This window comes from Alligator mississippiensis, chromosome 12 (assembly GCF_030867095.1).
Source record: "Alligator mississippiensis isolate rAllMis1 chromosome 12, rAllMis1, whole genome shotgun sequence".
Classification (NCBI taxonomy): Eukaryota; Metazoa; Chordata; order Crocodylia; family Alligatoridae; genus Alligator; species Alligator mississippiensis.
The window spans coordinates 27375075-27506685 of NC_081835.1; the positions used below are offsets into that span (position 1 = coordinate 27375075).

Genomic DNA, 131611 nt, shown 5'->3' on the forward strand with positions numbered 1-131611 from the left:
GGCGCCGCGCCCTTGGCGTCCGCGTGGTCCGTCAGGATCTCCTCGATCATGAAGCTCCTGTAGCGGTGCGAGCGGTGGTCGGGGAAGGCGTCGGCGGGGAAGTAGTGCGCGGCGCCCAGGTCCAGGGGATGCTGCATCCTTGCCCCGCGCCCAGGCCGGGCCGCCCGCGGCAGCGCCCCGCTCCCTCCTCCGCCTCCTGCGGCCGCGAGCCGAGCTCCGCCTCTGCCTCGCGGCTCCCGCCGGCGGCCCCTAGAGCAGCGCCCCGCCCGGGAGGGCGCCCAGAGACAGCGGGGGGGCCGCGTCCATGCTCCCGCCTCGGCCCGGGCTGCCCGCGCCCGCACGGCCCCGCGGCCCGGCCGCCCTGCCCGCACGCTGGCCGGTGGCGGGTCCTGGCTGCCCGCGCCCCCGCGGCGCCCCCACCCCGCCTCCTCCCTCGGAAGAGCGAGCGCCTGGAGATCTCCCGCAGGAGTGAGCCGGGGCTGGAGGAGCTACAACCTCATGCTGCACAAGGCGCGTCATAGGAGAGTTTTCTCCGCCCCAGGACTGAAGACAGCAGCCTATTATATTCCCGACCTGCGTCTGGGACTCTCCGAGCTGCCGGGGGGCGGGGGAGGCCGAGCGGGGGGAGGGGGCTGGTGACTACCTGCGAGTGCGAGGCCGGGCCGAGGCGTTTGATCCCCGCCGCGCTCTGGGCACCGGCCTCGGCCCGCTCGTCCCTGCCAGCAGCGGCCGCGAGGCCCCGCACGGCTCCAGGGCTGCGCTCGGCCCGCGCGGGACAGCCCCACCGGGCCCTGCCCGCCCTCGTGGGTCCCAGTGCGACAGCCGTGGAGCCCAGCACGGCCCGCCCAGCCTCCACGGCTGCCCTCGGGCCGGGCCGGGCCGGGCCGGGCTTGGCCCACGCGAGCCCGTCCAGCCGCGCACGGGCCCGCTGAGCCGGGGTCACGGTCGCGGCCCTGCCGCTGCGCTGTGCTCACGGAGGACGGCCGCGGTGCTGCAAGCCGCTGGGGTCAGGCTGCCGCTCGGGCCCTGTCCCAAGCTTGGCGCTGCCGGGGGGGAGGCAGCCGGGCTCCGAGCTCCGAGCTGGGGCAGGACTTCCCGCCAGGGCGACACTTGCAGCGCCGCCGCCCTGCCCCGCCGCAGCCCGGCACCAAGCGCGGGGAGGCGAGCCGGGCCCTGCCCCGTGTCCCCACGGCCCCGTCGCGGCCCCCGCTGGGGCGGCCGGGCCTGACCCGCGCCTCGGAGCCGCCCCGAGTCAAGCCCGGCTTCCCCCCCGCCCCGCCGCCGCCGCCGCGCACATCCCCAGCTGTGGCAGGGCAGCCCCGGAGCCCCGGCTCAGTCCTGCGCCCGCCGAGGGCAGCGCCGGGGGCAGAGCCGCAGCCGCGCGGCAGGTGTCCGGGGCTGCTCCCGCTTTCGGCGGCGGAGCCCTGGCCGGTGTCCCCGCGCTTGCTGCCGGCCCCGAGGCGCGGCCCGTGCGCCGGGCTCCGCGGACGCCTCTTCCCGCCCCGCGCCGCGCGCTGTCCCCCCCAGTTAGTAGCGGCACTGCGCGCTATTTTCAGCCCGGCTCCGGAGCCGTCGGGGTCACTCCGTACAGCAGCCCGCCGGCTGCCGGCGCCCGCGTCTCACAGCCCGGCCTGCTCGGAGCCAGAGGCCCGGACTCCCAGGCTCTCGCCAGACCCGGGGAAGGCAGCGGGCCCCCGCTCTGCACAGGGAGCCTCGCAGCGGCCTCCGCTGCCCACCCGCCTCGCTCCTCCGGGCCCCGGCTCCCGCGGCCGATTGGCGTGGGCAGGGCTGCCGGGGCCTTTCACCTCTTGACCCCGGCTCGTCCCTGCCCCCCTCCCCGAGGCACCATCGCCCGGTCCCTAGAGGAGCGGCGGCCAGACCCCGGCCGTGGCGCTGGGTGTTCAGTCCCGTCTCCCCGGGCTGTATTTTCCCGTTTAAATGTTGCCTCTTGTCACTGGGAGGTTGATTTAACTGCCCTCGGGGTACCGGAGCGGCCGCGAGGCCAGCAGTGTTTCAGAATAAAATGATTTCACCATTCAAGACCTTTCTTTCTGTATAACGCAAGCGACCCTCCGACCCCCCGGGGGAAGGAAACAGCCGTGACAGCAATAAAGACCATGTGCAAGGCGACTGCCTCGGCTGCTGGGCGCTGGGTGCGAGCCGCGAGTGTGCGAGCTGCAGGCTGCGACCCGCTGCGCTGGAGATTTACGACCAGGAGAGCAGGAAAAGAAACCGGGAGCTTTGGGCAAGAGCTGCCCAATAAACCGCGTGGCTGACGCGGCGGAGCGCCAGGGCTCGCGCTTTCCCGGCTCGGCTGAGCTCCCCCAGCCAGGTCCTACCGGGGCCGCTGTGCCCTGCGCAGGGGCAGCGCTGAGCTGGGGGAATCGGCCCGAGGGACCCGAGAGGGACGGAGCCCGGCTCCTTAACGATGCTGAGAACGGCGAGCGGGTGCTGCAGGAGCCTGGCCACTTCCTAGCGCGCTTGGTGCCCACACACAACCGGAGGAGGGTAAATCTGGGTAACAGCTTGGTGGGGGCCCTGCTAGGAGTTGGCCAGGGACTTCCCTATCTTCAAGACCGGACAGCTTGACTGTGGTTAGTTCTACAGAGGCTGGGAGGTGCACATCTGCATAGTGCGGCTGCCTGAACTGTGAAGACACAGAAACGTGTACAAACACTGCAAATATAGAACTGGGTTTCAGAAACCAGAAAGGGCGCAGAAGCTGACCAACCTGCTCTCTGAAAAGTTATTTTCACCCTGTCCTCTTTCTCTGTTCACTGGGTCCTCATTCTACAGCAACTAGGTGTCTCTGCTGCCACAGACTTCCCATATAACCTGTTCCATATGTTTATTACCATTTGTTAAGGTTCTGCTTGGATTCTCAACTTTCTCCTACTTCCCTAATTTTAAAATTACGTCCCCTGATCTTTGAAACCCTAACTAGCCTGAAGTATGCCTCTCTCCACTCTACTGGGTGATTTCCTAATTTTGGTAACTTCTATTAGGTTACCTTAATTTCCGCAAATGTTGTTACGTTAGCAACACACTTCCAGTGAAAGGCAATGGAGCACTACTAATTATGGACCAAATCCTACTCATGTTACTTGTGCCAACCAACCAGCCCACCGAGGTCCCTATGGCTACATACATGAATATGGTCTAGATTCTAGAAGGACCCATTGGCCTTTTTTCCTCCCTCATGGCCTGACACTGTCCCCTTTCCCAGGAGTTAAAGAGTGAGAAAAAGTACATAATTTGTCATGATGGGTGAATTAGCTTCTTTGTTTTCCCTTTTTAAAATAAAATGTAATGGCTGAATTCAGTACAGATTTATGGTCACTCTTCTGGCCTCTAAACAGGGAAGGTCCAGTGTCATAGAAAGTAGTGCTGAGTGCTTTTCACCTCATGGATCAGCATAAAATGTAACCCACTAAACAGGTTTTCAGAGTTTGTTCAGAGTTTTCTTACATGAGGAAAGGTTGCAAGATTTGGTCCTAAGGCTGGATCCTGGCCCAAGAACTTGCAAACAGGGCCCTGAAGACAACAGAGCTCTGAGTGGGTACAAGAATCAGCCCACACATCTACATTTCCTACACTGGGGTCTATGTCTCTTAATTTTAATTCCAAAAAATGAAACCTTAACACTCATGCCAGATGTTGCCATACTCAGAATCCATCAGAAATCTTTGGAAATCAGCTTCAAATTTGTTGCAACTTGCAAGGCGATATCTATCATTCAAAAGTGTGAAATCAATTAACTTTGAATCAAAAATAGTTTTGAAATCGTGAGTCTTGAAGTTGCAGTAAAGTAGGTTTAGACTGGATATCTGGAAAATCATCTTCCCTGTTAGAAGAGTGAGGCAGTGGAGCAGATTGCCTAGGGAAACTGTGGGACCTCCATCATTAGAAGTGTTCAAGAAGAGGTTGGATAAACACTGGTCAGGGATGGTTTAGAAGTAGCTATGCCCATGCTATATTATGGATATTTTCCATACTTCCAGGCTTCACCAGTTGACTTGTGGGGCAGGAAAGGAATTTTTTTTCTCTTCCTGCTGCTACATGTGTTGGGGAGGGAGGAGGGCAAGCGGGGAGGCTACCTTCCTGGGAAGCATTGGGTGCAGCATTGAGTGTTAGCCCCAGACTTTGACTGGGGTGTGCCAATGCTCCCCCTGGGATTTAAACCTGGATGTTCCTTGATAGAGGGCCTTGACTTTCTGCTTAGGGTTAGATTGACTGCCATATTTGGGGTCAGGAAGGAATTTTATCCTGTGGTCACATTGGTACAGACTATGGGATTTTTGCCTTCTTTTGCAGGTGGAAATTTCATAGATTTCATAGATTTCATAGACATTAGGGCTGGAAGGGACCTCGGAAGATCATCGAGTCCAGCCCCCCGCCCAAAGGGCAGGACGTCAGCTGGGGTCATAGGATCCCAGCAAGATAAGCATCCAGTTTCATCTTGAAGGTGTTCAATGAAGGCGCTTGAACAACCTCCGGCGGCAGGCTGTTCCAGACCTTGGGGGCTCGGACAGTAAAGAAATTCTTCCTTATGTCCAGCCTGAAACGATCTTGTAGTAGTTTGTGACCATTCATCCTCGTCATCCCTTGGGGCGCTCTGGTGAACAAACGTTCCCCCAGATACTGGTGATCACCCCTGATAAACTTGTAGGTGGCCATCAGATCACCCCTGAGCCTGCGCTTTTCCAGGCTATAGAGCCCCAGGGCTCTCAGCCTGTCATCGTAGGGTCTGCTTCCCTGACCCCTGATCATGCGCGTGGCTCTTCTCTGGACTCTCTCAAGCTTCTCCACATCCTTTTTGAATTGTGGAGCCCAAAACTGGACGCAGTACTCCAGCTGCGGCCTCACTAAGGCCGAGTACAGGGGGAGAATGACGTCCCGGGATTTGCTTGAGAAGCATCTATGGATGCAAGCCAGCGTTTTGGTCGCTTTACTAGCCGCAGCATCGCATTGCAGGCTCATGTTCAATGTGGTTCTCTTCCTTGCATCTCTCAAGCGTAGTTTAACAATCCATGTAGCAGTAGGACATTGGCCACTGTTGTCCTCCCACTTTACCTGTGGCAGGTTATGCCTAATGGTTGTGTCAGGACTAACTGCATAGTTTTACTAATAGGTTAGACAATTGATTTATGTAGGATGTTTTGGATAGGGCTGATCCTGCCTCAGACACGGGGTTGGACTAGATGACCTCTGAAGATCCTTTTCAACCCTTTTCAACCCTACTTTTCTATGATTCTATGAGTCTTACCTTTTAAATTCTTTGATCTTCTCTGAATCCCAGTTCTCTCAAATATGACCTGAATCTGCAGTCTTGTTTTGCATAACCTACCTGGGTGATACAACGCTGTGTCAATAAAGCGGGGGCTTACTATAGGAGGAAATTGTAGGAGGAAACAGGAGGAAGAAGAGACAGGAAGAGTGTGTGTGTGTGTGTGTGTGTGTGTGTGTGTGTGTGGCAGGCAAAGTTCTTTGGGTACATTCACACACATAAGCATGGAAGGGAAGTGTATATTTTGCTCTGGATCAGGCAAGAGGTGGCTAATTACCCCCTGTAAACATCAATGAAATATGCAAGTCCCTTACCCCCTTCACCAGATCATGAGACTACATAGTTGGAGGGCTTTTACAAGAAACTTGCAAAGATAAATAAGGATAGATTTGTACCCCTTTTGCCAGCCTTATGATATAAAAAAGGCAGTACAAAGGTATTTTTTAAGACTGCTTACTTTTGCATTTGAAGTGCAGGCTAAAAGACCCCGATGGCTGGAGTATTAATGAAAAGGTGATAGCTAAACCTGTGACAGTTTTGAGGGAAAGGTATTTTTAGGCATGTGGTTTCAACACTCCTTGTTTTGGTAAAAGCTCTTCAGCTTCAATGAGTAATTAACATTTTGAATAGAGGAGGCTTTTGTTGAACATTCAACATCCTTGCCCCTTAAAGTTAGGTGTTAAGTGCTCACAGTAAACTCCTTTACACCTCTAATGAAAAATCAAAACAAAGAAACCACACAGGAAAGACTTTTCTGATATTTCTGAGATTAAAAATCCAGCCAAACACTTTGAAGTGCCCAAACATTTCATGCCTTATTTATACATTAAAACACCACCTATTTTTGCTAAGTCCATTTTTAAATGGTGTTTGCAGGTCAACTTTTAAGACTCGAAAGCCCTGGCAGCTGCAAAGTGTGCAGGTGCATGGTATAGTTCTAACTGAACACTGCTATTTGGTTTAAAACTCCTAAATTTTATTTATGCTATATAAAGCATCCTTTAGGAGAAACTCTTCCTCCATTTGTAAGACCTAAGGCTTTGTCTGTCAGGGAGGGTGTTTTGTACTGGAGTTCACAGCAGTGGCCCTGCACCAGCAAACTCCTTTTCTGTAAATGTCCTATGCTGCTGTGGAAGAGGACATGAATGGTGCGTGCCCCTGGCAGCTGGGGTGCATGCTGGTGGTGGAAGCCCAGTGGTGGTAAGCTGGGGAGCTCCTGCAGCCACCGCACCTTTTTGTAGGGGATGCACCGCCATGTGCAGGAGGTGCACCCCCTACATGTCGCCCCTGGAAGAGGACTTGTCCCAGTACAGCTCACTGAAGTTGGAGGGCACAGTAAAGTTAATTGGGGAGGGTCAGTGCATCACCTCTACAGCAAAGGAAAAATCCTACTGCCATTGAAGTTGGTGGGAGTATTTGCATGGACTTCAATGGGCTGGAATAACAGCTTTATTCCCACCAGAATAGACAAAACCCTAAAAAAATGAATCTGTGACATGAAGTTAATTGCTAAGGAAGAGTATGCTCTTAGTAGTGTCAGCCCAGCAGGCATCATGGGTGGCAATCCAGCATGTCCAGCTGCCCTCTAACTGATATCCAGCAATTTGTATTTGGGAGGGAGGGGGACATTATGCTATTCAAGAAACATCACTCCCACAATTGTTGTCCCTTGGACTGCTGCAGGGTGTCTGAACAGGGAAATTAGTCACAATAATCTCCATCTCACTCACCTCTCATGGCACTTGATATTCAGGAAACCACAAAGTGGTATGAATAGAGTGGAAAACGTGACATCACACACTAATTGCAAAAGAGCATTAGGGCTGAGGGAATAGCTGAAGCCTGAGTAATACATTATGTTTAACGGTTGAGTAAAATTTCATCAGTATTTAAACACGTATCCCTCCAAAAATGATTTTCTGCAAACACCTGGTGGTACCAGACAGTTTGAGTATTTAGCTGTCTTTGAAAGTCGTGCCTATAAGACATAATTAGGTTTCCATGCAAACTATATGCAATTGCACTCTGATCTCTTTACTTCCTCACCAATTCAAATGCATCACCAATCTGGCATTGCCCTCTTTGCTAGATAGTCTGGTGATACACACAACCTCAGTGTCTTAGTTGCTTCCAGAGTTTTTCAGAGTACACCTAAATGGTCAGAGTACACCTAAATTCACAAGTGTTTAATCAAATGCATCTTCCACTGAAAGTGTTTAACAATCTGAATAGCATGTACATAATTGGCATGTCAACTACTGGCTATAATGGCCCTGTAATTAACGTTGGTAAATCTATTTATATATAATCTATCTAGCCTTCACAATATAACGTGAGCATTTTCTGACTGAGATCCCATAATGATTTTCCTCTGCCACCCCCTTCATTTTGTACAAACACATTAATAAAAGAGCTTTAATCAACCCTGCATGTACAGTGACTAAAGTTCGAACTGCCAGAGGGGAGCATAGTGATTTTTTTCCTTATTCTGACTATGCGCACATCACCAATCCCTGTATGGACATACAAGTCAAGTCAGGTAAAAGTTTCAAGCTGGTCAGTATCTAATATGGTAATACATCTCTATGGATCACGTCCTGGACCTTGGTGCAATGTCCATGGAAACTTATAAGGGAATACCTGGGAGGAAGGATTCAGAAACTTCCTCAGCCAGCAAAACTATCTCTTGAAAAGGTCTTTCAGTCAGAGATCAAATGCAGTCACGTGTCCTCTGTTATGTTTCTTCTAGGTATGGAACCACCACAGGGAAAGCAGCTGTAGAAATCTCTGCTGTGGCATGAGGTCCCTTAAGGCCTCTACACAGCTTACATTTCCTCTGCAATCCAATTATAGCAACTTGATGTCGTCTAGGGCCTCACACCCTGACAGAGATGAGGGCTGGGTTTGGCCTTCTCAGAGGTCAAGTCAAGCCTTACAAACAAGAAAGAACACATCTTTTAAATTGCTAGGTAAGAAGTACAATATCAATGTAGGTTTATAGCCTCTGGGATCAAGTCCTTCTCAGGCAAAACTCTCAGTGAAATTCCCTGAGTAACAAATGACTGCAGGAATAGGTCGTATATATGCCACTACAACATACATAAAATCCTAGTTCTGGATCATGAGAACTGTGTACAAACTTTTGCATGTATAACCTTAGCATTAGTAACATCTCTTATGGGACTGCAAAATGGGAGTGAGGAACAGGCAGGTGTGCCTGCTGGCAAGCCTTCAAGTTATATGTGAGCTCTTGCACCCCCAGCTGGGGGGCCTACACTTTTCAAAAGGTGGGTTGTCTTATTTAATTAGTAATTACGTCACATCTCAACCGTACTGCTCTGTCTGCAATTCCTTTGACAGCTGCAAACCAATGACTCAGCACTTCTGCCTCCTGAATTCTCTTAAATTCTCTTAAATTCTAGCAACCAATTAAAACAAATGTGAAATTAAAGATACCCTTCACTATAGAAATAATAAGCACATTGCAGAAACATGGCAAACACATGGCCTGTGCTTAGCATTGCCATCCAAGAGTAGTCTTATTAACTGCCCTGGGACTGCTCACAAATACATAAAGTTAAATTCATATCTACATCTTTGGCAAACTGTATCCCTGTTATTAAACCTGAAAAATGTAGTCCCCTTAACTTTTGACCTCTTACACTGTGGATTTTGGGCACATGAATGTCTATATATTTGGCTTTGGTAGTTTTAGTATATAAAGTCTCGATTCTGCAGCCAACAAAAGCAAAGGTAGTTGTACCATTGGCTTTAGTGGGAATAGGATCAAGCCTTAGATGAAAGGCTGACCTACCAATTTTTTGAGAGACACTCAGGCGTAAGCAGAAGTATATTAGACACAGGAACAGATTTTGTGTGGGTTTGGACTAAGTGAGTTTCTTTTCTATTTTTATATTACAGGGGCTACTCTTCAAGGAAGTACACATGAGCCTATACAACCCACTGGAGACCAAAGCTATCTCTGTGGTGGTCCTGTGCATCTTCTGTACAACTCTAGTCCTACACAGCAATCTCTGCTTCCATGAAAGAAAGTGTCCAATGAAAGGACTGTGAGGAACTACAGAAGAATCTGGCATGATTGTGCCAGAGGAACTACAGAAGAATCTGGCATCATAGTGTTCCCAGGTTCCCACTTCATAGTATGTTAGATTGATACATGACTGGCGGGGTCCCTAGTGGTGTAAGATGAGGAGGTCTACCACTAGCAAAAGAAAACCCATGATACATATTCTTGCAGATGTAAACTGCCACAGATCCCTTGCCATGTTTCCTTTTACTTCAGTTTGAGCCAGGTGAGGATCTACCACTATTGGTGAAAATCAATCACAAGATTGGTAACTTGAGGTGGACAGAGCTGATATATGGCATTAAGTTCATGAAAATTTTTCATTTAGGTTAATAATGAGAGAACTGATTTTAATTTTAGGTTCACAACACACATGCATAGACACACACACACACTGTATAAATTCGTTCTGAGACTAACTCACAGAGCACAAAGTCCTAAGAACATGATATAAGAAAATAAGAACTGCCATTGGGCAACTAAATGGCAGAAGAAATTCCATATAGATAAGTAGTAAGTTATGTACTTGGGCAAAAATAACCCAAAATTATTATTGCCAAAAATAACACAAGCCTACACTTACATTAGCCGTTGTCACAGAAAAGAGATCTGGGAGTCATTGTTTACACTTCGCTAAAAACATCAGTTCAATTCTCAGCAGCTGTCAAAACAGCAAACAAAATGTTAGGTTTATTAAGAAGGGAATTATAAATAAAACAGAAAGTATCATTAGTTCTCTTTGTAAGTCCATGGTGCTTCCACACTGTGAATACCGTGCCCATTTTTGATCCCCAGACTCATACTGTATACATGAACAACCCAAGCACCCACTCGGCCACTGTGTGACACAGGAAACTGAGCAAGATGGACCTATGGTCTGACCCGGTAAATAGCAGTTCTTATTTTCTTATACCATGTTTTTAGGACTTTGTGCTCTGTGAGTTAGTCTCAGGACGAATTTATACAGTGTGTGTGTGTCTATGCATGTGTGTTGTGAACTTAAAATTAAAATCAGTTCTCTCATTATTAACCCAAGTGAAAAATCTTCCTGAACTTGATGCCATATATCAGCTCTGCCCACCTCAAGTTATCAATCTTGTGATTGATTTTCACCAATAGTGGTAGATCCTCACCTGGCTCAAATTGAAGTAAAAGGAAACATGGCAAGGGATCTATGGCAGTTTACATCTGCAAGAATATGTATCATGGGTTTTCTTTTGCTAGTGGTAGACCTCCTCCTCTTACATCTCACTACTAGGGATCCTGCCAGTCATGTATCAGTCTAACATAATATGAAGTGGGAACCTGGGAACACTATGATTTAATTCAAGAAATTAAAAGGATGAACATCCATGGAAGTCCGACCATACACACACACACACTTCCCCTCTGAAAGTCCTCTAGGGCAGGAAATGGACTGGTCTGTGAATTATTCAAAAAAGAGCCATCCACACCAGAAATAAAACTATAAATCTTATTATAAGTCCTGGCTTCACATATAGATTTTATTTATAATTTGAAAATTAAGATAGTTTCTGCATAAAGGAATCTATAGACAAAGCTGTCTCTTCCCCCCTCCCTCCCACCCCCCGGCAATATTAAATGTTTGTATGCATGTTTTTGTTTTGTTTTAGTTATTACTTTACATCCAGTACAATCTATACACTACTGGAGAAAATTTAAACCACCATGCTTTTTAATTTTCAGTTGGATCCTGTTGGCTTTTTTCAGGCAAAACTCTCACAGAACATCAGATCTTTTTATTAATTGCACACAAAGGATGAGATTTTGCAAAAGCACTTACATGAGTTAAGCACTGGTTATATAATTGTTTAGCAAGTCTCAGCAGTGAGAAAAATCTCACACTGAATGAAGACAAGTTTTGCCTTTAGCTTCAATAGGATCAAAGTCAGAGCTCCAAGCATTTTTAACATTCGCTCACGTTAGATTTGTATGTTAGGTAAAACTATTTCTACTTGCTATTTTCAAGAGAAATTTTTCAGCCTACACCTGAAATTCACAATGCTTAAAGAATTAAAGTTTTTTATGTTTTGTTTTGTTTTTCTTCACTTTAATGTTTCTGTGTTATAACTAGATTTTGGACTTTATTATGGAATGTCTAATTCCAAAAGACCTAATTATTAAATCATATCAGTCATAACTACAGATGGATTTATTTAGTATTATTCTTTGGGATTTCTTCACTACCATTTCCTTTAATATCATGCATTTAAATTAATTAACATGAACACATAGATATGGCCTAGTGCCATGTTGTTCAAAATCTTCTGAAATGCCATGGCACATGACAAATTGCAGGCTAAAACACGCCCCCTGATTTTAACCCTAAAAGGACTGGAAGCTATAATGCAAATGCTTGAGGGAGGGGATGGGGGATACAAACAAAAATAAACTTTGTGATAATAGCACAAAGACTGACATAATACTAGTGTCTAAGAGGGGACAAAGTATATTGAAAATGCTTTCTGTTTTACAAAATCCTAGCTTCAACAACCACATTCACTCAAATGTTCATCTAATTACAGGACAGAGAAATTTACCTTTCACTACTCAGCTGCAAGGCCTCTGGCGCCCTCTGCTGGGCACCAACTATTCTGAGACAGCGCTATTGTAAGCTCTGTAGCTATTCTGATCTCAAATATCAACTAACTAAGCAGGTAAGAGATGCAAGTCAGATCACACGCTTGCATGTTATTACACTCTACTGTTTTTACTTTCCTCCTAGTAACAATCTCTTAGGGACATACTCGTACCTCCAAATATTGTTATGGCCTGAAAAGGCTCTAGCTAAGATTGGGAAGCTGTTGTGCTAAATCCTGAAACACTATACTGTATAGTAAAATAGAGTACCTACCTAAAGGCAGGAAAAAGGTGTTGAAGCAGAAACAGAAGCACAGAGAGAAGGAGAAAGACAAAACCAAGGTTACAGGGCAGATCAGTGGCAGACATAAGAAAAGACTCCCATCTCACTCACATTCTAGTCATCCTTATTCCTAGGGCATTCAGTCCCCTTCCACTGAAGCATTGAACAGACTATTTTGAGAGTCTAGAGGCTTTTAACTTCATAGTAAGCAAAAGTGAGATCTCAGGAGCTTTCAAAAGAAACTCCATTTGTTTTTAGTTAAAGTACTGCCAAAGGTCCAGAGCTTGATCACACTGCTCATGTGAGCTGTCCACAAGACCCCAAAAAGAAGCAGAACTTCCCTCCCTCCCCAGCCTCATTTAGAATATGATTAGAAGCAAATGACTCATTTCAGATAAAATAGGAACCTTGGCCCCAGGTTCTTTCTTATTTATTTTTCAACTGACTTCAGTGGGATCATGATCAGGGCCCCAAAAGCCATCTGTCTTATTACCAGAGACATTTCATCAGCAGAAGAAACCTATGCTTGGTGCTCATTACTCCTGCTTTAATACAATCATTCTTTTTTCTGCAGATCCTAACCCTTTTCACAATTTCACTCCTTTTGTCTGGTTGGGATTTTTATTAATGTTTCATTTAGACACAACAAGCTTGCTTGTCACTAAAATTTGAATTAAGTGGCTCATGATACATCAAGCAAAGTCACTTCCAGAGGTGTATGATGATGAGCAGTTCCAGGAAGCAGCATAAAAAACAAAGCTAAATGACAGTCATTTAGCACAGTGGGAGCTAACCTTTTTGGGAGGCATGCCACAGATCAGCCCCTCCCCTTCCCTGAGTGCCACTCTAGTCCCCTTCCCCTGCCCAATCTGCTGTTCTGCTTTCTACTTTCAGCCCTGTGCTCCTTGTCTGACTTGCTACCCTGCTTTCTACTTCTAGCCTTGTGATCCTACCTGATATACTGCTCTGCTTTCCTCTTCCTCCCCCCTCCCTGATCTGCTATCTGCCATATACAGAAGCTGTCTGTGCCACTTGTGGATGCATGTCACAGGTTGGCTATCCCTGGTTTAGCACATCAGCCTTCCATTTTCAGAGAACTGAGCCTCAAGGGAATTTAATGGAATCACGGCACCTGAAGGGTACCAGAACTGACAGCTGGTATTGCAGGTGCCCTGGCTATGCAGGGCATTCCTACACTACTTCCTGCACACTAGGGAGCATAAGAATAAGGCACCATACCTGTTTTACACGTTATCCCCAAAACAGAAGTGAAGGAGCTGCTTTAGTGTAGTACAGGATGTATACCAATGATCCTCTCTCAGGAGTCTTTCAAAGTGGCACATTGAAAAAGGCAAAGGGCTCATGCTAGAACTTTGCTAGGGCCCATGGAACAAACTTGGAGGCCTAGATAAGAAGAGCAGGGATGCCATGTGGTTTCAGGACATCGAACCCTGCAGTGAAATGAAGCAAACACATTTGCTACCTTTACAATCTGCCTACTCTGTCCCATGCTAATTGCACAGCAAACCACATTGTTTAGCACCTGTCATAACCCAATGATTTTAGTGCCTCGGCACACGAATTTTCCTGCCACATGGAGCTTTCTTTGCACGGTGGTTTTCTCAGCTGCAGAGAGAAAACTCCAGTGCAAAAGAGTTCCCGCCACACATACGCAAATTTGTGTCCCACTATTGGTCAGTTCTAAATTATTCCTACATGGCGGCTGGCGATTGGTTTGCTAGCCATATAAAAGGTCAGAGCAGTTTCTGCCCAAGTTGGAGGATTCCACTACCATCTTGTGGGGAACTCTAAGTGTGCTGTAGAGCCTAGCAAACTGCTTGTGCCTTGGAGGAAAACTTAGGGGCCTGATCAGCCTACTCCCCGTCATTGGTTTGATATATATATCTCAAATAATCAAATATATACTAATATTAGTGATGTACCCCCGTGTTAAGCGCTCGTGGAGTTGTACATCAACAACTCATCTCAGTTTGGTTCAGTGCGAAGAGAGATCTCACCCCTCTGTGTTTGTTTTGCAACTGTAATTCAAGCAAGTTTTCTTCCTGCGCTGCGACCATCGGCAGTGTAAGTAAAGCTTTCATTATAAAACCAATACGCTTCCGTGCCTAACTCTATTCCATCGTGGGACATTCCCACCTGGCAGTTTGGGCTACTGGCCATAGCCTTAGACCGCTCTCGGCCGCCACAGCACCAAATAAAAGGAGAATGAGAGAAAGTCTGTAGCCACAACCTAAAGACATTTCTGCTGAAACCTTGCTTACTTAAATCATTCCAGTGGAGCCTATTGGACAACTTGCCTGGGTAAGATGAGTAGGATTTGGCCTTTAACTTAAATACCATATATAAGGTATTTAAATTATGTAAAATACCATATGGTATATATAATTATTATACACACATGTATGTATGTATGTATATTTTATTTATATATAAAATCTGCTGCAAGTAGCAAAAAGCTTGTTTTTGTCACAGCCTGCATACAGCACTGCCCTGGCACTTTTTGGCTCAACAGTGGGAAATCCCATTCCACTGATTTCAGTAAACACCATTTTAAAACAGCCCATAGGGTTAGTGGTCTTGGGCAGCAGTAAGGCTCAGTAACATTTTGCTTCATAGAAAAATTTTAACATAGAAATGATAATGGAAATAAATCTGCACACCTGCACAAATTAAGACATTAACACTTTGAAAAACCATAGAGATCCCTTTTTATCCTACACATCTGGTTTTCCTTAAGAGGAGCTCTTGTGCCCATTTAACTTAATTGACTTCAATGTAGCTATTGCCGATTTACCCTGGCAGAAGAGGAGAATCAGGCCATGCCTGTACATAGTCCTTCCCTCAGTCTCAGAGTTGGGAAAGAGGAACAAGGACTCTTATAACAGGGTTTCCCTAAACCTACCATCAGATACTATCTCCTTTTCCCCATTCTCACCCAAAGTACTTTAGCTTTCAGCAAACAGTTTTGGTTTTTTTCCTGAATGAATAAAAACCTGGCTTGAAGCAGAAATAGACAACCTATTTGTCTGTTTCAGTGACTCTTGACTAGGGTGCCATGGCACCCAGACATGCCTTGAGATTCTTTTAAGTGGCCCAGAGCATTATACAAAGTTAACACTGTTTGGTGTGCAAACACCTTTCACAAGATAAACCCAGAAATTTCAAATGGGAATCCATAGTGTTAAAAACATTCTGACCTGCTGTGGTCTTTCTGAGTTCTTTACAACAGAAGAACTGCTCTAGCATTTTTCCACAGCCTAAAACTGAGTGCTAATTTTTAAAAGGAAAAGCTAAACTCTTTCTGAAAAATCAAGTCCATTCAAGTTGGGCATTCAAGAATTGGGGGAGCCTCTACCAACATTCAGGTGTACAGAATTCCCCACAGACCCAGAAGAGTCAGTCTTTCCTTCTGGTTGCAACAGGACCGGGGAGTCAATGCAGTTGTGCTGTTCAGGAGAGGCAAGAGCTAGAGCTGGAGTTCCTGACACCTGTGTAGCAGGCCAGTGCAAAGCGTCCAGTATTCGCTTCGGATTCAGCCAATTCGGGGATCAGTGATTTGATTCAGTGATTTTGAATCACTGTCCCGAATTGATTCAGCTGAATCAGTCAGGCCCATCCCCCGCCTGCCCTCCCAGCCCAGCAATGGCTGCCCTACCTGCCCTGGCTCCCGGCACTTGTTAAAAAAAGAAAAACCTTGACTCAGCAGGTGCTGCCAGGCAGGGAGCAATCCCTACTGCCCCACACTGCATGGGGGGCTCTGCACGAGCCTCCCAATGCCCATCTTGCTCCCCCAGCCCTGCCACAGGTGCCCTGCCCAGGCCAGCTCTGGCCCTATAAGGAAAAAAAAAGGAAAAAACCTCAGAACTCGCCACTCCTGCTGGTGGGGGGGGTGATCCCTGCTGCCTCCACACTGTCCCAAGTCATGTGGGGGGCTCTGCATGAGCCCCCTAACCCCCGAGGCCACTGCAGGAGTGGAGAGTCCCAGGGTTTTTCCTGGGTTTTTTTTCTTAAAGGGCCAGAGCTGATCCAGGTGGGGCACCCATGGGTGGGCTGGGGAAGTCAGGGAGGGTGAGGGGGGCTTGTGCAGAGCCCCCCATTCAGCATGGGGCAATGGGGGGCAGCAGAGATTGCCCACCACCCAGCAGCATCCGGTGAGCACCGTGGCTTTTTTTTAAAGTACCGAGCTGGGCTGGGCGAGGCAGCCATGGGGGTGCTGGGGGGGCGTGTTCGAGGGACCTGGCAGAGGCCCCTCCGTGGTCCCCTCCTCCAGCCCCACTCCCCTGCCCCTAGTTCTTACCAGCTCAGAGTCAGCTGCAGCTCCCTGCTGCAGCTACCGGGGACTGCCTGAATCATTAAAGCTCTCCAAATCTTTTCTGAAGATTCAGAGAGCTTTGAATCAATTCAGACCTTTAAACTGGTCCCCTGATTCGATTTAGATTTGGAGATTTGGCCACCGAATCAGGCTGAATCTCCTTAAGATCGAACCACCACCTCAAGCTTCGCACAGCCCTACTGAGCAGTGCAGAGTTGAGCTGTGAAGTAGCCCTATGCCCTAACATGCCAGTGGGATTGGGAGCAGCTGTTCAATTGGCCTAGGAACCTCTCTGCTCTTTGTTCCTGCTTCCACCCCCAGATGATATAAGCTAGTGAACAACCAGGTTTGGGGGGGACAACTGTTAAGGGGGAGAAACTTACTGTACACGGGGAGAGTTAAACAAATCCAACCTAACTGCCACAAAAATACATTTTAACAGTCACATTAGTCAGCCCTTCAAGAAAGTCTTCCCCAGGGGCTTAGTAATTAGTGCTGCATCAACGTTGCAAAGACCCCTCTGCACAGAAGTGACTTAATCCATTAATGGTTACTAACTCTTAACATCCCTGAGAGGCCCAGATATCTTAAGTGACAGAGGGAAGCAAGTTAACCAAATATTTTAAAGGGATTTTCCTCTCTTAAATAATTCCAAGGGTCCAGGGTCAGGAACATGCACCTCTCCAGCAAGATATGATGCTAAATAAAACCAAACCAATAAGAAAGGCTCCTTGCCTTATACTGTCCATTTATGATGCTATTAGTACTATTAGACTGCTGTAAGAGAAATTCTGAACCCTGAAAGTAAAAAGCATTTCTGTTTACCTTGGTTTAAATTTTGAAGCTACACATGCCTTATGAAAGCAATTTGATACACTGTTGACTGGGACTTAGCTGTGCAAGGCTTTGTACAAATGCATGTGATTCTTGGAATTATTTTGTGAAGAAAGCATTATAGAGCATATTGCAGCAATGTCCAGAAAGCCACTAGTCACTGAATCACGCCAATGACTTCAGGAAGCCAGTACCTCCAATAAAGCCTGTCAAAGGAGAAAACGTTCTTGCTTACCTGTGAGATGAAAAAGAAGTTAATTACAACTGAAACTTCAAGAAGGTGGATTGGTATCTTTGATACCTTCTCCATAAAGGCTTCTGCTTGGCTGGCAGGGAGTGTACCACATCTGAAAGAGGAAGATTGAGTATGTAAAGAAGGCACGTGTGAGCCATCAGACTGATTTTATTACAGCATATTTATTTTTTTTATCCTCTGCTTTGATAAAAGTCTCTTAAATTGTTATGTTCCTTCTCTAGGATCAAAGTCTCACAACCTTCAGTGATGTTAGGGCAGAAGAACATAATTTTAGAAGGCATGTTTATTTCTGTAAACATTTTGCTTTCTAAGCCAAGCAAGCAGGTTTTCTGCATGGACTTAGATAATATCTTTACTGGCTCATTTTCCTGTGTATGTCTCTCCTGCCAACTGTTTTTGATCTCAGTCTGGCAAATAAAATAATATTGATACATGTTGGAACTGAACAAATAATCTGCAGCAAATCCTTTCTAACTTTTTCAGTATTTTTTACTGACTGTAACAACTGTGAACAGGTTTGGACTTCCATGCATTTGTTTATTTTTAAACTCTATGGCTTGATTACAAAATCTGTCTGCAAATGTCATTTACTTGTGATGAGTCAAGTCCATCCCATAGACTTGATTCTGCCCTCAAATGCCAACCCCTTCTAGTATGAACACACTCAGTTGTAGAATTAAAACCAACTTTGTGCACATACTGCTTCCAAACCTGTTTTTTACTGGCACAGAGGCTCATGGAAAGGAGATGTATAAATGTAGCCAAGCAAAAGTCATTTTCTAATCTTCATAAATGACTATTCCAGTTTCACAATATTTGCCAAGATCCAACAAATGCAATGAAGTTCTGTTGGGTTTATTTCTAATGACACAAATCTATGTGGGACACACCTTTCTGAATCAGCTGCAGCCTTTCCAATTCTATTGCACTGCTGCTTTACACATCCTGCTTCATACCTGGTTTTCTACCATGGCATGAAAGAGGCTGTGAGCCTGGAGGAAGAGACCCTAGGAACATCCTGAATGAAAAGGTTTTATTCCTGAATGGAATTCCTGCCCCCCAATAGGGTCATGCTACAGGACGAGAGTGATGTATTGTGCTACATCTACTCTCTACTCCAGAATGGCCCTCAGGCAGCTGTTACAGCTGAACATTAGGGCTGTGTGAGGCTTCAGTCCCCGATTCGATTCGGCGGAGATTCAGCCTGATTTCGTGGCTGAATCTCCGAATCCGAATTGAATCAGAGGACCCTTTAATCTCCCTGAATTGAATCAGAACCCTCCAAATTGATTCAGAGAGACTCAGAAAGATTTGGTTCTTTCGACATTGACACAGCTTTAAATGAAAGAAACATTTAATTGTTGCTTCAGGAGATGGATTTGTTCAGGAGGTTCATATCAGTATTGGGCCGGTGAGAGACTAAGCTCAACTTCCCTTTTGGCATACTCATAAGGTCAGCTGGGGCTGGACAGGCTGCAGTCAAACTTCCTGGACATAGACTGTCCTGTGCTACTCCTAGGGGATTAGAGTCGGTGGCTCATCTACTCTGACCTCACAAACCCAATGCTGACCTCCCCTTCTGCCCCGCCCCCCAACGAGACACCCCAACAAGACACCCCACTCTCCCAGAGGGTGACCCTATTGGTACTCTGCTCTATCATTTAACCCTTCAGGTACACATGACAATTAAAACAAGACACACATTTTACAGAGTAATTTCTGAACCATTCACTTCCCAATAATTAACACTTCCCCTCCAAAAAAGCACTTATGTGAAATTCCCTCCCACATGGCCCTGCTGCTCCTGAGAGCTCTTGGGTTTTTGGCTAGTGCTTTCTTAGGACCCAAGAGTCTTCTCTTAGCTCCAGTGGTACAGTCCTTTTTTCCTTGCCATGGAGGCTCCTCTTACTCTCTTTCATTTGCTGAGGTCTGACAGTCAAATGTTTCCCCTGCACAGAGAACATGTTCCTCTGCATTTTGTATATCTTCCCTGGGTTTAAAAGCAAATTCTAACACTTTGTTTCCTTTTTTTCCTTTTTGAAATTTCTGACTGATCTAACATGATCTCTTCCAGTTGACATGGCAATTGGTTGTCCCTTAGGGTGCTGACAGATGTGCAGGCCCCCGCTCTAACTCATGGTGCTTTATATAAAGTGCTGTGAGTTAGGAGTGACCACCCCCTGACCCAACAGAAGTTTGCCAGTTGGGTTGGGAGATGGGGGGAGTGGGAGAGGGATGAGAATCAAGCTTGGCTGTAGGAGCCTGAGGAGCCTGCTTGCAGCCAAGGAGCTATGTTGAGGCACCTGATGAGAGGGCTCCAATTCACGCCCCACCTCTAGCACAGGCTGGGCAAACCCCAGGAAGCAGCTCATTTTCTCTCCTCCTTCCCTTCCTACAGAGAGCCCCAGAGGCAGGGTTGGGCTGTATCAGCCCATCCACAATTGTGCCACAAATAAATCCTAGAGAACACAAGTTTCCTAAGGTGCTCCAAAGTGGAGCACTTTTATCTGATGCCTCATTTGATGAAGGTTAACTTGTTGTGCAATCAGCCACTTTAAAAGTGCTTTGCAGCGGTGTACATGTGTCACAGCATGGTTGTAGAGTGCTTTTAGGACACTGATCACATGACAAATGCAACTTCTGCCTGTGCCCAATGGTTGCAGTTCCATTTGATTAGCAAACTACCATACATCAGGTTAACAATATTCTATTATCCCAGTCCAGGAAATGTGTGCCACCAGGCCTCCCTGCCATCTGGGGTGACAAGAAAATCAGTATTTGCTAGCAGAATTGGTGGTACGTAACTCTGTGATATCAGTCAGGACTCGGAAGTATCAAAAAGGCAATTTTTGCAGCTCTTACCAAGATAGTCTCTTTTAGCTCTAAGTCAGAAGTAAAAATCCAACCCAGCTCTGCAATGACTGAAAACCACCATCATTAGGAGGCATAGCTACATAAAAGAGTTGTTACCATCTCAGGGAACCTGACTGACAAGTTTTCCACAAAAATTATCACAAATTACATACTCATTAGCAAATCTCAACTAAAGCAAATGGGCTGGGGGAAATGAACAACAGTATTTTCTCATTCATATGTGTTTCTTTCTGGCTAGGCAGATGGTGGCAAGGAGTAGTTTAAATTAACCCCTTTGGAGCTTGCATCTGAAATGTTATCCTACCAGAACTCTTTCCCTCCAATGTGATTCATGCTGGTTTTTTTCTGTTGGGCTGTTCTTAAATAGCTGGGCCACAGGCTTGCCTTTTGCATTAAACAGCAACAAAAAGTTGTTTTAAAAAGTTTACTTTTTTTCTTACAGTTTGGGTTTTGCAAACAGATGATTGTGATGAGTAATGTTTTGGCGCACAGACTTTGGCAGTGTGTTCTTATGGGTAATTAAAATACTCTTTCCAAGAAAGTCTTGCAAGTAGGGTAGAGGACAAAGTCTCAAGACACATACATTCTGCATCTTGTCCTACCACTGACTTGCTGGAGACTTGAAGCAGAGCACTTCAGTTGTCCAGCCATCACTTTAAGATATGACCACTCAAAAACACTAAAAAGCAGAAGCCTGGATGCTTCATTTTCTCCATCTGTAATATTGGGGCTATACTTACCTCCCTGACAGGGTGTTGAAACATATTTAATTATTTAGAAAGAGTTTTGATCCTCTCATGAAAGATACTATCAAAGAGTAGCAGTAAGTTAAAGCACAAGAAACATCTACATTTCTGTGCTGACAGTCTTACTTTGAAGAACTCATCGCTTGATAAAGCGCAAACATTGTTTCATGCCTATTAGATTTTACTCACAGCAAAGGCCAAACCACAATTTGGGGGACCTGGAATGACAAGAAGTCGACATTTCTAAAATATACAAACAATAAAAGGTGTGACTAGAAGGGAAAATCAATACAAAAAATATCACCCTTTCCCATCCACAAACAAAATAGTAAGTTTGACTGAAACCCCCTCCACCCACAACTCCCTAAGAGTGGGAAGATTAAAGTATGATAGAAAAAAACCTCAGGCTTTTAATATGATATGGTACAGGCTACTTGTCTCTTTCAGGTGGACATGGACACCTGGGCAGAAAGGAGTTCCAACACCAGATATTTAGCTGATGCAAGTCACAGTAACTCTGTTAACATCAATGGAGCTGTACACAAACTATAATGTAGATCTGGCATCTATACTCCACTAATTGCATAAACCATTCCACTAAGTATATGCAGAATTTTGAGAGCAGACTCTGGAAATTTTTCTTGCTGTTGGTACTGCTTCTCTCTGTCTCTGCTCCTCTTTTGTCCCTTCCCTTCTTTTGTTTTTTCCTCTAAGACTGACTTTTATTACAAACAAGACCAATATTGTTTAATGTGTGCCATGCCTGTGTAAATATTGTAAATGAAAAGATTCTAACGAAAAATAAGAGTATCCCTGAAAGGACTGAATATATGCAGGGAGAACAGACACAACTAACCTCAGAGAAAGGAAACAAAAGTAAAAAGACATGAAAGTAATATAAAGAACAGAATATAAAATTGTAAATCCACTCCTCACTCCTTGGGGGTGGAGTTAAGGGGATGGAAAACAGGAAAGTGAACAATAATGGCTGTGCAGATGAATAATTTATTTACTTTTTGTTTAAAATGGTGCATGTTTCATATTCATAACATTTTACTTCTGAGACTAAGGTACTATTAATGACTGTGTGTGTGTGTGTGTGTGTGTGTGTGTGTGTGTGTGTGTGTGTGTTCACACTGTTCCTGCCAGTACTATAAAGAACAAGTCAGTGCAAAAATATTGTCCACTGGGTACTAGGCAATAGACTTAAGCTACACGTTTTGAAATTTGTAGGCCTGTGTGAAGCGACTAGTATTTGCTTTGGATTTGGATTTGGGCGATTCGGCAGACAGTGATTTGAATCACTGGCCTGATGCAATTTGGCCAAATCTGATTCAGAGATTCAGCTGCTGCCGAATCTCTGAATTTCTGAATCAGCCAGGCCCATTCCCCCCAGCCCGGCAATGGCTGCCTTGCCTGCCCCAGCTCCCGGCACTTGTTAAAAAAAAAAGCCTCGACTCAGCGGGTGCTGCCAGGTAGGGGGCAATCCCTGCTGCCCCTCACTACCTTATGCTGCATGTGGGGCTATGTCATGAGCCTCCCCCACCCCCTCACTCCCCCATCGGTGCCCCACCTGGGCCAGCTCTGGCCCTTGAAGAAAAAACAAAAAACCCCAAGACTCACTGCTTCTGCTGGCAGGGGGTGATCCCCACTGTCCCTCATTGCCCCATGCCATGTGGGGGGACTCTGCAAGAAGCTCCCTGAGGCTCCGAGGCCACTGCAGGAGTGGTGAGTCCTGGAGCTTGTCTCTGTTTTTTTTTTTTTCTTAAAGGGCCATAGTTGGCCCAGGTGGGGCACCCATGGGGGGGCTAGGGGAGTGAGGGGGGGGTCAGGGGACTTGTGCAGAGCCCCCCACACAGTGTGGGGCAGTGGGGATTGCCCCCTGCCTGGCAGCACCTGGTGAGCACTGGGACTTTTTTTTAAAGTACTGAGCTGGGGCAGACAGAGCAGCCATGGGGGGGGGTGCTGGGGGAGCAGGCAGGGGTCAGGGGGGGAGCAGGGGTGGATGGGGGGGCTGGCAGGGGTCCCTCCATGGTCCTCTCCACCCTCCCCCAGCCCCACTCCCCTGCCCCTAGTACTTACCAGCTCGGAGTTAACTGCAGCTCCCTGCTGCAGCCACTGGGGACTGTCTGAATCATCAAAGCTCTCCAAATCTTTTCCAAAGATTCGGAAAGCTTTGATTTGATTCAGACCTTTACATTGGTCCCCTGATTCGATTCAGATTTGGAGACCGAATTGGGCTGAATTTCCTTTGAATCGAATCACCACCCAAAGCTTTGCACAGCCCTAGTAATTTGCTCCTATCTTTCTTCTAGAATTACAGAGAATGTCAGATACAGAAACAGTCAGTAACATACCCATGTTTACACAGCAAGTCCATTGCAAAGTTGGAATCAGAACCTAGACCAGTGGTTCTCAACCTTTTAGACTCAAGGTGTGCCTTGGAAAATACCAGCTCTGAACTTTCACATGTTTCTTGACTCTGGAAAAGTAACAAAGCAAGTCTTCTGTTGCAAAGAACTCAGAAAGACAACAGGTCAGAATGGTTTTGACACTGTGGTGTGACTTCCTATTTGAAATCTCTGAGCACTTTTACACATGCTCTGGGGGTAGAGAGGGACACTTTAAGTAGAGAGGCTCCGAGAGCTGGTCTAATTAAAGCGCTGAAGCACCTTGTAACCCAGGCAGTACTCCAAGAGGTACCCCCTTCTCCAATTGAAGGGATCAAAGCAGGTGCACAAGTGCTGTTGGAGATGTAGGCACTCTCCTCCCTGCATAGAGCAGAGCCAGACCACCAATGGGGCCTTAACCATATACCCTTGAATGAAAGAACAGTATTGGGAACATAACAGGCATAAACCAGGGGGTATCGGGGATACTACAATGCCCTGAGGGGGCAGGATTCAACATAGGTTAGACACTTACAATCATTGACAAAAGACAGGGTTAACAAAATATAAAACACAAACAGCATGACAAACAATACTGGTTGGTGAAATATAAAAGGCACAAAATACAAAATGTCAAATAACAAGGAATATAGGGCCTAGGTACCTGGAGGGGGGGGGAGGGGAAGAGAGAAAACACAATGACCCTTTTCCACTGCAACAAGGATATCTCCCTGTTACTTCACTCACCTAAACTGGGACTTAAACTCAGCTCTCCCATGTGGTAGGCAGAAACTCTACCACACAACCATCAGTACTAGTACTACTCCAAGCTGCTAGGGGTCTTGACTTTTCAGGAGCCCCAGCCTCACGTTGAGCTGCCTGGCCTCTTATTGGAGGAGCTGGAAGCCAAGCTGGGAACCTCTCAGGTCACTGCTTAGATCCTTGCTGGAGTGGGGGAGCCTCTCCTGCTGGCCACAGCCTCTCATAGGGGATCCTAGAGCCCAGCGGGGAGCCTCTCCTGCTGGCCGCATGCTGTGCTGCTGAGAGTCCCACTGCTGCCTGCAGGTCCTGCTCCTTCAGGTGCTTCTGGGGCAACTGCTTCCACCTCGCTGGCCCAGCTCTTTGAAGCTCCTTCCTTGTGGTCCCTCGCTGGTCTCTCCCCTGAGTCAGCCGTGCTGCCCCTTTTATCCCCCTCCAGGTGACCTAAGGGGCCAATCAGGGGACATGGAGTGTGAGTCTCTGGGGCCTGATTGGTGAGTAAACGGAATCCCAAGTCCTCCAATCATCTTTTACCCTTTCAAAACCCCTGGGCTAAGTCACTGCCAGCTAGCCCACCACCATCTCATGCATCAGTGTCCCCATGCTTCTAAATGGCAGTGGGGGTACTTGAACTAAAGCTTGTTCAACAAGCTTTAGCTCAGGTACCCCTGCTGCCATTTTAAAGCTTGGGGATGATGATACATGAGACATGGAGGCTGGCTGGAGCATGGTAATTACCACGCTCTGGCAGATTTGATTAACTGAATCTGCTCCGATGTGCTGTAATTACAGCTTGTTGGAGCAGCCTCACAGCACATGTCCAGGCACCCTCTGAGTTTCTCTTGTGAATTGTGTAGATGTTTGCACACCTAATAATGCTAATATTACATAGTACCCTGTGTCACCCTTAAAAGAATCTAATGGCACCTCAGAGTGCCAGAGTTCATTTGAGAATCATTGACCTAGGACTGCAGTTAACGTGCGTGATTAATGCAAGAACCAATGAACGTGTTCATTTTTTAAAAGTGTTAACAGAGCACATGGTCTGAAGCCAGTGCCTAGGCTCATCTCCACTGCCATCACCACCGCCACCTGGCCACCCAGTGGTGCAGCAATGGCAGTGCAGAGGAGCCTCAGGGCAGTGCAGGCTCTAGGCTGTTGAAGCCGAAAGGCGCCGGGGGGGCGCAACGCGCATACACACACACACACACACACACACACACACACACACACACACACACACACTCTAGAGGTGCACAGATATATTGGTGCCATATAGAGACTCTGCATGCAGGTGCGCAGCCGCAGTATGCATGGGGCCAGGAATGCACCCCAGTGGCATGTACAGCAGTGCCCAGCAGAAAAGTCTATGGAGGGGAAGGGGAAGGAGCAGGTGGGGAAGGAAAGGGCGGGGGCAGATCACGGCCCCCATGGTGAGGGAGGGAGTGGGGCAGGGGCCGGGGCTGAGGTGGGTCATGTGAGGTTTGTCCAGGGGGTGCAGGGAAGTGACTACCTGCTACTGCGTGCACCCCCACAGGCATAGGGGTCATGTGCCCCCCCGATTTGAGCATGGGGCAGAAGTGGGATGCCTGCTGTGGGCTGAGGCTCTGCACCCTGCTGTCTTTGCCCCAGGACCCAAACACTGGCTCTGCACCCTGTGCCTGTTTGATGGCGGGAGGCACAACATGGCATTGCACGGCTCCTGGGGAAACAGCAACAGGGTGCAGAGCCCCAGACTGCTGCAGGCAGCCTGCTTCTGCCCTGTACACAAATCTGTGGGGTACATGCCCCCCATCCCTCCCCAGGGGTGTGGTGGGATGAGGGAGCCACACCCCTTCATGCCTCTGGACGAGGCTCCCATGGCTTCATCCCATGACCCGCCCTGGCCCTGGCCCCAGGGTCCAATTCACCCCAGCTGCTGGCCCTGCTTCTGTCCTATTCCCTCCCTCACTGTGGGGCCTCAATCTGTGCCCCCACCCCTTCCCTCTCCCCCCGCCCCTTCCCTTTCCCCTCCATAGACTTATCCACTGGGTGCTGCTCTACATGCCGCCGGGCTGCATTCCTGTAGGGTTACCATATTTCCAATTTCAAAAAAGAGGACACCTGTGAGGGGTGTAATATGATTTTGGGGAGGGCACTGATATGCCCATCCTGTACCTGCCCTTTACTCCCAAGCCACAGCCCCCCCAGCCCTGCTGCTGCCCCTCACTCCTGACCCACAGTACCCCCATCCTGCCAAGGCATGTGGGGGCCCCCCACCTCAGGTTCCAGACCCTCCCTGTGGGGACTCCCCCCTTGCCAGGCTCCAAACCCCACACACACCCACAGCCCCCCACACTTTCACTATTTCTCCCACACACACACACCCTACACCCACCTTTCAACCATACAGAGTACCTGCATAATTTTGAGTTTTTAGCTATGCAATTAAAATCATGATTCATTATGACTAATTTTTTTAATCACACAACTAATCACAATCACACTTTTTAATCATTTGACAGCCCTAATTACAATACACATTTTTCTCCAGTTAAAGAGAAACTAGATGCTTTACTAGAATGTTAGGAAACTAGCACGACTTCATTCAGTTTAAGACCAAAGCAAAAACAAATATAGTTATTGGAATGTGCACTGATTTGCCAGATTACATATATAAGTTTTAAAATACCACAACAAACTAGGTAAAAATATTGTGTCATTAATCCTGTATTCATTACAGTTAAATATATGTCTGTTACTCAGATTCATAAAACAAAATCTAGTCTTCTTGAACATCTTGATGGTGCCTTGAATAGTTTACTATCAGTCATTTCTACACTTGAGTTAATATTACCACACCTGACCTAAGGTTTTTAGTTAGAACTAAAAACAGTCTGCAGGGCTGTGAAATAGAAGTGAGACATTACCAGGAATGGCCAACAGACAGCAAAATTGCAGAAGGATAGTTTGAACAGTGGAACATCAAGAGCTTTACAAAGGAGAGAGGGTCATTAACACCTGTGGGGTGGAGAGAAGTTAGCAGGAATTAGGGAGATGACAATGAACCATGAAGTCAATTGAATCTCCCAGCACTGGCTGAATAGAAATGTGGCAGAACCTCCCCGGCAGTTGGTTTTAAAGCTTGGGTGAAACAGGAATCAAAATGTGAAACTGCACCCCCCTGGATCCACAATGACTTTGCCTGATGAAGAAGGGCTGCCTGCTTTGCTGTGTATGACTCCAGCTGCACTCCAGCCCTGTAAAGAGGTAAAGACCCTCTCCAGGAGCTGAGCTCATGGGGAGAAGGGAGAAAAGGGCCTGGATAGTCAAGGGGTGCAGGGTCTGGAAGACCTTGCCTAAGAATCTGAAGAAGCTAGGAACTCATGCACTCTAGCAACTATATCTGGACAGGCACCAAGAAATATACCCCTTAAAGCTGGTCCCAGCAAATGCCTCTCTGAAAAGTCTGTTATACTCCCAGTGACTCCCAACATCATTATGATCCTGGGCAGGGGGTCCTGCATTGTCACCTACAGGTGACAATTCTGCACACAACCCCCTGATTAGACCTTGTTTTTAGGAAGTGCAAAGCTGGGTGGAAATGTGTTTGCTTTGAATCACTTCAGGGTAGGGTTCCATGGTGGTGGCAGGTGCAGCTGGCTGCTTTGGGGAACTTGCAGAGCCACAGAACATAAATCAGGGAGATCTTGGTGGGGTGATGACCAGGGTCCTCTGGAAGCTTGCAGTTGTGATGGGAGGGAGACTTTACACCTGCAAGCCCTGCACGGTGCTTGCAGTCTTCGTATGGGTTTCACTGCACTCCCTGGGCCAGGAAGGAATGGATGCCTTTTTTTTTGATTGATTCCCCAAACCTGAAACCCATTTTGTGACAGTACTACAATTTCCTTGGCAGCTGTTCTGTTATTTAAAGGAAGTCTTTGTCCTTTCTGTAGAACCACCAGAGCAAACTTGCTCTCCCCAGGAGGTTAGATCCTCAGCAGTATCATCTCCTACAACAGGACCATCTCCTCCAGCAACAGAAGAGCATATGTGGAGCTGTTTCCCTCAGCTGGCCCAAATAGTGGGACACAGTCATGTGGATTAGAATACATCCTTGTAGAAGAAAACATCCTGAAAAATGAGGAGAGGAGGAAGGTCAAATTACCAGTGTGGCAGCAGGCATGCTAAAGCAGATCAGAGACACGCATGGAGACCCTCTGGGTGGAGAGACACCCAACAGACTCTTGTTGTCATCCTCAGTAGACAGACTGAGAGCACCCAGATAGCTCTCTGTGTTGCTCCACTCCCCACTTTTGCCCACCCAAGTTCTCTCTCCACAGCTTCTATGTATGTCCCACTCCACTCCCAGGCCAGCAGTATCCTCAGCAGGGTCAGGGTATAGCAGCAGCCTTAAACAGCAGGACACTGCAGCCTAGATCATCTACTTACCAGGGTCAGGATTATCCTGTCCAGCCACCCTCCTTTGTGCTGCACCCTGGGGAGAGCTATACCTCAGTGATGCCATCTCTGGGCCATGGCTCTCTGTAGCTCCCTCCATTAGGCCCTCACCAGGGCCAGTTAGCTGCATAGCCTCGTATAAGATGACCCTCAACAGCACTATGGAACTCTGCCTCCATCTCTAACCTTGCCTTGAGAACCCCACTGCACCATCCCAAGGTTGCGTCCAGCAGTACTAACAAAACTTAATCAGGGACACAACTTGCTCCCCAAAGTTCAGCTCATCCCCTGCCCTTCCCCAGTCATGCTTTCCAAGTGCTAAGTCTGGAACTTTGCAACCCTACCAACAGTCCTGAGACCAGGGCCCCAGTCCCATACAAGCCCTGAACTTGCCTTTCCACTGCTGTTCCATAGCCCCACTCCCTCAAAAGTCCTAGACTTTTGGCAGGCGGACTTTAGTAAACTCAAGAGTCTAGTTGAAAAGGCCCTTTGCAACCAGCATCTGGACAACTTAGGAGCTCAAGAAAGATGGTGCTTCCTCAAGGAGGGCATTCTTATCGCTCAAAAAGAGGCCATCCCCAGGCAATCAAAAAGAGGGAGAGGGGCCAAGAGACCTGCCTGTCTCAACAGAGACATCAAGGAACTTCTCAAAAAGAAAAAAAGAAGCATACACCCAATGGAAAAGTGGTTCAGGATCCAGAGAAGAGTATGCTCATGTGACCAGGATCTGCAGACATGAGACAAGAAAAGCCAAGGCATCCATGGAAGTTAAGTTGGTGACCAAAATTAAAAATAACAAAAAATCCTTCTATAGGTACATAGGGAGCAAGAAAAAATCAAGCTTTACTGTGGCACCCCTACAGAACATAGAGGGGAAGCCCAAAATTGACCCCTGTGAAAAGGAAGAGCTCCTCAACAATTGCTTTGCACCAGTATTCTTGAAATACTGGTCACCAGACCAGGGGCACAGAGAATATGGCAATGACAGTGGTCCTTATAAAATCAGTGCAGAAGAGGTGCAGATACTGTTAGATCACTGGACACTTTTAAGTTGGCTGGTCCAGACAATCTTCAGCCAGTGCTGAAAGAGCTGTCCAAGCTCATAGCGATGTCTCTGGCTAGGCTGTTCGAAGAATCGTGGAACTCAGGAGTTGTAACTAACAACTGGAAGAAGGCAAACATGGTATCCATCTTTAAGAAGGGAAAGAGGGATGACCCTGTGTAGTGGAAACTTACCAGAGTCCAGGAAGAGGCAGCAGGACGCTGCGCCAGCAGCCGATTGCGGCAAAAGTGAAACCATGGCGGCTGGAGCCGCCGTGGATGAAGATCAAAGGAAAAACCAGTGGCAGAGCCAGAAGGAGCCGAGAATGGCTCCTGTGTCCACCTGGGCGTGCTTTATGAAAGCGTGCCGAGGGTGATTGGCTGGGCAGGCGCCTGGCACCAAGAGAAAAGGTCCAGCCGGAAGGAAGCTGGGGGGACCGGAAACAGTGTCCCTGGCCAGCCCGGAGGGGCCAGAGCACCCAGATGACCCTGGGAAGGAGACTTGGTGGCTCCCTCAGGAGGGGAGCATTAAGAGAATGCTGGGCCAGTGAGGGCCCAAGGAGTCGCTTACGGAGCCAGTGTGGGCTAAGGGTGACAGCTGCAGTGACTGGGACACTGGCAAATACTGTGAGGACAGGACCCTGACCCAGACGACAGGTGGCAGGTACTGAACTCAGGGAGCAGACAACGCATCAAGGGGCAGCTGGAGCCCGGAGAGAGTCCGGCTCCGCATAAACCAAAAGCAGAGAGGGGCCGCGGGGAGCACTCGGGACCGAGTATCATCAATAGCTAACGACCGCAGCCTCTAAGAAACCGAACGTTAGGGGGGGCCCGAGAATCGGCCCTGACAGACAACATCGTGGTTGGCGTTAGGTGGTGTGTAGGGGGGTGGAGCTCTGAGAAGAAACGACCACGAGGACAGCCAAGGGGAAGTACCAGGGGAAGCAGGGCCAGACATCGTCCTCCTGATAGGAACCTATTTATCATCAAAGACGTGACAGGCGAGGCCCATGGGGAGCTGACTCAAGGCTGCTACCCATAGCCTGGCCATGCTGCCCAAGAAGCCATGGCAAGGTTCGTGAAGAACCCAGACTCAAGATGCTCAGGGGAGAGGCACGGGAGGCTACAAATTGGTGCATTGGCCAGGAATGCTGACACAAGGGTTACCCTGGAGGCTAATACAACAATGGAGATTAATCTAAATCTCCAGATGGATTTGGTAGGCCAGACGTTGCATGTGGTAGCTCAGCTGCTGGAGGTCCAACAGCAACAAGCCATACAACAACAGGAGTGGATGCATTGAAACTAGACCGCCTTTCGAATGCATAGTATGACTCTTGAAGACAACATAGAAGCCTACATCGAATCGTTTGAGAGGGTGGTGATCCAGGCAGGGCTGGACAAGCTACAATGGGCCAGTTAGCTCGGGTCACTAGTAGTGTGCAAGGCGCAAGTCGCTTATCGGGCCTTGCCTCGGGAGGAAGCCTATGACTGTGAAAAGGCTAAGGTGGCCATACTGCAGCAGTTATAGCTCACCACAGACCACTATCGTAAGTTGTTCCATGCCCAAAAGAGGAAGGAGGACCATAGACCCAGAAATTGAATGCAGTTGCTAAAAGGTCTTTTGGATAAATGGGTGCCTCCAGGGAAGGTAGATTGAGCAGCCCTGGTGGATCAGATCCTGCTTGAACAGTTCATAAAAGATCTAGATGAGGACACTCAGCTATGGGTGCACTGGCACCTTCCCAGGACAGCTGCTGAAGCCTTAAGAATAGCGGAGGCCTTCACCGCCTCAGAAGGGGAGTCACTCAGAGAAAGGAACTATAAAAGTGCGGGGAATACCCCTAAGAAGGAGGACGAGCCCCGGCAGGCACCCATGCACCAGGTGAGGCGAGGAATCATCTGCTATCGGTGTGGCAAGACTGGACATGTTTCCCGAGAATGCACCCTGGGGGCCACAGAAAGATGGAAACCCACTGGGGAGGCTACAGGGGTTAAGAAGCGACATGACACCCGCAAACCAATTGATGAAATGGACTGCAGTTTTGGACTCAGCAAAGAAGTAGAACAGTGGGACTGTGCCATGGTGACAATGTGGGTAGAGGTTAGGCTGCTTCAGGCCACCCTGGACACCAGTTGCTCTCAGATGCTAATATGGGTCGGGACAATCCCTGAAAGAGTTATTGAATGGTGCCCTCCAGTCAGGATGCCTTGTATACATGGCGAGATGGAGCAATATGAAAGGGACTTCGTGGACATGAGGATCGCTGGTTGCAAGGGCAAATTACACATCGGGCTTGCTCCTCAGTTAGATGGCCAGATGATTGTGGTGGGGGATTGCCCACCTCTCTATGAGGTGTTAGAGGAAGTATGTGCGGAGGACATGAAACATAGAAGATGGCCCTGTGGGGAAGGTTGGATAGCAGAAGGGGATTCAGCTGCATCCAACGAGGAAGAGTGGGTTAGCCTCAGGACAGGAACCAAGTGCATGCACTTTTGGATGGCCCAAGAACAGGATGACGAGCTATGGAGGATCCGGCAGATGGAGGCTGCTTGGGTAAAGGAAGAGACCGTATGATCTGAATGGACATAAGTGACGTATATTTTTTGGTACATAGGGGTCTGGTATACCAAGTAAAGAAGTGTACAAGGGGAATGGGCCTGGCAGCTAGTAGTCCTTAGAACGCTTCATAAGAGGGTATGGAGGTTGGCACATGCTAGCTCAATGGGCGGCCACCTCGGGGCGGACAAAATGGTGACCCAGATAGGGCAGTGGTTTTTTTGGCCAGGGATGAGGGATGACATTACATGGCATTGCAAGGCCTGTCCAGAATGTCAGAGGGTCCAAGAGAGACGGCCCCCATGGGCGCCACTGCAACCGATGCCACTCATCGAAGTACCCTTTGACCAAATCGCATTAGATGTAGTGGGACCCTTAACAAAGGGTAGCACCAGACACCAATATATATATTAGTCATCATTGACTACACTACACACTACCCAGATGCAATACCCCTGAGATCAGCAACGGCCCCACAAATTGCCGAGGAGTTACTAAAATGCGTGTCCCAGGTGGGAGTGCCAAGAGAAATAATTACACATCTGGGGATGAATTTTATGTCCGGAGTTATCCAGGCTAAGTGTCAGTTGCTGTAGATACAGCAACTCCGCACCTCAGTGTATCATCTGCAAACTAACAGGCTGGTGGAATGCCTGAATGGTACAATTAAATGGCTATTGCGGTGATTCACCCAGGATGAACCAAGGAGGTGGGACTTGATCCTAATACCTCTCCTCTTTGCGCTGAGAGACACCCCGCAGGTGTCCATGAGGCTGCCCCCATTTGAATTAATATATGGCCATAAACAGCGAGGACAGTTACAAGGGATGAGAGGAATGGGAAAATGTGAGATGACCGGGAGTTGGGGTACAACGCTACCAACAGGAAATGATAGAGCAACTGGCGAAAGCCAGGCAGCGCATTCAGGAGCACTTCACTGAGGCTCAGCAGAGACAACAGTGGGAGTATGATAAAGGGGCTCATGCTAGAGATTTTCACATCGGAGATAAGGTCCTCGTACTACTCCCCATGACGGCTGACAAGTTGTTGACACAATGGCAAGGCCCGTTCGAGATTGTTGCGGCAAGCTGGGCTTATCAACTACAAAGTACATCGCCCCGGGCATAGAAAGGAGTGACAAATTTATCATGTCAACTTGCTGAAAGCGTGGCGAGAGCTGGAGGGTTGGCTGTTGAGCCCAGAAGACCCATGCGAAGAATTAGTACCTGAGGCAGGGGAGTCACTGGAAGGGCAAGAACCAGGCGGCCAACCAGAGTACGGGCCTGAACTCGACGCCCGGCAGTGCGACCAGTTGAGGAGGCTGGTGGCAAAGTTTGGTGAAGTAGTCAATGAAAAATCTGGCCAGGCCCAAGGAATACAGCATGAGATCTACACACTGAAAGAGACTGTCGTGCGAGAAAGGTGGAGGCCTATCCCCCATCACTGGTGTGAGAAGGTCTGAGACGAACTACGGAAGATGTTAGCTCAAGGGATCATTGTGCCTTCACGCAGTCCTTGGCGGAGCCCGATGGTAATAGTGACAAAAAACGACAGTACACTTAGAATATGCATCAATTTTCAGAAGGTTAATGAAGTCACCAGATTCGATGCCTTCCCCGTGCCTCATGTAGAGGAATTACTAGAACAGATAGGGCAGGCTTGGTATATTTCCACTACTGACATGGCCAAGGGGTACTGGCAGATCCCCGGAGCAGAAAAGGATTGGCTGAAAACGGCCTTCGGCACCCCCTGAGGACTGTTTGAGTTTACGAGAATGCTTTTTGGCCTACACGGGGCTGCAGCAACCTTTTAACGACTGATGAACCACATTTTAGCCCCACACACGAGGTACGTGGCCGCATATATTGATAATGTAGTAATTTACTTGCAGACATGGGAGCAGCACTTACGCCACGTAGGGGTAGTGCTACAAGAAATATGCCGGATGGGCATGACGGTGAACCCCCAAAAATGTACCTTCGGGGTACAAGAGATGAATTCTTTGGGCTTTAGAGTAGGGCAAGATAGAGTACACCCTCTAGCTAGTAAAATAGACATAATAAGAAGATATCCGCCTCCACAGATGAAGTGACAAATGCCGGCTTTTTTAGGACTGGCAAACTATTATAGCAGGTTAATCCCCCGCTTTGTGGAAAAAACCGTGGCCCTAACAGATGTCATCAGAGGGAAGGTACAGGGCCCTATCGGCTGGACTCCAGAGATGGAAAGGGGTTTCCGCATTGCCGACTTCCTGTCAAGGTTTATTGAGAATGAAAGGATGGAGGATGAGATGCCCCAAGGCAACTTAAATGTCAGGGTATGTGGTGGAAACTTACCAGAGTCCGGGAAGAGGTGGCGGGATGCTGCGTCAGCAGCCGATCGCGACAAAAGTGAAACCGCGGCAGCTGCAGCCACTGCAGATGAAGATCAAAGGTAAAACCCATGGTGGAGCCAGGAGGAGCCGCGTCCACGTAGGTCCACCTGAGTGCACTTTATGAAAGCGTGCCGAGGGCGATTGGCTGGGCGGGCGCCTGGCGCCAGGAGAAAAGGTCCAGCCAGGGAGACCAGAAACAGTGTCCCCAGCCAGCCCAGAGGGGCCAGAGCACCCAGACAACCCTGGGAAGGAGACTTGGTGGCTCCCTCAGGAGGAAAGCATTAAGAGAATGCTGGGCCAGCGAGGGCCCAAGGAGTCGCTTACGGAGCCAGCGTGGGCTAAGGGCGACAGCTGCAGCGACTGGGACACCGGCAAATACAGCGAGGACAGGACCCTGACCCAGACAACAGGCGGCAGGTACCAAACTTGGGGAGCAGATGACATGTCAAGTGGGGCTGAAGCCCAGGGAGAGTCCTGCTCCGCATAAGCCGAGAGCAGAGAAGGGCCGCAGGGAGCACTTGGGACGAGTATCATCAATAGCTAATGACTGCAGGCCCTAAGAAACCAAGCATTAGGGAGGGCCTGAGCATCAGCCCTGATGGGCAACATCACGGTTGGTGTTAGGCGGGGTGTAGGGGAGGTGGAGCCCTGAGAAGAAATGACCATGAGGACGGCCAAGGGGAAGTACCAGGGGAAGCAGGATCAGACATCATCCTCCTGATAGGATTTATCATCAAAGATGGGGCAGGAAAGACCCCTGGGGAGCTGACTCAAGGCTGCTACCCATAGCTTGGCCATGCCGCCCAAGAAGCCATGGCGAAGTTTGTGAAGAACCCAGACGTGCAACGCTTGGGGGAGAAGCACAGGAGGCTACACCCTGCCAACTATAGACCGGTCAGTGTGTCAACTATAGATAGGTCTGACCTGCCAACTATAGACTGGTCCTGGGGAAGATCATTGAAAAAATTTTCAAGGAGGATATCACCCACAAGCTTGCATCAGTACCATGGTTGGGTACTGAGAAGCATCCAGCATGGTTTTGTAGAGGGGAGGTCATGCGTAACATATCTGGTGTCCTTTTATGACCACCTGGACATGAGACACGAGGTGGACGTCATCTACCTAGATTTCAGCAGGGCCTTTGATACTGTTTCCTATGAAATTCTCTCAGTTAAGTTGAAGAGTTCTGGCTTAGATCAGGCTACACTGAGGTGGGTTGGGAACTGGCTCAGCGGCCAATCCCAACAAGTCTTGATTGACAGGGTGGCCTCATCCTGGAAGATCGTCTTCAGGATGTGGACACACTTGAAAGCCCATGCTTTTTAATATCTTTATTAATGACTTGGACAAGGGAGTGAAAAGTGCAATGATCAAGTTGGCAGATGATACCAAACTGTAGGGATAAGCAGGCATATCAGGACAGGTCAAGGATTCAGGACAACCGTGACAGGTTGGTCCTACGGGCTGAACAAAACCAGATGAGGTTCAATAGGGACAAATGCTGGGTCCTTCATCTGGGTAGGAAGAACCCTCAGCATATCTATACAATGGGTCGTGGATCACTGGCTGGCTCTGCATCCAAAAGGGACCTAGGGGTGACAATCAACCAGAAGATGAATATGAGCCACCAGTGCGACAAAGTCCTCAACAGAGCAAATAGAACCCTGGTGTACATCAGCAGATGTGTCACCAGCAGATCCATAGAGATGCTCCTCCCCCTCTATTTGGCATTGGTGAGGCCACAGCTGGAGTACTGTGTCCAGTTTTGGGCACCACACTTCAAGCAGGATGTGGACACACTTGAAAGGGTGCAGAGAAGGGCCACCCACATGATCAAGGGCCTGGGGGACAGGCCCTGTGAGGAGAGACTTTGGGATCTGGGACTGTTCAGCCTGAGCAAAAGAAGGCTGACAGGCAACTTGATAGCCGCCTACAAATATGTCAAGGGAGAATACCAGGACCTAGGTGAACTTTTCAGAAAAGCCTCCCCCACCCTGGGAAGACGTGGACCAATGGACACAAGCTGGCCAAGGAAAAGTTTCAGCTGGACATAAGGAAAAACTTCTTTTCCGCATGGGTAACTAGAATCTGGAACACACTTCCAGCAGAGGTGGTGCAGTTGCCATCTCTGGCAGTCTTTAAGAGGAGGCTGGACAAATACGACATTGAGCTTGTTTGAGCCCAATTACCTCTTGCCCATGTCAGGGGACTGGACTTGATGATCTTATAGGTTCCTTCCGGTCCTTCTATGATTTTCTCCTTTCTCTAGTTCTTATTCCTGCTCAGGCTTAAGTTCAAGGGCACCAGCTTTCACTGAGGAGTCAGGGAATTGGGGTCTGAAGCCACTACTCTCTTCCAGACAAATGCTGGGACAGTTCTTGTTTAGGAGGAGGGCAACAGAGCAACCTAGGACTCAAGCCCCATCCAGTCCATGTGGTGGTATACTGCTATTCTACTGTGACAGCCTCCATCCCACCCTTCCTTGGGCACCCATTGAGCAAGCCTTGGTATTGATGGGACAGAGTTTCATCCTCCTCTCCCCAACCTCCAGTTGACAAAGCACCCACAATTCTCCCCAGTTCCAGTTCATAAAGCATTTTCTTGTGGTTCACTTAAACACAGAAGTTTTTAGCTGGTTAATAAAAAGTTCTGGTTCATGAAACAATAACTGTGTGCGCCCTATGCCTTGTTGAGTCTTTAGTTATTTGTACTCTCCTCTCACTGTGCACCACTGAGGTTTTATCTTTTGATTTACCCTGATAGCGGCTTCAGATTTGAGAACAGAATCCTCAAAAATGATATATAACATCATTTTAACCTTGTGTTTGGTTTCAAGATGAATGATGAGTTTTGTGCTGTTCTTGGCTAAAACTCTAACAAAGCATGTTATTAAATTGCTGGGGCACGTAGATCTCAAAACAAAAACAAATCTGTTTTGCAGAAACATTTGGCTTCTAGAATTTCCTAGAATATTCATTCCAAATTCAGCCCTTGAATATGTGGGCACATGTCCTATTAAACTAAAATCTATAGCATTGTTCCATTACCTTCTCTTGGAAGAGCTGAAACTGAGGTTTTATCCACTTGTAATCTTTTAAGACCCACCCCCATCCCCAAGGTACCTTTTGCAAGACTAGTGTTGTTAACCCTAGGGATTTGGCTGAAATACAGCTTAATAACATTCTACCTATCTGCAGTAAATTCATCCAAGACTTTCAAAGTAGGAAGCAGTTAAAAAAAATATTCCATCCTATCTGGTAGTGAAACCAGCGCACATGGACTACTCATGTTCTACAGCCTGGAGGCATAGTGATGTCACTGGATGAGAAGAACATGCTGGATCTGCCAATCTTGTGCACATCTGTGAGAGATGCTGCCTTCAGCAAGGAAAAGAAATAGCAAAAAATGAAATGGTTATCAGTGATGGAATTAATCTAATTGTTCTGGTTTCCTTCCTTCCTTTTTTCTCCTTATCTATTTAGGCTGAATATAATGTATGCTTGTTGTACCACAAAACAGTATAATCTTGTCTATCTCAAGACATGGAATAATAGATAAGCAACAGTGCAATAACCCACTGTTTTGGGTACAGTTTTGTCTTAGTTTTGCCTCACTTCCAAACTAGCACTGCAGCAGAGCACTGCCCTCTGCATACTCTCCCACAGTACCTGTTACAGCTCTCTGAAGCATCAATACTCTGTATGAGAAAGAGCGTTAGCCCTGTCATTCTGAAGACAGGCAGAAGACAGGGTAGTGCTGCACTTTACAGGCTGTCAGAATCAGGGGTACATTTTTTTTCTGAGCAATAGCTCCTTTTTTCGGATGCTATGAAAAGACCTGAAAACAGCTGACTATCAAACAGAAGTAGTGATTTAAATACAAGACCACTCTCTGAGTGTCCTTTCATAGCATCCGTAAGGTGCATCTCTACACTGCCTCCTAGGAGAAAAAGTAAAACTCCCCACAATGCCCTGGTGAAATCTTCCATTTCTTCAGAGGGACACCAATAAGTGACAGAAGTGAATCCATTTCCTATTTCCCCACCCTTTTTTATATGTGGAGGCCAACACGAATGCTCATCTCTCACTCTTTACTTATCAGGAAAGATGTATTAACACTTATAAAAAGCAGTGCTAAGTACAGCTGGGTGAAATCTTTATTGGTGAAAAAACATACGTATTAACATTTTCTTTAATTTCACCAAATTGTCCATTTCTGGGAAAAATAAACCCTAAACACATAGCAAATAAAATTCACCAACTGAAACGGTTCCTTTTGAAATAAGGTAAAACAAACCCCCGCTTTTGTTTTAAAGCAAAAAGTTTGACATTTTTCCCCTTGTTGCAAACTGCTGAAAACAGAAACAAAAAAAAGTTAATTTTGAATAAAGTGTTTCTTTCCTGAAACAGTTTTCCAACAACTATTGATTTGTCATGTTTTTGGCTTGTTTTAATCTGTACTGAAGGTTGGATTTTTGTTTTCTGAGTTTCTTTAAAATCTGAATAGCGAAAAATCTATTATTTATCCAGTTCTTGTTGTGAGGCAGGTGTGCTGAGAAAAGTAAGTCTTCAGTTCTCTGCCTGACAAATTTAGTGGCAAATTTCATGGAACCTAGCAACTCTGGATAGTTACTGATGATCAGTCAGGGTTAGGAAGTTCTACAGGGGTTGCTGTTATACTGCATGTTTGTAGGTGTTACATTATGTGCTGCAAGAGTCTGTAATCAGAGATTAATAAATCTGAAAAGTATGACTCTGGAACTACATAGAAATTATTGATATTGATGAAGAAGTCTGCATTCCTCCCCTGCAGCCCAGCTCAGGAAGGTAAGATGCAGCACCTGGAATTAAACAAAAAAGTTCAAACCAATTTGAAAGACCATATGTATTGTGTTTACAGGCCACAAGGTGGCATATGATGATCGATGATTAAACATACCTAAGCTATTATTTAACACATGGGTTCTCCAACTTTGACATAGTGAGCCTCATTAAGCTATGAAGAAAAAAAAAAAGACTGGGCCTCCCTATAGCATCATTGTGTTTTCATCCTTCATGTTTTGCTGCAACCTCTGCTGCTGTGCTCTTTGGTTTGGGTTGTTTATTTTTCTCACTGTCATGAAATGATCCATTCTTCATTTAAGCTGTTTCTAACTAAGGGCACTGCTTATTTTTTTCATATTTTAAATTTAATTAAAAAAGATTTTGTCCTAACGTATGTGTGCTTGCATAGAATATATAGAGGCAATTGCAGAATAGTTCAAAATAAAGTCTTATTTTTGTATACTGTTTGCGGGAGTGTGTGAGGTTTAGCTGGGGTGTAGAGGTGTGTGGGACAGGTTGTGAGTGTTGGGTGTATGTGTACCCTTCCCCCCCACACACACTGTTATGCAAATGACATAAATACCAGCTTCATATTAGGTAAATAACATGGAGATAGATTTTTGCCTATTGCCTTACTCTTGTGAATTACCTTGATGGTTTTTTTGTGCATTTTCTTGAGTTTTGCATTGTCTTAAGAAACTCTATTTTGTACTGCTCTGTAGCTCGACATAAGTGCTCAACCTTTGTATGCTGTATGTGTGAGAGAATGGGTGAGTGTGTGTCAGTGGAAAAGGAAAATATCAGCTGGTGACTGGCTGAAGAATGCAGACAGAAAAATGACCAAAACAAGAAGAATCTGCCACAGAACAGTGAGAGAACAACATCAATCGACCTTCAAGGAATAACACAGTGAACAAATACAGTGATAATGCAGCAAAAGCCCAGAGGACTGGATAAATTGATAAGACTATAAAAGATGGGGCAAGACATACCAATTTTGGGTTTTGTTCTGCATGTTATCCTGGAGCATTGGTTTGCCTGAAGAGATGGACCAGCAGGAGCCCAGTATACCAGTGCAGAACAGAAACTGGGGTATGAATATGGGGAGGGGGTGTGTATGTGTGTGTATCAAGTGCTTAATTGATAAATGCAGCACTTTGCTTCATCCCCCTCATAAGGTCTCACTCGTGATTTAAGTAATTGGCAATTTGTGTAACACCACCCATGGCGCACAGCTGCTGCTGCAGCAGCCCCAGGGGGCTGGCCTCCTGGTGTTCATGGCCTGCACAGGTGGAACCCCCAGATGGCATGTGGCTCCAGCCAGTTCCAGGAGATACATGTGGTGGCAGGGAGCAGGGCCAGGCTGGCCCAGTTCCATTGAGCAGAGCTCCTAGTGGCTCATGTGGAGCTCTCAGGACCTGCTGGGGCAGAAACTGTGCGAAACAGGGCCAGTGGCCTGGCCCCACTCCCTGCCAGCAACTGCAGTTGCCGGGCCACACTGAGAAGCAGGGTCGAGCCGGCCTGGCTCCACTGTATGGGGCTCCTTGCCCCTTCCGGCAGAGTCCCAATTTGGATTCGCACTCCTGCACAGTGTTACCAAGTCTCGCAAGAAAAAAAGTGGCACTGCTTATATGAAAAAGCCCAACCCATTTCAAAAAAAGAGGAGACTGGAGCTGCTTATCAACTTACGACTCTCAAACAGTTAAAGCGACTTTAAAAAAAAAAAAGCCCAATTCCTCTTCTTATAGGTGGATTTGGCAACACTGCTCCTGCCACCCTGCTGGATGTGAGCCCTGTGCTTCGACCTCTGCCCTGCTCCACACTCCTGTCCAGCTGCAGTTTCCTCTTGCCACCCTCTGCCCCTTTCCCTACCTCCTGCCCAGGGTGCTGCCCTCTCCTCAAAACAATAAAAACTCACAGCTCGCGCCTCCCTTGACATGAAACCATGCTCCTGCACAGAGGCCCGCCTCAGTTTGAGAACTACTGTTTTAACACCATCAAAGTTACCCGTGGCAAAAATTTAGACCTGATTTAGGCAGGCACAAGTTCAGTGGTACTACACCCATCTATAATCAGGCTTGAATTTGACCCCGCAACATTAAAGGGCGTGTCATTGTGAATCTCAGTTCACCTTATTAGATTCATCCTCTCCCCTCCATTGAAACTGCTCTCACCCAAATATCAGATGGCCTATTCCCATCAACATATGAAGACCTACAGTCCATTCTTGCATTCCTAGTGTTCTGTCTTTATATACCCCAGAACATTCTCTCCTTGATAACCTTTCTTCCTGGCACCATCAACATCTCTTCCGGTAGCTATTCCTTTGTGGCACTTCTCCATTCTGTTTACCCCAAAGTGCTCTCTTCTCTGTCCAGCTCTCAAAAAGCATCTCTCCATCATATTTTTTGGGGGGGTTTTTTGGTTTGTTTGTTTTTTTAAGTAGACAGTTGAGTTGTGCACAAAACTTCTAGCCAAGCCACATCTATTTGAAAGTCTTTGGCAAACAGATGCAACATTTCAGTGCAAAGCTAAGGAAGGGTGGTTCAAGCTGATCCCAGGATCCTGTGAAAGTAACAACAGCTTTTTGTTCCAGAGACAGAATGTTTAATGTTATGGTAGCGCAAGAGTGACACTGTAGCCACGATGGTCCAGAAATTCTGCAAGAAGCAAGGATTTCTTAAGGTGACTTTTTTTTTTTTTTTTTTAATTGAACCAACTATATAGTTGGGATAAACTTGGACAAGTTCTTGAATGCAAGACATTTTTCCCAGGTCTCTGGTGAAGAACATCTTGTATTCAAGTGTTTGTCTAACATTTTTATTGGACTGATTATGTAGTTAGGATAAATATCATCTTAAGGTGCCCACTATATATGTTACATATATTACACAATTAAGTGGTCAATCACGCACTACATTATTTACACCAACCACCAGTGCAAAGTAATTACAATAGAATTAACGGGTCAATTGCAAAATAAGTGTAGACAGACCACAGGCAAAATAAGGCTGGCCACAAGTGCAAAATAGCTATTATCACGCAATTAACTGGTTCATCCCACAGCCAAGTCCGACTTGGCTCTGGACAGTCTGAGAGAGGCTGGGGCCACGTGTGCCAGCTACCAAGCGACTGTCCGCTTTTAAGTGACTGGAGCTGGTTTCTATCCAGCTTTAAGTGGAAGGCAGGGCCGGGCCGGGCGCTCGGGGAGGCCGAGCAGACAGACGTGCCCTAGGACCAAGACGGCAGCAGAGGAAAGAAGCGACACGGAAGAGGCGAGACAGGCTGCAGCCGCGTTGGTCGAAGGCCGCCCAGGCACAACCCTTCGGGTAAGCCCGGCATCTCGTATCAGACAACGCGTACACGGCGGTCTAGTAAAAGATCCCGGATTTACCCAAGGAGCCGGGTCTGCGTGGAAGAAGCGAGGCCCCGCGACAAGCGACCCCAGGAGGCGCGAGCGGCTTCTGCAGGGCAGCGTCGGGCCCAACGGAGGAGACCGCGGGCAGGGCGCGGTACCGGATTCACCCAAGCAGAGCGCAGCACAGGACGGCAGCCTCGTGTCCCCCACCCACAAGCGCTCCCACTTTCCTGTTGCCTCCGCGCTCCCTTTTCATGCAATGCGGCAGGCGAACACACAGCCCCGCCCGCTCGCACATGCGCAGTGGCCGGAACGAGGCACGCTCGGCTCCCCCTGCCCTTTCCCGACGTAGGGTGGGGCTCCCCCCCATCTCAGATGCCGGCTGAGGCTGCGGCTCCGCGCGCGGTAACGGACACGGCTCCGGCCCGGCCTCGTTCCTCGGGGCGGCTATGAGCCCGCCGCGCCCCGAGGGAAGCCGCCGGGCTCCGCTCTGCCTCGCTGAGGTAAGGGCCGGACCGGGGCCGCCCCTGCGCGGGGCCCGAGCCTCGCCCGGAGCGGGGAGCCGCGAGGGGAGTCCGCGCTGGGGGCGGGGCCGCCGTTGCCCCGAGCTCGGGCCCCTGCTGGGCGGGGAGCGCAGCCGCCTTAGCCCGGGCACAGGGCTGCGCTCGCCGGGTGCCTCGTGGGTCGGTGGGCAGTGTGCCAGCACGTGCGCGTACACTCGTGTTAATGAAATATTAGTGTATAATAAATTAATGCGAAGCTATGTGTATTACACCCGCGGGGCAGAGCCAGGGCCAGTGCGGTGGTGCAGTCTCACCCCCTCCTTTGATTTCTGCTCCCCCTCCAAACTGTAAAACCAACTGCCTGCCGCAGTCTCTTTGGACTATTCTTTGCTTAGTTTTTTTGTGCTTGTTTGTTTTTTACACTTGTATATAAAAATCTAACTGACTCCAATAGTTACATTTGTTTTTTGCTTTGATCTTAAATTGGATCTATACCCCCCCCCAGCATATTAGTAAAACTTATAGTTCACGTGGAGAAACGTGTGTTGTGTTGTATGTGATGATGCACCACTCTATTTGCACTGGCCTTTTCAAAATCCTAGATCCTCCCATGTGTGTTCCTCCCCTCCCCCCGAACTTGCCTGTTGATGATTCGGAGTTAACTGTTTTGCTTTAGAGCTGGTCCCTCGCTGCCTTGTTCTTAGAAAGAATCCCGTGTGCCTACGGGCATCACCTGAGCTTGTAAAACTAGGGATCAAGTTGGCAGAGTAATTAATCCTGAAGTGCTACATGCACCATAAACCAAGTGTTTGCAATTACATGCAGGTTTGAATGGAGGCCCCATGTATAAGGCAGCCCAAGAAAAGTAAGCTAGGGACACAGAAATAGAGTCTTTAGGGTCAAGTATTATCAATTTATCATCTCCATGGCATAACTAACTGTCTAGTCCAGTTCCATTGTTAGGGGTTCTTAGCTGGCAGCCTTAAACCATTTGAATAATATTTTTCATTGGGAAACTCCAAACATTTCGAAGCAGCGTCATCCATATATCATATGGAAATAAAATAGAAGGTCATACATGGAAACTCTGCATTGTCAAACTGAATATACTTTGTAGTTGTGGGGGCGGGGAGGGGAGAAAATCGGTGCAGGGGAATTGGGTGGTTTGGATGTGTGAAGAATCACTTCAGGAAGAGCGAGGTTTTATTCCATAGTTTTACAGATGGGAAACATCCTCTGTCAAATAAAGTTGGAGAATTGTTTTTAATAGGAGTAAAATTCTATTAACCGGAATATTTTGCAACACTTTCAAATCAAATATCATTTATTTGTAAGTGACAAATTTTCAATTGGTTTATTGCCAAAAATATTACTGCAGCTGACTGATTAGGATTGCTTTATTTACTTTTTCCCTGGTTTTAGTTATTTTTCATAAAGATAGAAGCAAGAGACATGTAAAGGCATGCTAGGGGCAAGGGTAGTACCAGACATTGCAACTCTTTTGACAGTGACCATATTTTGTATTCAGAGATTGAAGTCAGTAGCTGAAAAGCAATTCAGATTTAAAGAGAGATTACTTATTTCTGTTATAGATAATATACTGGGGCTAGACAAGGTAGTCATCGTGTTTACTTTAATAAGTCATTTAAAAATAGATGTTAATCCATGCAATTACTGAGTTCAGTGCTTACTTGCTCTTTAAGCCGCTCATACCAACTGTTAGCAGTTTAGCATCCAACCAACAGATCCGAAAAGTGGGATGTGAAGTGAAGACTGCTCAGACAGTTTAAGTCTACAGGAGCAGAGTTGCATCTTGAAATCTTCACACACAAGCCACTGCCCTCCAGCCCACCTCTTCCTTCAGATTCTTTTTTCTTGTGTACAGTTAGAGACAAACTTTGGAATTTTAAGCAATTTACTAAGCTTGGTTTTTGCCATTACAGGTTTCCCTCACCAACCACGGTTTTGAGTATCCACATTTCGGAGAAGAGGGGGGGGTACAGTCAGAAAATACCCCCATGGCCCTCCATGGCACCCCTGGCCCTGCTTGTGCCTCTCATGCCCCCCCTCCCACCTCTCCCCCCGGGCTCTCACAGCCTTGCTGGTGCCCCTCACCCCCTGCCCACAGCCTCTGCTCCCCCAGCCCTGCCAGTTTTGCCAACCACAGGAGCTTTCAGAAACCTAACCCCCATGGTTGGTGAGGGAAACCTGTATCTCTAATAAATTACTGCTTGTCATAATGTACTAGTTGAACTCTGCTTTTTGGTAGGTCATTGGCTGCTGTGTTTATATCTCACATGCCGTGCCTGTATGCTTTTCAGTTTTCCTTGTGTTAAATTTGCTGTTGTGACATCTCTTTCCCTCATTTCTTTGGCACAGGCTCTTATTCACCTTTTTGTGAAAAAGGAATCCAAAAGCCCTAAGCCTCCTGAACCTGTACAGCCACCCCACTTATATACCTGCTTACCCAGACTTCCTTCTTTACATCTACAGTTACTTCTTCAGGGACTTTCAAAAGGAAAAGTGAACAGACATAGGCTTTGCAAAGCTTTCTAAACAATCTTTCTTTGCTTTAGATAATATTAAATTATACAGATTAAAAAAAGAAATAAATACTTACATTTCATTGATCAGTGTTCTGATGTAACTCCCAACTTCTCTTCCTACTCATAATGTAACTCCATGTTTCTCTGTGTTTCAGGTCAGCTTCCTTTGATCTTAGCTGGTCATTCAATCAGAAACAATTCTCTCAGCAACAGGAGCAAACTCCTTTTATTCATCTCTTTCTTGTCCTCAGCTTTCTCATCCTGCCTCCAACTCCTAGGGTTTTATCTCCTACCACTAAGACCTAGTTCCTTGATTGCTCCAGATTCTCCAAATCAGTTTTCCCTGAACTTCAGCTATCTTTGTTCTGCCAGAACTAGGTCTATTCGTTAGCTGGTAGTCCTTAATAATTCTCTCTTTCAAAGACAGACTTCCAGGTGCCAGTCCTGTGTAGTGCACAGTGCATGGGGCAATAAAAGATGATCATAGGATATAACAGACATCTAACAGAATAAAACAGTTATTAATAAGTTGTCCATATAGACTATAGAGAGATTCTCTGTATTGTCAGATGCCAAAAAACAGAACAGTAAAACTGGCACTTATAGAACAAATCAATAAAAAAGAACTGTCACAGAAATGAAAATGGGATAATAAAACTGAGCTTCCTAAACTCCCAGTCACAATATAAATGGTGTGATAGTATATCTTCTCAAGCTCTATTGAGATCAAATGCTGCTTGGAGGCAATGTCTGATAATACGCTTGAGTTTCAAAAAAATGTTGGGGAAAGGGGGTCGGGGAGGGAATGGATTTTAGGAAACATTTACTATCCAAGATCACTAGAAATTTAGTGGTACAACAAAACTGCAAATGCAAACTTCTAAAGAGGACTCTAGAGATGTACTTTACACATCTTGTGCCATAGCCGGCCCATGAAACTTGAAATTGCCAACTGAAATAATATAACTTGAAACATATACTTTGGAACATTCTTGATTTATAGCATATATTAATATATTAGAGCTCTTCACTAAAAATTATGATGTTTCCTTCTGGCCACAGAATTACAGATAAATAACTAAAATGCTTCTGTTCAACTTTTTGGTAAGTAAAATTTAGGGCAATTTTGGAGTTTGCTTTGTTTGAGATGTAATTACTATGGGCAACAATTATGATCTTGAATCCAAATTGTAGATTGCTATTTTATATTTATTTCCCCTAGGATATATATAGTAGAAATCTGCAATGAAGTTCCCAAATGAGATTGTGTCCTACTGCAAAAATACATTTGTAGAGTATTGTAATTATTTGATTATGGCGACAATCTTCATGTATGAGGTAGTTATTTCTCATAGGAAGACGGTCCTTTCACTGAAGTTAGACTGTTTTGGTTTTAATTATTGTATGTAGCATTGCTTTTACAGTAGGTGTCACTATAGGCTGTGAGAGCTCCTACAAAAAAAATTGATTGCAGGCAGTATTTACTCTAAGAAAAAAAAATGTTTTTTTTTTTTCCAAGGCAGAAACATGGAAACTAAGCATTTAGAGTATTTTATATTTTAAATTGTTTGATTTATCAATTATGACTGATTTTTAGAGAGTTTATTTTCTGTTCTATATACTTTCTTCATGGTATTTTATCCTGCATTCTCTTCAGTGTAGAGCTTTCCCTTAATATTTCTTCTGTGACGTTTTAGTAATTGTGAATGTTGAGCAGATCATGTTGTCCTCTTAATGTCTTGCAGGCATCATTCTCAATGTTAAGAACCTTGTCCTTATTCTGTTCCCTTTGTGCTGGGTTAAAGGGTCAGAGGCCCTAAACAGGCCCTAAAATGGCCCAAATCAGGCTGAGATGAGAATTTCCCTGGAAGATGTGCTATGGGAGACAGCTATAAGGTTTCTTTGTGAGGACCCAAAGAAAATACTCCTGTGGGCGTGTGGGTTGATTCGGAAGAGGGGCAGGTTCACAAATTGACTGCAACCTATCAGAGAGCATCAAATCACTGCTGTAACTTAGATAGGACCCCACTTCCTCCAGGACAGATCCAAAATGGTTTAGCAGATACAATCTTAAACAAACTCTAGTTACAGAATAACGAGATTCTTTCAATTTGTCATTACTAACAGATTTTGAGTCCTTAGAAGCAGTTCCTGATTAGCAGAACTCCAAACCACCCTTTGCTAGGGTATTTTCATGTCACTTTATGCTCTCTAGTGAGGTTCCTAATCTCCTTATTGTGATTTACTTTTTGGCTGTCTCCAAATGTGATAATTTTAAAATTTAAAAATTAACTTGGAGCTAATTACAGGCCATGCTGCTAAAATAAGAAGTATACGCTAGGGCTTAGCCTTTCATACATTAGTTCTAATGCAGCAAACTACACTACGCATGCTACGACCCAGAACACTCTTTAATGAAATGGGTTTTTCATGCTGACCAGTTTCTCTGCTTAATAAGTTATGGTGCAGCTTGCCTGAGAATTGTAACACCCATAATAGGATTGTAAATTGTTACAGAAGAATAGAACCCACAATTTTTTAATAGTGCAATGATAAAAATACAGTAAACACTCTGTTAACCGGATAACAAAATATTCCGGTTAATTGAGCAGCCCAGGCCACCGCTTCTCCCGCCACATCTGGGGAATCCCTCTGTCCCTCCTGGCGCATGACTGCCCCTCCCACAGGCCCCGCAGGACAGAGGGGCGGGCCCCGCACAACCTGTTGTGTCACTGGGCCATGGGGACTCAGCAGTGCAGGCTACTTTGCCCCATGGGGGCTCGGAGAAACCGGAAGTGCCACAGTGGGCATGTCTGGTTTCACTTTATCTTACAAACTGGCGTGCTGCTTAATTGAGCATGCCGGCTTGTAAGATGCCGGATAACAGAACATTTACTGTAATAAAAACCATCCAGAATAAAAAGAGGTATGTTTCACAGTTAAAATATTTGAGCTCATCTTCTTCATACAATCTCTAAGTTTCTATAAGAACATCTGTATTGAAATATCAAGTGAAATGCCTTGTGTTTAAGTTTTGTATTGGAAAATCTCAGACTTATTTCAGGAATACATGACAATGGTAGCATCACAATGAATGCCTGTTGTTGATGTTGAGACAGTAGCTATTGTACTTTTACGTGTTGTCCAAGTTGATTACATAAGTATCAGAAGGAAGAATCATGACCGAAACAAGGGACACATAACGTTAAATGTTTTAGAAAGTTTAAGTTCTAAATCAAGATGTGCTCCTCAGTACTCCTGTCAGTTAGGTGATGTTACCTAATGTTATATATGGCAGAAACTGATGGGAAAACACTGTATTTCTATGGCAGGAGACTATACCTTTATAGTTTTACTACTGATGCACACGTTTTTTAAAATGAATGCTGTGTTTTAGAGGGTATAACTGGTCTAGGCTTTATTCTTGGGCCTCAGGAGGCTTGTAAGATGCGTGTTTACTTTATCATTGTTGTGTGATCTCTCTTTGTTACAGCATGGGACTGGGATTCAAAGGTGGGTTCTGTTCCAGACTTCTTCTCTTTTGCTATGTGACCTTATATGATACTTAAAGGGACACTCATGACAAAAAATGCACCCAAAAACAAAGCTTTTGAAAGCAAGTTTTTTTTATAAAATTAAGACAATTTTTGAAATGGCAATAAAATTAATGATTTATAAATCAAACTACCTTTCTACAGTTTTTGAGGGGAAAAAACTGAACACTAGGAACCTTGTAATAAAGTTGGCTACATTGCTTTTGATTGCCCCAACTAAAAGAAAAGCAAAAGTAAAAAGCATAGATTGAAATGTCCAGAACAGATTAGGAGATTTAATTGTGCAATTTATATAAATACTAATGATAATCCTAAAGTGATAAATAGATTAGGTCTTTAGATCATTTTATTGTAACTATTTGAAATTTCAGTATAATATGAATTTATCTTGTTTATTTGGTTTTGAAGATAGTGCAAAATTAGTGGGAATCAGAATTTTTAGCCATATCTAGTAGGTTATTAGAAATAGTTTTCTACCAGTCCAGTTTGATAAATTAGTGTCTGGGTTCATGGATAGGTGAAGTTTAAGTCCTTTGTAAAGCAGCTATAACATGGTGCAGACAGTTTTAGAGGCATAAGCTGTCAGACAGTGACCAGAGCCTGCTCTACTAACCTAAAAAAGCCTAGTGTTGTGTTTGCATTATGGTAGTTCTGGTCTGTGCAGTTAAAAGAAGAGGTGTTACCATTACTCTAGAAAATGTAACTTGTGTCAGGATCTAAGTAGTGAGTTCCAGTAGTAACAGAGAATCCCATCAAACACCTTTAATTCCTAAGGAAGGTAAGGGGAATGGAAAATGCTCAGCAGCTTGCATAATATTGGCTCATGAAATAGTGAGATTCCTGTTAGTTACATATGGAGGTCCAATCTTGCAAGTGTGTAGAAATGTACTGAAAGGAGGGTGTTTGTTTCCAAAATCTTGCAAAGAACAATTTTCCAACTATTTAGTTGGTCTAATAAAAGAGATCACATCTACCCAAAGAACCATGTCTGCCTGTGACCTTAGACTAACATGGCTACAACCAACAACCCTAGAAATGTGAACTATTTTCTTCAATTAAGTAGCCCCATTGACTCCTAGAAAACAGCTTGAGAAAGTGAAATTACTCATGTGAATGTAGGGGTTTAGGTTGTAGCCGTGTTGGTCTGAGGACATAGGCAGACAAGGTTCCTTGGGTGAATTTGATATCTTTTATTAGACCAACCCAAATGGTTGGAGAATAGTTATTAACCAAGCTTTCGGGTTCAAAAACCCTTCGTCAGGCGAAGTATGTGAATGTAGTATGTTATGCTAATATGAATATCTAATCTAGTCAGGTTTCAAAATAGCTACTTTGAATTTTTAGAAATTAAATTATTTCAGAACTAGGAGTTACACTTATATCTGATATATCAAAAATAATGTTGACATTCAAACAGATAATATGATTATAGTTCATGTATATTGCATTTTAGTTACTAGCTTTCTAAGTCAAAGACTTTAAAATTCTATATAATGAGATCAAGTAATGTTTTTAAATAAATTGTGCACTCTTCTATAACACCATTGTAGAACATGGAAAGCATGAAGCAATGAGCACCAAATCCTTTTCTTAAAACCTTATGGGCACATCCAGCCAAGCCCGTATGTGCTTCTTGCAGGGTCTCAAACCCCTTTGAGATGCTGCAAGAGATATGTGCGGGATGGAAAAAGGTTCCCCCCACTGCAAGTTTGCAGCGCGGGGATAAAATTAGAACCCTGGATGTCCAGGGATCAAAAAAAATGCAGCAAAAATTCCCCACCTGGCCCCATCCCCTACCCACTCCTCCAGTCCCCCGATTCCTTCCCCACCCGGCCCCCTCCCCCGCCTGCCCCCCTCCCCTCCACCCATGCAGGGCAGGCAGTGTGCCAGCAGCAGGGCTCCAGTGCTGGTAAGTAAGGGGTTGGGGGGCTGGAGGAGGGGACCATGGGGGGGAACCCCACTGGCCCTACTTGCTGCCCTAGCCCTTCCCTGCCTGTGCCCCGAGCCCCCCCCGATCCCTTCCCCACCTGGCCCCATCCCCCACCCACTCCTCCAGTCCCCCTGATTCCTTCCCTGCTGGCCCCATCCCCTGCCCGCTCCTCCAGTCCCCCTGATCCCTTCCCCACCCGGCCCCATGCCCCACCTGCCCCCTAAGCCCCCTGATCCCTGCCGGGCCCCAGTCCTCCTGAGGCCCCTGATCCGTACTCTCCACCCGAGCATCCCCACAGATAACCTCCTCCTCCCCCACCCCCCCCAGCACTTACCAGAAGTTCTAGCTGCCCATTTGGGTTACTGGGGCCCTTCCTGCACAGCGGGGCCAGGTGATAGCCCCAGCAGCTCCAGCCCAGGCCCTTCTGCCCCCCGATGCCCTGTGCTGCCTGGGGGGGCTCTGCCAGGAGGCCCTGGAGCCCCCACCTGCCTTTGCTTCTTTGGTGAGTAGAGGCTTTTTTTCTTTTTCTTTTTTCTTATTTTTTTTTAAGTGCCGGAGCCTGGGGTGGGGAGACAGCCATCAGGGGGGTGGAGGTGCAAGTGGGGACTGAGGCCAGGTGTGGCAGCCATTGGCAGGTCTGGGGGAGTGGGAGGGCAGCCATTTGGGGGGGGGGGGGGGAGGTTCAGGAGCCAGCAGGGGATGGGGCCAGGTGGGGCAGCAATCGGGGGGGCTGGGGGGGGAGGGCATTTGACCCCTGTTGGGGGGCAGCAAACCTATAGGTATTTAGAATTAATTTTATTATGATGATAGAGATACTGGTAGGCTTCCAAATTGCTTTAACATTGTAGATATCAATAAAACATGCCCAACTGATTGCTGTTTCTCTGTGTCTCACTCTTTCTCTCTTTCTCTCTATATATAGTGGTCTTTTGTTTTAATCATGGAGGGTATTTTACAGAGTGACTTTGGGATTTTTTTTATCAGGGATTTTTCAGTTTTCCAATAGGGAACACCAGAATTCCTGCTAGGGAGGCCAGTGGCAGAACCCTGCCTGCTCAGAGCTGGCATCTTGGACCTAGTTGGAGGTGGCTGATGTCCAGGCTAATTGGGGCCAGGAGGACATGCATTGACAGTTCAAAGCAGGCCACCACACTGGGAACATCTTCTGGGAGATAGCTGCCCAGATGGCCGGGCAGGGGCACACTTGGCAGTAGTGCTGCACAAAAGCCAACCCTGCAGCCACAGCCCACTGGCAGCTGGCCCAGAGGGGCAGATGCTTCTACTGGCTGTGCAGTCCCCATCTGGGTCTGGCAGGTGTGCAGCAGGTCACAGCCAGGCAGCAGCTCCCACTGCCAGACCGCTGCAGTAGGTAGAGGGTACAGGGAACTCTCAGGGCTGCTTCAGCAGTCCAGCTGGCACAAGGGGTAGTGTCCCCAGGTACCAATTGGCTGGAGCCCAGAAGCTCCTGAGAGCAACTACCACTGAGCTACTTGCCAAGGCAGCTTTTTGTACTGATGGGTCCAGGACAGGGTACAGGTGCTGGCCCTGGGCTCTAGCTTCCCCTGGCTGCAGATCCAGGAGGAGCCAGGCAGGGTTATTTTGCCCCAAGTGGCACAATTTACTCCACAACAAAGTGCACATCCAAGCAAGTGCGCTGAGACAAAAAGCCCCGGCTCAATTTTGCACTGCTTCTATTTGAGCTGCTGCAAGCGCACATGCTTGCATGTGTCAACACATCCTATGTTTGTATCCATCTTTCATTTGTCTTGTCATTACTTAGCATCTTCATTCCTAAAAGTGTGTTTTGCTTGTTTGTATGGAATATCACAATGCAGCAGAATAAAATAATGTGTCCCAAACCTGTCTGTTGCAAATAATAAGGTCATAGGTATGATAACAGCCAAAAAAGGAATTTTAAAGACAACTCTCAAAGTCTTTTAGTTTACTGAACTCTAATGTACTCAAGTGTAGCTGGAAAGTTTTACTGTTCAAAAGAATAGCTACTATTTGCCACATGATTAAAGACTTTAGGGGTACACCAATAAAGATGTTCTTGGCTGATACTAAGAGCCAATTATTAACCAGCCATATCAGCTGATGCTGGTCTGATAACCGATTTACAGGAATTCAACTGGGCAGCGTGGAGAGCAGCTCCCTGCAGTTAAGTCTGTGAAGGGGCGGGGGCCTGGTGGGAGGCATAGAGGCCTCCACAGTGAGGGAGGGAGTGGGGCAAGTATGGACAAATATAGGGGATGCACATGCCCCTCCATGCCTCATATGGGGAATGCATGCAGTGGTGGGGAGCTTCTCCACCTCATGCCCCCTGGATGAGCCACCTGTGGCTGTCTTGCTCCCCACCCTGGCCTTGGGTCCCATTCACCACCCTGGCTGGGCAGCACCTACCAGCCCCTGCCCCACTCCCTCATCTTGGCCTTGATCTGCCCCCTCCATGCCCCTTCTCTCCCCTACATCCCTTCTCCTCCACAGACATAGCTGCAGGGATCTGCTCTGCAAGCTGTCCAGCTGCATTGCTGGCCGTGTGCTTGTGTGTGGCCATACACACGCACACGGCATCTGTGGGCCTTGGCTAGAAGGCATAATTAATTATATATTCATAGATTGTAAGGAGCTGGAAGGGACCTCGCAAGATCATCAGGTCCAGCCCCCCAGCACTAGGCAGGAAAGACAACTGGGTTTAGGTGACCCCAGCAAGGTGACTGTCCAGTTTCCTCTTGAAGATTTTCAGGGTAGGCGATTGCACCACCTCTGGAGGGAGTTTATTCCATGGTCTGGACACCTTAACTGTGAAGAAGTTTTTCCTGGTGTTAAGCCTGAAATGGTCTTCCAGGAGTTTGTGGCCATTACTGCTGGTTTTCCCCAAGGGTGCTTGGTGAACAGTTGTTTGCCGAGCCCTTGATGTATTCCCCTGATGTAGTGATATGCTGCTACCAAGTCCCCTCTCAGCCTTCTCTTTTTTAGGCTGAAGAGGCCCAGGTCCCTCAGCCTTTCCTCGTATGCCTTGCCTTGCAAGTCTCTGATCATACAGGGGGATATTCTCTGGACTCTCAAGCTTTTCTGCATCCTTGTTGAAGTGTAGCGCCCATTGGATGCAGTACTCCAGCTGCAGCCTCACCAATGCTGATTAAACTGAAAGAATCATTTCCTTAGTTTTGCTTGAGATGCGTCAGTTGATGTATGCCAGAGTATTGTTTGCCCTGCTGGCAACAGCATTGAACTGATGGTTCATGTTCATACTATGGTTTATTATAGCCCCTAGGTCCCTTTCAGTCATAGTGCTAGTCAGTTTGGTGTCATCAAGCCTGTAAGTATGTTGGGAATTGTTCATCCCCAGATGGAGCACATTACACTTGTCAATGGTGAACTTCATCTGGTTCCGATCCGCCCAACTTGCCAGCTTGTCTAGGTCTGCCTGTATCTGCAGCCTATCTTCAAGCATGACCATGCTCCCTCATAACTTTGTGTCATCCGTGAACTTGGCTAGTGAGCTCTTCGCCCCCACATCCAAATCATTGATAAAGATGTTGAAAAGCACTGGACCAAGTATGGACCCCTGAGGGACACCACTGGCCACTTTGCCAGGATAACACATATCTATTCATTAGAACTCTTTGGGTCCTACTCTGCAGCCAGTTCCCTACCCACATAACTGTCCAGCAGTTAAGCCTGCAATCCTCCAATTTTCCCATAAGAACATCATGGGATACCAGATCAAAGGCTTTTGGAAGTCCAGGTTTGCAGTGTCGACCTCCTCACTCTTATCCAGGTGGTGAGTTACGTGGTCATAGAAGGAGATGAGATTGGCAGATCTTGTCTTACCAGTGATGAAGCCATGCTGACTGTCATTTAGAATCCTACTTTCTGCAAGTGTGTTGCACATAGACTCTTTGAATTTTTCCAGGATTTTCCCTGGGATAGAAGTTAAGCTAATTGGCCTATAGTTGCCTAAGTCCTCACTCCTCCCCTTCTTGAAGATGGGCACAGCATTGGTGCTCTTCCCGTCTTCAGGGACCTCCTCTGAGTGCCACAAGTTTTGTAAGATTTTTGCCAGAAGTCCTACAATGATTTTGGCCAGGTCCTTCAGCAACCAATATATCCGTGCACCTATAAAAGACTTTAATGGATACTTCCATTCATATTATTTTTCAGGTATGAAAAAGAAAGGAATTACAATAATTTCCCCTAAAGGTTGAAAAATATTAATTAAAATTGCTTTTTCCTCACTGTGGTAAAGACCTGTTATTAGTTTGAATATAGATTATTTCTTACTAGTATTTCTGAAGTTAAAACCGAGTGGATATATATGTTTCTAACTTCTTCATGATACACAAAAATGCCTTAGGTGTAGAAAAAATGAATTTCTTTTCTCTTTCTGTAATTAACAAATGCAACATTTATGAGTAAATTTTATAACTGGCATAACAATATAATGGAGTGTGCCAGAACCAGTGTAATCTTGTAATCATTTCATCACATCAACTTCTCCTAGGACATCAAACAAATCACTAGTTTTAAAAATAGCTTTTAGCCATGTTATTTGTTAAGAAAAAGAATATTAGAAAGTCTAATTAAAGACGATAGGATGTGAATGCACATGTTTATCCTGCCACAGTTTGTCTTCAATCTTATTCTGAAGTAAAATTACACTGATGCTAGCTGTGTCTACGTGAGACACTACTTCATAGTTGTTACTGTACATTTATTAGTACTTGTATAAACAAATACTAATATATGCACCATAACATGAGTTAGCGTGCAGTAGCACTGGCGAATGCCTTTTTTTTGTGACAGTACTGTGCAGTAGCCTAATCCTACTGCGCAGTAACACCATATCATGGTTTTTGCCATGTGATGTTATTGTGCAGCAGTATCAGGTTGTTGAGCAGTCAGTGTCTCGTGTAGATGCACCTGCTCAGGAGCAGACACACACAGCCAACTCTCGAGGTAGATTATATATGAAATGGTATGCAGTGTATGCTGTTACAGGTCCTCACCACTAGGTAGAAATAAGTCAGCAGTAGTCCGTCGCTACCCTGGGGTGAAACTGATTACATCTGTGGACACTCAGGCCAGGTACAGACATTACACTTTTTCTGACTTAGGTGATCAAAAAAATCAGTCTATACCTGTAACAGGACAGAAGTTTGGAGCACATAGACCACTTTAAAATTGGCAGATCCTGGTTTAAGATAGACCTGGATAGATGTAGTATCAGACTTACTCAATCTAGGTTAGACTGGTGAGTTGAATTTCAGTACCAGGTCCACTTCCAAATCAAGATAGGTCACTGTCTGCTGGTATCAGTTGCCTGTGCAGCTTCCCTTTCAGGGAGCCACTGTGTGGATTACAGAACCCCTGTCACCCTGACTGCTGACAGAGCAGGGAGGGGAAGGAAGGATCAGCTCCCTATGTGTTATAGATTGATTAATTGATCTGGGTTAAAATTAGCTATTGTTTTTCTTTTTTCAATTTTTTGCCCCATGGATGGCCATCGGGAGAGGGATAGAGAAGAGAGGGAGAGTGCGGGGTGGGGACAGGTGTGTGTAAGGGAGTGCGGGAGATAGATGGGGAGAAAGAAAAATATTTTTTTTCAGATCTTCTCCCTTTTTTTGTTTCATTTCTCCTCCTCAGTTCTTTGGTTCTCTCTAAAGCTCTTCCTGCTGTGAAAGGTGCTGACCAGCACAGAAAGACACCATTTAGCTTAGTTGGTTAGAGTGTAGTGCTAATAGCACCTGGGTTGTAGGTTTGATCCCTGGTTAAACTAGATGATATTTTGAGGTCCCTTCCAGCCTTACTTCTGTATGAAATATTTCTATGAGAGGCCACCACCATCCTGTCACCAGGCAGGTGGCTGCATTGGGCTTCTCCTTTTTTTAAAATTTCTTCTAAATTTTTCCCCTCCTGCCTCTACCATGGTGATTACTTGTGCTCAACCTGGTGCTCCCTACGGCAGCCATCTCACAGTTCAGCCCAGCAAGGGTGGCTTTTCACTGAGCTTGGCTTCTGCACTTTTTTTGTGCTGTAGTGTAAGGGGCTGGAATGGCAGGGACAGGAGTGGGTTGGGGTGCAAGGGGGCATGTGTGTAGATGTGTGTGAGAGTCTAGGGTAGCAGGTTTGTGTGGGTCACTGCTTGGGGTATTTTTACCCCTTTCTCCCTCTGTCTCTGGTGCAGACCTTGCTGCTCCTCATCCCCTTCCTAGTAGCTTCCCTGCTGGCCAAGGTGGTGCCTCTGGTTTAAAGCAAAAATAGACAGTGCTGCCCTTCCCCCATCTTTGTGAGGTTGGCAGTTGCAGGGCTCTGTGTACCATGCTGTCACAGCTGGTCCGTCTTCTCACCTCCCCCCATCAGCAGTCAGTGTGACAGGCATGTTCAGCTGGGTTGGCTCCTTGTCACTGATTCTGTAGCACTCGGCAGCCCGGGAGGCTGCAGGTCACACCGGGAGGTGTGCTCAAGTGCCTCCTACCCTGCTGGCCTCAGCCAGTGCAGGGACTCTCATACCCCATCTCCTCACTGAACAGTGAACTTGTGTTTGCTCCTGACCTAAATTAGGGTGCTTATAGAAACCCACATAGGTTTGAGTGATTTCGCCTCTAGCTTTTTGAGCATCTGTACTTAGCCTCAACTGATATATTGGATTATTTCATCAGCATTAGGCCAGCATAAACCCAGCTAAATCAGACTAGAAACATGATTCTGCAAACAGAGCAAGTCATTTTAGCTCTTCTGCAAAGTTCAGTGTCTTCACTGGCCAAATGAAGACAGCATTTTTCACATTTAATTTTGTAGTTTTAAGCCTGAACACAACTATCTTCTGGTTCTTCTTGCTTCTGTAAATAAAGTGGATACCCCACCTTAAACAGGTTGTGCACATATAGGCTACTTTGCTTTTAATTAATGTGACATTGTTCATGTTGGTAAACATTCAACAACCTGATACTTGTATGATGCTTGCTTTTAATAGGAGCTGTAATAAGTTAAGGAAATCAGATAAAATCTTTTGTATAGTGAACTAGTATTTAGTGGTTTAAATTCATTTTGTAATATTCCATATTTTGTATACTGGCTACATTCAAACAAGATACTTAAAGTTACACTATTTCTTCTGATTATATTTGTTGCATTCAGAGACACTAATTTAAATGTTTTTGTAGGTATATTGCATTTGATCTAGTTAACTTGTGCTAGTTCTAACTTTTTTAGTTCAATGCTAGATTTATATATTAAGAGAAGAAAGGAAATTTTAAAAAGGCAAAGTTATCAGATAGTTGAGCGTGATATTGTTAATAGTTTTTCAAAACGGAGTTATTACCCAATCCTTGTTTAGTATAATTTCACAAGAAAGTATCTCTGCATTGCTGACTTAATGCTCTTGTTTAACAAGAGCATCTTCATTTTAGCAAGTAGTTGTATAATTAGAAGAATAATTTTTTCCAGAACTCCAGTGGAAATGGGGTGATAAGGGAAGAGGATTGTGTTGCTAAAGTATCAGATTGGCGTGGCCTATTTGCTTCAATCCTCTTTAAAACCTAGAACAGAAGCAAAAAGCAGTTTATGGGATGATTATCTGCATAGTCCCTTAGGTATTCTGCCTGCAGTTGTGGGGGGTGGGAATCAGATGTTAAACTGGCTCCTTCCAGATTAACCTTACTAAGCCAATTAGCCATAGCAGATACTAAGGCAACATCATTCAGGTTTCATAGATTTCATAGACATTAGGGCTGGAAGGGACCTCGGAAGATCATCGAGTCCAGCCCCCCGCCCAAAGGGCAGGACGTCAGCTGGGGTCATAGGATCCCAGCAAGATAAGGTTCATTCCATAAATGTGTATTCCTCACAACACACTACTTAGGCTTCCTGAAGTTGGCAAGAATGAAGGGAACAACAATCACTGACTCCTTTTGCTGGGTAACAGGTAAGGGGTTAATAGACTGAAAGTACTGAAAGTTTTCTGATAAAAAAACTTGTTTAAAATATAAAAAAAAGTTAATTACCTTCATTTCTGATTATTGGTATTTACATATACTTTATACTTTTTTAACTTGCAGCTGTCCAATTTTAGAACAGGAGCACTTGAAAGTATAGTCAAATTAAAATTGTATGTTGAATCCCAAATGATAGTTGTTCTATTTTGCATGTGGCTCACCATATAAATCGGAAAAAGGTAGCTTTACCAAACTACCAAGATTATATCCAAGATTAAGAGTATCTGAGTCACCAGTTTTGTTTGTAGAACACTTAATATATTCACTTTTACACTGTTCCTTTATAATTCTCAACAGTAATTATGGGTTGCCAGCCTGTTCAGAAGTTATTTAAAATAACTTCTGTAAACAGTTGTGCTAGCACTTACTGTAACAAACTCAAAATGAATTCAATAATACAGTTAAGTCAATTGTTAGACTTGTCCGCTAGTTTAGCTTGCACTGTCTTGATATTTAACTTACGGCCCCTTATGGTCTGCTTGACTTAAATAATATTGCATCACCATATAACTGTGCAGGTGCTGCTCTATGCTTCTGTTTCTTTTACATATATTACATGTATGCAGTACACTGCTACATCACAAAAAACAACACTCTTATGTAAATATTGTGCTTAATGATTAAGTGATATTTGCTTATGGAAACAGATGGCAAAACTATCCCTCCCCCCCAAGGTTTGCTACAGAAGTAACATGCTACTCCCAATCCTCTTCCCATTTAAATTTCTGGAAAATTATTGGAGTTTTGCCACAGATGGAAAACCAGCCCACACAGTAAATGTCATGAGACCTACTTACATTAAAACATGCTTACATTGTTATTACTTCATCCTCCTCCCAACTTATTTGTTTGTTTTCAGTCACCCATTGTCTTATTAACCTAGATTATGAACTCTTTAGGGAAGGGACTTAACTATTGCTAGAAAATTTGAAAGGAGTCCTCAGAGGGTTAGGTAGCCAAATCCCATTGAAATCTAGGTGCCCGATTCTCTTGGGTTCCTTTGATAAATCTCAGACTACTTGTTTGTGAAGTGCTTTTAGTATCAAAGGGATTGCAATAATTGCTATAATAAGTATCATAATAACTTTCCCTCTAACTACATGTAATTTCTTATAATAAAAAATGGAGGGAAGTAGTTCTGCCATTTTTTTACAAATATTCTAATAATATGTTTGATTTATTTCTGATAGTGTAGCTTCCATTGTTCCTATGGTCCTTCCTTTCCAGCCAGTTTGACAGTAGAAGAATGAAATCGGCTTAGCTTTCCTTAATCCTCTACCAAATGCCTTCTGCAGACTGAACGGCATAAGTAGCAAGTTCTTTTGTAGCTGGTACCTGTGAAACAAAATGGCATAGACCTTCTGTATAGTGTTTCCTAAGCTAGTCTTTCCCTGCTTATTCCCCCAGCTGCAATACAATTCCACTTGTTCCTTCTGTGAGCTCTTTCTGCACTAGAAGAGTAGGGAATAGAATATGTCTCTGATAGGCAAGCCAAAACATTTGAGCTGCATGGCTTTGCTGTCTATAACTTCGTTATGTCGGAAGTGGTAGGGAACATGTAGTAGAAACACGAGACAGTTTCTCACTGAATCACTGTATAGCTGCATGCTTTACAGTATCTCTGTTCATGCATTTGGAATGTGCAGGGCTTCATGGGTATTGCTGAAGCATTGTATTCAAAATCCAAGAGATGTTTATTCAACTCAACAGAAACCAGAGTATATAAAATAAAAGAAACGCTGCTTACAAACATTCCATTTCTAAAAAAATAACTGAAGTTCTGCCCACGCTTGTCATTTCAACAAGTAAGTTATTAGTAATCCAGTTCTAGGAGAAAAAAAAATAAGAACTGAAGAATAAAATTTTGTGACGTAGCTTAAACCCTTTCTATAAATATCTTCAGAGTAACAGAAAAAATTAACAGAGGTAGTTAGTCATTCCTCACAAGTTGGCAAGAAAAGGAGATGAAAAGGAATTGTTTCTTTAGATCAGTGGGTGTTCAACCTTTTGTCCCCACAGGCCAGATGAGTGGCATGGTGCTGGTCTGTGGGCTGGATCCATGGGGTGCTACCCTGTGTCCATGCACCCAATCTAGTGTGCGGGGCCATACTATCTGGCCCATAAGTCGAGAAATTTGGCAGCAGAGGAGCAACAATTAATGCTTTTGCTGTTCCCCAACTACCACATTTTCAGACCCAAGGGGAAACTCTGAAGGCCGTATCTGGCCTATGGTCCAGGGGTTGAGCACCCCTGCTGTAAATGGTAAGAAAAAAATTCTTTAACTAAAAGAGCAGTTGGACAGTGAAATAATGATGCCCAGGAGGTGTGTGAATAGTGCTGCTACTTGAGAATTGCTTCACAGGGGAATGATGTAAGTAGGTGTGGAAAATACAGGCTGTGGATCTAAATGAACCTACTGATCATTTAATTCTGCCCTATTTTAATTTAGTTATAATGTATGCCATATGACTATTACTTAGCTGTTATTAAATGTGTGGAGCAACTGAATGACTCTGGAGGCCAACAAAAACTGCTAAATCCTCTCTCTTTGGTGATAAGTTCTCTCAAGGGAGGAAATAATTGCCATCAAATGTATAGTGCATCAAGGCACTAGCACTAAAATGACAGCTTTCTGGTAGAAACAGTTCCCTAAGTGCAACCTTTTATGACCTTTAAGCATCAGGTCATATACCTCAATTTCAGAACCATTGTTTTCTAGGGTGATATACTGCTGCTTTCTTCAGTCAGTTTCATAGTTTCATAGTTTTTAGGGTCGGAAGTGACCTAAGCAGTTCATCAAGTCCAATTCCCCTGCCATGGGCAGGAATGAATGCTGGGATCAAATGACCCCAGCTAGGTGATTATCTAGCTTCCTTTTGAAGACCCCTAAGGTAGGAGCAAGCACCACTTCCCTTGGAAGGTGGTTCCAGATCCTAGCTGCCTTGACTGTGAAGTAGTGCCTCCTGATGTCTAGCCTGAACCTACTCTCAATCAACTTGTGGCCGTTATTCCTAGTTACTCCAGGTAGTGCTTGGGGGAACAGGGCCTCTCCCATTCCCCGCTGGTCCCCCCTTGTAAGTCTATAGATGGCCACCAAATCCCTTCTCAGCCTTCTCTTGTGGAGGCTGAACATGTTCAGGTCCTGTAGCCTCTCCTCGTAGGGCCTGCCTTGCGGACCCTTTCAATGCTGGCCACATCCTTCCTGAAGTGCAGCGCCCAGAACTGGACGTAGTACTCCAACTGCAACCTGACCAATGTTGCATAAAGGGGGAGGATTACCTCTTTGGACCTGCTCGTGATGCATCTGTGGATGCATGACAAGGTGCAGTTAGCCGTACTGACTGCGCCCTCACGTTGGTGGCCCATGTTCATCTTGGAATCAGTAATGACTTCAAGATCCCTTTCTGCCTCTGTGCTGACAAGAAGGGAGTTCCTCAGCCTGTAGGTATGCTGCTAGTTCTTTCTCCTGGGGTGCACTACCCTGCACTTATCAGTATTGAATCCCATCCTATTCTCATCCGTCCACCCCTGTAACCTGTCCAGATCTAGTTGTAGCCTGTCCCTCCCTTCTAGCGTGCCCAGCTCTCCCCACATCTTGGTGTCATCCGCAAATTTGAACAAGGTGCTTTTCACCCCCTCCTCCAAGTCGCTGATAAAGATGTTGAACAGTATGGGCCTGAGGACCGAGCCCTGGGGGACTCCATTGCCCACATCCCTCCAGGTCGAAAATGACCCACCTACCATCACTCTCTGGGTGCAGCCCTCCAGCCAATTTGTGACCCATCTGACTGTGTAGGCATCAATGCCACAGTCGCCTAGTTTTTTTAATGAGAATGGGGTGCAAGACAGTGTCAAAAGCCTTCCTAAAGGCCAGAAAGACTACATCCACTGTGACATCTACGTCCAAGGATTTTGTGACCTGATCATAAAAGGCAACCGGGTCGGTTTGACAGGACCTGCCCCTATGAACCCATGTTGGTTGGCCCCGAGTATAATCTCCCCTGCTGGTCCCTCGCAGATGTGCTCCTGGATAATTTCTCAAACAGCTTCCCCACGACTGAGGTAAGACTAATGGGCCTATAGTTACCTAGGTCCTCTTTCCTCCCTTTTTTGAAAATGGGGGCCACATTGACCTTTTTCCAGTCCTCTGGCACCTGGCCAGAGCACCACGAGTGCTCATAAAACCATGCCGGGGCCCTGCAATGACCCCTGCCAATTCCCTCAGTACCCTGGGGTGGAGAGCATCTGGACCTGCTGGTTTGAACAAGTCCAGCCCCACCAGAAGTTCCCCAACTAGATCCTCCCTGACCCTAGGCCTGGCGGTGCCTCTCTTGAGTCCATCCGGAATCCTGGTGGGGGAGATGTCCCGGTCCCTGCTCAGGAAAATGGAGGCAAAGAATTTGTTGAAGAGGTCAGCTTTTTCATCTGGTGCAACCACCAGATTGCCAAGCGTGTCCTGCAGGGGCCCCGTGCTACCCCGTGCCTTCTTTTTACTCCCTATGTAATTAAAAAAGGACTTCTTATTATCTTTGATCCTGGTCGCTAGTCCTAGTTCCATCTCTGCCTTAGCCTTCCTAACAGCCCCCCTACAGTCTCGAGCAATGGAGGTACAATCCTCCTTGGTGATAGCCCCTCTCTTCCACGGGATGTACACCTCCTTTTTAGCTTTCAGACATTCCTGAATGCCTTTGGCAGTCATTGTTTTTACTATAGTTTCAATATTTATGTTGTAGTCTTAATAGCACTAGCTTCTGTGGTTGATCTGTGTAGTTAAATTACGCAGATGGAACATCATTTAGGACACTTCCATTTTTTTTTTTTTAACATGACTGAAATTGAAGACCTGCTTATTTGCTGTTATGGCAATAAAGATGCATGTTACATAGATAATGTAGAAGATCTGATTACTGTGATAGCATGACTGCCACAAGACATGTGACTTAATTCTCTGGTTGAGCTAATAAGGATTGTAGCCTGGAATAACATTCTGTGCTTGTTGGGTTTGTTTGGTTTTTTTCTCTAGCATCCTCTGGTATTGAGGGTAAATATAGTGGACAAATTGCTGGATAGGGCCTTTTAAGAGCTAAAAATATATTTGACACAAGCAAAATAAAAAATATTTGTTCCTCTCCAGGAAATACCCTCCATCTTGATTCTAACTGGTTTAAGAAAGTTGCAGTGGCAACTTTTAGCAACACTTATTCCAAGGCTGTTGTTCTCTTTTTACTCTAATATCTTCAGCAGAGCAGAAAGTGAACTGTTTATACACAAACACCAGTTTTATAAAACTGGAGTTGTGGAGTAAAACAGTAGGGTCAAACCAACATATTCTTATACTTTTAATATTTAGATTAAACTCACTTGTGCTTGGAAGTGTTATACTTGTCTAACTTCCTGCAACTCCTCTTGCAGTTACAGATCCTGTTATTTTGAATTCTAGTTTGTTTAAAAAAAGCTAAAAGTAGTTTTAGATGTAACACCTGCTCCTGATACCTCTGCCAGATTTGTCATTTTACAACCACGTTTGCCTCTTTTGAGATTTGTTTTTCCCCTGGTTGAGTGAATGATGCAACCAAACAGGAAAACAATGTTGTGAAAAAATATGCATATGCAAGCTATCAGTAGCACAAAATAAACCATAGAAAAACGTGTATTACTATAGTACAACCAAAAGAAATAAAAGGAACTTTCAAGCATGAGTTACAATCATAGTAGTTCTCAGAATCAAAATTTTCCAGAAGTATGTTTACCTTGACAATACCTTTTTAACATTAATTTGAAAAAAAAAAAAAATCACTATTTATTTTCTAGGCTTTCTGTTATGAAAGAGATTAGATACTTTTTAATTCAAACTTCAATCAGCATCCTAAGAAAGTTATTTGATTTTTTTTTTTAATTTGTTAAACATACTGTTCAAGCAGCTGCAGCAGAAATAATAGTGTGAATTGGTACTTTTTATTAAGTAGCTTGCTAGTTTCTGGTTAAATAGTTTTGTAATAAGATCACTTGAAGTTGAATTATGATGAGCAGTTCCATCATTATAGTTATGTTATCGTCTTATGAACAAGAGCTTTGAAGAATTAAAATACGTGAGAAACTAAAAAGATTTTTCAAGTGTTTACTGAGTCCAGTTCGAATTGAAATATACATTAAAAATGCCTTTAAGGAGAACAGAGTGATCAAATTATCATCAGCACTTGATGTATGCATTTACTGAATAGCCAGTAATTCCAGTAAGTACTGCATGCCAGACAGCTTTGTTAGAGGAATATCTTGTAGTTTGTAAAGTCAAATGCTTCAAAGTTAGAAATGCCAGATTTAGAGTCGGGGCCAGTTGCCAGATGTGTGGGACAGGGAGCCTGATCTGGCACTGAATTCGGGGACTTGCCTCTTCATCTACCCTTGGAGAAAGGAACAGAAATGGGATGGCTTGGCAATGCTCTGGTTTGATGGAGCCTGAGCTAACTAGACTCAGCTCTTTCCCTTTCTTTACCTCCTACGAATGCAGCTTCTTTGGCAGCTCCCAAGCACTTGCAGGGCATGCATGATGCTGCCTGGATGATGAAAAGCATACTCTTTTGTGTTTGTGCATTCTGTAATGGTTTTGGCAGGCTTCCAGTGTTTCCCTTAAGGAATGCAAGGGAAAGATGGAAAAGGGCAATTTTTACTAGTTCATAATTCTGCTACATACAAATGGATTTTTTCTGGAACAAAATAAAAGCACTATAGCTTGGAAGCTTCCCCTACAAAATTTCAAAGGCATTTTGAAGACAGAGGAGGTGTTACAGTTCTTAGAAAAATCTTTTAGAATGGAATTTGAGATTATGTAATTATAGGGGTTACTACTCCTTTGATAAAGAAATTGGCTTCTATACAGAAAATAAGGAAATGTTGTAGATGTAGGTAATCCTGGTTGTTGTTTTTTTACATTATAATTGTATTTCTTGATCTTAGATTTTAAAAAGTCCCTTGTTTTTAAAAGTATTTCTACTTTTACATAGTTTCATCAGGCCTGATATTCTGAGGCCACTTTATATTAGCTGTGTAGTATAATGTGGACTTAAAAATGAATATGTCTGTAATTTTTGCCTGCTTTCCAGCCCCTCAACAATGTTAGAGCACTGAAAATTGGCTAATATACCAGTAAATGAGAAATAGGTTCATTGTCTTTATTTGATTTATTTCTGACCCATTCCCACATGAGCTCACATAATGCTCACATAATGTGATATCTGAAATGACAAAATGACATTGAATATTTAACAAAAATGATTTAAAAAGAATTATACAAAATTATACTTAAAGGAACAAGAATCAGTTAACACTTTATAAAAATAAAGGCTAGAACTGCTACATCATATCCCCCTCCCCCCCCAGCCACTTTAGCAACTCAATTCTTGCTTTGTTTATGCAAAATGTACCTCAAAGCTATCTGGTTAATGCTACTGAAGCTTAGCAACATTGTTACAGAATTGGAGACTTAATACTTGTCTGGCATGGAAGTTTTAGAAGCAGGATTGGTTTGATGATATGTTTTACTGGACCAACTCTATAGTTGGAAAAGATATTAAGATAAGCTTTTTGGCCCCAAATGCCCTTCCTTAGGCCTGAGAACGAAGCAGGAACATTCTAAGCTAAATACCGATTAGAGCAATTAATTTGGTTTAACCAGATTAAGTTAACAAAACTGATCATGGTGTGAACAAATGTAACATTTGAAATGTTTCCAAGTACAACAAGCTTAGAAACATTTTAAAACGTAGCCTTTCAGTTGTTGGACATATATACAACCATGTGGTATGTGGAAGCTGGACAGTAATAGTCCCCCAGCAACAGATGGGTGTGACAGGGGGCAGACCTGAGGCCGGGTCTCATACCAACCCGCCCACCTGTCTCTCTGGGGCAGTTCACCCAGTCTTTCCTGCCATGACTGGCTGTTCTATAAACTGTTGGTATAATGCAGGAGGCTGCCCATTACTGCCCCAGTGTCAAGGGGCATTATCTGCAGCTCTGAACCTTCCGTACACTGTAGCTCATGCCTCACAGATGGCACCCAGATTAGTATTGCCCCCCTGTCTGAGACTGGAGCAAACCGAGTCCAAAGTTGGGCTCCACTCACCCATACATTCATACCACATCCTCTCTCACAGGAGGCCTCTTACACTCCACCCTTCTCTCATTGGGGCCTCTGGTATACCGACCATTACTGGGTCACACTCCACTGCCCTTGCTCCTCCTTGAGCAGTCCCTCTTGGGCCATCAGGCTTTGCTACTCACATACTGGCCTTGCCACACAGTCCTTTGGTTCCTGTGAGGTCCCCTACTCTGCGTGGTTCTGGCCTTGTGCTGAACCCTGGGCTAATTCTGCCCCAAGCCCCTCACCTGGCAACTCAACACTATGCCCCACCTTGAGGTCTCTGTCTCATGCTTGAAATCAACTTCTTATGGGGCTGGCCCTTGCACTGGCCTTCAGGCTTACTCCCATTCGTCCCTACTCAGCTCACCCCTAGGACTGTCCTTCAGGCCTACTTGCATTTCAGCCCTACTCAGCCCCCTCACACACACAGCCCTTCAGACCTACTGCCACAGCTCTACACACTAGCCTCTCTGGGGTCTCCAGGATCAGCATCCCTGCTGGGCTCAGGCACCTACATGTAGGCATACCTGCCCCCTGCCCCCCCAGCTTTCAGAATTACTCATCAGATGGGGGGGGCTGGGGTTAAGGCACCCCTACCTGCCTTTCACCAGGGAGGTAACTAGCCTGGCACTTCCTAGGGGCTCCCATGCCACCAGGAGCCCCACCAAGCCACCCTTCCCTGGCAGGGTACAGTTTTAGGTCATGCCCAGGACCAAGAGCTACTTGCTCTTACCTCTAGATGTTCCATGCTACTCAACCAGGTGATGTTTCTGCCTGGGCTAGCAGCAGCAAACTACAGCCTTTACATACCTAGTGTTCCCAAAATGGCTGCCCTCATCAGGCACCTGGTAGCTGCCTGCCTCTGCCCTTAAAGTGGCAGGCACCCAAAGGTGCACTGCCACAATGGGGTATGGAGGTCTGGGAGCAAGGGCAAGCAGTGGTCTGGTGGAAGGAAAGTGGTGGGGCATGGGGATCTGTGGTGGCAGCGGGGCTATCCTACTGCTTGGATTCCAGCTTTCCAGCATCTAAGCCCCAAAAACTCTTGTCCTCCCTTCTTACCAGAGACTGGAAAGATAGAAGAAATTGGGGCCTGAAGAGCCAGAGTTCCAGTTTTGGTGGCAGGTGCAGTGTGAGCACCCAAGGACTTGACAGTGCCCTAGTGCCAGGAGGATCCTAGGACCTGAAAGTGCCTGAGTGACAGAGTGGCTGGGAGCAGGACTCTGTAGCTGCATGGTCCAGCAGACCTTCAGTCAGCCCATCAGCCTGTCCATCCGACTCCCCCTCCACCCCTTCTGGAGGTGGGGGAACAGGGGAAAGCAGAGTGCTGTGGGATTCTGAAAAACCTATGGGTCCCCTATCACTGTGCAGACAACAGTAGTAGTAGTAGTGAAGTGCCTCAAAATAGTACCTCATATCCAGAATTACTGTTTTAGAGTGCTTCAGCTGCTTTTGGAATGTCTGTACATGTGGCTCTTTGAAGTGTTTCAGAGGCATTTGAAATTCTTCAAATGTTACATCTGATCTGGGAGTTTCAATTGACAATTTAAATTATATTAAAAAAAACCCTAAAGCTTCTTACATGGTCAAAGACTCAGATTCCAGCTTCTAAAAGAGTAGTATTCCCCAAAGAAAATTTCCTTGGCTTCCAACATGTACAAAAATGGGGGAAGGGTTAACACGTGCTTTATATTCATAATTATAGTGGTTAATTTTATGCATGCAGATGCCTGCAGGTATGCTATGTATAATCTCACATACATGGTCATCTTTTCAAAAAGTATGCAGAAAGGTTGCTGGGACAAGCTTTCTCTAGTTTAAAATGACTCCAATGATTAGGTCATGCTAATGATTACACCAAAGGTGCTAATGCTACACTTAGTGCTAATGCCTAGCTGTCAAAAACCTCCATACTGTGTGCTGGTACTCAATTGTAGTTTTATAAAGAGTAGGTTGCTTTCTTTCAGTGAATGTCTTGAGTCTCTGCATGTGCAGTAAACATGTTACTGTTTCAACAGGTCCTGCAATGGCTGCAGGAGTCTTGCTGCAAAATCAGTTACCTTACTCTTCCCTGTTAAAGAGCAGTGCATATCTTGCAAGTATGAGTTCAGGTAATCATTTTCTCTAATATGTCTTTTTAAAGAGAATTTAGGTGATTTTTTTTTTCTGTTTTGTTTTTACAAAGGAAATAGATTCAAAGAAAAAAAGCAAAATAGATCTACGGTGGCTAACTTTTGGTGAAAATGTATATACAATACAAATGTTTCCCTGTACAGGTTTCCCTCCATTTATGAGGGTTCTGTGTATGCAAATTTGCTCTTATGCGTTGAGCATTTTTAGACCCATAATTCATTATATGAGAGGTAAATTCACTCTTATGTAATCCGCATAGGCACCCCTTGCCCAAGCAGGTAAGTCTATGCAGGGAGGGGAAAGGGCTGTGGGGCCGAGGCCTCACTCACCCCAGCCACTGTTGCAGCAGTCCAGGAAATGGCCGGTGCCAGCTGCAGAGGGAATCATTAGTGAGTGCAAGTGGTGGGGGAGGGGGGCAGCAACATGCCTCTTGCTGCTCCATGCCTCCTGGGAGGGCTGAGGGGCTGTGCCCCCAGATCTGCACGTGGGACAACAGCAGGATGGGGCCCGGCAGCGGCGCTGGGTTGTTCCCGGCACTTGGCACAGCTGCCCTTTCCCTGGTCCCAGCCTCCCTCCCTCACAGCCATGGGAACCTATCCCTATTTGTTACATTATAAAGTGGGTTCACTTTATGCAATTTGATTTATGTGCCATTTCTGGTTTGTCAGAAGGTAAGCTTTTAGAGGCAAGAAATGAGCTGTACTTTGTGTTCAGAAAGTGCCAGTACAATGTGATGGGCTACAAAAAATAGTAATCATTGTTATGGGGTTAACCATTATATTATGACTTTCATCCTTTCAGCTGAGTACCTCCAAATCCTACTAAAGCTAATGGGTGAATGATGACAGGATCATATCCTTTGTCTACATCAATTTTACCAGGTCTTGGCTTTGCTATCTAACTCCCTAGATTTTAATAAATACAGAAGAAAAATCGCACAGAATATTAAGGAGACACAATTCAATCTAAGGAAGCAAAATGATCGATTTTGAAAAGTTACTTAAATTCACTGGATGTAGCCAGTATTTTGGCTCTATACCCTCTTGCCCCCTCCACCCTGATCCCCACCCCCTGACCTCTAACACCCAGATAAGAAGATTTCTTCTCCCTCCTGACATCAGCATTAGGGTTGAGCCAATATAATAGAGACTGTTGGGCAGCACCAGCAACAACAGTCAGGGCAAGCAGTTTTTCTTACTTTCTATCACCACTGCAGAGGCTGTCATCTTCAGCAGACCTGTCCTTGTGTCCTCAATAGCCAAGTGACATTTGTTTTCTGTATTCAGGAATTCACTTTCAGCCTATGATTAAAAAAAAACCCCAATAAGTTATGTCCTGAATATTTTTCAAAAGCAAGAAGTCACCTTTTATTTAGCAGGGGTTTTTTTCATGCAAATTCTACTCCAAGAGCTACTAACTGCTTTTGTTACATATATATAAGTCCTAATGATGTTAAATGAGAATCATATGCCCTGAGGGCAATACATGACCCTAATAAAGGATAACAGGAATAACTCTATGCATTAGGCAGTGCTATACTGATTTTCTTCACTTGCCTGTTAGTATCTATAACATGCACTTTAATATACAGCTGATGAGATGATGATATTGCTTAAATATTTTTATAGTCGTTGCCCCAGGCAGGGGCAAAACCCATAACGGTTCCTGTGCTTTTGATAAAATTGCTTTTTTTTGGCTAAGTTAATTACCCTCTTAGCATGGAAGCAAGTGAGGAAGCAACTTATAGCCCAATGCATAGCCCTCAAAGCTAGAGCTTCAAAATGAGATGGCAGCTCCACCCAATATTTTGCCTTACCTCAGCCCAGTACAGCTAAAAGCTTTGGTTAATCAAAAGCTTTGCTCTGAAAAAATAAACCTCTTGTTTTCAATAACAAATTGTGTTTTGTTAGTGGATATGAAAGGTCCAGAGTGAGCAGTCTACAATTCATCATGTACTGAACCATTTCAATAGGAACACACTAATCTCAATCATTACTAAACTAATGATGCATTTTGGAGCTGCTGCGTGGAGGGAAAGCGGAGGTAGTGGAATGTCAAACTGAGAAGTGGGGGAGTACAGTGTATTTACTTACAGATTTCTAGGAGAGCAGGGCCCCAGACTGCACTTTGATTGCTTTACTTCTATGTCATATGCTATGTACTAATATATTTTAAAGATGCAGCATTTACTATGCACTCAAATTCTTTGTTTATTTATGCAAAATATTTTGGTCATTTCCATCAATTTCCAAAATTATCTACTTGAAATGCAACTATTTTCATCAGCTGTGGACAGTTTGTCCCAAACAGAATCAATTCATATAGAATTTAGCTGCCACAGGGGTAGCTGGCATCAGTGGCTTCATTGTTTGTTACTATGGAAACTGCTCAGCCTATCCTGAATAGCTGTTAGATCATACAGAAAGATGCACATCTCTGTGTAACTTCAGCGCTGAGTAAGTTGGATTTCAGATCCATTCAGTCTTCTACAGCATATGTGAACTATTGCAATCAGCCATGCAGGGCTCTCCCAGGCAGCGCTCAGCTGTTAGTATTTTTAGCAACTTCTTTCAGGGTCGGAGGCATTCTTGCTCCGATCCCCTTCTCCGTATAATCCAAAGGCGCCGGAGCTCGGTTGTGGAGGTACTGTCATCATCAACACACAGGGTTATGGTGGCTATCTCATCCCTAAACCCTGAAGAGCTGGATGCAACTTTTCCTGAGAAAAAGAGTAAAGTATTTTTAACTTAGTTTTGTTTAATACAAAACATGGTTGCATTTTATAATAGGCTAATATATATATATATATATATATATATATATATATATATATATATATATAATGTTGTTTTGATACACAGGGCATATGGGGGGGGGTCTGTGAATACATGCATGCAGGCGCGCGCACGCACACACACACACACACACTTTACTAGTTTTTATAATGGTTAATGTTTTATTATATCTAAACTACCTTAATTGGTATTTTATTCAGGAACGAAATCTGTTTTATTTTTTATTTGTACAGCATTTCAGTTTAACACCTTTGTTACAGAAAACAAATAAATAAGACAGTGCTATGAGATTTGTGAAGACATAATAAGCACTTCTATATTTAGGTAAAAGATGACCATGATATTTGTGGTGTTGTGATGAATGCCACATGCCTATAATTTCCTCAAGAAAGAAGACACGTTGATGTAATTTTTTTCTTACATCAACAACAAGAGAAGGAAAGAGCATTCATTTCACTGCGTATCTTTGCTGGTTTTTTATGTCTATATTGAAAAAAAGATCTTCAGTATTCAGTCCATATGTTTGTGCATTTTGCAATTTAATCAAGTTGTTGGTCTGATTCAAGTTTTGGATAGTGACTATCATTTGTTAACCTTCTTATTTACTCTGTTTTTTGTATGTGTTGTAGAAAGTGCAATGCGCCCAACTGCAAAATATACTAAAGTAGGGGAGCGCCTTCGCCATGTAATTCCTGGTCATATGCAGTGTTCAATGGCATGTGGTGGACGTGCTTGTAAATACGAAAATCCAGCTCGATGGAGTGACCAAGAGCAAGCCATTAAAGGGCTTTACTCTTCTTGGTAATATGCAATGATAAGTTCTATTTAAATTATCTATAGTAAATAAAACATAATGAAATAACAGTAACACAGACCTGTATTCTATTTTCTACTAAGTATATATACTGCCATGATAAATACTCCATGTACTGCAATAAAATGTCAGTTAATGTTTGGTTGCCCATAAAGGCTCACATAAAGGGATTCCTCCCATTAAGTTCAAAGAGTTTGGCCTCAGATCAAAAATAAAATACCTATTTATAGATTATGTAAATATTCTAGATCATAGATGTTCCTTCCTGAAATGTCAATACAGCTATATTTAAAATGAGTTCATAATAGATTATTTAATCTTCCATAATATTTTTTATTTTAATAATGAAAAAGCAATTTTCCATTCTGTGTTTTTATTATTCTAATTTGATGGGATTTTTTAGAGAAAGGTATAAAAGCACATTGCTAGTTAGAGATAGTTTCTTGAAAAGGAAAGTGTCTGTATTTTGGTAGAATATTACCCATGAGATCATTTTTCCTAAGTTCTGAATGTCTTTTCTCAGGATAACAGATAACATATTGGCAATGGCTCGTCCCTCAACAGAAATCATTGAAAAATATAGTATCATTGAGCAATTTGAAAGGTAATGATCTTTACTGGTAATGAATTTCTATAAATAGCACTGATGTATCCCTGATCCATTTTTCCCTCCTACTTAGATCTGGATTGTTGGTAAAGATCCTTTCATTTTAGATACACAGGTAAGGATTTATTCTGCAGAAAGAATAAATATGTTTCAGAAAATAAGGGATAATTACATTTTAGGTGCATATAATAATGTGACTCATTTGTTCCTTCCTTAAGATGTGGCATAAAAACAGTAATTAACCTTCAGCGTCCTGGGGAGCATGCTAGCTGCGGGAATCCACTGGAGCAAGAGAGTGGCTTCACCTACCTTCCTGAAGCTTTCATGGAAGCTGGAAGTAAGTTCACTCCTGCTGCTGTTCCTCATTAATTATTGAGGACAATACTTGCAGATATTCTGACTCTGAGCTCTCTCAGTCAAGAGAAGTTACATGAGGAGGACTACACAAAAGCAGATCTATTAGAAAATGAAACTTAGTAAGCAGAGTCTTGGATTGGTCCCTCTCTGACATGTTGTTGGGTATAAACTAGAGAAGCCATGTTGCTTCAACTGCCCGGTAAAAAAGCTAAATAGAAAGTGAGAGTAAAGACATACATAGAATATAACTACATTTCAGACACTTAAATGACTCATATTTTGCAATTAGAATTCAATACACTGATTTCTTTGTATTGGCAGTATGTCTTCTTTTTCCCTCTCACATTACACTGAGTTGGGAAGTGTTATCTGCTTAGGAAACAGCCATTAAGTTAAGATATGCTATTATGTCCAAAATAGAATGTTACACTATTCCTATATATAGCTCAGTAATTTTAGTATGAATCATTCAGTTTTGTGATACCTGTTACATTCCAGCTGAGCTAAAGTCTGAAACAACTAACTCCAGGGGCATTCAAAACTTTCCTAGTGAGCTTATTCTGAAGTGTAACTAATCCATTTCAAACAAATTATACACATATACTGGGATATTTCTATACTTTGTCAGGATTGTTGTTTATTATATAATTTCTCATCTGCATGCACAAAAAAATTCTACACTGTATAAAATAATTCTCTCTCTCTTTTAGTTTATTTTTATAATTTTGGATGGAAAGATTATGGTGTGGCATCTCTTACCACTATACTCGATATGGTAAAAGTGATGGCATTTGCCTTGCAGGAAGGGAGGGTAGCCGTTCATTGCCATGCAGGACTTGGCCGAACAGGTATGCTTTCAGATGCATAAGTGAATTTAAACGTTTTTCTAAAAGGTACAATATCAGATTATAAACCAGTACAGGGTTGTTTTAAACTGTATAATTTCTGTCCTGAGATGTATGCCTATGAAACTGTTAACATCTATTAAGTAAACATTTTGTGTCATTCTGTCAAATACAGCAAGATAACAAAACAGCAGATCAAGAATTAAGAGAAACTTTGTTCTGCAGAATTATCTCCCAGCTGTATTGAAACTACAGTTTTCTCACGTAGACATTTGCCATTCCACAGTCTCAGATTAAGGAAATAATTCACCTTGTGCTTTTCCATTCTTGAATGCAGCTAGTATGTGTTTGCTCTCTCAGTCTGCAACTTTGAGCTTTGGCACTTTATGAAGATATTTCAAGATGGAATTACTTCTGTTTCCTTTCCAAACTTGTTTCTTTGCCTATCTCCTTCTCTGTAGTAGCCACCATTGCTCCCTGTGGGGGAAAAGAAGTTTGTAAATGACAAGGTTAATAGGAATGCTGTTGAGAGAGAAACTAGCATTCTTAATGTTAGTTGAATTTTAAAAGTTTAATTTTTTAACCACTACCTTTACATTCCTTAATTTATTTAAATCCTTTTTTTTTGGCTTCAATTTGTTTAAAATCCCCTCACATCCACAGAGTAACAGCAACACCTTACCCATAGCAAGGTAAGGGAAAATGGTCGGTGAAGCACCTGCAGCTTCTGATCCTCAGGGCCAGAAAAGAGCTTAAGCTTAACATCTGAGGTGCAAAGTATGTTATATGCAGGAAAAAAGAACAAGGGCTTACAAACTGGAAAAAGGCCATCTGAGGATTCTAGAGACTCGAGGCAAGAAGGAAAGCAAAGAAGCCAGATGTTGCTTTGTAATAACTTCTTTGAAATATGATCCCTCCATATTGTGTGCATGCATTGTGCACTCGCATATATCTGTTAGATAAAATATACTTTTCTCAGGTATACTAATGCAAATAGTGCCTTCCTTATAGAAATGAATGAATGTCTTTCATTCCTGCCCCATATTGTCTAATATTCATGCACTTTGACATTATTTCTTTTGATTAATTTGAAATCAGAGTGCAGAGACAAAATTTAGATAAAAACACTCAAAATGGAACAAAACATTCTGACATTCTCATCCACTCTTAGTAGCTCTTAACTAACATGTGATATTACTTGCTGTTCTTTTCCTGTCCCTAAGAGGCTGGGGACAAAAGACCAGGTCTGTAGCATGATTTGAAGGCTAATAAATTCAGGCTTTGGTAGCAAAACGGTAGAAGTGAATTCCAGAATTGAGTACCCACAACTAAAAATGCACTGCCTCTGGCCCTTTGTAGTTGAATCATGAATCAGCCTGCAGCTCCACAGAGACATATAGAAATAAAGGCAGTCTTTGAAGCACTACGTTTCCAAACCATTTACATAATAGCATTTTTGCTACTCTATGATAAGTTAATAGTGGGAGTCAAGTTAACTATTCCTCCCCTATGTACCAAGAAGTGGAGATCTTGGTCTGCTAGCAACAATAGTGGAACAATAAGGTATAGCAAAGGTGGGGGTAGGGGAAGCAAAAATGAAAGGAGATGCAAGAAGGGTTAATGTTAGTCATGTGAGCCATATCAATAACCTGCCACTAAAACAGTAGATCTGATGCGACAGAAATCAGTGATCATCTAGTTTTTACCAGTATATTTATTGCTATCCAAAAAGGTGCAAACAGGCACGTAGGAAGCACATTATGAAATGAAACGTAAAAATTGCATCTTAGTGAATGAGTAAACAAAAACATGTTTATCCTTTGTCTTTTAAATTTTCTAGGTGTTTTAGTGGCTTGCTACTTAGTTTTTGCAACAAGAATGACTGCAGATCAAGCAATTCTTTTTGTTCGGGCAAAAAGGCCTAATTCTATTCAAACTAGAGGACAGTTATTGTGTGTAAGAGAGTTCACTCAGTTTTTGATCCCTCTGAGAAATGTTTTTGCTTGCTGTGAACCCAAAGCACATGCAGTTACTCTGTCCCAGTACCTGATCCGTCAGCGGCATCTGCTTCATGGTTATGAGAGTAGACATCTCAAGCATGTGCCAAAACTTGTTCATCTAGTTTGCAAACTTCTTTTGGACTTGGCTGAAAACAGGCAGGTGATAGAGGAAGAACTGTTAGACATACCAGATCTCTCAGCTGAAATTGAAAAGACCGTTTCTCAGTTGCTCTCTACACAACTAGATAAAGAGTTAACAAGACAGGACAGTGATACATCAGATTCATTCTCCCACTTGGTGAGAAATAATCCTTTTGAGACCCAAGATTCCGTTTTCTCACTTGAACACGAATGTGATCCTCTTTGGAAGAGAAGGAATGCTGAATGCCTTCAGCCTCTGACTCATCTGAAAAGGCGTCTAAGTTACAGTGACTCAGATTTGAGGAGAGCTGCATTTCTCTTCGAACAGGGAGAAACTCCATGGACAGTGCCTGCACAAATACTACTCTGCAACAAACATAAACGGCCTAACAATGGGGAACATTGTTTTGCTGCAGGCAATCAAAAGCCTCAGCTGGACTTAAACAAAGAAGCTTTTGTGCGTAGTACACTTACTTTCTGGAGCCAAGGTAAATTTAATTTGGATGGATCCATCCAAAAAGATGGATCTGCACTTTATCATAGAAAAAAATCTCCAAAAGAAGTACAGCGTAGTAGAACCTTTTCAGCAGGTCTTACATATGTACACAATGCTAGTGACCCCAGAACACCAAAGTGTAATTTTGCCAAAGAGACTGGTCACAAAGAAGAACAAAAGACTAATATACATGGCAGAATAATTTGTGCATCTGAGGACTCCGATTGTTCTTCTAAGGAAGAATGCTCTCTTGGATGTGAAAGCCAAGACAGTAAAGATCTATCAGAAACAATTCCACACATTATTTTGCAATCAGAATTGAGTCTGGAGGCACGAAGAATTTTGGCAGCTAAAGCTCTTGCAAATTTAAATGAATTTGTGGAAGAGGACGAATTGAAGCAGAAAGTAGAAATGTGGCAGGTATTCTGTTTTTAAATTTTATTCAGTACTGTGTGTATGTGTATAACATGTATATTTTAATCCATTCCGTATTAAAAACACTACTGACCTAATGAGAGAAATCACCAAGACTCTTAGACATTACATGTGGGACACATGATGTGCTAGTTAAGTACGAGGTTGCATTTATGAGCCAAGGGACAGTATTTTTCCATCAGTGCAGTTAAAAATTAGCTAGAGGTGGGCTGCTTTACATAGCAAAAGTACTTTTTCCCTAGCAGTGAACAGTGTGCTTTATCTTCCTGAGAGAACAAAAGATTACAGCTTAGAATTCAACATAGGTCTTATGATAGGTCATGGACAACTAAACCAGGGATCAGCAACCTGTGGCCCATGGAGCTGGGCAACTTTGGTGGTAGGAGCCTTCGCCTGTACCATGGGTGGGTGGCAGGGAGAAGTGACAGCAGCAGCAGTGGGCACATGCTAGCACCAGCCCGCCTCAGACTTAAACTGAGTCATTTCAGGCTGCTGCCAGAAAAGGTTGCCGACCACTGATCTAAAGCATTTGAAAAAGATTTTCTTATGCAAGTCATCTAAGATTTAAGAAGCAGCATAAAAGGTGGTCACTGTAATAGAAATATTTTATGGTAGGAGGCCTCAGATTGAAGCCAGAATAGTTTTTAAAAATCTACATATCAATCTTAGTTTTAAATGGAAAGTCGAACATTTTTTTGTGGTTGTGTTTGTTTAATTAAAAATCAGTCTATTAGTTGTGGTCGTCATTTTGCAGTTGGTAACATGAAAGAACTTCAGATTTTTAATAAAACTTTAGGTTAAAGTAAGTCTGCAAGCTCTTTTTATTACAGATTTCTCAGAGCTAATCATACAATTCTGTGTGTAAAAGTATAAAGGAATTTTTTAGGAACTTAGTGCCAAATCATATTAGCTTTGAAGTAGGAATCAAAAGCTGCTTTATATATTCTAGTAGATAATTAGAAAAGCGCAGACCTGTGCTATTCATGTGGTCCTTCTAGTCTAAAGAGCTGATTAATGTTGACAATTCAGGAAAGTGTGGAAATAGATTTGTATTGCTGATAAACTCTTGTCTAAGTGTTTAAGAAGCCAAATGCTGTTAAAAGCAAAGCATATGTTAGCAAACTTAAATAGATAGTGCATTTTTATTTTTTGTTAGAAAGAGCTGAATTCTCGAGATGGAGCTTGGGATAAAATATGTGCTGAGAGAGATCCTTTTATTCTTTGCACATTGATGTGGTCCTGGATAGAGCAACTGAAGGAACCTCTTATATCCAAAGAGGATGTGGATATGTTGGCAAAAAAGTCACAGGCAACACTTAACTTACTAGAAAAGGTAAATACTGTACATGTCAGTTCACTGTCTTACTGCAAAACATGTTTTGCTAACTTTTATTAAGCTTTGTATTGGTGACCCTTAGGCAAGAATTTTACACTTTTAAAGGTAACTTTCTATTACAAAAATTGCATTTATAAATATATTATAAAAAGCAAAGCTATATCTTGGTAATCCACAGCAAGGGTGGTAATCAATGTGTTAATGCTAGGGTAGTAGTTACTATAGAAAAAGGTGAAATGGATAAAATGTTAGAAACCTGTTCTGAAGAAACTGATGTCCATGTGTACCAGCTAAGGGTATTGTAGGGTAAAAATTCAGGAAGGCAAAAGGCAGGATCCTCTTTCCCTTCAACTTTGCTTTTGGTTTACATACACATTCTGATGGCATTGCTTAATATTTACCATATATAGCTCTTTACATCTTTAAAATGCTGTGTAAACATCTAATAGGAGCCCTGAGAGGGTTGGTGCCATGGATGGAAGGGGGAACTGGCACATCCAGTTAATAATGCTTCAGTAGCTTGGCTGAGTTCCATTACATACATCAGAGCAGTCCATGTTCTCAAATCCAGATGAGGAGTTAGGTCCTTGTGCTCTGAAGGTTTTTCATTTAAGTATCCTTTAAAGGGATATGTATATCTTAGCTATTCTTCCTTTTCACAACCTGTATTTCCTTATACAATTTGTAGTCTAGATTTTCTAATGATGAAAAAGGAGGGCATCTTAATTTGTTTTAATGTATGACTGAGAACTCAGGAAGGTAATTCTTGGACAGTAGGCAGTTCTTGCCTTCTTTGCAGTTATCTTTTTCATGATAGTCAGGCTTTCCCAATTCAGTATTTTGAAATACCAACTTCCTCCTGAACTCAGATCATCAAGACTGCATCACTGTATTTTGCTGAATAGAAGATAAAATAGCTACTTGGCTTTTAGAGGGAAACTAATTGGACTACTGTTAAAATAAATTTTACTCATCTCCGGGCGTGTCTACATGTGCATTAATGTGGTGTTGCTACTGAATTTTAAGTTTAGTACCTCTAATATGAGGTACTACATAAATGCACAGTAGCCAATGCTAATGCACAGTAGCAACGGTGCATAGTCCTTTTGTGATGCTTAATGCCTGGTAGACTAATTCTGTTGTGCATTAGCATGGTTTTTGCCATGACACACTAATATGCAGTAGAATTAGTCTACTGTGAATTAAGCATCTTGTGTAGATGTGCCCTCTGAATTCAGAGAGTGATATCCAGAAGTGTCCTTGATATCATGGTTCTGTTGAAACGGTGAGGAAAATTCTTCCTCCATCTTGACTAAAGAATCATGTAAGAACCCTGCAAGTGCAATATTGTAGCAGTATCTTTCTTTGACTCCTACCCTCAGCAGTTTTAATGCAAGGATGGCCTATCTGTTCTTAGAGTACTTTAAAAAATAAAATGTTCCCTTTGAAAATGTTTCCTTTACTAATTTGCTGTTTCTTTTATCCTCTAGGAACAATATCAGACTATTCTTTGTATTTTACATTGTATAGTGAATTTGCAGATGATACCAGCTGATGTGGAGGAAGCTTTACTTGCTCGGGCCATTAAAGCTTTCACAAAGGCAAGTAGTAATTTTGTCCATGAATTGTGCTTATTTGTTAGATTGTGAAGAACAAAGCAATAGTCTTAACTAACTGCTAACATTTTCACCTTATAATAACTGTGCTTACATTTATATATTTTAGAGTTTAAGTTTTCTCATAGTAGTTAAGGCCTAGGAAAAGTACTGAGCCCAAATGATGGACTTTTTGTGGAATAAAATGGTATCTTTGGGCAGTTTATCTTAATTCTGTGGTCTCCTCATTTCTGTGTTACTGGGTCTTTTCCTACAGGTGAATGCACAGCCAAATTATTTCAAACTGGCCATAAAGCATACATTCTAATGAATAATAATCTTCACCATTAAGACCTGCTTACCCTTGGTTTTAAGTAATTCAAATCAAGCACAATTCATTATTGGGCTTTATCGAGGAATTCCTCTAAGACTTACTGTTCTTAAACATGCTGAAGCCTTTCTTTTATAATGTTTGTTCAGATTACTGTTGCCCAGGGTATGATAGAACAGAGCTTGTCAGCCATGTTTTACATTGATAACTGCCCAAGAAATCTAAGACTTATTACTTCAAGTCCCCAAGCTAGTACTTTTCAAATGTGACTGACACAGTGAGTCTTCACAGACTTTGGAATCTGTTGTAACTTCAGTGCCATGCTGTTTGTTTTTGATGACTAAAGCTGCTTCTTCTGTGCCATTAGCACTAATATCATCCGAGAGAGATTCCTTGGTGTACTACCTACCAAGAAGCTCCCATTTATCCACATCAGTACCATTGAGCTGGAATCCATTTGCTTCTGTAACTATTTCTCTTGGCATAGGTTTTGTTACAACTTCTGTCTCATCTTCTTACTTGGATATTTCTCCAAAATCTACTGGATGCTATTCCCTCCAGCACAGGGACCAAAAAGTAATGATTATAAAAATGTTCTTGAAAATATCATGTTCAGTACTAATATATGTTTCTCATAGAGAAGTCTAGAGAATCCACTCTGTCTTTGGAAGAATGTATCTTGTCTGCATCTTTACTGTGTAATGACTAGGGCTGTGCAAAACTTCGGTTGCTGATTTGATTCAGCCCGATTCAGCAGCTGAATCTCAGAATCTGAATCAGGAGACCCTTTAATCTCTCCGAATTGAATTGGAACCCTCTGAATCGACTCAGAGAGATTTGATGGTTCGGACATAGACACAGCTTAAAATGTTTTTTCTATGTATCTCAAGGTACCAGGTGGCTCATGAGTGCTGAGATGGTGGGGTGGATGGAGCATCCCACAGGAGTGGGGGGGTGGTCCCCAGCGTGCTCAGTGGTGGACCTGGAAGTGGAACAGAAAGACTTCTGGTTCACTTCTGGGTCTGTCACGGAGCACACGGGGGACCCCCTGCTCCCCAGCTTGGTGACTGGTGCCTCCTGGGTCTGGGGGGTACCTGGAGTCCCCCCACGGCCAATCACCGAGCGGGGGAGAGACCCGGAATTGGACTGGAAGTACATCAGGTCTACTTCTGGGTTTGCTGCCAAGCACATGGGGAGTGGGGGGGACAGCGCTCCTGTGGGACACTCCATCTGCCCCACCATCTCAGTGTTCATGAGCCGTGCCTGGTACCTTCAGGCACGTAGAAAAAACATTTAAAGCTGTGTCTATGGTTGAATCGCTGATTCTCCGAAACGGCATCGAATCTTCAGATTCAGATTCGGCTGAATCGAATTGGGGCAGTGATCCAAATCAACAAATTGAATCGCTGTCCCCCGAAGCGGGCCGAATCAAATCGAATACGACCTACTTCACACACCCCTAGTAATGACAGTAGAAGTCTTTCTCTTAGATGTTCTACTTGGTGGTCTTGATTGGTTTCTGAAAGAGACTTAGAAGCCCTTCTCATCACAGATCCCATACTTCTCACAGATATCCTATGGCTTGGTTCCTACCACTGTGTCATGATATGTATTTTTCTGGGATGTAGTCTTGGCTTTACTGGTCAAGGTGCAATCCTCGATATTTTCCTATTCTTTATCTAGCCAGATCTATTTCTCCTAAAGAACCATCTAAGATGGCTAACCCATCTAACCAGGAACTGGAATATAAACTTTGTATGAAGGAAGATCTTTTAGAACAGGGGTGGGCAATTATTTTGGGCAGAGGGCTGCTTACCCAGTTTTGGCAGGCCTGTCAAGGGCCGCATGGGTAACCCTGCCCCTTGACAGGTGCCCCGCCTCCCAGTCACCATCTTGGGACCAATGTCCCAGGGCCAGCACCGGTGGGGCCCAAAGTGGGACACAGGCTGGCAGGGGTCTGTGGAGCCGGGCTGGGCTGCACCAGCAGGGAGAGGTGGGAGCTGGCCTAGCTCCATAAATCTGGTCATCATTTTGACCCTCTGTGTGTGAACAAAGCTACTTCTAAGGAGCATCAAGAAACCTCAGCCAGATTGCCCATGGCCAGCTGTAACAACATCCAGTGTTTCAGAAAATGACAACATCGTGTTTCCTGCCTCTCTAAAAGCCAAATAAAACAATCATTGTGGGGGAAATAGTACTTCCTTCTATAGGTGACCAGCAGAGGCCCCGAAGTATGGGTTTCCAAAACATCTCTCGCATACATACCACATTTCCTTTTAACCTGATCATAGGGAATCCACATTTTGCAGGCACTGTTTACTGTTTCCAGAACACCCCTGTCCTATCATGCCCTCGCATCCATAAATGTATCAAGTTGTATCTTAAAGCAGTTAGTTTCTTCACTTCATGGTCAGTAGTCATTACTAGGAAAGAGTCCTACCCCATCTGTTTTTTCCCAACTTCAAAAGTGCATATTTACCAAATGCTTTTCAGTGGTGGTATTTCAGTGGTCTTTAACACTTACAGGTATTTTGATATATATATTTATTTATTTACTTTTTAGGCAACACCCATTTTGCTCTAATATTCTCATGATAGAGTCAGGCTGGTATGTTCATTTAGATAATTTCCAGATTTAAGGTCTATGATTTTGGATGGAATTTCTATTACACATGAATATATTAGAATGCAGACCTATTTGCCTAGCCTGCAAGCTATCAACACCTAGTAGACAGTATGAGGACAGAGTACAATATAAACATGAAATGGAGCAAGATGTTTACCTTTGCATCAGGAAGCAATTCCTCTGGGCAATGGCTTATACTTTTACTCAGCTTAATTGCACTTCATCTGGCAGGTGTCTAGAACAAGTTGGTGAAATATCTCAGTAGGATATCATAGTCCACCACAGATGGGAGTTAAAAATTGGTTCTGGTTCAGGTGTTTCTGAACTGGACTTGTTTTCTACAAGACAAAACAAGAAGTATTCCATATTGTGCTCCCAAGAAGTAGTAAATCCAGGATGGTAGGAAAAGGATGTGGTGCATGCTTTCTTCCTGCTCTATTAATCCCCAGAGTCCTTAGAAAAACATATCAAGACAAAGCTCAGATAATGATAGCTCCCCCCTGGGCATGTCAGCCTGGGACTGATGCATCTATCTGGTGGTCAACCTTTTCTGCTGCTCTTCAACATTCCAGGCACTGTCCACAGAATCGTAATCCAGTACTTCATCTGGACCTGACATCCCTACAGCTGATGGTATATAGATTGGCTGATTATATTTTTTTCCTGATTTTAAAAAAAGAAAATATTAAAAAACAACAGGTTTTGATATAGCACAAAAGCCTCTACAAGGTTAACATGTAAAGAAAGGCTCTTGTATTTGTTATACAAATTTTTCATAGACGCATTCATCCTTTGGAATCATAGATAATCAGTTAAAGACTATTTGTTGTTTTAAATATTCAGTGCTCTTCATCAATGCTGTTGGTCATTTGTTTACTATCTTTGTATCATTCACAAGTGAAGATCATTCAGCCTTTTTTCCCCCACCATATTTTATCAAGATTCCTGAAGAGACTGATTCATGTTTCTAGTTGAGGGATCTTGTCCTACTTGAACCTTAAATGTAGTGCTTCTGTCCTAGATGAGAAGTACTTTTTGAGCCTGTGTGATCATTTTCTCTCCATAAAAGCTACACTCCCACTGGCTGTCATTTCAGATTGCTGAGGTATTAAAATACAAGTTTGATGGCACGTGCCTTTACACATTATTCATTTAGGATGGAATTACTGAAACTGAGTCAAATATTTTTACTGAACATTGTTTAGTAGTTTCATATCAAATCTGTTTCTGATCTATTTATTATTGTTTTTTCCATTTTGAAGTGAAGGAATGCTGAATACACGACACCAAGACTGCTGGAACATACTAATTAGTGCTTAGTACACTTAGCACACTAATTTTGTGCTTAGTAATTAGCATGCTTCAGCAGACTTGATTTAATTGAGTCTTCTCCAACGTGTGCTAATTAGTACGTGTTGGAGCAGGCATCTGGCGTGTGTATAGGTGCCCCTAAAGATCAGCCTTTTCCCTAGAATGATTTACAAAGGTTTTGGAGTCTGATAAGTAGAGGTGCAGCTATACAACAGTCCATATTGTATCAGCACCAATAAAAGGAAAATTGACATTATCGGCATTCAGCATTTTTTGGCTGATGTAGCTGATAATGTTGCTGATTAAATGCCGCATGCACACGTGCAGCTGCAGCACGTATGTGGCCAGGAATACAGCCTGGCAGCCTGGAGACCAGCATCTGGGTGGTAAGTCTGTTATGGGAAAGAGGTGTGGGGGAGGGAGGGAAGGTGGTGTGTGGGGGGTAAAGAAGACTCTGAGTGAAGGAGGGAGTGGGGCTGGGGCAGGTGCTGCACAGCAGGGTGGGGCAGGGCACAGCTGCCACTGTGCACACCCCGGGGAAGGTGGTGGGGGGGGCATGTGCCCCCCTAGGATCTGTGCACAGGGTGAGGGAAGGCTGCCACTGCATGCTGGGGGGCTGTGCTGGCCTCTTCCCAGCAGCTGCACTCAAGTGGGGTGGGGTAAGCGGCACCAGTGGCAGAGCTGGGAGGGGGGGCTATGGTGAATTTTGGGGTGGCTATAGCCCCTCTGTAGCCTCCCCTCCCAGTGCTGCTGCCTGTCCCGCTCCCACCCAGTTCAAGCACAGCTACTGGGAAGAGGCCAGCTCAGCCCCTGGCCCCAAGCAGGCAGTGAACAGCTCACCCTTGTCCTCTGCACAGATCTGGGGGTTACATACCCGCCTTGCCTACCCCAGGGGTGTGCACAGCGGCAGGAGCCACCCCCACCGCCATGCTCCCCAGACAAGTTGCCAGCTCTGTCCCGTGTCCTGCCCCACTGCTGCTGGGTAGTGCCTGCCCCAGTCCCACTCCCTCCCTCACCACAGGGACCTCAATCTGCCCCCTATCCCATGCCCTCCTCCCTCCCCCCCCCCCCGACTTACCAGCTGGATGCTGTTTTCCAAGCTGCTAGGCTGCGTATCGGCAATTGGATTATTATGGCCGATATGGCTGGTCAATAATTGGCCATTGGTATCAGCCCAAAATCTTTATCAGTGCACCCCTGCTAATAAAGTATCCGATGCACCAAATAAACAATCTATCTTTAAGAATTAGGGCTGACATTACTAGAGGTTGGGCTATACTTGTAGCTGGGTGCAGAAGAATTTCACTTGAGACTTGAAGGCTGGCTACTCAGTAAATGTATGAACAGTATTTCAGTCACTGCTCCACTATTTTAGATCAGATACCCAACTTGTCAGAATTTATATTAAGATGCATATTACTCATCTTCTTGATTCCTGTTGAAGTGCTTCTCAAATAACCTGCAGTGGAATCTACAGGGAAAAAACGTAGGTACCTTTTCCATCACCATGTTCCTGGTACTGTGGCCTAGCAGAGGGAATTTTGTAGAGTGATGATAAAGTGAGGCTTCAGTCACATACAGAAAGAGGTTGTGTGGGGGTTTTTATTTGAGGCAAGTTAACTCGAAGTATGGTGCGTTCCAGTGTTGCTTGGTTCAGAGCTGCTGTCCTCCAATACAGGAATTCAGATAATATGAAAGGAAGATCATTATATGTAGTTAATGGTCTCTCTTTGATCAGCAACCAACCGTGATTATTCTACAGTCTGACTATCTCCTTCCTACTTTTAGGCATAAATAAGCTAGTCAGTATACAAATATATATATTCTTTGTTAAAGAAGTTGCTGAAACCTATGCTGAGTTAAGAAAAAACAAACAAACATTTTCTAGTTCAAAATAAGTAAATTTTACTTTTTAAAATAGCCACGTGACATTCATTTAAAGAAATGAGTTTTAATTTCTCCCCTTTGCCAGATGAGTTTGGATTCTGAAAATGGACCATATGTTTACAACACCCTGAGGAAACTATTTAAACAAACACTGGAAGAAAAAAGAAGGGGGCTTAAAGAAGGAACGGAAATCCCATTGTAATGTTTACAGAGTTATGCTGAGGGATTTGATTTCACTTACCAGCTACTGTATTTTGTGTTAATTGGCATGTATTCCCTAACTTTAATTAGTTATCAAAGACGTGTTTTTGTTTCAAAAGGGATCTGTAGTGAGACTAATTCTAGTTTCATATATTTAAGCTGATATTTTTTAATGAGTTGCTGCTGTGTGAATGTACTCTTTGGTTTGAAGCTATATTCTTTTGTATTGTGAACTCTGTTTTAAAGCTGTATTTATTGATTTAGAAATCTATCATTGGTAAGCTATATTTTTCAGTTAATTGATTGCCATAAATCCAGTGCCATGTTACATTATACAGTGGTTCAATGTATTGAATTAATATTTATGTTAACAATACAAATGTTTACATTAGTGCAATTCCATTTTACTTTATGTTGAATAAATATTGACTGTGCTCATCAACTGCACTTATCTGAGCTTTTTCCTTTGAAAATCTTAATGTAAGATTAGTTGTAATATGCTAACTTAAAAAAAATTATATATTGTTTTTAGTTGATCACCAGGAATGTTAATATAATTCTCTCCTGTCTTACAACACCTTTAATAGATTTTTTTAACTTTTTAGAATACATTGCTTATTTACCAAGTTTAATATATTTTTAGTAGAAAGGTTTCTGAAATACTTATTTTCTTAAAAAAGTATCATCTTAAAGTGCTTAGAAACAGAGTCAGTGCTTTTCCTGTTACAGATATTTAATCTATTTTTTTTAATATCTGATATTTAATCAAAAAAGATTAAATTTAAAACTCAGACCCATAAAATTAAATCAGTTTAAAAATCAGCATCTGCAATACACTTTACATATAAAGGTACTACATCCTGGATTTTTGTAACTTTGAGGAGGCTTTTCTATTCATTTTATGGAGGCAAAGATATCTGAGATGTCATCACAGCTTAATTTTATGCTTAAAGAATCCTTGTGGATTAGGATTCAGTTTGTATAGTTACAGCTCATCCGGTTAGATGTATTTAGTCACGGAAAAAAACTTTTCCTTTTAAAAATGGACTGACTCTTCTGAGTTTAAAAACAGAACAATTTGACATACAGATAATTTATAAAAAGTTTTAACTTTAAGATGACTCTACACCCAATTCAGAGTCCTTTTTGTAGAATCATCTTAAAATGAATGTGTATGGAAGGAAAATAAATGAACTGCATTTTAAAAACTGCAATTGTAAAAAAAAAAAAAAAAAAAAAATACAGAGGGAAGAGCTTGCAGTTTGCAGAACAGCTTCTGCTCTAACATGGTGCCAACTCCCATTTAACCAGACCCAGCCTTAGGGAAAATGGTGCCCTTAGCAAACTTGTGTTTTGGTACCTGCTGACCCCCCAGCTTCACCCCAAGTCAGTTTAGTTGCTGCAGGCGGGGAGAGATATAGGGCACAGTCTGGGGGGAGGCAGACAGCATGGTGCTGCTGCCCACACTGCTTGGCCCAACTTTTTCTGAGCAGTGGCTGGAGGCGAGGGGTGCGTGGTGGGGATGGCTGTGGGGGGAGGTGTCTTTGGGTCATTGAGGAGCAGTTTCTTGTTGCTTTGCTTGCAAGGTTGCACTAAACAGAAGCTATACTAGGACCCTGTGGGCAAACCTAACTCTGTGGAGGCTGCAAAACTGCAAACAGTGGTGAATTAATGGCTGACAGAATAAAGAGTTAGGATTTGTCAAACTGTAACAGGATTCAGTGGTCTCATTGGGTGCGTCCACACATACAAGCACGTGCATTTGCAGCAGCTCAAATAGAAGTGGTGCAAATTTGAGCCGGGGCTTTTTGCCTCAGTGCACGTGCTGGGATATGCTTTTGGTGTGGGGCAAATTGTGCCAGCTGCAGCAAAATAACCCTGTTTGGCTCCTCCCAGATCTGCAGCCAGGGGGAGCTGGAGCCCGGGGCCACTACCTATGCTATCTCCAGCAGTATTAAAAGCTGCCCTGTCCTGACCCCATCAGTACAAAAAGCTGCCCTGTCAAGTAGCTCAGGGCTACTTGCTCTCAGGAGCTTCTGGGCCCCAGCCAATTGGTGCCTGGGGACACAACTCCTTGTGCCAGCTGGACTGCTGAAGCAGCCCTGAGAGTTCCCTGCACCCTTTACCCACTGCAGCAGTCTGGCAGTAGGGACCGCTGTCTGGCTGCTGCGCACCTGCCAGACCCAGATGGGGACTGCACAGCCAGTAGAGGCATCTGCCCAGTGGGCTGTGGCTGTGTCGTGGGAGAAACCTCCCTAAGGTCCGTTGTCTAGCTGTAATTTGATTGACAGACAACGCGGGTAAAGAAAGACAGCTGTTTATTTGCTCGAGCAAAGACCATAAAGCCAGCAAAAGGCAAAATGGCCCCCCCTCAAGGGTGAGGCGATCTTTTATACTTCTTACAACAAAGCAAGACTATATGGTTAACAAAAAGCAATACTTGGGGCGGTGCTCTACAAATCTTTGTAACAGCATATTTCTATTAAGCTGAACTAGCACTTTTTAAAAGCTAAAAGTTAAGTAACAGTAACATTATGTTAGCAAAACCTTACACAGTAGAAGATACTTCTCAAGGACACAACCAGTAAGCTCAAACAATGGTTTCTCTGTCTTATCTTACTTCTAGCTGTAGCTGATTTTTTTTTTAGCACACAGACACAGATTCACTTTTTAACTCAGAAAATGCTTGTTGCAGTTAAAATGATTACTTGACACAAGCAAAGGCCTAGCTATCATTCTGCCTTGTGGTCAGCTGCATTACTAGGCCACAGGTCATGCCTTGTATTCAGCTGTAAAGCTAATACTTCTTAAAAATCCAAATTATTGTAAACCTAACAGTATGCTTTCAGAAAACTATTCTATTTCAGGGCAATGACAAACCTGCGGACTACAGCTGCAGAGTTGGGCTTCATGCAGCACTACTGCCATGTGTGCCCCCTGCCTGGCCATCTGGGCAGCTATCACCCAGATGTTCCCAGTGTGGTGGCCTGCTTTGAACTGTCATAGCATGTCCTCCTGGCCCCATTTGGCCAGGAGGTCAGCCACCTCCAGGTGGGTCCAAGGTGCCAGCTCTGAGCAGGCAGGGTCTTGCCACTGGCCTCCCTAGCAGGAATTCTGATGTTCCCTATTTGAAAAGTGAAAAATCCCCGATAAAAAAATCCCAAAGTCACTCTGTAAAATACCCCAAAATCCACATTCCTCCACAATTAAAACAAAAGACCACTATATAGAGAGAGAGTGTGAGAGACCGTGATCAGTTGGGCAATGTTTTATTGATATATCTACAGTGTTAAAGCAGTTTGGAAGCCTACCAGTGTCTCTATCATCATAAGAAACTGAATTCTAAATAGAATAGCCACAGCTCCTGCCATCTGGGCTCCATGGTTGGCAGTAGCTACCCAAAGCCTGGGCCGGTTGCAGCAGGAGGCTGCAAAGATCTGCTCTGGGTTCCAGTGTTAGCTCCATACCAGCGGGAGGGCTGTGCTGCCTCAGGCCCTATCCCCACTGCCTGCTCTGTGGCGTGCATGCACCTGCTGGTAGAGACCTGATGCCAGAGCCTGGAGCAGATGTTTTCAGCCTCCTGGCTGCAACTGGCCCAGGCTCTGGGTAGCTGCTGCCAACCACAGAGCTGTCTGCTTGCAGCAGGGCTTGCAGCCGCCCAGCCACCTGCTGGGAGCAGCCCAGGCTTCATGGCTGGCAGCAGCTGAACCCACCTGACTCCCACCCGCTCTAAGCCCTTTGCCTCTGTCTGATTTTGTGCATTTGTGTGCACACATGTGTCTGGTTGCAGATGTTTGTGCGTATGTGTCTGTTCTGGGTGTGTTCTGGTTCTCTTGTGTTTGTGCACGTGGTTCTCCGTATACATGTGTCTGGTTCTCTTTCTCCTTTTTCTCTTATTTGTCTCTCTTTTCTCTCATTGCAACATGCTCAACAAAATAGGAATACAGAACAAAGGCAACGTTGATGATTATTAAATATACTAACTGCAGTGCGTCCTGCCATGTACACCCTCCCCCCCCACCCTCATGTTGTTCTTCTGGCATGCCGGCACCTTCCAAGGTAGACATTGTGGGTTTTTTCGGCACTCCGGCCAAAACGCGTTGCCTACCTCTGGCTCTATAGCTACACAGATCAGTTCACTAATCTAATCTATGTCTGCTAGGAGTTTATTCAGTCACCCCTTTGCAATGGTAGGGAGCTAAGGGAGTCTTACCACACACTCACACCCCTCTCCTCAGGACTCAAGGAGGATGCCTGCCAGCTGGGAAATGATTCACTCCACCCCCCACTGTTCAGGAAAGGAAATAAGAATATACTGACATTCTCCAGCTAGGATGTATGCAATTGGCAGGAATGAGGCTTTCAGAGATCCAACCAAACCCAGAAGTTCTTGGTAGGACATCTGGGACTTGCATAATAAAGGACATCCTGGCAAGTTGTTGCGGAAAGCTAGAAGAGATAGATACGAGTGGCTGCTGAGGCTCGTGACCATGCAAGCTCTCCTGTCTGAACGTTACACATTTGGGAAGCTGTCAGGATTTACTGGGTTGGGGGAGGATATATGGAGTGTGGAACAAAAGCTTTTTTTAGAAATATGAATGTTAGGGGATTTTTATAATGAAGTGTTTAGGACAAGAAGAAACGCATTTGGATTCATATCTCCCACAAGGTTTATTTTATGGATGGAGTTTTGTTATGGGGGATGTAGTACAGCTGGTACTGATCTCTTTGGGATGCAATATAAACTTCAAGCAGAACTTTAAGAAGCAGCTTGTAAATGCTAACTTTGGAACTGGGTTGGGGTATCTGAGGTTTGCGCATATGAAAAGTAGAAACATATCAGGCAAACATACCAGGTATGGGCAGGCTGACTAGGGAAGAAGGCAGTACAAATCCTCAAGTGCAGGGCACCTTTCTCTATACTCCACATGTCTTTTGTTAACAGAGTACTGCTCTAGGGAACAGAACTGAATTTTTACATTAGTCTTTTGTTTCTATTTCCTAGCCACAAAACAGGGCAAGAATACAAGCTGAGCCTGTGCCTTGTCATAAAACTGAAACCTGTTTATTCCCTACTCTCAACCTGTCAAAGTGTCACTTGTGCATATTTTCCTCTTTGAAGATGACTAAGAGTCTTTAATTCTCATATGATTTTGAGATCTAATTAGCCTGTTTATGAAGCACTTTGAAGATAAAGAGTGCTCCGAGGCTTAGAACTACTAAAACTTACCATATGTTCTCATATAAAACACACCTTTCCCCCAAAACTAGCCAGGGGAAGTTGGGATGCACACTATATGTGAGAAATACAAACTCTCACACACTTGGAAATTTGGCAGCAGGGGAGCAATGGCAGTATTAATGGCACAGCAATCAATGGTGCCCTCACTTTCCTGCAGTCACGTTTCTGGACCCTGGCCAGATGACACGCCCTCAGACCCAGCACATTGGATCAGTCAGTCTGCAGCTGGACTCAGTGCACAGTCCAGGAGCTGTCATGCAGGGGTGGCAGCAGGCTCAGGAGCAGGCTTGGCTCTTTAGCTTCTGCGAGACAGTCACTGATCCATACTACAAGGTAAGATTTTTTTCTTCACGCTGCTTTTAAAAAAAACAAGACTGCATATATTACATTGAGGCATGCTATATTCAAGAAAACATGACTTATGTCAACTGATAATGGCCTTATGCTGCTTCATTGTGCCTTGTTGGTTCCAGCAGATAAGCAGAAGCACAACTAGGGAGAATAAAGTGCAGATGGATGTACTGATGCTCCAACTTCTGTAATGACAGAGCAAGAAAGAACAGCTTCCAACATTCCCACATCCTTATAAAAATTCAGCATAATAAACTGGGAGTCTGCATGACAAGAGATGGACTGTCCAGCAGTGGGAAGGAATAGAGATGAACCAGAGGCAGGTTAAAAGAGTTAATATTTTACATCCTAATTATGTGCTTAGTGCTACACAAGACATGCTCCCTACCCCAAGAAGCCCACCTATAACAGGCATGGCTGTTTTTCCATAGATAGTCCTGTAGTTGATTTTTATGGGATTTCAAATAAGACATTTTTTAGTGTTAGACATGCAACCCTGCAGTACAAATCCCATAGGAGTGGTCACCGTGGGCGCTTCGGTCTACACCCCCACCCCATGCCCCTTCCCTCCCCCCACACCAGACTTACCAGCCTGACGCTGGTCTCCACACTGCCTGGTTGCATATTGGAATTGGACTGGTATTGGCCGATATGGTTCTTTAAAAATTGGCCAACAGTATCGGCCCAAAAAGTCTCTTATCAGTGCACCCCTGTCTTTCATTAAAACATAGGGAACAGTAAAATAGTTTTCAAAGCATCATGCAAGTTCCCAAGGTCTTGGAGGAAAGGGAGTTGTCTGGGTTGTGGATACTTAAGTTACCATAGAAGATGAAAGCAGGTGACCAGGAAATGGCTGAGAATGTTCTGTACTTTGACCTATGATTCAGGAAACAGCTGTTCTAACACCTATACAGCTAGCAGAGAGAAATCTGTCAGTGGTTCATCACCTAAGAAGAGAGAGAATCATTCAATACCATAGGTTTCCCTTTGGGGGAAGTACGATTTGCAGCCTGGCACTGTTGTTTAACATTTACTTTGAAATTTAAAATACAAGCCAAGTGCTAGGTTTTATACCTCAGCATTCTGGGCCTATTTGGCAAATATGTCTGTGTCAATTAGAACACAATACTGTCTCCCAAAAATGCTACAGTATAAAATTCAGAACAGATAAGTGCCACCTTGTTAAGAGCTAACAACAAACAGGGTAATCTGTAACAATGGGGAAGAGGAGGTGACATCTGCAGTTGGTCACAGAATAGAAGGACAGAGCTCAGTAGGGCATGGATGCCAGTGGACTGCTACTCACTTCAGCCTGGTCACTGAAAAACCAATTGGGGAACTTCACAGACCATTTGCCAACTGACACATTTATTTCACTTCTCTCCTGTTCCTCCAAGTTTGCCATTCAGCTGGAGTGCACAGAACCAGTACAAAGAGAGTTCCCTGGTCCTCTGCCCCCATCCCCTGGATTTGTGCCATGAACAGACAGCCCTGTGATCTTTCACAGCAGAACCATTACCTGGGAAGGCACAAACTAAGTGGTTAATATTACCATTTCAGCTAGCACTAACCCCATGACCAAGCTGTGTACTCCTTGCAATATCATTTTGGCCAGTTATGCCTTGAGCACTGGAAAAAAACACAGTGCCTGGGGGCATCCGAGCTGGCTGGCTGTGCACTTGCCTGCTGGGGACAATCATCCCAGGGTCAGACTCTTACATGTGCAACTCCAAACTTTACCTTGCTGCTACAGAGGCAGTTTGTCCTTGTTTGAGCAATACATCAGCACCAAGCTCAGATTTAATGCTGGCAAAGAGGGAATCTAAGTTCAAGAGAAGCCTTTCCAGGTCATGGGACCCTTTGTTTCCCAAGGCTATAATATAGGCATCTTCTTTCACCAAGAAGTCATGGCAACTTCCCTGAAGCTTATCTTTCACCTCATTCACTGCATTGTTAGACATAGGGAGAGAGCTTCTGCATTTGCAGCCATTTCTCTGCAATTGGAAATGCCACCCTATATCTTTTGTGAGAACAAGCCTCCAATTGATGTCTTGGTAGAGAGACTAAACCTCTACCCAGTGTCCACAGGGGGAAAATAAAGCTTAAAACTCACCTTGGTTTTTCTTATCATATTGCTGGGGATGATATAGTTCATAAGCTCCCTCTGCTGGTGCCACAATAGGTCCCTGCTGCTCTACAGTTTACCACAGTTTGCAGATATGAAGGCAACAGACTAATCCCTAAATTTTAAAATCTCCCCATGGTAAGCAGTAGCTCTGGGCACTTTTACCTAACTTTTACTTCCAACACTGACAAATTACCAAATCCAAAGTGACTGCCAGTCTTTGTTCTCACTAGGTTTCTGCCCAGATTTGGAGATATAGGACACACATTTTGTTTCCTGCTTGACTTTCTTGTTGATGTTCTCTCCTGTGGTGTACCCTTGCCATTCAGGAACTAGAAGAGCAGACACACCTGTCAGACTAAAAGCATGGGTACAGACAAGAGAAGAGTTGAACTTGTGGGCTCCACAAAGTATCTAGTAAAAAAAAAAGTTTTATATTGCCTTAAAGGCCTATATTTTCCTATACCCTTTCCATACCGTCAACCCATCCTTTCCAAAGCCCACTCAAGAACTGAAGGCTGCATGACTTACAGAAGAGAATAAATTTTGAGGTTAAAACAGGTGATTTTTTCTCTTAAAAGTTTCCATGAATTCAAGAGAGATGGCAGGAGGGGAGAAAGGAGTGAGGTGAGAAGAATCCATTCATATGCTGGCTTGGTCTTTGATCGCAGCTAAAATCCAAGGAGCAAAATGAGAGGGATCACCACAGCTTTCTCCTTTGCCAGTGCTGGCTGGCATGGGCACGATCCACCCAATACCCTTCCTCAATAGCCTCTTCTCAAGGGTGGAAAAGAAGAAAGGGAAACCTATTCAGCCAGGATTCTTGGTCCAGCTGTCATATTTCTTGCTGTTATGGCTGCCTTTGCCAGACAGGGGATATCTTCCTTCTGACAGAATGTTTAACAAGTAACTTGCAGGGTTGTAACTTGTAGGTTGTTGGTCTCAGCCAGGGTTGTTGTCTCTATTGGGTTATGGAATAGAGAAAATCCCACACAATTTACTGATTCGTTTTGATGCACTGGCTGGGGGAGTAGTTAGCTACTTGCACGATTTCACAATGATTACACACTTAATTCATACAACACAATTTTATTTTAAAATTCTTTGCTCCACATATAATACTGCTTAGCTTTAAGAAATACCACAAACATTAAGAACACAATAATTACATATATCAGAAACAATGCTCCGAATGCACTTCCTTCCCAAACAATGCTATAAGAATTAGTATTACAAAAGCAACTACAATTACAACTAAAAGTTAAATTTGAATCAATACTATTATTTTCATAATATACTTACAATCCTAGAATTCCGAGAAGCCAAACACCTAAATGTGGTTTCATTCCTCAGTAGTACAATTTAATGGGTTGGCCTCAGTAGTACAGTTCAATGGGCTCGCCTCAGCAATACGATTCAATGGGCTGGCCTCAGCAGTGATAGGACTAAGTCCCCTTCCTTCAGTCCCTTTTGGGTGCTCTGCAGCTTCAGCGTGAACTAAGAGATTCGTGTTCATGGAGAGGGTGGTTCAGGTGATCAGTCTGATCCGGTCTACACTTGTGATTCTTCCTTTGTTGTTCTGCAAGTGAAGTTTACCTCCAATTTGGGAGAGTAGGTTACAGTTTTTATTGAGTGAGTTGCCGTCCTGGGCTCCTCCTACCCAAACCTGTCATTACTCCCAAATTTGGGCTCGGATCTTACTTTACAGATTCTTTTGCTTGGTAATTAGTTTCTTTTGTTGATCATTTTAATTACTTTGGGGAACTTCCATACCACTGCAAGTGACCTTTTCTTTCCAATCTTTTCAAAAGGCCCTAGGGTTTGATCTCTCGGAACTCGGGATATTTGCTTAAGGGTCAGTTTTAGGTTCTCTTTGTTAAAGACCTCTAAAGATAAAATTCAAGAGTTAAGACTTTGAGCAAAGTCAGGACCTTTCCCACATAGACCAAAACAATGGCCTAGATAAGGAGATAAATCTTGTCTTCTTCCTAAACTGGCTAATGGGCAACTATTACAAACATTCAAACTATTTCATTCAATATGACAGTTGTGTTGGTCTAAGGACATAGGCAGGCAAGGTTCTTTGGGTAGCTGTGATATCTTTTATTAGACCAACGAAATAGTTGGAAAAAGCTCTTTGCAAACTTTGGGGCACAAACAACCTCTCTGCAGAGGAGTCTCCCTACGCTTGGTGAAGGGTGTTTGTGCCCAAAAGCTTGCAAAGAACTTTTTCCAACTATTTAGTTGGTCTAATAAAAAGGTATCACCATCTACCCAAAGAAGCTTGCTTGCCTATGACAAGTAACTTGACACTCCTCATCTCCAGCATGTCATGGTTGTGAAAGAACTATTTTGCAGGGCCCTGAAGACTGCAGCCTTCCATCATGCATTTAGCCATGTTGGGGGTTAAGTACCTGGGTAGATTTCCCAAATCTGTTCAGTATTTGTGCTGTACCTGAATACCATTTCCTAAAACTAACACATTTTCTTACTGGTTTAGAATAACATGCTGAAGGGGGGGGGGGGAAGAGGCAGAAGTACAGAATGAAAAGCCCAATTTCCTTCTCCAAGTCAGGATGTGCCACAGAAGAGAACATCTTGACAGAGAGGGAGCACTCATTTTCTCCTTCAGATTATGAAGCTGTAGCAGGTTTACCTTTCAGCGCTTGGGTTGAATCCCAGGCTTGAGATCCTGCTGTTTTGATTGGTGGAGCCCATCCACCAATCAGGAGGCAGCAAGAGAAATAACATCACACCCCTTTCCTGAGGGGAGGGGGAGAAGAGCTCTCCCAGATCTGATTGCAAACCACAAACTGTCAGGTCCGGAAGACTTCAGGGGCGGAGCCCTGGAGCATATAAAAGGAGCTGCGTGCCCAGCATGAGGGGGATACATCAGGGACAGAGAAGAGGGGGGCTTAGAAGAGCTACACAGCAGGGTGAAGCAGTAGCCCAGGAAAAGCCCCTGCAGACTTCTATCAGTGAGGAACGTGGCACAGCTCCAGCGGTTAGGCTCTCAGTTCGCAGCACAGCGCATGGTGTCCAGACCCTGGGAGTTGCACGAGGTGGCTCGGGTCTGCAACCTCTGGTATGCGGCCAGAGACACGGTGCACAGGCTGGTGCACGGAACAGGATCTTTGGAGCCCCTGGGGTGGCTCAGGTCCTCAACACCCCCCCCCCCCCCCCCCGAACGAGGCTGGGAGCTCGGTGCAGGAGGCACTGCATGGAGGGAGACCCTGGGAGCCGCTTGAGGTGGCTCAGGTCTACAGCTGACATGGGGCAGCAGCTCAGTGTAGACAACACTACCCAGAGGGCCTGGGAACAGACCGAGCCGTGGTACCACACAAGGCTGTCCTGACCTCCAACCCCTAGCACAAGGCGAAGCACCCACTACACACAGTGGTGCATATGGCCCTAAGCCAGGATGGTGGCAGCAGAGTCAAGCAGCAGGAAAACCTGGCGGGGAACAGAGCTTGACCTGGAGAACAGGAGGCTAAACTCCTGGACTGTGGAGTAGTAAGTTACCCTGGAGAGAGGATCTCCACAGGGGAGGGGAGGGGAGGGGAGGGGGGATCCCGCCCCCCCCCGCCAAGGGTTGTGAAGGGGCACCACGTGGGCCACTCCTGGGTGATAGCGGGGGAGCTTAGGAGTCTTTGGGGTCTTCCTCTCCTTTTTCTTTCCCCCCCCACCTCCTTTCCTGTAGTGGTACCTTGGGACTGGGGCCCATGCCCTGGAGGGCTACCAGGTAGTCTAAGGACTGATGATTAGATTTGTGGACTGTGCCTTACAGTTTATGTGAATAATTTAAAGTAATAATCTGTATATGAATAGAGTTATAAGGTTGCCCAATCAATATCCTTTGTTCTGGTTTGTTCTATTGTTCATCTATATTTTAAATGATAACTGGGTGTGTATACGTATATATTATAAGAGTTTATTGCTTTGTAAATTTGTATATATATAATCCATGTCCTTACCCTTTAATGGTTTTGTTGTAATAATAAATCTGTATATAGTAAAGTAATTGATTGACTGGGCCTGACTCTATAGGGGATGGAGGCAGCTGCTGGGCTGTTGTGTCCCTCCACAGCACACTGCCCTGCCAATAATTTCCCTCAATTGGAGAGGGAAGTACAAACCCGTGTAACCCGGGCTACACAGTGAAAGTTAAAACATCAGAGTGGTTACCCTGAGTGCAAGAGCACCTATGAGTAGTACATTGTAAGATACCTGGAGGACCACCTGGGCCACAGTTAGCACTGGTTGACATGGATGGCTTGATATTCCTATGCCCATCCATTCACTCACCCATCCACCCACCCAACTCAAGGATGACAATGATTGACAGTGGGCCCTGGGTCTAGCAGCAGCTCAGGAAGAAGCTGCTGCTTTAAGGTCTTAAGGTTGAACCCCCTGGAATGAAACTATGATTCCACATTTGATAGAGAAGGACCAAGGGTGCTCCAACTGGGGACTTGCATTGATTCTGCAGCTACACCAAGGAAAAATGGACTTGCCATTTCCTTACTCTGTTTCCTAACTTCAGGTCCTCCTCCCCATTTCCCTACCTCCTGCCATGGGTGTACGGTCAAATTTCTGCACCAAACCCATGCTATATCTAAGTTATATAGATGATATCTTCATTATTTGGACTTAAAATCTGCAGGCTTTGATTGATTTCCATCACACATTTAATAATCATCACCCCTCCATCAGACTAGTTCTGGAATACTCCAGCACCAACATTTCCTTTTTAGACACTACAGTCAATATCCAGAATGCCAAAATACAAACCACCATATACAAGAAACACACTGACCAACATACATATTTACACAGAACTAGCAGTCACCCTAAACGCATAAATAAAGCTGTAATATGCAGCCAAGTCCTCCAATACCACCAAATTTGCACTGAGAGCACCCATGATCATCACCTCACAAATCTCAAAATGGCTTTTACTCAACAAGGACACTCCACCAGAGAGATAGATCTCACTTTTGAAAGAGCCACCCAGACACTCCATGAAAAATTGCTGCAGTGAAAAAGAAAATCCCCACGAATCACACACAATTAGTTATGACATACCATTCTTCCCTGGAACCTATATGGGAAATCCTCAAACAATTACAACCCATACTAGAAGACAACCTGATTCCTAAAGAGATCTTTCCAGAACCACTCATCCTAGCCTTTAAATAGGCACTGAACCTCACCAACCTCATCACCAAAAACAAACTTCCTATGGCCGAAAGCACACCAAATGGATCCAGACTATGACAGGACAAGAAATGTAAAACTTGCCAGCACATCTCCACCACCCCCACAATAACCACACCCCACAAGAGTACCATCACCATTCCTGGATCATACACCTGCACCTCCAGAAATGTAATATCTCATCCAGTGCACCAAATGCCCTGATAGAAGCCATGTAGGAGAAACCAAACAATAACTGCATACTGGGAAGAATGCACACCAAAAAATTATCAAAGACATAAATACCCAATTACTAGCGAGTGCACATTTCTCACAAAACAACCTCTCTCTCTCCAATCTCACAGTTCTTATCCTCGAAAGGAATTTACAAAACACTATTCATAGATGAACCTACAAATTTCACTGTATAAATCTGCTAGATACAAAAAATCATGGACTAAATATAGACATTGGATTTATGGCAGATTATAACCTGCCTGCCATTTGATAACCCCATGTAACCTTTCTACATTTTACCAGCTACATTTTAGCACACATCAGCATTCCCCTCATTTGTCATCCCCCCCTGGCCCATCTACCTGTTTCACACTCATTAACTCCTATCCCCGCTGATCTTTCCTGCCATGCATTTGCATTTTCACAGACCTGTATTTTGCATATTGGCTTAAGCTTCTATTCAACCCTAGAGAGTAGACAAACACCAGCAGAACCAACTATGCCTGAAGAAGGGTGCTTGTGCCCAAAAGCTTGTAAAGAAAAAAAAAATCCCAACTATTCAGGTGGTCTAATAAAAGATATCACATTTACCCAAATAACCTTGTCTGGTCAAATTCCTGGTGTGTGGCCAGAACAAGCAGGAAGAGACTCAGTAGCTGTTCATCAGCCATTGACCAGTGAGTATAGCTGCTGAACAAGTTGTAAAGTGAGCAATTACCAAAACCACTCCTCAAAAGAAGGGAAATAGAGAGGGACCCACAGTACAATAGCAGCATGATCTCAGTTACAGCAATGAAGTGCCTTAATCCCCCTATTCAACTGAACTGATTTCCACCCTCCTCCCCCCCTCCCCCAACCCACAACGGATTTGAATACTTGCGTGAAAGATATTTGTTTGTTCTGGAAAAGGGGGGCGGAAACAAATATCCGTTTTTCTCCATGATACCAGTATGGTGCATGTAAATTTACCAGGGCACAGCATCAGTGAGTTCTGCCATGCTGGATGGATCTCTGGAACTGAGAAGAGAGCAGTTTTGCTGGCAACATGGCAGGTAGCAACAGGCAGCACCTGGAAGCAGGAGTGGGCTACAAGTCACTGGGCTCAGGGATGCTGCCATGTGGCATGTGTCGCCAGCAGGGATTTGGCTTCCTTGACCATGGGATGATCTTCCAAGAAGGATTGCTGGGAAGAGATGGGATCCACCTGATGAAGAGAGGGCAGGGCATCTTCTCAGACAGGCTTGCTAACCTAGTGAGGAAGGCTTTAAATTAGGTTTACTGGGGGCAAAGACCAAAGCCCTGAGGTAAGTGGGAGACCTGGAGGAACAGCAAGCAGGAGGGGGTGCTTCTCATACTTCCTGAGAAATCAGGGCAATCAATTAGTTACCTCAGGTACCTTGTGACAGAGGATGCAGACTGAAATACTCAGTGCCTTTTTCACCTGTCTTCACAGGCAAGGTCAGCTCCCAAACTACTGCACTGGACAGCACAGTTTGGAAAGGAGGTGAGCAGCCCTCAATGGCAAAAGAACAGGTTAGGGACTATTTAGAAAAGCGGGGCATGTACAAGTCCATGGGGCCGGATAGGATGCACCCAAGGGTGCTGAGGGAATTGACTGATGTGATTGCGGAGCCATTGGCTATCATCTTTGAAAACACATGGCAATCAGGAGAGGTCCCGGATGACTGGAAAAGGGCAAACATCGTGCCTATATTTAAGAAAGGGAAGAAGGAGGATCCAGGGAACTACAAGCCAGTCAGTCTCACTTTAGTCCCTGGAAAAATCATGGAGCAGATTCTCAAGGAATCCTTTTCTAAGCACTTGGAGGAAAAAAAGGTGATTAGGAATAGTCAGCATGGATTCATGAGGGGCAAGTCATGCCTGACCAACCTGATTGCCTTCTATGATGAGGTGACTGGCTCTATGGATGCAGGGAGACCAGTGGATGTGGTATACCTTATTTTAGCAAGGCTTTTGATATGGTCTCCCACAGCATTCTCGCAGGCAAGCTAAGGAAGTATGGGCTGTATGAACGGACTGTAAGGTGGATAGAAAAATGACTGGTGTATTGGGTCAGAGAGTAGTAATCAATGGATTGATGTCTAGTTGGCATCCAGCATCAAGTGGAGTGCCCCAGGGGTTGATGCTGGGGCTGGTTTTGTTCAAGATCTTCATCAACACCCTGGAAGATGGCATAGAGTGCACCCGCAACAAGTTTACAGAGGACACCAAGCTGTGGGGAGTAGTAAATACACTGGAGGGCAGGGCTAGGATTCAGAGCAACTTAGACAAATTGGAGGATTGGGCCAAAAGAAATATCATATGGACAAGTACAAAGTCCTGCACCTAAGACAGAACAATCCCATGCACCAGTACAGGCTGGGGGCTGACTGGCTGAGAAGCAGGTCTGCAGAAAAGGACCTGGGGGTTACAGTGTACAATAAGCTGAATGTGAGCCAGAAGTATGCTCTTGCTGCCAAGAAGGCTAATGGCATACTGAGCTGCATTGGTAGGTGTGTTGCCAGTAGGTCAAGGGAAGTGATTATTCCCCTCTGTTTAGCACTGGTGAGGCCACATCTGGAGTACTGTGTTCAGTTTTGGGCAGCCTACTACAGAAAGGGTGTAGATAAATTGGAGAGAGTCCAGCAGAGGGCAACAAAAATGATGAGGGGGCTGAGGCCATGACTTATGATAAAAGAGTGAGAGAACTGGGTGTATTTAGTTTAGAGAAGAGGAGACTGAGCAGGGGATTTAATAGCAGCCTTCAACTAACTGAACTGGGGTTCAAAAGAGGATGGAGCTAGACTTTTCTCAGTGGTGGCAGATGACAGAACAAGGAGCAATGGTCTCTAGTTGCAAGAAGGGCAGTTGAGGTTAGATATTAGGAAGCATTTTCTCGCTAGGAGGGTAGCAAAACACTGGAACAGGTTCCCCAGAGAGGTGGTGGAAGCTCCATCCTTGAAGGTTTTCAAAATCCGGCTAGACAAGGCTTTGGCTCTGATGACCTAGGTGGGGCTGGTCCTGCTTTGAACAGGGTGTTGGACTAGATGACCTCCTGAGGTCCCTTCCAGCCCTATTTTTCTATGATTCTGTGCAGTGGGCAGGATATCAAGGACATAGGATGGTCACTGTCTGACTCCAAGCTCGTCTCTCAATGTGTCTTGCTGTCTTAAGGCCCTGGCTTCATCACAGTCCAGGAGACAGAGTGTCCTTGACCTGGGTCATTTCTTAAGCTGTATCCTGGATCCTCATGGGAATTGCTTGTGACAGCTGGCTATGGCCCACACAGCCACAGTGATATCCACATTCCCAGGTGTTCTGCAATAGGTAGGGTGCATCCAGGCCATAGCTGGGCTGCATAATGTCACTCCCTGTGAGGATGCAGCAGAGGTCCTGGTAGTAGATACACATCATCTTGTGAGCACCTGACATGTGGTTGGCATTACAGACCCCTTTATACTGCAGCTTCAGCACCTGGGCCTTTGAACAACATTGTTACCAGTTTTGGTTGTGGATATGGCCTGCCATTTCTGTGGCAATGCTCTGATATACTGTCTGGTTCCAGTGACTGGACCTTAGTACCTCCTGGTTCTTCTCTCCCCAGATGGCGATCTGGTCTACTGCCTTTTCCCAACTCCACTTGGTCCCATATATGAAAGCACCAGTGGAAATGTGGTTGGTGGAGCCATGGCTGATGTGTGCAGGGGGTGTACACTCTGGTCTGAGCACTGACTAATGTGCAAGAGCTGGTCTCAATGCTGACCTCAAGCATATGGCTGGTAATCATGGAATGGCCGACAGGTTGTTGCAGTGGCCAGAAAATAGTTGGGCAAAGCCACCTGTGACCTGCCAGCTCTGGTCAGCAGACTTTTGCCCCAGACTTCTGTACCAGAGCTGCTGCCCTGAATATAAGAACATCTAAGAATTGTGCATTGTGGGATGCCCAGAGAACTACCCGGCTCATTTGTCATGAGACACTGCTACAACAACTGTCTTTTGCAATGTTCCAAAAAACAGTTGGCACATGTTTCCTGGAACACTTCAGCCAGGTTTGTTGTAGGTCAGCAACCATGCATGTCTTTACACTCACAATTTGCCATAGGAAAAAAACCCAACCAAAAACAAAAAACTGTTTCATGACATATGTGACATCTTTCCATACAGTGGGCATGTCTACACATGCAAATGTTCTGGGGTGGGTTTACTCTAGAGCAGGGGCCGCAGTCCGGTGCCAGTCCACAACATGGTCAGCTGCCGAACCAGAAGTGGATGTGGACTGGCAAACTGCAGCCCTGCCAGAGCTGGGTGGAGAGGCTGCGGCTCCTTCTGCAGGGCCCACAGCAGTGCAGGGCCCACAGCAGTGCAGGGTTTAGCCCACCCCCCCACCCAGGGGGGTGGGGGTATCCTTACTTGTTTTCCAGCTGGAAATTCCAGTCATGGTTGGCTGTGACTGCTGGGCCACAGTTTGCCGGGCCACTGCCACTTCCGGGCCATGGCATAAAAGTGTTGGGAACCCTTGCTCTAGTGTAGACACCTGCCTGGGTTTCTCATGTGGGGAAGCAGGAGCAGATTTGCTGCTCATGGTAGCACTCTGCCCCCACCCCCACTGGCCCTGCACTGGTCCCCTGCAGCAGCCAGGGGGAGCTCTAGGCTTTTCCTGGGTGCTAGCCCAGGGGCTGGCAGGGAGCACAGCTGTCTCCTGGCAGGGGCTGGGGGATTACTCCCTGTCCCTGGGAACTGCCATCACAGCCTGGGCAGAGAAAATCTCCCCCCTACCTGAGCAGCAAGGAGCAGAAGAGGTAAGAAGGCTAAGAGAGTCTTATCTCCCAGCCCCAGCTCTGCCATCATCTCAGAGCCACAGCTCCATGATCATGAAGTGGGGGCTGGGAGCTCCTTGCTGCTGGGGCAGGGGTGACATTGTTCCCACCTGGGCTCTGATGGTGTAGGCTGCTGTGGCAACAAACAGTTCTTGGGGGCAGAGAGCATTTTCCCACCCCCTGCTGCCCAGCTGACTGGGAGAGAATTTGCTCCCGGTTGGCTGTCTACATGTGCTATATTGCTCAGTAATTACTCCTGAGTAAATTTGCTACTTGTATTTACAGGTAGCAAATTTACTCGGGATTAGAGCAAATTACTGTGCCGTAGGCATCAGTCTACATGTGAAGATGCCTACGGCACAGTAATTTGCTCTAATCTTGAGTCAAGTTCCTCACATAGACATGTCCCTTGAGAAGCAATCAAGAGGCAGCTATAGCATTCTAAGACATGTTAGCATTGCTTTACCATCATCTCCCTTCTTCCTTAGATGTAGAAGTCTTGTGAATGGGACAAAAGGGGATAAAGACTTTAAGTTTTAACCAAATAAAACTAAATGCATTAAGAGATAGAGTCTGAATCTTCTCTCTCTAACCCTATAAAGGAAACTTAAATTTGACAAGTCCTTATAATGTCTGTTGGGGTATAGTTCTGAATTCCATATACCCGCCATGCCACCTCTAAACAAATGTACACGCATAAGACCCCCTCTCTGAAGAACGTTCAGGAAAGAACCAATCAGGCTCCCTATGCTCACAGAGGTGGGAAAAGATGGCAGGAAAATCTAGCCCAAACTATGAACAAGTTGAGTACTTAACAGAGGTGTTCAGCTGTATACATATGGTAGCTAACATGAAGAACTCAGCCTTTAAAGAAATACATGCAATATTTCAGCATCCACTCTTGCCAGTCTGCACTCAGTTCACAGCTGTTCCAACTCCCAATTTCCTCCAGTAAAATAAGTATTGTTGTAAAGGGACAGTGCAATACTTCGTTCAGGCGAGGCAGAGAGCAACAGGCTTTACAATCTTTATGTGTACAATGTTTATAGCAGGTTCAGCATTATTGCTCAGCTCAGTCTTTAAGTTTTGCACAGTTCTTTATTTCTTAGGTACAGTTGCCTCTCAGGAACCACCACCAACAGAAATCAACACTCAGTAACCCACTTAACATAGTCCAAATACGGTGCACTCACAGTCCTGAGTCTCCACTAGCTCTGAGCAGGTGACTCTGGCTCACTGCTGCCAACTCCACACTGCCATTTTCCTTCACTGCCTAGCTCTTATTCCACTCCTTTGGTGCTACAGCTGCTTCCAGTCTCACAGCCTTGGGTCTCTTTCCAGACCCCAAGAAGTAACCTAGATCAGTTCAACCACTGCTACCCTAGCTCCTCTCTCTCTCTTCTATCTCAGTCTCCTCCCAAGCCTTTTAAATTCCTGTGGCCAGCCAATTAATCTGGATCAGCTGGCCCAGTCCTCCTAGGCAGCCTATAACACTCTCCATTGCCTACAGCTGGCCTGTATCCCTTGCAAGCCTGCAGAGTGCTATCACCAAATCTGTGCAGTCAGCTGCAATCCTTTGTCAGCCAGCCTGCTACAAATGCCCTAGAGACCTCCAAGGTTTTGTAAAGCATTGATGAAGCTTTATACATGTAGAAAAGATGGAGTTATTTGCACAAGCTGTGACTTGTAGGATGACAGTGATAGGGGGCAGTGGTTTTTTTGGACAGAGCATGCACAGTGCAAGAGTCTGGTACCCCAGGAATGCTCAACATCAAAGAAGTTGTCTTGTATTTCAGGAAGCAGTCAGCACTAGTCTTTACACCCTGGTACTTTTGCATAGAGATGAGCTCAATTACTTCTTGCCCATTGGCTCCCACTCACATGTGCTAAACTCAGAAATTCTGCACTGAAGCTGCTCTGGGGATGCTCTCCCTTGGCTACTCTCAAGACTTTTTCTCCAGTGGCCTGAAGAGACCCACTTGGGAGACCCCTCACGGCAGCTTCAAGACCTCATTCCTGGGGCTGGCACATGTGAGTGGAAGCAGTGCACAGGGGTGTGTTTGAGAGCATCCCACCCTGTGAAGGCCAGTTACACAGTGTGGCCATACCTTCGAGCTTTTCGTATCCCTCCACCATTACACTGAAATATGCATACAAGCCAGGCACAGAATATCTGTACTTCCTGAAGAGAGGAAGGGATTGGGGTTATGTGAGCATTAAAAAAAGGGGGGAAAAAGAAAATTATTCTCACACCAACCTGATTCCAACATACTTTCTCTTTCTCTCAGCACACACCTAAACTCATCTGCCAGAAAAATTGGTATGAATCCTCCTCCCTTCCTTCTTTGCAGGAGTTCCATGGTACTCATTCCAGGAGAACCCCAAATAATGCAGACCAGGGCTCCTGAATACCCCACAACATTTCTGCACTTAGTTGGGCAAGGAGAACATCAGTAAATCCCAAGGCTGACTCATCCCTTTATTGCTTTCAACTTTCCCACAGCTGCATTATCACATCAACTGTTATTGGCCTTTCCCCTTCTACTAGAGGAAAAGAAGATGAAGAACATCTATGTTATATATTATGGGGCATTACATTCCTCAGAGGCTGGGAATGTTCTCCTTACAAGGAACTGCTGGGGTCTTTAAAGAATCAGTTGGTCCACATGGGATGCTCCAGCTGCATTTATAAACAGAGTCAGCCTATAAGAGGTATTTGAGCTGCCCCTACAGTCCCTGTGCAAAGACAGAGCAATATTATCATGACACTAGAGATGTCACTGCTGCATTTTATGCTCCAAACCTCTCTCTCCAGAGAGAGGTCTTATAACTTAGGAAAATGGGTTCAAGGCTGCAGGTACAGCATAGTTTAACCCCAAACCTTAAAAAAGTATAGGCAAGACACTAATCTCCAGTCATGCCCATCCCAAAGGCAAGAGTCCTGCTCCAGAGCTCTACTGGAAACCCTGCACCTGCTGAAGTACTGCACCCTCAGGCAAGGAGTGGGCTGAGCCCCAAGCTAACTGCTGAATGACGAATGACACTTCTGTGTGACAGATGAACAAGCTTCATCTGAGATGAAGTGCAGTGCAGAAAGGCAGCAGCTAATTTGCTGCAGATACATGGATTGGCCTGAGTTAGAGCTTTCTTCTTATACCTCATATGAAATAGAAACAATTAAACACCAAACACAGCTACACAATTGTTTGCTGTTCTGTTAGGAGTATCTTCTTCCTCAAAAACTGCAACTGCTGATGGAAGCAGTATTAACCCTTTCTGCATCTTATTACCCAAAAAACAAAGGCCCAAATTGATACTAAAATACAACCTGCCTGGTGGAGACTCTTTGCTCATCCACATATGTGGCAAATGTACATGTGTTTATTATTCTATTCCTCTGTGCAGTCAGGGAGATATAGTCTAATGAGTCCCTCAAAATACTGTACCAATGCCCAAAGCAATTAATGGATAAACACATTTAAGACAACTGTGAGCAACATGGGAACAAGTGCACATAGCACATTCCAATATTTAGCAGAAAATCCAATATAAAGCAACAAGAACATCATCATATAAAGGAAGGGAATTAAGAATTCCTTAGAGACGATCAGGCTGCACAACATTCAATGTGTTAAGGGGACAGAGCTTACATACAGCTGCCCAGATGGATATCTGTGAAATTCATCAGCAACTTAAATGTTCATCTGAGCTTCTTTATGTTTACTACTCAACCCAAACACTTACCTTTCTCCTCCAACAGTCTCACACACACACAAAATAATATGCGCGATACATTCTTGCCAAGAAGTCATCATTTACTTCATATAGTCCTGGTCCTCCAATGCAGACCTCTAATAAGAAGGGACATGTAGGCATAAGGGAAATCTTCAATGCAATCCAAGATTAATGAGTACCAATTGAGATTCTACTAGCCAAGATGTGCAGAAATAGGTCAGACTATTGTGTTCCCCATTAGTTTGTTTGTGCTGCTGACCATTTTGTTTGAGAGAACTTGTTTTGTATTTTTACCTTCTTGACCCTACTTGGATGTGCCCTCAGTTTCACTCAGCAAACCACCAGGGAGTTTTGGAATACCTCTGATAGTCCAAGAAGAAATCTCTATCACTGCAATTTTTAAGCATAGGTGAGACCGACATTCGTCCGGGATGATTTAGACCAGGGGTGTCCAATCTTTTTGAATGTGGGGCCAGATCATGAACTTTTATCACCCAGTGGGCCTGCAAGCCATATTCAAAGACCTCACAGGAAGTGGTATCACATCACCTCCCCGAAATGAAAGTACAGCGTTTACTTTCGTTTCCCATTGCAGCACCTTGGGCCTCAGAAAACAGCTTGGAGGGCCGCATGGTGGCCTGTGGTCCATATGTTGGACAAGCCTGGTTTAGACAGACAGGATCCAGTCTTGAGCAGGGTATTTGAATTAGGTAATCTCTAGGAGTCCCTTCCATCCCTATTTTTCTATGACTCTGTGATATGTTAGATGGATTCATAATGGGATTAATGCAGTGGAGAATTTAACTGACACAGTGGGGTTGGACTGGATGTTCCGACTAATCTCACCTCGCCAGAACTGCACAGTGAATCTCATTGTGACAATCCATCTTGCTTCATTATGGTGACTGGTGCTACATAAATACCTAAGGTCACTAGCTAGGCAGAGAATTAACTGACATAGGAAGGTAACCGAGCTAGAAAATAGCTCTATCCCCTTACTTGCAACAGGGACTGGGAATTTTTCAGACATAGGTGCAGTGCCATAGCAACAAAGTTTGGCACCTGGGGCAAAGCCCACAGCAGCAGCCCACTCTCACCCTGTGCACAGATCTGGGGGCACCCCCCCAAGCTTGCCTGGGAGTGCATGCAGCAGCAGCAGATGTCCTTCCCCCATCCCCGTGCCCCCCACCCGCAAATGAGACGCTTGTAGCTCCATCCCACTCCCCACCCTGGCTGGGCAGCACCTGTTGGCACCCCTTTGCTTTGGCGCCTGGGATGGTTGTCCCACTCCCCCCTCTCCTTCCCCCCTTGCTATGGCACTACATAGGTGTGATCATTGTAGCTGGACATGTCAGTAGAACTGCTTCCATGTCTTGCATAATAGCTGTGTTTAACAACTCTCCAGCAGAAACATAATATGAAAGTGTACAGTCCACTTAGGACATGCTCAAATGAAGTCATATTGCTCTCGAACAAGCATTTGGCTGAGTTACCTTAATAGAAACTGCTCTTTCAATGCAGTGACTGTAATCATGGAACACACTGAAAACAAAAATTAAACTAAGGTGCAGTTAATTTTTTATGCAAATCAAGGTATTTTATTTAGCCCAGAATCCTTATTTCTTTAACAAAGAAAATCAACTTTCAGAAGAAAGCAGCATCACAATGTTAAACTATCCCTGCTGCAGGCCAGCACATGCTTATGACTAGAGGTCTACCCAACTCAAGGAGACAGCTGGCCTATTCTGGGGGGTGATCATGGTGCCAGCTGCCATTTTTGTGGGCTGACTGTGGCACCTCTCCCCCTGTCCCTGTGTGCCTGTGGCTAAGGGGACCTTGTGGTCACACGCCTTGTCACTGATTGACCATGGACTGCCTGCCATATGACCCCAACCCTGCCTGCCAATTGCTTGTGGGGGTAGGGCTGCATGACAGGTAGCCTTCTCAATCAATCAGTGAGGAGGGGTACAGGTAGCAGCCATCTTGGGCTCCCCTTTGTGCTGGCAGCCTCTCTTCCCCTGTTCTCCCAGTGGGCTGTGCGGCCAGGCTGCAGCACCATGAGGACTGCTGGCTCCCTCTGGGGAGCCAGCATTTTATTTTCAGTAAGTTTCCCCACTCCCCCTGCCACCTGGATTTCACAGGTCTTACCTGATTTTGCAGGCAATGCCAGATTTTGCAATTTCTGTGAAATTCCAATTTTGGTAGGTCCCTATTTATGACAAGTCTGTAACCAGATTATGCACCACAGGATTTAATAAATTCCTAGATAGTGGCCTAAGATCATACACAAGCTGCTTTAGCTCATTCATGAGTATTTGTGACCTACTGAGGGTATGACAAGATTGTCATGCTAGCTAGATTTTTAACTTATAAGAGAAGCTCTCCTCTTCCAATGGGCAACAAACACTATATCCCTTCCATGGAAACATTAGCAGCAAGTCAAGTGTTTCAGGCAAGGACTAATTTTATTCTGTTTTTGAAGTAGAATCAACATTAACAAAACTACTGATCTTATATTATGGGGGAGTGAATGGATTAGGAAGTTATCCCTAGAGAACCAGTTCCTATGTGGACTGGATCCATATTGCTTTTCAGCTGCAATAACTTTTCCTAAAGTCAGGTAGCAAGCCAGATCCCAGTAATCTCTCCCCCAATTCCCTAATAAGAGTTAACTACAAGGAAATTTTACCCTGACAACAAATAATGTATGTTGAACATTTGGTGGCTGGAAAGGATTGTAAGGTCTCAGGAATAAAACAGGTGACAGACAATGAACTCTTCTGCTCCCTAAAAGGCAATGTTAAGTAATGTCAAGTCTGATGAAAACATTATCTGGGAAAATCAGAACTATAGTTGAATCAAGCATCTCTGCAGATATCCTGTGGAAAATTTGAAGCATGCTGGGGTAAGATTTTTTCCAGGATTCTTTTTTGTTTTGTATAGGAGTTACCTAGGTAAGAGACAGGAGAAGTCTTTTAAATCACCAGTGAGAATTCCCCTGAAACCTTTGTGGTCCCATAACTCCATTCATAACTGAGTGGGAAAGGGGAAGAAATCATTTACTTCTATCTAAGGCCTCAGTGCCAAGTCTTGGACCCAAGAAAATATCTGCAGCACAGCACAAAACCAACCAGCTCTTCCTGACGCCAGGCTGAGCACTGACTTGTGCTCACTTTATTGATAGCTGTGGCTGACTGTAGTTATTACGAAGTGAAGGGTGTGATATGAATGCAATGGCTGTCAGGTATCAGCACTATAAAAGGGCAACATACTGGTTACTGTATTTTATATACTTACCTGTTGGGCCTTCCAAAGTCATTGTAATCACAGTACTGTCATCACAGAGTAGAACACCAGATCAACTAAATGCTAGGATAAAACTTTATAGAGATTAATACCTATAAATACATATAAACATCCTCATAATATAAATTTTCATAGAATAATTTTTATAGGTAATGGTGATAGTATTTACATTCAAAATAGCACATAGTTCTCAAAAGATCTACATATCAAATGAAAATTAAACTACAGAGCACATTATGGAGTGGATACATATCTTCATTTTAAAACAGAATAAACATTGATAAATATCCTCTTAAATATCAAACAAACATTAAGTGTACCTTAGCTGAATAAGATGAGTCATTCCATAGACCCCATCACTATAGTTCATCCATTGACTCCAGTTGGCTATCAATCAGACCCTTAGGCAATACCCTGACTGCCTATACATGACCTGGGGGGGTAGGGGGGGAATGGGACATTTTAATTAGAGTGATTCTTGTGCAGCTGCTCTAATTAAAATGCCTTGCTGTCACTTGTATTAAGCCTCCACATGTTTAAAAATGGCTGCAGGACACTTTATCTAAACCTCATTTGGAAAGGTCTAAAGCACCCCGTGGCCATTTAAAAATGCACGGGGGTTTAATACACTCGATGCTGTGGCAACACTGCAGTGTTCCAGTTAGAACGTCAACAAGCATATGTATAGGCAAGCCCAACAGCTTCAGGTGCTAAAAAGTAATTAATCCTGATGCCACTTTACATTATTGCCATTTTAAAGATTAATAAGTGATGAACAGTTACAGTGGAAGATGCATCCAAGAACCACAGCAAATGAGGGGCTGAAAATGGGATGGAGCCTGGTTTTCTTGCTCTCATGTTTAACCACCAGAGCATAAGTTAGCCAGTGCCAGCCCCATCAAATGATCACGTCTTTAAGACACAAAGGAGGATTTTAGATACAGTAGGAAGGACTATAAATTTTATTCTCTAAATTTAATCAGTTACTTGATAATTCTGAGCACACTACAGTCAGACTAAACATTCTAGTCCACAATTCCTAGCATGCCACCTTCTATTTATTACTCTTGTTCTCTGTAGGAAAAGTTTACCTTCAGAAAAACAGAAAAAAAAATTCTCATTAACTACTGACTGAGGTTTATGTCTATCGGAAGCCTGAATGCAAGCTCTTGAATCTAAAGTTGGAATTCCAACTGCAGTACAGCACAGTACCCACCAATTCTCCCTGAGGCAGAGCTGAGCACTGATTTGTAATCAATGTCCAGATAGCTGTGCTGAAGTTAAGGTAATTCTAATAAAGGATGTAGCATGAGTGTTGTGCCAACCAGGTTTTAATTTCCCAAAAGGGCAATGTGCTGGCCATTATATGTTTCTGCTTCTCAAGTAGTTACAATTTTATCATCAGCCCCTAGGGAGATCAATAAAGAAAATAAAAGCCCAAACTTTAGGGAGAGTCAATGACAAAGCAAAGTCTGTATTGTACATAGTTAAACAAGGACTGGGAAATACCCTACATATCAAAATGAAGTGACTCTTTCTTTCATTTCAGGTTTGCAAAGTGCCAAAAATTAATTAAGTCATACAGTTCTTATGCAGTGACTAATTATCCTAAATGTTATCATGCTGAAATAAGTGTGACTTACCCAATGGTCTACAGAAAGTCAGCAACAGGGTGAGAACCAAACCCTACTTTTGATTTTTACTCTTGATCCAGCTACTAGAAAAAATAAATAACTTGAGATTTTACACAATCAAAGGTTCACTGACTTCATATTTAGAAATGAAAGTGGTCCAGGGACATGACCTTTCAGCAAATAGACACATACAACTGTAATAAAGATGGTGCAAATAGTTCAATTTTCCTTCGTCACTTACCATTTTTATCTAATTGTCTAAAGTAAAGTATATGAAAGGTTTCTATAGCAAGCATTAAGTCAGTTTTGGTCTCTAATACTTGCTATGGGTCTTAATGGCAGATAAAATGCATCTGATAGTATTTTGATATCCTTGCCTGAAAGCAGAATGTGGGCCTAAAGGTTCATATTTTGATGAAGGTATGAGTCATGTTGACAACAAATAAGAGTTGCCCCTTTGAATCTTACAAGATTATTTCTATAAAGACTTTAATTGAAGCTTGATATCTAGCAGTAAACCTCCCAAAATATAATTTATTCTTGTCAGAATACTTCATCAAAAGTTGTATTTATTAAGCGTTCAATATTATAAAATTACTCAATTTTCTTTAAGTGAATTTTAAATATGTTCCCGATTACAAAGAACAGTTAAAGGAAAACAGACACAGAGACAGAAAAATTATTTGCTGAGGCTTCCAAAATAATCTAAAGAAAAAGTGACCCGAGATGGACAAATGAAAGGAAGGGGAAGACAATGCAAAATTAAAAGTCAGTTGAGGACAGGATTTTTTTTCAAAGAAAGTCTGCTCCATAAAAAAATGTATTTTATCTAGAAGCAAAGCTATCTTATTTGACACTGATGCTGTCCTCCTTCCATATGTCCAAGACAACTTACTATACTTAAAACTCCTGTGTTCCAAAAGAAACAAGATCATTCTGGGCTACTTTAGCAATAATTAGCATATGTGCGGTGTGATCAGACACGAGAATGCCAGCTAAATATCAGCATTCCAAAAAAGGAAGTTGTTGATGTTTGTCACCACGGAGCTGCTGTCACAGAGGTTTCAGAAATGTTCTAGAGCTTGGATGGCAATAGCTACTAGAGGAGGTTATTGAGGCGAGCCTTCTAGGTCATACTTTTCTTCACATGGTGAAGAAATGCAATGGAGGCTTTAGAGGAGGTGCTTTCATGCCCAGTGTGCTTGGAGCTGTTCACCCCACCAGTACTGGTCCTGGTCTGCGCTCATAATTTCTGCAAGCAATGCCTGGAAAAGATACTCACTATCCAGAACTGTACTCATGTCAATGGACACTTCTGCTGTCCTATATGCAGGAAAGTAAGTAGGGACATTCATTTTGTCATCTTTGTAGTCAAAGGGTCTCTCTCATTTGAAATGTCAGGTATAGACAGACATTTCCTAACTTTGAAGGACTACAGTGTCAAGTTACAAGGGGTAGGCAGCCTCAGCCAGGTTGGTGACTCTTCAGCAAAATGCCACTATCTCACTAGCAGCTCTGAGAGGGCTAACATTGGACTCTGCCAAGCTCTTTACAGCCCCAGGGGGAAGTGGCAGCCATCTTGTCACAATGTCTGCTTACTTTAGTCCAGTGGTTTTCAACCTGTGGTCCACAGACCCCTGGGGTCTGCAGACTATGTCTAAGAGGTCTGTGAAAGATAATTATGATCAATGACAAGTATGGGAATACCCACACTTACAATTCAAAGGGGTCCAACACTTCCATTCAATATATCCAAGGGGGTCTGCAAAAGAAAAAAGTTGAAAACCACTGCTTTAGTCCATCCAGCTTCTATTCCAGCAAACGATAAAATTCAACTTCCTTGCTAAAAATACATGCCGCATTTCTGGAGGACCCATTTTGGGGGGAAAAGGTGTATGGGGTATGATATTAGGAGCAAAGTTCTGTACTTGAAAGAACAAATGCAGTTCTTTCCGGTTCACAGTGCGCTCTGCACACTCTCACACAAAGGTGAGATTTGGAAAATGGGCCTGGTGTTACATAATTGAAGGAAACTGCAGTCTGGATTACAAAGATGTGGTATTTCACCTCAGTTCAAGATTATAATAATATAAATCCTAATTAAAGAATGCTGATGTATTGTTTACAGTACCTACAAATGAGATCAGTAGAAAAGTATCTTCATCTTTTAAACCTGTGTAACCTTTTTACTTTTAGGTCATATATTTAAGGGGTAGAGGAATACCGGGATTACAAAGAAACATTCTGGTTGAAGGCATACTTGAAAAATTTAAGGATGTACTTGAAAACATTCGTGCCCAGGAGCAAAAACAGCTGTCCCAAGTATGTGAAAAACATGAGGAATATATGAATGTGGTATGACTTTACATTTTCCCTTTAGCTGTTTACTAAGTAAATTTGTTTCAGGTGTTTAGCATAAACTGGAAAAAAGATGTACTTAGTTTAGTGGAGTACTGTAGTCTAATCAAGCTATTATCTTTATAAAAGTTTAGTGACAACCAATCAGATCATTTGATTTTTGTAGATTACAAAAAGAGATAATGGAGCCAAGCCTGCTATCTGAAAAATCTTACCCAAAACAATTACTTTCATCTAGATGAACAGTCTAATCAGTACAGAGCTTTTCACAATGAGTAGAACTATCTGCCCCTTAAAAATCAGCCTCAGCACCACAAATCATCATAATCATTTATTATTAATTATTGTCATCACAACTTATTTAGGGCTTTACATTTTCTAAGCACCTCAAGAAATTATTCAATTAGGGCCAGAATATACCACCATTAGTCACACCAAGTTATACTTTGTTCCATGGAGCTATTCAAAGATCACAATTTAGCAAGTTAAACAAACATATGCTCAACTGTAACCATGAGAGAAGTTTCAGTGAAGCAAATCTCAGCAAGTGCTTGTTCCTGCAGTTGGACTGCTGAAGTAGCCTTCTCACACCCTCTCATGGACACAGCAAGCAGCCATTTATTAGAAGAATGAAATAAAAATGCAATCATTAAATTATTTAGCTCAAGACAACAGCCTCACTCCAATAGTTTGGACATCCATCAAGAGCCACTATAGTTTTTATACTAGTGGTTGAGAAAACATTAAACAAAACCACACACACGCATGCACTTTCATGAGATACACACTGTCCAATTTTTGTTAAAGAATTACACCTGCACTTTGAATCCTTCCACTTACTTCCCATTTCACTGCTTCTTATTCTCATACTCTGAATCCTTCACACATCTCTGCTTTTCTCTCTTACCGTGTCACCTCAACCATTCCAAAAAAGGCAGCTTCAAGAACCAGGTAATTAAACTTCTTACTAACACAATTCTGGGACTTCCTTCATGTGTGAAACCCCTTCCCTGAACTAAGTCACTATTTTCTTTCAAACATCTCCTTGAGTCCTATTTCTGCCATAATGCAAGACAAACTAATAAAGGCTTGATGGGCATATAAATATTAAAAGTTATATTATATACACACAATATATATAGCCTCCCTCCAACATGTGCTATTCAAATGCTTTTGAGATGTAGGGAATATTGTTTTTGGGGGTGTAGTATAATGTGGCTTAAGGAATAGTTAATTTACCATTGGATGATTTCAGTGGAGCAGACTGTTGCTATAATACAAATTTGCTTCTTCAGCTTCATTCTGAATATTTAATTTTGGTAATTGTACCAGTACTTACTTAGCAGACAGACCCATCCAACTGCTGGGCCAACAAATCTTGAATGACCAACAAATCTTGCAATAACACCAGATGTTGGTGTGTTCTTTTCTCAGACATGTGTGACTGATGATGAACCAATAGGTGCAATCTGCAAACTCTTTGGAACCCAGGAGCACCGCAGCGTTGCACAAGTGCTTCAGAAATCTGAAGACAGGCCACAAACTAGGAAGGTACAAGTGACTTATTTGCCTCATATTCTATTAATTGAATACAATCCCTTGATGTCTGCTAGAAAGTCAGTCAGGTGCATGTAAATTTGGATACTAAGCAGTCAATTTGTAGATCTTCAGTAGAGGATTACATTATATGAGATACCGGGGTTCAGTGAAGTAAGCATTGAAGTACATTCTGGCTGTGCCTCATCAGTCCTTCTGTGAGCTTGGCCAAATAATTAAGACAAAGAGGTTAAAGAGCCCCTAGGTGTAAATTTACTACTTGCTCTGTGGTGATCTGCTTTTATACTAAAATATGAGATTCATGAAAAGAGTCTGGCCCAGAGGCTGCCTGGTTGGGCTTCCAATTTCTAAGTCTAGCTATTTCCAATACACTTAGAAACACTGGTTCTAGGATCCACCAGGCCTAGGATCGCTTACTAGCCAGGCAGTGGCATTAAGAGAACCACCCCCCCACCACCCAGAACCCACACCAACATTCAGGCTCTCAATACCAGGAAACCTAAACAATTGCCCATCTTCCCTGCTCCTTCTCAGGGCTTCTCCCCATGCTCTCTGTCCCTCCTGGTCCTTTACTGAGCATAAATACCCAATGAATCATAGAAAAGTAGGGCTACAAGGGACCTTCAGAGGCCACCAAGTGCAAGTCCCCCACCCCCTATCAGGGGCAGGATCATGCCTATGCAAACCATCCTATACACATCCATTGTCTAACCCATTTGTAAGACTATACAGTCACCTTGGAAACAACCACAAGGCATAACACTCTAATGACAAAAGACCCCCTGATGTGTCACAATGGGAGGGGAAAAATATTCCTTCCTAGCCCCATGTGGCAACCAGTGAAGCCTAGAAGCATGGGAAATACCCATAGTAAAGCAAAGTAGAGCATAAACTGTAAGGTTTCACAGATTCTTATAGGAAAGAAAACTCCCAACTTTCCCAGGATAAGACACATTGGAAATCATTTTAAAGGACTGACTTTGAAAAGTGGCCTGCAGCTTATCTGTTTAGTAAGTCAGGCAGTGACTCAAAGTGTTCAAAAGTGTGGCCACAATTATTTACATCTGTAACTGGTTTTGAGCATTGACAGCAGGCAGAATTGAAACAATTTTAGAATTTATAACTAGATTCCAAAGTATCCTTGAAAATGTTAAGTCTTGTCATCTCAAACTATTTCAATACTACTTGTAGATGCTACTAAGAAAAATTTTCATGAACTCTTTTAAAACAGGAAGCAGAAAAGCTTATCAATGGACTCACATCCAGTACTATTGACATCCAGGTGATGATAGATACAGTTGGGACCAGTTTGCTGAATGGAATAAGCTGCAGAATTGCAGCATTAAAAGCAAAATTACAGGAAGACTACTATACAAAATTAGAGAAACTGCAACCAGCATCAAGTGGAACTGAACCCCCCATGCAGCTTTATCAACAAATGAAAGCTTTCCTGGAACAGCATTCAAATTCAGTACAATTTCTTCAGGAGGATAAAAAATTCAAGAAAAAAACAGAACAAATTATAGAAGGAAGCTCATTCTGTCAGGTTCCTACAAAGTATAAGATTTCCATGAAACAATACTTTGAAGAGTTAATCAGAGGAATCAATATCAAGGATTACCTCTCTCCTACAGCAAATAAAGCCTTTCCCAGTACCTCTGACCTACAGGAAGCATGCATGCCCCTAGGTCCTGCTTTTGACTTTTCAGGTGAAAGTCCAGATCAGACCTTCTGCAGAAGAGTACTGGGTATATTTGAGAAAACAAATGATATGGAACAAGATTGTTCAGAAAAGCATCCTACCATGCCTGCAACAACACACCAAACAGTAACCAACCCTCTTGAAAGTTAGTCAAAATATAAAGACACTCCCATAGTTTGTTATAATTTACTATATTTGCTGCCTATATTTCCTACAAATAATAAAATTAAATATAGTTCTAAATGCAAACATGGCATCAAACATGGCACTTGATACATACTCAGGATCATCTATGTCACATTGTTTCATCATTCTTTCACAGGCTATCATAAGTGTTTGGAAAGCAGAGCTAGGATAGCAATATATGGAACAGAGCAGAATCCCATGTGAAGAGAACCAACCTAAAAAAATTCAACTAAAGAAACATCCTATACTGCAAATTTGGTTGCAAAGTATCTCTTACTATTCACCAGGTATGTCCAGACAGGCAATTAAGGAGGAACAATGAACTTGGGCACTTACTGCACTAGAATTTGTTTCTCCCAAGCGCACCGTTTGAACATGTGCCTGGGACCACAGCACATTGAGCTGGGTCCGAACAGCCCTGGCTGGCAGGAACTAGGCACTATGAAACTATGAGGCCCAGCAGGGTCAACCTGCCAGCCTGGGACTGCTCCGACCTGCCTCAACATGCTGTGGAGGGGCTGGCTGAGGAATAAGGGTGCTCCAGTGAGGGGATAGCTAGCAGGCAGCTCCTGCACTGAAGCACCCTCATGCCCCAGCCAGCTGCATCAGCGTCTACATGTGTAAAATACGTACTACCCTGCTGTGGAGTTTATTAGTTTACTCTAGCCTAATAGCCCTGCACATTGTAGATGTGATTTGTTTACTGTGGAGCTAATTAGCCTAATCCACAGTAAACGTCTTGTGTAGACATGCCCACTGTGTAATTTATGGCTTGATTTGTACAAGTGCTGAGCACCTGCAACTCCAGCTGCACTAGGCAGGAACAGCAGGTACAGAGCATCTCTGAGAAACTGGAAACTTAAAGCCCCAGTGTGAGCCACAGGAAACCAAGGCGAGGCACAGTGAATTCCACATAAAGTACCTGTTAATATAAGTCAATGTGCTCTGTAAAGGAAATGCTGAAATTTTTTAAACGTTTGTTTCCAGGAAAGAGCCAGATGGGACTGGTGTATACATGGCATTAATTGTGTATTGCTATCTGGTAGTCCTTTTCCAATCCTGGAACACACAAGAAGAACCAACAATATATTTGGCAGGGAACATGTGATTTTAATTTTAATTACATGGTACAATGCTCATTGTACTGAACTCCTAATATAGCTAATACCAATCTGCATGAGAGTCATTTGTTTTTAAAAACTTGCTTCCTTTTTGGGGGCTTCATAATCTTCATCACAGGTTTCAAGTGTACAGAGTGCCAACTTAAGGTATTTCCTAATCAACCACCTAGACAGATAACAACAAGATCATGTAACACTATTTGGTGTTGGGGAAGAACTTATCTGGAGGAGTCAGGGGGTAGTAACTGTATTATAGAGGCTTCCCTTCTAGGATATCATTTCCAATCAGGCCCATTGTTAGTAGTGACCAAAGTCCTGACCCTACAAGCAGCTTCCTGGGAACAGACTGTGCCCACACACAGTTTCCATATCTTCATTTGGGCACAGAATAACCTAGTTTGGGCCCAGCAGCTGTTACCCTCCTGCTACTTGGTTGCTCACATGAAAATGAGTTGACAGACACAAAAGGAAGAAGTAGCAGGAGCAGGTTCAATGCAGTCTAAAGAAATTGCACGTACTAGCACAACCCTCGTTGCTGATGAAATAGATGACTGAGTTCACTAATACTTTTTTCCCTTCATCTTTATCTCATGGATTATGCACAGCAAAGGCATCCCTTGTGAAAAAGCACCATTTTACATTTTATCTACATTCATTAGCTGGAGAATCTCTCCTTCCCAGGCCTTCATTTTATACAACCTATTTTTGTATCACAAATATCTATCATAGCCTCCAATGGCTTACTGCTATGCAGTGAACATCTACCACTTTGCAAACCTCTAAGCCAGGGGCAGGGTGGGCAAAATATGACCTGCAGGCCAGATCCAGCCCATGAAGTGGCTTTGTCTGGCCTGCGGTGGGTCCCTTGGTCCTGGCTGGCCCAGGTACTGTCCAGCCATGACGTGTCCTGACACCCTCTGGGCACGCAGTGGGGTTGGGGTGGCTTCGCAGTTGTGACTGCCTTTCTAAGTAACCCAGGCAGTGGCAGCTCCTTCTGGCTGCCACCGCCACTGCCCCCAGCTCCACAGTATAAGCAGGGACCTGTGTGCAGCCCTGATGCTCCCTGTGCCCAGTGCAAACTTGCCTGCTCACGCTGAACAGCTGCAGCAGCATTAACACCAGCAGAAGTGTGCTCAGCGCTGGGAAAATGCAGCCCCTCTCCCTCAGAGATGCTCCTAGCAGGGTGAGGGGCCTGGGGCAAATCAGCCTGTGTGGGGCCTGGACGCAAAGAAGCCGGTGGCAATGGGGGGTGGGCAAGCAGCCAGACACAAAGCTGGCAGTGGTGGTGGTGCAGTCACCAGCACTAGGCAGGCCCTGCAGGAGGGGCCATGGCCACTCCGCCCAGCTCCATGGGGCCTCCAAAGCATGAGGCCGGGGCCATTGCCTTGATTCGCACCCCCAGGGATGGCCCTGACCAATGTTCCTTCTAAGGAGTAGTGGTCCGTGAGTGCACTGCCTCAGTCTGTGAGTGCACCGCCTTGGTTCAGCGTGGGACACTTATCAAAGGAGGCTGGGGGCTGGAGGCCGGGTCCTGGAGCTGGGGGCTGGAGCCGAGAGGCTGGGGGCCGGAGGCTGGAGCCTGCAGGCTGGGGGCTAGGGCCGAAGGCTAGAGCTGGGGGTCAGAGGGTGGAGCCAGGGGCTGGAGGCTGGAGCCAGGGCCTGGAAGCTAGGGCCGGGGGCCAGGGCCCGGAGTCAGGAGCCAGGGGCTGGCACGGGCTCCACCGGTTCCAAGTGCTCCGCTCCCCCACATCAGGGCCAGGGAGTGGAGCACTTCCCCGGAGCTGGCGGAGCCTGTGCCAGCCCCCCACCTCAGCCTCCATCCCTGCCTTGCCTCACCTCGGGAAGGAGCTGCTGTCTGCCCCGAGTGAGGCTCTGCCGGCTCCGGGACACTGCAGGACACACCCCCTGAGGCCACGGAGGGGAGGGGAGCATGTGTCCCGGAGCCGGCGGAGCCTCACTCGGGGCAGGCAGCGGCTCCTCCCTGACGTGAGGCAAGGGAGGGATGGAGGCTGGGGCAGGAGGCTGGCACAGGCTCCGGGGAAGTGCTCCACTCCCTGGCCCTGATGCAGGGGAGCGGAGCACTTCCCTGGAGCCGGCAGAGCCTGCGCCAGGCTCCTGCCCCCACCTCTCCTGGAGTGTGGCCTTGAAAAGGCTGTATGCGGCCACATTTTTCGTTGTGCGCGGCCGTGCACGTGTGCTCCTTAGAGGGAACCTTGGCCCTGACCTCACTGCTGCCCCTGAGTGGAGCCTGGGCTAGGCTGCTGTGTGGCTCATCTGCGCTGCCCCTGCTGGGTAGCCCAGAGGTGGTGGTGACAGCAGTGGAGCCACAGGGCAGCCCAGGATAGGCTCCATGCGGCTGCTGCAGGAAGCACTGGGCAGCAGCAAGTGAGAGGGGCTGATATTCCCCCATGCCAAGCACACTTCTGCACCACTGGCACTGCTGCTGCAGCTGCTCAGTGAGCTGGCGAATCCACAGCGGGTGTGGGGTGGGTTGGAACTGTACACAGGTCCCTGCCAGTACCACAGGGCTGGGGTCAGTAGCTGTCATTGCCTGGGTTTCCTAGAAAGGCAGTCCAAAGCAGAGCTGTGCCAGCCCCGCTGCGTGCCTAGGGGGCAGCAGGATACGCCACAGGAGAGCAGTGCAGAGCAGGCGCGAGGGCTGGGTCAGGGCTGTGTGCATGGTCTGGCTGATCCATAGAGTTCATAGACTTCATAGACATTAAGGCTGGAAGGGACATCAGAAAATCATCAAGTCTAGCCCCCAGCCCCAGAGGCAGGAAGTCAGCTGGGGTCAAAGGATCCCAGCAAGATAAATGTCCAAATGTTTCTTAAAGGAGTCCAGAGTAGGTACTTGCACCACCTCTGGAGGCAGTCTATTCCAAGCCTTGGGGGCTTGGACAGTAAAGAAGTTTTTCCTTACATCCAACCTGAAATAGCCTTGGAGGACCATTTGACCTTGTCATCCCTTGGGGCACTCCGGTGAACAGGCATTCCCCCAGATCCTAATGTATAGCCTCTTATATACTTATAGGCAGCCACCAGGTCGCTGCTGAGCCTGCGCTTTTCCAGGCTGAGGAGTCCTACGGCTCTCAGTCTTTCATCATAGTAACTGTTCTTCTGCCCTCTGATCATGTGCATGGTTCTCCTCTGGACTCTCTTGAGCTTTTCCACATCCTTTTTAAATTGTGCAGCCCAGAATTGGATACAGGACTCCAGCCACAGCCTCACCAAGGCTGAGTCTAGCGGGAGGATGACATTCTGGGATTTCCTAGCGAAGCATCTATGGATACAAGCCAGAGTTTTGCTCACTTTACCAGCTACGACATCGCAGTGGTGGTTCATATTCATCTTGTGATCAATCATGACCCCAAAGTCCCTTTCGGCTGTGGTGCTAGCAAGCGTAGCACTGCTGAGCCTGTAAGTGTGCTGTGGGTGGAGTACCTTGCATTTTTCGGCGTTGAACACCATCAGGTTTTCATCTGCTCATTTTCTGAGCCTGTCAAGGCCAGCCTGGATCACCAGCCTATCCTCAGGTATGGATACTTTACCCCAAAGTTTGGTGTCATTGGCGAACTTGATCAGTCCGCTTCTGACACCCATGTCTACATCATTAATAAAGATGTTAAAGAGTATAGGTTCAAGGATGGAGCCTTGGGGGACCCCACTGGTCACGGAACACCATGATGATTTATTTCCATTACTACTCTCTGGGTCCAACCTTGGAGCCAATTCCCCAGCCATCAGACTGTGATGTAGCTGAGGCCACAGTTGGCCAATTTTTCCATAAGGCGATCACGGGACACCAGATTGAAGGCTCTTTTAAAATCAAGGTATATAACATCAATCTCTTCTCCCTTGTCCAGGTGATATGTCACCTGGTCATAGAAGGAGATGAGATTGGTCAGGCAAGACCTACCCGCAACAAACCCATGCTGGCTATCCCTCGGGATGTTGCCATCAGCCAGCTTGTCAAGAATGGTCTCTTTGGTAAGTTTTTCCAAGATCTTCCCCAGGATAGAGGTCAGGCTGATAGACCTGTAGTTCCCCAGATCTACTTTCCTCCCTTTCTTGAAGACAGGTACCACAGTTGGCCTTCTTCCAATCTTTGGGCGCTTCACCTGAGTGCCACGAGGTCTCGAAGATCCATGCCAGTGGCTGAGCTATGATGCCTGCCAGCTTCTTGAGTATCCTGGGGTGTAAACTGTTTGGGCCAGCTGACTTGAAGGTGTCCAGCCTCTCAAGGTGTCCATTCACATGGTCTACATTGATGTAGGGTAGCAATTCTCCCTCACCCTGGCCGTCCCATACCATATCAAGCAGGGCCGTGCCTTGGGGCTGATGAAAAACTGACGCAAAATACTCATTAAGCAGGTTAGCTTTTTCCTGGGTGTTGGTTGTCAGTTGTCCCATTTGGTTTAGCAGGGGTTTAATGTCACCCTTGTTTTTCCTCTGGCTACCCACATATCTAAAAAAGGACTTTTTAGGTCCACCCCTGCTGGAGTGAGTCCAAAGCAGGTGTGGGGTGGGCTGGAGCTGCATGCTGCTGATGGTGGTAGGGAGGCACCACAGGGCGCGTGGGCTCCAGGCTGTTGCGAGGCGGGGGCTGACTGGCTCAGGGGGGCACATGTAGGGGGCTCCCATGCACACCCTATCATACCCACAAATTCTCCCCCACACACAATCACACGTCACAAACAATGCACCCATCCACAACCCTCCCCATGTGCACCCCCCTCACATACACACCTGTGGGCTTCTGGGGGGAGCCCCACTCACTGCTAACCATACACACCCCACACCCTCCCATTCCCCAACACACCCCTAGCCACCCTCCATCCCCATGTACCCCACAAACCCCATACTCACCCACACACACACATCCCCACAAACACCCCCCAGAACATCCCCATACCCACCTACCCACATCCACACATACACCCACATCTTCCACCACACCCCACATATACCCACACCCCCCACAAACCCCATACCCACCCACACATAATATACAAGAGTAAGACTTCATTTTGAGCTATTATGCAATCACCTCTATATACATGACACAAACACACAAATCAGCACAAAAATATCTTTTGAAAATAAAAGTAAAATACATTATTGTTGATGTTTGATTTTTAGTATATAATCTGTTTTTTTCTGGTTCTAAGATGGCAAACCCTCTTCTCAAAAGGAGTACTTCTGGTGGCAAGTGGAGGGACTTCCAATGACAAAGGTCAGGGGTTGGGGGGGCGGGACTTTTGGCCCCAAGTTGGCAACCAGGGTATGAGCACCTGTCAAGGGGTGGGGCTACCTTTGCAGCCCCCAACAGATCACCAAAATTCATTAAGTGGCCCTCCAGCTGAAATAATTGCCCACCCCTGTTCTAAGCTATTGGACACTCTACTCCTACCCTCAAACAATACTTATTTCACATATCTCCTGTTCTGCCCATCTGAATGACAAGTAGATGTTGGGCCAGCTACTAGGGAGTGTAAACTGACATATTACCATTTATTGCTTCAATTTATACCAGCTGAGAAATGGGTCTTATGCCTTCTTCATTAACTTAAAAGTGACAATGAATTTGCAGGGGTAATAAAACCAGATTAGCAACTGAGCCAGCGCTCTATTTCCTGTACTCATCCCAATATATTATATTTAGAGGCTCTGTTCTCAACCCTTCCTACACTGAGGCTCCAGGTTACAAGAGGAAAAGGTTTGGAGATCTTTGGTTTGTTAGAAAGAAAAAGAACATGTTCAGCCTGCCTGGAAGGTTGGAGTTGGGGGCCTAAGGGGAGGCTATGCTTTGTGATTTGGAGTTTCTTAATGTCTTCATCAATTATTTTAAAAAATGCTAGCATCAGCTTCCCTTCAATCCAAAATGAAATGTATTCCAGCCTGTGTAACTAATTGACTACTCTCCCGTATCAGTTTGAAAGAACAAAACTTAAGCTAATCATAAAAGTATAAAAATATTAGTTTTGTTTTGTTAGTTTCTGAATGGACAAAGTACAGAACTCTTCTGTTCCCTAAATCACTAAATATTCAACTTGCCATTTTGGTATGGTGAGCAACTGACACCGATGAATCAATGTCCATCAGTCACAGTGACTGATTCAACAGAATAGTCACTGAATAAGTATGTCCTGCTTTGAAAGTAAATGCTTCATCTACAGAACTTCACTTCTGAGGATTGCTTTTATCCACACTAACGTTCATCTAGCAGCAGGAGGCCATTTTCCTGTTCCATTGACATTGGCATGGCACTCTGGATATTTGCTACAGCACAACTTAACATACAGTGTGACATGTTAACTGTCAGAAATTTTGTTACACACCCCTCAAGGGAGACACCTCTTAAGGGAGACACCTTACTTTTAAATGACCTGTTCTCTATTGTGAGTCATGCGGCACAATATAAAACATAATTGTATCTCTCTAGCAAGAGGTTTTGTCTCCATACCTCTACTGAGATTATGAGACTGTAAATTATGGGCAAAATGTATGGTTCAAGGAGTAATACTAATTTTAAGGGACCATACCTCACTGGTGAATGTCATATCTGATAATTCCCTCTACTGAATACTCGTACTCCATCTTGTGACCTAAGACAGAACTGCAGGATCTGCCAGTCAAACAGAAGAGCCCAAACAGGTGTCTGACAAGTTTCTGGCTCAGTGGCATGCAAGTGCTATTGTATGTTGCATCACATTTATCAAGTTATAGCCTAGTTTAAAGACAAAGAAGGTAATTTAGCAATAGGTAGTCTGTTTATAGAATACTATTGGGAAGACAAAAATCTTAATATTCAGCTTGTCTGTCAGCTCTCTGTGGAGACACTGGAGCTCATCTTATTTCACTTCCAAGATGGTAAACTTACCCTTACCTTGAGCTGGGCTGGGCAGGGGGTGGGGGGGCAGACCCCAGCAGGACACTCTGATTAGCTCAGCAGGGAACAGATAACAGTGTTTATCACCCCTAACTCAGTGTTTATCACCCCGTTAAGAAAAAAAGAGGGGCATTATCAGCTACTTGTTGATTCTGCCTATTGATTCAGCATGGACTGTAGCCAGCATATGGTCTGCTAGCTAATACACAAACACCTCCTCAGCAAGGCAGAGGGGAGGGGAGAATTCCTGCTTAGCAGAGAGTGGTGAGGGAGGGGGAAAACAGCCTGCAGTCTGTTCCAGAGCTGCAGCCAGGAAGCAGAGTAGAGGGGCCAGCCCTGCTGTGGAGCAGAGCCCCACTCAGCCCAGACAGCATGCTGGGATGCTGGAGGAGTCTGGTTTATCTTAAACCAGCAAGGGGTCTGGGACAGACATTGCATAAATCAGTTTGACCCAAATCAGTTATGTCTGATATTACATTCAACCAGCTTTATCTCAAACCGGTTTCAGCCATTTTCAAACATCTGTTCTATAGGGCTGTGTGAAGCTTCGGTCCAATTTGATTCGGCCCAAATCTCCTAATCTGAACTGAATCGGAGGACCCTTTAATCTCTCCAAATTGAATTGGAACCCTCCGAATTGATTTGGAGAGATTGGAAGGATTCAGCAATTCGGACATAGACACAGCTTTAAATGTTTTTTCTACATACCTCTAGGTAGCAGGGGCTCGTGCATGCTGTGATGCTGGAACACATGGAGTGCAGGGGGCTCCCCAGCATGCTTGGCAGCAGACCCAGTAGAACAGAAGCCCTTTTGGTCCACTTCTGGGTCTGCTGGGGAGCACGTGGGCCCCCCGTGCACTCCCTGACTCAGTGACTGGTGCCTCCTGGGTCTGTGGGGGGGGACCTGGGGTCCCCCTGAGGCTGATCACTGCGCTGGTGAGGCATGGGGGGCCCCCCAGTGGGCCTGGAAGTGGACTGAAAGTACTTCCGGTCCACTTCCAGGTTCGCCACCGAGCACGTGGAAGCCTCCTCCACCCCCCATCTGCCCCAGCATCGCAGCGATCACAAGCTGTGCCTGCTACCTCCAGGTATGTAGAAAAAACTTTTAAAGCTGTGTCTGTATCCGAATTGCTGAATCTCTGAATCACCATCGAATCTTCGGATTTGGCTAAATTGAATCAGGGACAGTGATCCGAATCAACAAATCGAATCGCTGTCCCTGATTTGTGCCGAATCTGAATCCAAATTGAATAGGGCCCACTTCGCACACCCCTACTGTTCTGTTACAGGTTTAAACCAGTTTCTGATCAGTTAAACTGGTTTATGTATAATGTCTGTCTCTAGCCTACGAGAAGAGCAGAGAGGTGAGGGTGAGTCAGGCTTATTTTCTAACAGTAGTCTCAAGACAGGCCCAAAATACAGACATAGCCTTATGAAGTGACAATGGGAAGACCCAAAACTCTCTCAACAAAGCAATTAGAATTTGTCTAGAAAAGGAGGCACCCAATCTAGTTTATAGAGTGCAAAGAATGCTGTGACAGTACAGTCTGGGACAGAAGGCATGTTTAAATATGTGCAACTTACATTGTGTTTGTATATCAGTGTAAATTATACTAGGTTCTGGAGTGAATAGGTATGCTGCTACCTTGTGGGAGCAGCCACTATTACAGCCCCTTACTATTTAATAGGGGAGCAATTAGCAGTTTGTTTGCTTTAAGCTACTGTTCAATAAGTGCAGATAAATGATATGTAATTGTACCCTGGGTTCTTTCAGGGGTAATTCTGCACTTGATTAAGTACCCCATTTCAGGGAGTTGCAACGTATGTTCCCTTTATACATTGATGTAAAGTTATCTACGTAGGCATGTGCATATGGCAAAGAATCCAAAATACCAGGAAAAAGAGAAGCAATGCATAAAAGCATTCAGAGTTCAAAGTTAGAGCCTGTGATAACAGTATCTAGGACTGTACACATTGTGTCAAGCAGGACAAGACCACGAGCAACCTTTTGAAAGAGATGCAGTGACCAGCATTTTGCAAGAGTTTGCAGCACCAGAAGAGTATACGCAGTATCAACAAAGATGATGACAACAGCACCATTAACTCAGAGGAATTCTGCATAGAAGCAAGGCCACTTTGCCTGAAAGCACACAGCATATTTGTTCATTCGAATTTGGATACAGGTACAAAAGTGAGTGTAGTGCCAGAAACAAAGATACTAACACCCAAGCAAAAGTCTCAGGCAACAGAAAGTAAATGGGCAAATTTAAGGACATGCAGTGACGGTTTCACCGCATTAAATGTATAGCTAAACAGCAAACTAGGAAAGATGCTATTGCTGACAGTAGCAAGGAAAAAAATACATATAGAACATATAATCATAGAAAATTAGGGTTAGAAGGGATGTCAGTAGGTCATCTAGTCCAACCTCCTGCTCAAAGCAGGACCATCACCAGCTAGATCATCCCAGCCAAGGTTTGTCTACCTACGTCCCAAAAACTTCCAAGGATGCAGATTCCACAACCTCTCTGGGTAAGCTGTTCCAGTGCTTTACGACCCTCCTAGTGAGAAAATTTTTCCTCCCATCTAACCTAAACTTCCCTTGCTCAACTTGAGACCATTGCTCCTTGTTCTGTCATCTGCTACCACTGGAAACAGTCTAGCTCCATCCTCTTTCAAACCTCTTTTCAGGTAATTGAAGGTTTCTATTAAATTTCCCCTCAGTCTTCTCTTCTCCAAAATAAGCCCTGTTCCCTCAGCCTCTCCTCATAAGTCATGTGTACCAGACCACTAACTATTTTCATTAGAGGTGTGCTGATACATTTGTCACATATTGGATTTGCACTGATAACAGGAAAATTAACGTTATCAGCAATTGGCTTTTGGGGCTGATAATGTCACCAATAAATGTCACATGCGTGTGCGCAGCCACAATATGCATGCAGCCAGGAATGCAGTCTGGTAACTTGGATAACAGCGTCTAGCTGGTAAGTCTGTTGCGGGGAGGGAAGGGCCATGGAGGATGTAGATTGAGGCATCACAGTGAGGCTGGACTGGGGCAGGGGTAGGGACAGGTGCTTCCCAGCCAGGGTGGTGAATAGGACCCTGGGGCTGGGAACAGGACAGAGCCACTGTCCAGGGTGGCTTGTCCAGGGAGAGAGGAGGGGGGGTGGCTCCCTGCCAATGTGTGCATACCTGGAGAAGACATGGGGGGCACGTGCCCCCCCAGATTTGTGCACAGGGTGAGGGCAGACTGCCCACCGTGGGCTTGGGGTTAGGGGCTGCACCAGCCTCTTCCTGGAGGTGGGGCTGGGTTGGGGCTACACTCGGGATGGGCAGAAGCAGAGTAAGCTCAGCTGTGAGGGGCGGCTGGTGGCAGCACCGGGAGGTTTGGCTATGAGGAATTTTTGGGTGGCTGTAGCCCCTTAAACCCCCACTAGTGCTGCCCCTGTTCAGGGCACCAGAGCTCTCAAATCCTAGCCCTACCCTCCAGCATATTTACTACTACCCCTAGCTTGGTGTCAGCTGCAAA

At 44.7% G+C, this 131611-nt stretch overlaps 3 protein-coding genes and 3 long non-coding RNA genes across 9 annotated transcripts in view; 2 read left to right on the forward strand and 4 right to left on the reverse strand.

The window, feature by feature from the left end:
* BARX1 (BARX homeobox 1) overlaps positions 1-623 on the reverse strand; it is a 3725-nt gene extending 3102 nt beyond the window's left edge. Inside the window, exon 1 of the mRNA XM_006276676.3 lies at positions 1-623. This exon is cut by the window's left edge and continues 68 nt beyond it. Within this exon, the coding sequence (XP_006276738.1) occupies positions 1-137 (137 nt within the window). The 5' untranslated portion in view covers positions 138-623.
* Positions 624-26889: 26266 nt separating this feature from the next.
* On the reverse strand, positions 26890-43330 carry LOC132244491 (uncharacterized). The gene is made up of 2 exons (XR_009455958.1): positions 43083-43330; positions 26890-28563 (listed from the first exon to the last, which is right to left on the reverse strand). It is a non-coding gene; the product is annotated as an uncharacterized LOC132244491 (long non-coding RNA).
* Positions 43331-43448: 118 nt separating this feature from the next.
* PTPDC1 (protein tyrosine phosphatase domain containing 1) lies at positions 43449-88065 on the forward strand. 2 transcript variants are annotated; one of them, XM_014596544.3, is made up of 10 exons: positions 43449-43549; positions 69732-69824; positions 73271-73442; positions 73979-74059; positions 74281-74399; positions 75130-75267; positions 77105-78321; positions 79493-79669; positions 81163-81273; positions 87508-88065. In XM_014596544.3, exons 2-10 carry the CDS (start codon positions 69740-69742, stop codon positions 87622-87624), a joined length of 2217 nt encoding a protein of 738 aa, XP_014452030.1. In that variant the 5' UTR covers positions 43449-43549; positions 69732-69739; the 3' UTR covers positions 87625-88065. The 2 variants fall into 2 exon arrangements, with proteins under 2 accessions (XP_014452030.1, XP_019351009.1); XM_019495464.2 differs by lacking the exons at positions 43449-43549; positions 69732-69824 and adding an exon at positions 72261-72577.
* Positions 43710-68772, reverse strand: LOC132244492 (uncharacterized). Its single transcript, XR_009455959.1, has 3 exons — positions 68450-68772; positions 46170-46271; positions 43710-44785 (listed from the first exon to the last, which is right to left on the reverse strand). It is a non-coding gene; the product is annotated as an uncharacterized LOC132244492 (long non-coding RNA).
* Positions 72479-77399, reverse strand: LOC109285104 (uncharacterized). Its single transcript, XR_002092770.1, has 3 exons — positions 77311-77399; positions 75575-75741; positions 72479-72565 (listed from the first exon to the last, which is right to left on the reverse strand). It is a non-coding gene; the product is annotated as an uncharacterized LOC109285104 (long non-coding RNA).
* A 4904-nt stretch (positions 88066-92969) lies between the features above and the next one.
* On the forward strand, positions 92970-121218 carry LOC109285091 (E3 ubiquitin-protein ligase TRIM63). Of its 3 annotated transcripts, none has more exons than XM_059715866.1 (4): positions 92970-93198; positions 116463-116621; positions 118059-118175; positions 119413-121218. In XM_059715866.1, the coding sequence occupies exons 1-4, from the start codon at positions 93046-93048 to the stop codon at positions 120031-120033; spliced, it is 1050 nt and encodes a 349-aa protein (XP_059571849.1). In that variant the 5' UTR covers positions 92970-93045; the 3' UTR covers positions 120034-121218. The 3 variants fall into 3 exon arrangements, with proteins under 3 accessions (XP_059571849.1, XP_019350953.1, XP_019350954.1); XM_019495408.2 differs by lacking the exon at positions 92970-93198 and adding an exon at positions 115319-115603; XM_019495409.2 differs by lacking the exon at positions 92970-93198 and adding an exon at positions 115319-115603 and having other exon boundaries at positions 116463-116588.
* The last annotated feature ends 10393 nt before the right edge of the window (positions 121219-131611 follow it).

Excerpts from the sequence above, each read along its gene's own strand:
- PTPDC1 (XM_019495464.2), top strand. The coding sequence starts at position 72,364 with ATGCAGGGCTCTCCCAGGCAGCGCTCAGCTGTTAGTATTTTTAGCAAC. Across the intron at positions 74,400-75,129 it reads AGCTTTCATGGAAGCTGGAA|TTTATTTTTATAATTTTGGA; the intron begins GTAAGTTCACTC and ends TCTCTCTTTTAG. Across the intron at positions 79,670-81,162 it reads CACTTAACTTACTAGAAAAG|GAACAATATCAGACTATTCT; the intron begins GTAAATACTGTA and ends TTTATCCTCTAG.
- LOC109285091 (XM_019495408.2), top strand. The coding sequence starts at position 115,430 with ATGGAGGCTTTAGAGGAGGTGCTTTCATGCCCAGTGTGCTTGGAGCTG. Across the intron at positions 116,622-118,058 it reads ATGAGGAATATATGAATGTG|ACATGTGTGACTGATGATGA; the intron begins GTATGACTTTAC and ends TTCTTTTCTCAG. Across the intron at positions 118,176-119,412 it reads ACAGGCCACAAACTAGGAAG|GAAGCAGAAAAGCTTATCAA; the intron begins GTACAAGTGACT and ends CTTTTAAAACAG.